This window comes from Henckelia pumila, chromosome 4 (genome assembly GCF_033568475.1).
Source record: "Henckelia pumila isolate YLH828 chromosome 4, ASM3356847v2, whole genome shotgun sequence".
Taxonomy (NCBI): Eukaryota; Viridiplantae; Streptophyta; class Magnoliopsida; order Lamiales; family Gesneriaceae; genus Henckelia; species Henckelia pumila.
In genome coordinates, this window is record NC_133123.1 from 2,893,122 (window position 1) to 3,019,677 (window position 126,556).

The window sequence follows — 126,556 nt, forward strand, 5'->3', positions numbered from 1 at the left end:
TTAAAACAAGCACCGCGTGCTTGGTATGATACTTTGCTAAAATTTTTACTGGAACATGATTTCCAAATTGGAACGGTCGATAAGACCCTGTTTAAATTTGTAAAAGGTGATCATGTGTTACTAGTACAAATTTATGTTGATGACATTATATTTGGGTCAACTAACCCCAAGTTGTGCTCAAAGTTCTCTAAACTGATGAAGGAGAAGTTTGAAATGAGCATGATGGGCGAGCTAAACTTCTTTCTTGGACTTCAAGTAAAGCAACTTGAAACTGGAATATTCATCAATCAGTCCAAGTATGCCAAGGAATTGGTAAAGAAGTTTGGAATGGAACAATGCTCAACTGTATCTACCCCCATGAGTACATCAATTAAGCTTGATAAAGATGAAGGGGGAATTCCGGTCGAGGTAACCATGTATCGAGGCCTTATTGGTTCACTGCTCTATTTGACTGCCAGTCGACCGGATATCATGTATTCAGTTTGTTTATGTGCTAGATTTCAAGCCGCACCTAAGCAATCTCATTTCAATGCTACCAAACGAATACTTAAATATATTAAAGGAACTACTAATGTGGGTCTTTGGTATCCCAAAGATTCAAATCTTAATCTTATTGGCTATTCAGATGCAGATTATGCAGGTTGTAGAATTGATCGCAAAAGTACAAGTGGCACATGTCAATTCCTTGGAGATAGACTAATTTCGTGGTCAAGTAAGAAGCAGACATCAATTGCTACCTCGACCGCCGAAGCAGAATACCTTGCTGCTGGCAGCTGTTGTGCTCAAATACTCTGGATTCAACAGCAGCTTAATGATTATGGGATTCGGTCGAGTGAAGCTCCAATCTACTGTGACAATACAAGTGCCATAGCCATCACTCACAATCCAGTGATGCACTCTCGGACAAAGCACATTGATGTCAGGCATCACTTTATCCGAGATCATGTCTTAAAGAAGGAAATCAGGCTGGAATACATCTCTACCGATCAGCAAGCAGCAGACATATTCACCAAGCCTCTACCGGACGCTAAGTTTTCATATTTTCGAAATATTCTTGGCTTAGTAGATTTAAGTTAGTATGCATGTGTTTAGGGGGAATGATTGTCAATATGACATTAATAGATTAGCTGTTACGTTGCCATTAATATTGGCATATCATCCGCCTTTAACTAGTCTCTGATAGGCTTCGTACTAGCAGCTTGGTGCTTTGAACCAAATGACATTAATTGGGCGCCGTGATTATGCTCTTCAAAACTTTTTGAATTTCAAAAATACTTTTCATGACATCACCCTATGGCCCATAGGTTCCTATATATACTTCTTTACACTCGTATATCAATCTTTCACCTTTGCTAAAAACTTTCATATTGTATTAAACGCTCCATCGAATTACTCTCAAGCTCTTGCTTACTCTTTGCTCGAGTTCTTATCTACAGATATCATGTCGATCCAGAAGACTTGCCTCGCCATAAACTTTGATTCCGTTGTTAAGGCAAACAACGCAGGAATAACTGAGGTCTTCACCATGCTTGAAGCCTCTGGACTGAAGAAATTTCTGGAATGCAGCGCCATCTGCGATTTGCCTGTTCTGAAGGAGTTCTTCGCAACCGCTCAAATCGAGCATGGGACTATCAAATGCTTGATCAAGACAGAGGTCTACTCCTTCAATCAGAAGTTCTTCGCCAGCACATTTGATCTGCCCTCCAGGGGTTTGACAAAATGCACGGATCTTCCAGATGGTAACTGCTCTTATTGGTTGAAGGAGTTCTCAACTACTGATGCTCCGATCAAACTGCCGGCCCAGAAGACATCTCTCAAAGCTCCATTCAGGCTACTGACTAATATCGTGGCCAAGAATCTTCTGGCCAAGGCTGGATCTTACGACAAGGTGACGCTGGAGAAATTTCAATACATGGCTTGTATTGCCTCCAAGATCAACATAAACTGGTCAGACATTCTGTTCAATATTCTATGTGAAATGATCAGGGGCAAAGGGCAATCCGAGGGATTTGCTTTGCAAATCTGCCACATCTTGGGCGTCCTTGGAGTGGACTTTTCCAAGACTGAGCCTCTGCATCCCACCAAATGGCTCAACAAGTCTACGATTCTCAAATTCCTGAACAAGAAAGAGACTGCGGTCGACACCTTGCCCTCAACCGCAAAGGTTATTGCTATCCCTCAACCGCTTTCAACGGTTTCGGTCGTGGCCAAACCAGTCCATACCAAAAAGTCTGCCAAGCGTCAACTGATCATCGAATCTGACTCTGAAGATGAATCACGTGAGAATGTTCCACTGATTCAAGCCTTCAGCAAATCATCCCCTTCGGTCTCCAAAGCAGCTGTGTCATCCACGCCTGCAGGCGAGAAGAAGAGGCAGCACAAGAAGCTAAAGTCTCTTTCTGGACTTGCTCCTACCCTGCCAACGGTCGAGACTACCACCGTTGTTGCTTCTACTGCTCCTCGTCCTACAAAAGGTGTGATAATCCGGGAAGGTGCCTCATCAGCTCCTGAGGTCACTCTAGCTGATCCCAAAGACAAAGGGAAAGGTGTGATGATATACACACCCAAGGCTCAACCAGCAGCTACGATAGAACTCAATATGATCATCTCTCACGTGCTCCGTACTGTCAAGCGTCATCTACAACGTTTTGACAGATGGCATCACTCCCGCACTCACTTGACACTCGCTCAAATATTTCCTAAATGGAAATCTCTAAACGTCATTGAGCAGAAGATGCTTCTATTTGCTGATACTGAAGACATCGTGGAGGCTCTGGGAAGAAGACATCTCATAGACTTGAAGCTTCGAGGAAGCCTGCTATCACTGCTAATTAATGAGCGTGTCAAGAATTTCAAATCCAAGAGTCCTACCGCCGCCGATGACTTTGTGATTTTGACTGGACTACAGGATAGTCTACGTCAAATCACTCAACTACTTCAGCACTTCCAAGCTCTCAACAATGTCAAAACACCAGCTTCAGCAGCCTGTTTACAAGCTTATGTGCTGGAAGCACAAGTGATGATGAAAACCTTTCTCACTCAAGATCAGGGTGAAGAAGACGTCTATGCTCTCCCTTCTTCAGATGGGATTTTGACCGATCTCATCACTGCTGACCTCTTTCAATCATATGCTCTAAGATCGAATGTGGCAGCATCTTCATCGGTCGACCCCTCCTCAACCGCAGTCCAAGCAGTTACTCAACCGGAAGCAGTTGTGATTGCTCACTCCTCTCCCGTGACGACCGCTCACACTTCTCCCGGTCATTCACAAGATGTTTTAGAAGTGGTTGCACAAGAGATACCTGTCACCTCTGTGACAGAGGCTCCTTGCAGTAGTGAAGCAACAGTGCCCCCAACGGAGATATCAAGCACTATTGTATCACCTGCATCTCCAGAACAGCAAGTGACTGATGCTGATCCAGCACTTCAACCGTCTCCATCTACTGAAAAGTTTATGGAAGATCTCATTATGGATGAACCAAGTGCTGATCCTGGTACTCCACCAACCATATTGGCTGCAGTTGAAACTATTACATCTCCAACTGTACCATTATTGGAAGGTCCATCGGGCAGCTCTCCAGCAAATTCACCCGCACCACATCATCGTGAGTCTAGCCCGGTTTCACCAAGAAATGACCCAGAAGGGCAAATGCTTCAGACTGATGATTCTTTAATTGAAGCCATGGCCGCAGCTCTAGATCGTACCTTGATAAATCGGCTTCATGAGCTCATGCAAACGGTTAGGTCCTTCTCTCAAGACATAACAAACTCATCCTTATCGGTCGATAATTCACGCCAGACGATGATTCGGCATTTCGAGACCGTGTCTCGAGACCTTGCTCGTCTGTCCACAGAGATCACTAATCATCATCGCACTCAAATCAACACGCTCTCTACCGTCTCCGAACAAGTTATCCGATCCGAAAATCGCCTTCATAAGCAGCTGAATGATCGGATGGACACTATGCAAGCCACTCTACTTGCTCAAATCGATGCAAAAATAGACACTATGCAAGCCTGCATTGGCACTCAACTCACTGAGGTCATCCTTCGGCTCAACCAAGGTGATGCCAAAAAGGGGGAAGAAGAGCAACGTAGAGCAGCAGAGGCAAGAAGACGTGAAGAAGAGTCCAGAAGAAAATAAGAAGCCGACAGAAGAAGAAGAGAAGGCGATAGGTCAGGAGGAGCCAGTTGGTTCAAAAGATGAACAACTTATCTCTTCTTTACTTATCGCAGCCGCATTTTTTTTTTTCTGTAGGTGTAATAAAAATGCTTATTGTACTTAATGAAATTCATTCTCTCAATGAAGTTCATTTTAATGTTCTCAACTATTCTTGGAGCACTTAAGTTTTGTCATCACCAAAAAGGGGGAAATTGTTGAATCCGATATTTTGGTGATAACAAACAACAACTCATTGTATAGGAATGTGCTGCCAACCATTGTATTTCAGGAATCTACTACAACTTCTACCGGAAGCTTGTCAACCGCCTTTGCTCTCGACCGGCTGAAGTCACAAGCCTATCGACTGGCTATCAAAACCAGCAGAGGATAAATCTATCTACCGGAAGCTTGTCAACCGCCTTTATCTCTCGACCGGTTGAAGTCACAAGCCTATCGACTGGTTATTTAAACCAGCAGAGGACAAATATCTCTACCGGTAGAATGCCAACTGCCTATCTAGATATCTCGAGACGAGTACCTGTGACAAGATGTTCTTTGCAGGATCTTTTATTAAAAGCAGAACCGGCGTTTCAGAAGATTTGTTGACTCCTGCAAATCAAGACAACAGGTTGTACCAAAATGGCAAAAACACAGAATGACTGCAGATAAAGCATTCGACCGTTTATTCCAGTTTTGGACCCTGGAAGTTGTCTGCAGTGTACGATCCTCATGCAGAATCATCAATGCATTTATGAGCATTAAATGTGCATTCAATGCAGCATCAGAACGTTCAAAATAAAGACGTTGATGATTGACCTATATAAAGGGAAGATTGCTCAGAAAAATATACACAACAAGAACAACAACAAGTGATACGAGACAACGAAGAGAGACAAGCAACTCAGAAAAATTTCAATCACTTGAATAATATCAGAAGTCCTCATCTGATATACTTGAGCACACTTACAAGATCATTCATCTGCTGCTCAAATAAACCCTCGCCTACAGTTCACACATCTGATCGTCAAGGATCATCCTAGGGTTTTCAAGCCTCTCGACCGCTCTGCAGTCTGAGAAGCTCAACTCAACTATACTCAGTGTTGAAGAGACTTGAAGCTGCTCTGAAAGCTTCCACCAGTCTGATAAGAACTGAGAATCTTATCTGTGTAAATCTAGGAGTTTCGGATTAGGCATTGGATAAGTCCTAAGTCTGAAGTGGGTGTATTACAAGACGTTGTAATAACCAAAGTCTTCTAGTGAATTCCTTCCTAAGTGGAAGAAGGGGAGACGTAGAAGGATTAAGCCTTCGAACTTCCATAAAATCGTGCTTTAGCATTTACTGCCATTTATCTTACATCCTGCTCATACATTGCATTATAAACTTTGCATCACTAAAACCTCTGAACTATTTCCGCACTATTTAAGTTGTTCAAAACGTTTTAGAAGTTGAGAAAACTGATTAAGTGAACTAAACCTCACTTGATCATTTTAAAGAAGAAAAAGAAAAGTTTCAGAGTGTATTCACCCCCCCTCTACCCTCTGAACCGATCCCAACAATAACCCATGACTTTCCTGACCCAACCCGGACCCAAAAACCCGACCCGGATCACCCCAAACCCTAAACCCGAACCCCCTTCCTCTATGCCTCTCTGCCGCGAGCAGCATCCCTTCTAGGGCTGCTGCCGCTCTGCTCCGGCTGTCCCTGGCCGGAGCTTCGCTGCCTAGACGTGGCCCACGTCTGGGTGGTCCTAACCTACACCAGCCCCCAGCCCCATGCAGCCTGAACCCCCATAACCGAAGCCCCTTCCACTAGCCCTAAACCTGCGCCGATCTGCACCAAAGTTGGTGCAGTCAAGTCCAACCCTTTCCTAGCCCTCTCCAGCCTTAACCACCAAGCCATACCTAGCCTAGGGACCCTGAAGAACCCTGACCAGCAGTCATACAAGCCATGGCTAGGAGAAAACGTGAATATGATCAACAAAATACAAGAACCATGCGCATACATCCAGAAACCGATTTGATCTTCTGAAAATTTCAATGAAAAGTCTGATGCCTACACACACACACGCATAATAACTGATATGACACGAAAAAAATAGAGAAAGAATCATACCTTGCACCGTAGAATTAATAGAGAAAAGTACGTAGAACGTTTCCGGGACGACGGGACGACGAACAACCTTTCTTGAAGCTTCAAAATATCAAGGCTATGGAGGTTATGTTTTTTTTTTTTTTTTTTCAGATGGAGGCGTGAAGAGGGTTTGGAAGAAGATGGGAGTCGGCTGATTGGGGTTGAGAGATAGGGTAGGTTTGTTTTAAATTTGATAAATAGAATTAAAATAGGATATTAACTAATTTAGAAATAAAATCATACCTAATTAAATATTTAAAACTCAAAAATAACTTAATAAATCTGATAACACAACCAAAATCCCGAAATAATATTTTAGAAAAATTTTATAAATTAATAAAATTCAATAAAGAGACTAATTTTGGCTAAAAAGCAACCCTTAAATAAATATATAATTAAATACTAAAATTTTCATGACAAAATACCTTAAAATATTATTTTAAGGCTCATAAAACTCATAAAATATTTTTGGCTAAATATTTTGGTATCTCGTCCGTCCACGGTCCCGTCTACGCGATCAAAACAATTAATTCCTTAAAAATCTAAAAATCCTAATATTGCGGGTTAAATGCTAAAATAAATTTAAATCATGCAAATAATTCACATAATAACACATAAATGTCATTTAACCAAAATATAAATTTTAAATAATTTCTTAATTATGCATGCGAATTTACGTATTAAAATTTTTCGGGTGTTACAATATATACATAATATATATATATATATATATATATATATATATATATATATATATATATATATATATATATAAACAGTAAAAATGAATATTCTTACTTGTTGAATATTTTTGATTTTTTCTTGTATTTTGGAGTGTCGAAAATTATAGAGAATTTCGAGCGATAATAACGTGTTGTGAAAAAGTAAAAATTTATGGTAAAAAATAAAAATTCCAAAACTCAAAATATATCAAACTCTACACTTCACAATATTTTTCTATCTCAATTCAATTATATTTTTCATCACAGATAAAGACATATTTATAGATCCACATTTGAGATTAGTTCAAATATTAATACATCATCATCAATATCATCACACATTAATTTTAAACATTTTACAACTCAATATTCAACATTCAACTCTAATATATATATATATATATATATATATATATATATATATATATAATATATATATATATATATATATATATAATATATCTTCAACATTAATAAATTTATATCGACAGAACCCCATTGGTGATGCAATCTATGATTAGCAGATGACCAGTCAGAAAAAACAACCAACTGTTGTGCTTTAATACATGTATATCTATCTCCATCTCTGTATATGTTACTAATGTTTCGGTACATGTATTACATGGTTGTACAATTTTTTTTAATGAATAGAATTATATTAAATTATAGGTAATATCATAATTGTAAACATTAACTAGCGATCATAGTGAAATTTGAGAGCATGACCCAATAAAAGGAAAAAAAACAAATTATAAAAGAAAAAGAAAAAGTGACTGCAAAGCAAAAAAGGAAAAAAAAAAAAAAAAAAAAAAAAAAGGGCCATTACATGAGACCAATTGTCGGTCTCATTGTCTCCTCTTAATATACTATTAGTGTATCAAGGTACGCGTTGGGTGTTTCTATAACATTTTTTTAATTAATTTGATTTATATTCAAATAAAAGTAATATCGAAGTTGTAAATATTACTGAGAGACTAAACTAGTAAATTGCAATTTGAAATGTCGATATTTTAAAACAAAAGAATAAACAAGTATAATAACTATATGATATAAAGGCAATTTCGAAAAAAAAAAAATAAGGTCATCTTTTGTCTAATAGACAGATTTTGTATTATATGGTATAGATAATACTATATATAGTAGATATTAAGGAATATTCGGATTTTGTCAATGTAGTTTATCTGGCACTAAGGTTTCAAGTGTGGGAAGAAGTCTTGAGTTGTTACTCATTTGTAACAACAATCCCCTCCTCAACTGAATAAATATTATATATATATATATATATAGTTTTTTTATGGTGCCCAACACTATATGCCCACTTCATGCCCACCATGTACAATAGATGAGTTGACCGATACAATAGATGAGTTGACTTATACATGGTGGGCATGAAGTGGATATATAGTGTTGAGCATCATAAAATATATATATATATATAACATAAATACAAGATGATAAAATATATAAATCTCAACTGCGAATAGTTTTTACGTATTAAATCGAAAATCATTCGGCATTTTCAAACACGTGGTTGAGTTTTGTAAAAATTGTTTTAAAAAATGGAATTCGGGAATTGCAAAATCATGAATATTTGATTCTACTACCTTTGTCAACGGCCCATTATGTGTCTTAATGTAGATACAATCGGATTTTAGTGGCCCATGAGAACTTATCGGTTCGGAGATACAATCGCATACCGGCCCATTATTTGGCGTAATGAAGAAGGCCCGGTCCAATCGATAAAACCGATTTCATCTCATGTTTTCACCTCCTCCTCTTTTTCTTTCTTTTTTTTTTTCTTGCCCAAACAACAGAAAACATTCATTTTAAAAAATTATAGAGACCCAAAACGGATTTCTTTACAATGCCAAAATTGTTTGATGTTTAATATCCTAAAGACACTCCCCTTCCCTTCTCGTAAAAAAATAAAAATAAAAATTAGCGACGGTTGAGTTCAAACTTATCCTTGTATTGTGCGTTGATAGATGAATTTTAAATTTTTTGACTTGTTTGAATGGATAAAATTCAAGGTAGAATTAAACTCCGTACCATGTAAAATTATTGGATTTCAATTAATGGTAATTGACTAATTGGGACAAGTTGTTTGATTCAGTTCATTCATCGAATGAAATACATCAATACAAGCTCAACAATCAAACATTAAGTTTTTTTTCCTAAATTTAATCAACACTATAAAGTTTATTTAATATTTCTATGTTTTCTCGTGTGTGAGACTGAATAAGGACCATTGGATGTAAGCTTTACTCGAGCATCTAAAAAAATAACAAAAACATTGGTAATAATAGATGTATAAATTTGGTCAAAGGTCAAGCATCTTCACATGAATGTTGCTGTGTTTGAGTATATAAAGGAGGAGAAATAAAGTGGTACAGTCCACAGGACAATAAACGTGGGGGCCCACAAACCCCGTGAATTCCTTAACCCAACGGTCAATTCTTTTAGGCAGGGAAGTAAAGTGAAGGAAACCTAACGTACGAAGTCGTTTTAACACAAGTATGGCATGTTTCCCAATATCAATTAAATTTCCGAAAAAATAAAATAAAAAATCTGACAAAGTCACCAACGAAACATCACAGCTTTCAAGATGAATATTTACTTATTTTATATATCATTAAAGGAAAAGATACAGAGGTAAGTACTCAACTCTGATTTCTCTTTTGCCTTTTTTACAAGCTCAAGTAAAAGTTTTAAAGGAAAAGGTATCTTCTGTAAATATAAATGTGACAGTGTTTGGCCTCCTTTTTATTTGCTCCATTTTGGCCCCAATCTATCACACCATAAATTTTGATCCCTAATAAAATAATAATAAGTAAAAGAGTTATAGAATTAAATGTAGAAATTAGATTACATATTAGAGATAATTAAAAAATAAAAAAATATTTTCATATAATTGAGACGGAGTTATCATTTCAAAAGTCTCGTAGCTTGTGAGAATTAGTAATAACTATTATTAGTGATTACAATTTTTATGGGATACCTTCTCCATGTTTTGGGAAAACTCAAATGCCTAGAATTTATATATATATATATATATATAAATAAACAGAAAAGAAAAGAAAAAAAAAACAAAGGAAGCTTTGAATCTGTCAGAGTCTTCACTCTTTACTGTTAACCTATTTTGGGGTGAGGGGAATCTCTAAAAAATGTAGTGAAAAAGCTTGCGGTTCACATGTGGAATAATTAACCAAATTTATTTAATTTCCAGTACTACTTTAAGTTGAATGCAATGTAAAGTGGGAAAAAAAGATAGAAAAAGGAAAAATCCAACAAGTCAAGCTCCTCAATGCATTTGCCATCAAAAGGGGGGAACCACCATATCATCATATCTATCCTTTGCTTTCTTTAATGTCAATTGTTGAATCTTTTTTCTTTATTCTTATTATTTTCATCATGATACATAGTAACTAATGACTTATATTCCAACACTAAACGTTAATATTTTTTTCGTATCACACGGCACGATAACGTATTAACTAGCATGAACTAGACGAAAATAATGTAAATTTAAATATATGAATTCGTTTCTCTCCGTATAATTTATCCAAGTTTAGTAATTTTCTTTTTTATGGTTATATCAAAGTAGGGACCTTGGTTGGGTTGATGGAAGCAATAATGGAGTTTAGGAAAAAAAAAAAAAAAAAAAAGGTGCGTGTGAATTCTTAATGGAGAATCCCACCCATGCTTTGCTTTTTTGGCCTATTGATGTTCTAGCTTAGGAATCTCCCTCATTGGAATTAGATTGTAATTTTACTTTTATTCATCCTCTTATTTTATAGGTAATGGGACTTTGAGTCTCTTCAAAGACAAAATAATTGGCATATGTATGGGTATTTTAAAAATATTCACCCCTTGCCACAAATTAAGAAGTTGATTAAAAAAATGTGTTGGGTTTAAGAAGCTGAAATTTGGCCATAAAAAAATACATTACAATGTTTTGAAAACCTGTAGTTGTTCAATTTTATGGTTTTAATGAGGGCATGGATTGGATTAGAAAACATAAATGGAATAGTTATAATGTGTGCAGATGGGGGTTGGGTGCCAACTCTGACCATAATGCACGATGCTCTCTTTTTAATTATTGCATTTAAACTATTTGGGTGTCAGAATTTATGTGCGCTAATTATGATTTCAAGATTTGATTAATAATGTGAACCTCAAACAATCCGATGGGGATATATTTGTTTTTCGATTTTAATGCCGGACATGTTCTGTGTGTCTCCTTAATTGCAGCTAATCTGTCCGAATGGCAGCATCGAAAATATGGAACTCACATGAGAAATTTTGTTTAAAAAATATATATTTGTATTGTCAAGATTTACAGTACAATATTTTGGGGAAATTACCAAGAAAGACTCGGTACATGCACCAATAAATAAATGCGGGATCGATACGTACGAAAACAGGCATTTTGCTTTTGCCATTTAGCTTAATCAGCCCCAAGTATGGGTCAAATTTGGCGTCAATATGTCACTATCAAGGTTAGTGGAGAGAGAGATACATCTAAATCGTCACAAATAAGTTTTGTTAGATCAGATTAAAAAAATTTATTTCTTTTATTATTATTATTATATTTTTTCTAATAAAAAAAAGGAGAGATGTGCTAGTCAAATTGTACATATTCATTTATTAGAATTAGAAATTAATTTGATTTATGACTACTATGTTAATACAGTATAGTCTAACATATTATAAATGAAGAGATTATAAATATTATACCTATTTTTATTAAATGATATTTATTGGCCTTAAATAAGAACCAAATGCATGTTAAGGTGGGATCCAAGCCCTTGATTTAGTTATTATGATTCAACCAAATGTATTAATATTTGTGGGTGTGTGTAGAAAGTGACATAGACCAAACCAAATAATAGTGTCTGTCCATATGCATGCTTTGATCTGACATATATTGGTGGTATCATCTGTTGATGAAGCACGCAGAACCACGCAAGAAAATGAAACTTGGGGCATGGGCAACCAACGCATTCATTTCTTTCAAACAAATTAACCCACCAATATTATTATTATTATTCTTTTTTTCACAAATTATAACAATAGATTAATAATAACAAAATTGTAGTAGTATGAACAATAATTAATTTCGGTAATATATAAAAACACTAATTTGATTAATAATTAATTAATTTTGAAGATATCCTATAGCATGGAGATCCAAAACCTTTATAATCTCCAGTCCTAGCTAACAAAATGATCCATATTTACACGCTGTTATAAATTCGTAGGTAGAAGAAACAAGACTAGTGGGGCAAACCTACCTTGCACCATTATCACCCAACCAATTTATGGTGCAGGAGACTCATGTGTATGCACTCCATTTGCATGATATGATAGTATCGGATATGGATATGGATACGGATATATGGAGATATGGATCGATTTGAAATTCATTTTATTGCTTTTCAAAATCCGAAATGTGATGGATTTGGAACACGTCGTAAATATCGACACAAATTATATAGTTTTTTTTTTAAAAAAAAAAGAAATATTTTAGAGAAATAAGATATAGTAAGACTTAGATATATTTGTTTTTAATTTTATAAGAAGCAAACAAAAGTAAATTGTATGGAGGCAAGACCGCAAGAGAGGGTGTGATAGGGTCTGTCATGGGAAACTTGAGTGGCCCACCCAACCAAAATCACACGACCCGTACCCATTTTCCCAACCTCCACTGCTCATCCACCCCGCCACGCTGCTCAGCCTTTGCACGTGCAGAGTCACTCCTCACACGTGTCAGAATTTCACTTTGTTTGTTTCCATAAACGACACACTTCTTTCCAAAAAAATTTATGTATAGTTCCAGAATAGCCCCTGGGATTTGGCCGAATTTTCGGTATGACCGAATCTGTTTTATCTTATGCTTTATTTTAATTTAATCCTTCTCTCACTGGTCAAACACAATACGAGGAGGCTTTTTTGGTTACCGAATCAATCTCCGCAAATTAGAAAAAAAAAAAAAAAAAAACAAATCTTTGCCATTACTTGGATGCGACTTTCAATTTTCTTCTAACAAATAAATCATCATTTATTTTTGCATCGAATTAATTATATATATGTATATATATTAATTTTTTAAAATTATGAGATTGTTGAAAATCAATTATCATTATTCTCCTCTTTCCAAATTTTGAATATACATATAGCTGAAAATACGAAAAAAAAAAAACACATGCTCAAAATTTAAAAACTTAGATATATAATATTCAAAATTTGAAAATACATGAATTAATAGATACGTCGAAATTTTACAAAGATGATACGCGATTACTCGTACAATTAAGTTATAAAATATCATATTTATTTATTTATTTTGAAGTAAAAATATCATATTTATTTTGAAACAGGACTGAGCATCTATTTCAGTTCAAAATGGTTTTTTTTTAAAAAAAAAAAAATTAATCTAATAATTAATAATAAATATAATATTGATATTGATATTATCCCAAATATATGATTCACATGTCTTTAAAAGCCAAACCCAATCCCTTAAATAAACCAACACCCCTTGTTTTGCATGACCATTTCTTCTCTCCTTCATATTTTCCCTCTCCACCTCTCAGTCCCATTTGTCACCAACCAACTCAAGCAACACTAGAGAAGACATTTTCATTCAAACTTGTATAAATTCGACGCTGCCATTTATATTCCTTCTCTGAATTAGCCAAGAAATATATATATACATCAGCTGTTCGATGGCTGTTGAAGCTCGGCATCTCCATCTTTTTCCTCCACAGGTCCTTAGCAATGGGTAGGTTCACTTATTTCCGAGATGGGTTTTCGATTTTCGTATTCTGTTTCCTGGATGTTTGTCATGATGTGGTATGGGTTTGAATTCTCTGATTGAATAATGTAGGAATTTGATGATGAACGGTGTTGAAGTAAATGGAAACGTCTATGGAACTCCGATGGCATACGGTGTGATGACGCCTTTATTAGGGATGAGCACGGCGACGGATGCCGCCGTTCCTTTGTACGGCTCGGCGTTCGCTAATGCCGTTGCGCCAAAAGCTGCGGCCATGAAATCCGATAGTGGCATCACCTGTGCCATGCCTGTTTCGAGGAAGCGTTCGAGGGATCCGGTCAGTCCTCTGCTTTCGACATTACCGAGTCAGGGTGGTAATCATCGTTGCGGTTCTTTCTCCTTTCTCGGAGAGGATATCTCTTCCCACATCCGACAGCAGCAATTGGAAATCGACCTTATCATCTCCCAACATGTACGTACTTATCGATATTAATTCTCACCCCAGTTACGTTTTCAATCACGAATATTCAATGCATTTGCAGTTGTTAGTAGTAATGATTTGTTTGGCAAAATATTTCGACAGACGGAAAAGGTGAGGATGGAAATGGAAGAAAAGCGTCGGAGATATTCGAGGCGGTTCGCGGCGGCCGTTCAAGACAACATCATAAAGAAGCTGAGAGCTAAAGAAGAAGAAATCGGAAAAATGGAGAAGTTAAATATCGCGCTGGAGGAGAAAGTGAAGTCACTGTGTGTGGAAAACCAGATATGGAGGGAATTGGCACACACGAAAGAAGCCACCGCGAATGCTCTGAGATGTGATCTTGAACAAGTCCTGAGTCACGTACAAGACGAACAGCAACATCATCGGCGGCGGACCGACGCGGCGGCGCTTGTGGACGACGCACAGTCGTGCTGCGGCAGCAACAGCAACTGTTCGGAGGAAACAGACACTGCCGACAAGGGGGAGAAGAAACACGCCCACGAGGGGAAGAGGAATTGCAAGAGCTGTGGGAAAGAGGAATCTTGCGTGCTGCTTTTGCCTTGCAGGCATCTCTGCCTCTGTGCTGTTTGCGGCTCGTTTCTTCACACTTGCCCCGTTTGCAGCTCCATCAAATCCGCCAGCCTCCACGTTAATCTCTCCTCCTCCTGATTATTAAACCCAAACCAAAGACCAATTTGTGTTCCATCTTTTACAATTAAATTGAAATTCATGATATGGTATTTCTTTTTTCTTTTTGGCCAAGGGGGAATGAACCGAACCGCCCATGTCATCAACTCACACCACCCATTATTAGCGTAAACGATGACTCGCGTAAATGTCGCTCTAATGCTGAAAACGACAGGGTTTTGGATTCGCAAACCAAAGCTAGCTCGTCTGCCAATTTCTATAATCCAGTTGTTGGAAATGGACTTATGGAGTCTCAGTCCCGCCAACTGACAAGTAAATAAATTAAATTTATATATTCATATTATATACTATTTATTTACGAGCAAGGACAAAAGTACGGAAGCTAATCAATCTGGAACTAAACTAATGTTATTTAACAAATAATTTATTTGTATAATTATATTATATATAATAAATCTGCACCGACGGCCGAAGATGGGATCAGATAGGCATCGGGAGATGGAATAGCATAGGTGGTGGGGCTAAGCTAAATCTAATCAACGCGCGTACTGTGCACGTTCCTGGTTTTTTGTGGGCCCAAAAAACACTCATATCATGTGTCCCTTTCGCTGGGTACAAGGATTAGATTACATATCCACCCTATATAATAATTAATTAATTGAACATTATATTTTACGTATTTTATTGCAGAATTTAAAAATTGAGATGCTTTCAAGTGGTTACAAAAAGCACGTCAAATACATGGGGATGCATTAATATTTGATAGACACGTATAAATGTCTTATTTTTTTCAGTTAATCAGACGATTATGATAGATATAGGGTTTGTTTTGGATTTCTTGTGATCACGAACAACACGTAAAATCAAAAAATAAAAATAAAATTTTGGATATATAATACCCATAAACATTGTTAATTGTTAAAGCCTTAAAGGTGTGTACTAACTACTAACCATGCCGAATACATTAACATAGGAACCTCTGAGCAATTATTTCGTGGTCAATGAATTGTATTTAATTCAAGAGTTAAATCTTATTGAAATAAAAAAAAAATTTGAATAACGAAGCTACTGAAATAAATATCTAATTTACTGATACTTGATACTTGCACAAATGGGTTTATTGGGCTACTATTCCTCTAATATCAATTAAATTCGATTAATTATGCGTTGGGGTCTCTAATTGTTCGAGGGTAATAGTTACTTAAGTTGAAAATTTATCAAATTGTGATATCTGATTTACTGTACAATTTAAAATACAAGTTTACGTCGCAATTATATATATGCGTTTTTCTAACCCACGTTTGTAAAAAATGATTTAAAAATAAAATTTCAGGATATGTATTTCAATTTATAGTTTTTGAAAGAAAAAAAAGGGTTTAAAATTTTTATAGTAGTATGAGACAATCTCTGCCCTCGTAATTTCAGGTCTGAATTGGTGAAGGTTTGGTATCACGTATTTATCGCAAGTAAAAAAATATTATTCGGCAGAAAATTGTTAAAAGAAACAAAGACAAGGACGAGGGCGATATAATAAATAATAAATAAATGGTGAGAAAAAGCTGATGAAATAGGGGAGTTTTATATTTTATTATAATATATGATATTATTATTATTATTATTGACTTTTTTGTTTGCAAGCCTGATTTCAGAAATGAGTGCATGTACGTTAAAAGATTCTTTACAGATAACAATAAAAATATAAAACTAATTGGAATAATAACAACATCAGAAGTTTGTCTGATGGATGTGTGGGACTTATCTAATCGTGTTGCTATTTCAAGTTTTCAACCTCTGATTTTGATTTTTAGTTTTATTTATAAAAAAAAAACATTTCAACCTCTGATTTTGATAGCTTATAATTTGATTCCTTTTTTTGGTTGATTATTTGTCTTTGTCTAGAAATAATCTCCATTATTCTAATTTTATTGTACCTATACACCTCCAGGGTGCATGTTTTTTACCCACAAAATGTTGTATTCTAAGATCAGGCGGAGTTAGCAAGGTCTAAATCTAATGAGACATACGTCACCAAAAAATTGAAATTACGTTTAGATTGGTTGATTTAAGATGACGTGTTTCATTTTTTTTCCAACTTGTTTTGATTAAAAACTTGAAATAAATTCCAAATTCACTAAATAAGCATATAATTTTAGATTTTGATAAATTGCAAATACATTCAACATGAACGTTATTTGAAATTATCTATTTTCCTCATATCAAAATCAAACAATTTATTTATTTATAAAAAATTCTTACGTTACCATTTTACGGATTAATCGATGTTACTCGAACATTGCATGAATAGAAATTCAACATCTTTTTATAAAAACATCTCGCGTAAGAAAAAAACTGTCATCTAACACATAAACAATGTACATATGCTAACATCGAATTAACTCCGACCTAACTTAACTCATTTAAAAATATTGTTTATTATATTTCGATCCATTCACTTAACAAATATAGATAATTATTCCATAATAATATATATATATATATATATATATATATATATATTGAGTGGATATTAGGTCCCACAAATACGGAAGGAACAAACGTAGAGATCTTGGATGGCCCAGCGTGTTAAAGAGTGGCATCTGTCGCTTTACGACCGGCATGCCCTCCCCCTCTACACGTGATTCCCATTTTCAAACTTTCTTTCCAATTTTCATCATATCCATTATTTAATCTCATCCCATAGTTGTAAGGGTTAGAGAAAAAAAAAATTCTATGTACTAAACTGAAATTTGAGAAATTGAGGAGTTCAATTAAAATATGTTGATTTATAATGAGATTATTCTCAATTTGATTCTTTATTTTAGGTCTTTTCCCTGATTTGGTCTTTATATTTTCATTTATCCAATTTAGTCCCCCAATTTTCACCGTGTTTTTACAATTGGTTCATCCGTCTAATTAAGCGATAAAACTAACGGAGTTGACCTGCTTAGCCCATTCATGCTTCACTTCTCACCTCTTCAACCTGCAAACCCATCTTTATCAATTTTTCTTTCTCCTAAACGTTGTAAACCTAATCTATTCCCAAGTTTTTTTTTTGTTTCGTGGTGGCCCATCGATGTCCAAATGCGATGGTGCCCCTATTCCGACAGCTTAGGATTTGTGATTCAAATTATTTGAATCTCTCTCTTAATTTTCCTGTGGATTGACTGTGCTATGATTTAGAGCTACTCTCTTTCATCTTGAATATACACTTATTTTCTCTTATTTTGGGCTCTGGATTTTTGCGGCTTGGTGATATGGAGTTTTAAAAAAATGAAAATATCGACGGGCTACACATGTGAGCAATTGTACACTATTCTTATCGGATCTGCGGCCGGTCTTCGGTGGGCTTTGGGATCTCTCCGCTCGAACAGATGGTGCAATGCAAGTCAAATAGATGGTAAACAAAAATGATTTTAAATTCGAGCGGCCAAATTCGATGGAACGATTTTAACTCTGACTTAGGGTTTATAGCATTTAAGAGAAAGAGAAATTGATGAAGATGAATTTACAGGTTGAAGAGGTGAGAAGTGAAGCTTAAATGGGATAATCGTGTCAACCCCGTTAGTTTTAACGCTTAATTGGACGGATTGACCAATTGCGAAAACAAAGTGAAAATCGGAGAACTAAATTGAGTCGATGAAAAAATGGAAGAACAAATAAAAAAAAATGACCTAAAATGAGGGACCAAATTAAGAATTATCTAATTTTATAATATAGATCATGACCAGTTTCAATACGATAATAAGTAAATTTCTAGTGCAATATAAAACAGAGTATGAATACGGGATCGGAGATAGAAGTCATTATCTCCTATCTCTTTGGTTTCGATAGATGTAGATGAATATAGTCGGATTAAAAACATCTTGTGTGCTATATTCTTAAGTAAAATAATAGGAAATTTATTTGGTTTTACTAATATTAAATAGTCCTTACAAATTTCACTGTTAAAGCAGTTTATAAATGAATGTTTTTTATTATTACAATGCACTTTTTGTAAAGTTAAAATATTTCATTTAACATTATATTATACGATCGAGCATATCCGACATTATATTCTCCATTGGGATTGTGTTCATCCGCTAACATCGAGTAATACGTACGGAGGCGCATGCTTATGAGTGCATTGAGTGGGAATTTGGAACTGGAGAAAAAGAATTTTTTCAATAATTTATTTATCGAACAAAATGTAAAGTTAAGTGAGCGTATACTCTACTATCATAATAATCCTTTTCACTAATAATAATTATTTTTGTTGATTAACAATAATTACATTCGATGAATTATGAGCAATTATAATTTTTGCTAACGCTAGTCATTTTCTCCGACCGTGGTACTAGAATCAAGATCCCATGTTCGTTTCAATCAGTTGAGGTGATGCGTGTTGAGAGAATGATTAGTGAGAAATTAAACAATAATTATATCCGTATGAGTGAAATACTCAAAATAGTGTTTTTTTTATAACACTACTTGAATTAGTATTTGATTTAAATATTTTGAATATATATATATATATATATATATTAATTTTGTTCCCCTGCACAAATTTTGTGTGCACCCTGTGATGTTCGCGTGAACATCTGAGATGTTCTCGCGAACATCTGATTTTTTTTTTAGATATTCGCGCGAACATCCCGCGGTGCACACAAAATTCCTGCACACTGGTGTGCAGTGGATCATGACTAATATATATATACACACACTTGCAATATTTCAAATTTTCTACAGGAAGTTGGATAAAAATCATAAAGAAATAAATATTTAAAGTTAAATTAAAATCTTATTGCAGCTATAAGTTATCAAATTTAATATCTTGGTCAAGTCTAAATCAACATAATGGTACTACTCATGCGTGACATGTTGCCCATTTTAATTTGTTAGGTCCATATTAATTCCTTCATATAGTTGGTTGACTGGACTAAAAATTATTTATATCGATTATCAAAAGTTTTAATTTGTTCCCTTTATTTCAGTGCACATATAATTTTTGAGTTGGTCTTTCGTAGGATGGTCTCGCGAATATAGAATTGTATTGTAATGGGCTGATTCGATATACTATAAAAACAATACTTTGGATTTAAAAGTGGTATTTTTTTTATCAATAGGACAAATCTCACAAAATGAACTCGTTAAACAATTTAATACTTGATAACATTTTTTATAAAAAAAAAAAAAAAAAAAACCTATCTCGGTTCACATAGTTGATGAGGACCATTGGAAATCAATTAAATGGTCCACTTTGTCTGAATTGGAATTGGCTGCGTGCAAGCTAAACAATAATTAATATGCATCAATATTATCAACTGAAATATTCTATATATCAATATTTGAGCTTCTTTGTTTTTTTAGACTTGTTATCTATATTTGGGTTTCGATCCTTCATCTAAGACTCACAAGTTACAGTACCATTAACACACCGACAGCCCTTCAAATGCAATCTCTAACATATAAATTTTATTTATTTTTTTCATTTTAAAAAATAAAATAAAGGTTATTTTTTTTATAATTATGAATCACTAATTGTCAATATTATTGTATTACTCGTGTACATTTATTTCACTTAATTTCTGCTCCATATAGCTGCCTAGAAAAAAGTAGCGGTGAAAACCATATCACTATGATAGATCATAGATGGTGGGAACACCTGATCAAGCTCAAATTATAGTATAGGGACGTCAAAATAAATAATAAATTTTCAAATAATTTGATGCATAAATTAGTTTGAAAGTAGAATTATTTAAAGCTTCCAGGTTTCACATTTGTCACGCAATTTTTCCCAAAAAAAAAAAAAAAAGGTTTTTATATATCATCGAATGACGTTTGCTAGTACACAAACTTCAACTCTAGAATACAAAAGAAAATGACCCAAAATTGGCTCCAACTTCTTGATCCATTTTCTTTTATTATAATATATTATATTTATATAGAAAAAAATACGAATATCCCAAAATGTTTATGGGCATACATGGTCACGTCTCTTGTGACAAATGGGCACGAATCGGACGGTCGATTAGATATATTCCAACTGATTATGTAAACTTTCTTCTTTTAAGAATAAAATAAAATAAAGAATAATAATTGCCATCATATATATCATCATCAGACTTCTGAAAAATGGGGGATATATCTTATCTCGGAGATTGAAGTGGGAATTGTCAAAGGAGAATTGAGTGCAAGCAAACAATTGTCGTAATCGGAACATATCACGGAGTTGGTGCTTAGATTAGTTGAATGGTGCAAAGACTATTTGGAATCTCCCCATTCCCATTTTTTCCAAAGCGAATCATCACCCCGACCCATTTATAGAAATCGATCGCATCACATACACGCACATCTTTACTTGTGTAACGACGTAATTTACTGCATAAAAAAAATATATATTATAATCGCGCACTAAAGTGAATTTAGCATGATACGAATTCTCATATCGATTCATAGAATAATTAATTATGAAGAAAATGAATCCCGTGACAAGGCAATTGGTATGCTATGCATTTGGGGACACAACATCTTAAAGAAAACATGCCTTTACCCCATAAAAAAAAAGCGAACAAACCATGGATAGAACAAAACTAAAGAAAGCCCCAAGGGAAGGGGATATATGCCCATACCGTGCTGGTGCTTTCTCTCTTCTTTTTATAATCAACTTTATTGTACAATGCATGTAAGGACATGGAAATGTGTTTGTCACACCATTTGTCCATTATCGAGACATGTACCAAAGATAAAAGTTGGGGGGGTGTGGGGGCTTCAAATCAAATACTTGGTTGGAAGCATATAAATTTGGGATCCAATCAAAGCTAGCATCATGGGTACCCCCAACTTTGTACACTAGTGGAAGAGAAGGGGGGGCATATGTATTACATCCATCTCAACTTCGAATTGCTTTTGTTTCTTCCTCTGCTTTCCCACGTTACATCTTTTATTATAAACGGTTAAAAAGACTACGTAACCCCACCCCAAATATCATTCCCACCTCTATTCCTATGGAGAAAAGTGACAAAAAGATGCGGCAATTCAAAATTCTTTATTGCACTAATGTATCTAATCCATTCTTCCATGTCACAACCCCAAAACAAACTAAAAAAGAACTATATCTGAGTTTGTGGTTACAATCTTTGAAATTAAAGATTAAACGAGAGCATAAGAATCCATCCACTAATTAAGTTGTAGGACAATAAAGACTAGTTCACTTCACCAATATATTCCATTAGTAAGAGCTAGGAAATGGAGATTTTGGTGGGAAACCCAACTCACCATTAATCTTGGCTTTATATTATCATTACAAAAAATTATGCTCGCTGGCTAGCTACTCTCCTTCTCTGCCCCCACTTGCTCTTAACATGAATCATGTTAGTGGGAAACCTTTTTTTCCCTGTGGAGCCAAATGTAGACAAGAACTAACACATGATACCCAAGACACATGCCATTTAGATTTGTTCAACTGGTTGATGAGATTATATCTTAATATTATATCAAAATTACTTTAATTTCAATTACTTCTTTTCAGATACATATTAAAATAATAATCAGTAGGTATTTTTTTTGTGGATTTTGGACTGAGATTGGACATGCCAGTTCCTTTTTCAATTGGATTCAAAGTACTAATAATTCCATAGCAAAGAAGACAAAGTGGGGGAGGGATATATAGAATGGATGGATGTCCTATGTTTTGAAATCTTGCCCAACTTTTTCCCCATGAAATTCTCACATTCCAACAGTGAAGTAGACAAAAGACTAGAGAGAAGTTGAAAGTGACACAACCAATTAAGAATCAGCCAACACACTTTTAAACCAAGTAAAATTTCCACACCACCACTATATATTTATGGGAATTAATGCATAATGCTGTGTTGGCAACTACTACGTGCAGAAATGAAAGAATCCCTTTGGCCCACCATTGCTGGACTCTACAAAATCAACACCCCACCCCCTACCCCCTACCCCCTACCCTACCCACCAAGTTGCGTGCATGGCCATCGATCGAGTGGTCCCCTCTTACACTTTCAGAACAATGTGGGTAAAATTTTTCAAGTTCATCTAACTTTTACGACAATAACTAACATGCCAATATATAGACGTTGGCACTTGGCCGACCCTGCTACATAGCGTGAAGGAGAGGTCGCATCCACATATAAAACAACCAACAACGAAAAATTTAACGTTTACCGATAATATTTCGGGGTAATCCTATATGTACACGGAACGTTACACGTTAGGTTACACAATACACTTGAAATTACATGATTATTCCTGCATTTTATTTGGAAAAAATATTTCAAAAATGCATGTTGGATAATCATGTAATTTCAAGTACATTGTGTAACCCAACGTGTAACCTTTCGCGTACAAGTGGCATTACCCAATATTTCGACATATATATATATATAGATCTGATTTCGCCGTCGGCCTATTTCTTGAGATATTTTCGGGTCCACCTCTATATACCACATAATTATGAGGAAGGATTATAAGTTCGCCTTATTTTCGCTATGCCAAGTCATGAAGAACTATTCCATTAAAAGAGTCTCTATTGCGCATAGATTGCACCAAGCTGCAAATTTTCCATTTACTAGTCAAATAAATTAACCGCGAGTCCAGTAGCTACTTCATTATAACATGAAACTGGATGGGACAGCTATTGTAAGACATGGACTTTCGAAAATGTAATAAGAAAAGGTAGTGCTGCAGCTACCCATCCTAGTTGGGGAAATTGCCAACCTCTTACGGCATCACGAAAAATCGTATAAATTTCCAGGATTTACCATAATTAATGCATGCATTAGATAGTATCACACAATTCATGCAAATGATCAAGAAAATGGTAACTACATAACTTTAAGTTTTACAATCATGGGTTTACTAGCTAGCTAGACAGTTGATGCATTTTACGAATAAGATGAATAGGTTGAAAAAATATAAGTAATCAATCTTTTGACTCCATTAACTTAACTGCAGGGAGAAAATTTTACCCAGTGAAATATGCATGAATGGTAAGAAACAAGAATAATGAAGATGTAACCACATTGGTTAGGAGGGCCCCGGAAGGCCATTATTGGGCAGAGATGGTCCTCTGATAATTCCATAAGAGCCCAAAATTTCAAAGTTAGTAATCAGAAACCCAATCTTGTCAGTACAAAAAGGGTCAGCCAACAGCAGATTGCAATTCATTGAATGCCTCTGGGCCACCTGAAAAGGCCTAAAATACATATACAATGAAACTGCAAGCCTGTTTCTGTGAGCATTGGAAATTATTAAAATTGATCTCACCAAATCTGATATTTTGGGTATTATGATGGATGGGGACTGCAGGGTACAAGGGCAGAGGCCCACTGTGAATCGGATGTAGACTTTATAGTTTGAGGAGACATGGATATTCCAGACATTAAATGCTCATTCATTTCACCAACGTGAAATGTAGGTCGATCTTTCCTTGTATTTGGCCTTGCAAGAAAAGGACAATACACCACAATTCTCACTATATCTCATCATTTCTTTTCTTTCTTTCTTTTTCTTTTTCTTTTTCCCCTGTGAAAACTGCTGTTTTTAACCTCACTTGCAATAGTAAATTTCCACCTCCAATTAAATTTACTTCAACCAAAAAAAAACAAAAAAAACTAAAATCTATTTTTTTACGTGGTTCAAAAAGCATCATATGCATTGTCATAATTGAGCCATTTACTGAGCCAATTCTTTTGACATCTTTGAGGCACAAGACATCTAACTTTCCACAAGGGATGCTATTTTGGTGATTCAAGAACATAAATATTGGCCCCATTACAAAAATAAAGATTTTTTATGAAGCAAAAGGACTTGCATGTTGCGGAGGAAATTACGCTTTCCTTTACCAAAGTAATAATAGTACATTTATTTTGCAAATTTGCAACACACATTTATCGCGGGGAAAAAAACATCAATTAATTTCAAGAAAGACTAAAAGAAGAGGTATCGGGCCACTACCACTTTTGTCAAGTGACATAAATCACTTCTCTTTGAAGAAGAGACGTTGGTTGGAATCCACTAAAAATTTCAAGTTTCATAGAGTATCACAATCTCATGCTTGCAAATTCAATATTTGACTGGATTGCTCCAAATAAAAATAAAAAAGTTCAATATTCATAAGTGGAATATCTTTTATTTGTCCTATATATATGTTCATAAATTTAATTTTTTTAAAAAAATTCCATTTCTCCAATTACGTGCAAAAAGAAGACTAACTAGTGAAATTTTTTTGAGTCGGAAGACGTTCTGTTATATATGGGCCTCTTGCTAATTTTTTCAGTTGGACTTGTGAGAGAGGCCTGGTTTCATTTATAATGGGCTTCTCATTAGATGCGGAAATTGGGCTTTTCTGTGTTATGTATGGGCCTTTTGTTAGTTCTGAGGTTGACCATTATGGAATAAACTTTTTTTTTTTTGAAACCTGAAATAAACTTTTTTTAAAAAAATAAAACTCGGAATTTATTTCTTAATTGAATCTGTACGCAGAATTATCTATAAATTTTGAAATCATTAGGACTAAAATGTGTTCAAGTATAACCATGAAATCCAATATCGCATAATGGCACTGAAATCATATCAACATTTCAAGATATAACCACAGTAATATGGTTGATATATCATATATTGTTCAAAAGAATGTAACGGAGAAAAGAAAATAAAGTTGGCGCTAAACTAAAATACACATTTATATATAACTGCACGTAATGAATTCTACACTTTGTAGAATTTCTTGTACCGTAAGTTTTACAAAATCATCGAAGAAATAATACACATGATGAAAAGTTACAAATTTTGACCAGATTTAGTATGCATAAAGCTCGGCCAGTTCGTCCAACGAATCCAAAGTGAGTGTAGGATCAGCATTATCGAGCATCCACAAGAGATGATCAAACAACACAACCTCACATTTCACCAAGAGATCGGGATCGCGACCCGGACCCGATTTTTCATTGGATTTCTCGATGAGAGCGTTCAACAAAGGATGGTTCAAGTGCTTGTAGCTGACCACGTATCTTTTCCTCGAACTCCCGACGAATATGGTCTCACAAGGCTCCTCGAAATCTATATGATCATGACCCATATCCCACAACTCTTGAAAGCCGCGATCCCGAATATTGGATTTGGATCTCAAACTATAATTGTAGGATAGGGTCCGGCTCATTTGCTTTGAAAATGTCTTGCATTTCCTAAGTATGTTGTTTAATTTCTTCATATGAAATTATTTTTTGTGTGAGGAGAGGGACGTACATATTTTTATGTGTGGCTTGATATATACTACTACTCCAAAGGGTACTGAGGGTGGATTTGGTTTAGGGTGGGTGGAGGGTCGGTGTTTTTGAACCCACTCCCAACCGAAATTTTTGATTTGACACAAACATGTCATCTTCTTTGCACAAATAACAAAAGGCTATCTATGTTCATGAATCTACTACATTCGTGTGATTTTGTGTGTATTTGTACCTTGGCTTCTTTTGGTTATCTCATCTTGAACAATTCTTATTATTTTTACGTGTTTTCTGAAACGGGACATATGTACTATAAAAGCATCATGGGTATGGGTAAAATAAATAATTTATGTAAAAAAAATAAAAATTGTATAAGCTTCGAATTATCTCCAATTATTTTCTATATTATATGCTCATGATCGATTTAATTTCGTCGAAGAGGGGGGAAGAAACTCGTCGGGCATCAATTTAATGCACGAATCCCACAAGCAACAGATTAAATTCATGTGGACTTGAACGAACATCGAAGAAAAAGACATAGAGAGGTATGGACACTTGATTCGCTTCAAATCGGTGTGCACATGTAACATTTGTCGCCAAGCTTAAACCCCAGCCACATTTCATATTTTTATATTGAATTTTTTAACAGAGCTCATGTTAAAACAATGGTTTCTTATTTCTTGGGGTTTGGGCAACCCATGATACATGTATATGGGTATAATTCGAGACATTGTATTAGAAACAAATGAATCGAGCGAATTAGAAATTCGAACCAAACTGAATTCAAATAGGAAAAAATTATTTTTTCAGAATTCGAGCGAACTAATAAATTTGATCTACAGACTACAGCTCATACACACAACACATAAGAATGTATAAAATAACATTAGATAGGAAACAGTTAATATTCAATATTCGAGTGAACTAACAAATTTGATCCATCCCTCAAAAAAACAAAAAAAAAAAAAAAAATTGATCCACAGCTCATATATACACGGGCGCGCACACAAACAAGAATCTTCAGAAGAACATTAGCCACCAAGAAAGCATCATTGCAAATTGATTTAGTGAATAATAACCAAGGGAATCATTATTTAAAAAGAGCTTAGCTTCCAAGTAATCTGCTTCGCTTAAAAACCAAAACACATGTTACGGACTACAAATAAAAATTCGTATAGCAGGAGATCTACTTTGGAAAGTACTACCGTCAATACTAACAAAGACGCTAAAATCACACAACAGTAGATCAAATTCTATTATGCTTGCTTCAGTTCCGTCTACCATGGTCACGGTCGCGGTTGCGGTCACGATCGCGAACATCGTCTCTAGAACTTCTACTATCTGAATATCTATCTCCACCTCTTCTTTTATAACCATCATTAATATCATGTCTATCCCTGTCACTCCCTCGAATTTCCTCACCAGCACTTCTCTTCTTCGCTTCGTATCCATTTATCCCGTCCCCATGGCCAATATCATCACCATGCCTCTTTTTGTACGTTCTCTCATCCCGCTTGTATCCATAGACATCATTCCCACGCTTTTTTACAAACTCTGTGTCATCCATTTTATATTTATGTCTATCGTCGCCGTCGTCATGATGTCTTCTTTTATGTTTTTCATGGTCTGTCTGGTTCCTGTGGTAAGAACCTTCGGTTTTTCTTCCATCATTTCGGTCATTTGGTTCTGGTCCATCTCTCTGTCTTCTCATGTGTGGACTTCTTTGGCGTCTCATGTATCCCGATCTTTCTCGGTGTTCCTCACTTCTATCATCCCGCCTCTGCAAGCTATGTGGGCCTCTCCTCCTGTCATCCTGATCTTTGGGGTGATTAAGATCATGTCGTTTACTATCTTGTTTCCCACCATGTTTTTCTGGTTCATGGGCTCTTTTTTTCTTGCCATGTACAGGACTTCCATCGGAATCTTCCTCAAACACCATTTCATATCTTAAACAGATAAAAGACGTGTATTTATGACAAGGGCCAAGATATTTACTTCAGAAAAAAGAAACCCAGTGGTACATGGTCATAGTACCTTTTGTTGCCCTCTCCACCATGTTGGGAGTCAGTATCTTTCATTCGATACTTGGAATGTTCTTGTTTGGGTATGGAATCCCCTGTACAGTCCTTAGCAATGTGATCGAGAGAACCACACTTGTAGCAACCTCCTGTGATAAGTATGAGATAAAAATAATATCTCAATCTTTAGGAGTTGAAAGAAGAAAAAAAAGAAAAAAAGCCTCAGATTGCTAAACCTTCTTGAACATCACACCATTTGCTACTGTTAAACATCACATAAACTGCCGTGGATATACCAGGATGATTTATGCCCAGACAATTTGACATTACAGGCTCGGAAAAGGTAACTAGCAAAAAAACTTTTTCCAGAAAATGTTTACCTCCACCCATCAGACCTTTGTGCCTAGACTGTGCCCATAGCTTTGCAACACTTTGACTAAAATCAACATGAATCCTTCGGTCGTCAATCAAAGCATTGTCCATCTGCAATTTAAAAGAAGACACTTGCTAAAGCCTAGATTGTGAAGTATTTAGGGGAATTTTAAGTAACAGTTGGGTAATAATTCCTATGTCAGCAAGTGATATTAATACTCCTTAAATTATCAAAAATCATATTGTATCATGTCCAATACTTTTGATACACAAACACTTGACGAATATATGCTACGCTGCACGGTTATGGATATAACGTAAATTCAACACAATACGGATACAAGACATAAAAAAATTTCGATTATGATAAGACGGTAGGATTCAACGGTTTTATTTGGGTGTACAGTGTACACACACACACAAATATATACTTTGTAAAATAGCCATGTCCTCCTCATGTAATATCATAATGTTAAAAAGTTGTTGTATTTAGTATTAGTTTCATGTTTTATCCTTGTCCTCAAATCCGTACTCATGCTACATGATTCAATACAATAGAATCAACTGCACAGAAACCAAGCAATGAATTAAGTATAGCACCACATTTGTGCCTTTCTAGTTATGACACTTTAAATTTACTAATTTAGTACCTGACCCAGTATATGTGTTATATTTGCTAATCAGCCTATCTTATTGAAAACAAAAATTAACCATTACAGCAAATATAACCAGGCAGATAAACATACCTTAAAATACGCTTGCTCACAAGCATCCTTATCCTCAAATTCTGCCACCAAAGAAGATAAGAAATAGGTACTGATTTATATGATAAATAATCACAGGTACAAACACGAAGATAGCCATCCGATAATTAATGAAAAGCCATGATTCATTCATAAAGTAGTTGAAGTAAGAGATATAAAAGGAGTTGTCGCCTCACAGACTATCAAGGACTTGAAAAGAAATTAAGAAGAGAAATTTGAAAATACAGTCTGTCTGAAATATTTTGGATTCAATAGTTGTTTCTTCTCATATACTTCTAAAATCAACTCCAATCTCCTTGACATCACAACAATTCTAATCTCTACAATTCTTCCATTAATTTTCAATCATATTCAACATTTTAAAAGTAATATTTTTTAATGCTCAAGATTAGAAGTTACAGTTTTAAAGAGATAATTTACATGACATGTCCAAATAATTTTGAAATTGCACCTGAAATTGGAGTTCAGAAGTTGATATGGCAATCAATGAAGTGATATTTCGAGCAGTACCCAAAAAAAAATGATTGGTCCAAAAAGAGGCAAAAATCATGCATTTAAATTATATAATAATAATAATTATTGGTCAATACCAAATTTTTTCCAGCAAATATTCATTTCAAAAAATATAGCAATATTTTAAAAGTTTTTGATTGAAAATATTATAAAATCCACCAAAAGCACATCGGAGATCATCAACCAAAATAATTAGAGCAAACATGAGGGGTGAGCAGACTTTACCTACAAAAGCATAGCACAAACTATCCCCAGTTTTATGATCCCGGATAATTTCAGCCCTACCAACATGAAAGCGATGAAAACATTTAGAAAAAAACTAAAAATTGAAAAGTTAAAAAAGGCTTTAAAAATAAGAATTGAACTGAGTAACTCACGATGTTACAACTCCGAAACGCGAAAAAATAGTGTTCAAATCCTCATCCTAGATGTAAAAGAATCGTGAAAATTACAAAGTGTAAGCGGCAAACATATGAACAGGAAATTTGGTCACAGCACCCATAACAATCTTTGTCAACATAACAAAAAACAGATTTAGCAGTCACTTACTTCAGTTACAGGATTTAGCTTGCATACAAACAGCACATTATCAGGTGGCTTCATCTCAGCTTCGGGAATGTCCCCAATCTATGACATGTATTAGCCACATTATGCTTGAATAAAATTTAGTTGTGCAGACCAATTACTGTATCCAAATATGTTCGATTTCAGTGAAATGTTAAATATATCGAACAATGGATTAAAAAAAAACTCACTGTTTCGAGCACGACAGCACTGGAATGAGCAGTCTTTGCACGTATCATCTCCTCGAGCTGCTCGGCATCAAGTTGCTCGTCCATAGGTATCCAGTCATCTTCCAGTCGTACATCATCATCAACCTAATGTAAAGTGCAATTGGAAAACTGTTCAACGTGTTATCGAATTCATACTAAAAACTCAAAAATTGATCCATTGCATTCATAAAATGATTGACAGCAGAAAATATAGGGGAAAAAAACAATAACGATGAATAACTTGTGAGATTTTCTCACTCACAAACCAGCGGTCATTAGTCAGAACTGTACTTGAATATAATTTATTTTTCCAGTTATATGAGGGAAAAATAGTATCCTAGGATTTGTAACAGGATTTTAAAAAAAGAATTAGTGTGTCAAACTTGATCGTTTGCACACGCATGAAAGAGAACATGTCAAATCAACAGTAAAGTAAAATGAAAATGATCCCATGATTGAAAAATAAATGAATAAATAAGTGCATACTGGCATGCATCTGAAATCTGAAAGAAGAAAATCAAGACACGATATTGAGTAGCAACTAAATTGTTTCCTAGATGTTGAAGAATGATTTCAAAGTACCTATCAAGTCGTATATCAACAAAATGAAATTCATTATTGTCTGTATAATTTTTCAATGACACACAGAACATTCCATGATCAAAATCCACCATAGGTGTTGAAAACATTCAAGATTATCAATAAACAGCACTCGAGAAGTTTGCATGCATAACATTATATAATATAACATTCGATTACTTCGTCTTTTGGCTTTCCTTCTGGTGAAGCATCTGGAATCAAATCAGCTAGTTGGGAAGGATCATCAAAAGGATCGTCCAATATGTAAGTGTGTTTGATTCTGCAGAAATGTCACCACAGTGGTAAAGAGATATTTGAGTGACAGAAAAACATATTGCATAAGAAAAGAGAATTCAATAGCAATCAACACGAAAAAATTTTAACCTGATATTTTTATAGGGTTTGTTCTTCTCATCTACATAGGCTTCATTTATTCTAGTAAGTGTGTCAAGCCCTTCAGCAACCTCCCCAAACACCTTTCATTGACAACAAATTAAACCAGGGATCTCAGTTGATGCTGTTGTTCTTTATGAAGAGTAATCATGAAAGCATTCTGCATATCTGTCTAGTGCTTAAGAGAAAATAAATGGTTAATGCTTGACGTTTCATCAGAATCAATATCGATAAAACCTTTCCATCATTATTTTTCCTTTTTTTCCGAGAGAGTGCACACACTTTTGAGGAATACATAGCATTGTTTCACCTAAAATGGTTATAATATCTTAGCAAGAAACAAAAGAGAGAGGTCTTCTAGTTCCTAGCCGATTTTGTTATACCATCAAGAAATTATTGACTTCAAAATAATTCCAGTTTTCGTTTTCTTAGCATGATAAAATAAAATCATGAAGAAACTGCATGAAAATGAATACAGATTCATAACTTACAAACTTTATTCACTATTTCATTGGGTTTCAAATTTGTTCTGCTGTCTACACATTATTTTACAAAGACAAGCATGCTTGATTGTTCTTTGTCCTTTTTCCCGTTATGTTATTATTTATTTTTTAAGGGAGAGGGGGGAAGCATCAGTTGGCATTGATGGAAGTAGAATACATCTGAAATATAGCATGGATTAATTAAATTTTGTAAAGCATTATTGTGACAAAAAAATTAAATAAAAAACTCACGGTGTGCTTGCCGTCCAAGTAATCAAGATCATCACGGAGCGTGATGTAGAACTGAAAATTACAAAATGGAAAGAATGATTCAGTACAAGCATATTGGAATAGCGAGGAGCCGGTGGTGCAGCAAGCCTGAAATTGTTGACCAGAAAATATGGCAAAGAATCATACCTGAGAAGCATTCAGATTCTCCCCAGCACTGGCCATGGCTACAGTACCAACCTTTGAGTGTTTGACATCCAAGTGAATTTCATCACCAAAAAAGCGAGCTTGATCACCGTATAAGAATCTGAAATACGTGACAGGGAGGTCAAGAATAACAAGTTAAATTGAACTCTCAACAACTGTAAAAATAAAAAGCTAAATGCTAACAAGCTTAAGACCATTCTACAAAACGAAACAGAATAACCATGAAATTATGACAATAGAAACATAAACTTGGTCATCTGTTTGAAGAGAAAGAGTAAACACTGATGTAATGCAAAATCTGAGGCTTTTTATGAATTTTATCTTACTTGTACACAGAATCCCCACCAGACCCTGTTCCTGTAGGATCGCCTGTCTGTGCAGTAAAATCCTTCTGTACCGTGTGAAACAGGCAGCCATTATAATACTTGATTCTGCATTAGATAGGAAGAAACATTGTCAACTTGAAACCATTTGGAATTAATAATTGCTTTACATTGTAAGGAATCAAAACGATTTTCCACAGAAAGAACATCTTCAAAGACTTTCCACAGGGGTATTTACTAGGAGACAACTTTTTTGTACATTTTCATCAAACAGATACATATATTCAGGGATATTAAAAAAACCCTATGTAACACAAAATCGTTAACAATTCAATAGAATTTGAATGTCGTGATGTTTTTAAGCTAGAAATGCCCAAACTTCGTTATTGAGACATATAACCAGAATTGAGACTGAAAAGGGAATTCAATAGAAAGCACTTACTTGCACAGCTTGAGAAAGTTTTTACAAGTTAAGGGACATCGATCCACGAACAAGTCTACAACGATCTCTCCCACGCTAGTGACAAGCATGACCGACATTGTTTCTCAACCTTGCTTGATTGGAACTCTGGTAAAAAAACAGGGCAATGCAATCGATCAGAACCGAACCGACCAATTATGTTTTTGAACCTACCGAACGGACCGAATTTTTCAATGTCACCACCATTTTAAACCTCACAAAAACGGAACCTAATTAAAATAACCATTGATGTCAATGTGCTACTGAAATGCAATGATACATGTCTTCCAAGATTGGACCAGAGATTTACATGAAAAGCTCTTTGGCATGAGCCTGATCGAGAAGAAAATCGTGTAAATCAGTAGAAAAAAACGAGAATCAAAGATTTACCTTAGCTCGAAAGTTAGGGCAACAGTTAAGAAGAAAAATAACAAATATCGACACGCCGTCGCCGGCACTCGCAACTCTGCAGACGATGTCGAAATGAAGATGAGTTCGGTGATGAATCTGCTTTCACCTGGGTTAGACACGTAATAACATGGGCCTTGTGTTCAAATTCCAAAGCCCAACAAATAAAATTATAGAGTTCAAATAACCGAAGTTAAAGTCAGGCCCAATCTAATTTTTTTATAAAATACATAATTGCAATATCGGTTTTAATCGATTTTTTAAAAAAAAATTCGTTTCTTTAATTTTTTTTAAAAAAACGAAACTGAACCGACTAAAAATAATAATTTAGGTTTTTTAAATAAAAAAATAACCGAAAAAGCAATTAAACCGAACCGAATTTTCGATTTAAATCAATTCAGTCTTTTTTTTTTTTCCGGTTTGAATGATGTTTTGCTCATCTCCACCACGGGAATGCAATCAGTCAAAACGAATCAATGAAAAATTGGTTATTTCAGCTTTTATTTAAAACAAATTACCATTTTTAATGCTATTAAAAAAATTAAAAAAAAAATTGGACCTGAGGGAGGGAACAACATGGTTCAACCCCCATAGCATACCCCCAAATATTTCAATGAGGAATATGCTTCACACGAGGATCGAACCCGCAACGCTGAGGAATTTCTTCCCACGTCACCTCAGGCCTTACCAACTCGTCTATGCCCCTGTGAGCACCATTTTTAATGCTATTGGAAGTCTTGAAGGTGGACAACTGAAATACAGTAATACATTATTCAAATACAAATTAAACTTTAGTTCTATACACCGATCAATTTAACTTTTAGTAAATTTTGAACATGATGATACATAAAGCAATTACAAGTCCCAATTTTATTTTTTTTAATCTTCCAACTTGTTTTAATTATCATCCAACTGTATTTGACCTTATTACGTCACTTGGCATAAACCTAAATTAGGGGTGTTAAAATTTCGGATAAAACCAAAAAAATCGAATATTCAAATCGAAAATATCAAAAATAGTATCGAAAACCAAAATTTAAAATTTGGATATAAATATTAGAACCGAAATTTATTTGGTTCTGTTTCGGATTATAAATGTCAAAATCGAACCGATCGAAAAAACCAATATTTCATTAAATTAATAATTTTATTTATATATGTTGTTGCGTTGAACTTCATTAAAATTGTGTATATCATGTTTAAAGCACGACAAAAAATACGTAAATTGGAGTTCAAACTTAAAAGTTAAATTATGAGCCGATATAATTTTTTAATATAAATGAAATCGGTTTAACTGATATTTTTTTAAAAAAATCGAATCAAATTAAGTGATATTCTTTTTTAAAAAACTGATCATCCGAACAACCCGAATTTCTGATTTGAGAAGTGCTTACTAAAAACTCTTTCAAACAATACTTTTAACGGCTAATGATGTGGACTTCAAGGAAGTCGTGATATAGTCGCAATCTTTAATGGGCTAAATCCAATTTTTATCAACGGTTTGGCCTAACAACCAATATAGAATAATCTCCACATCAGTTAATTGGTGTGGGCTTTGGGATGCCCAGCCCGTCGAAACCACCACCTGTATCACTATTAATAAGGTCGAAAATGATATTGATCAGCTTTGATTTATAAATCAAGTTTATGTAGTGTTTAAGATAGTTTTTTAGAAGTATTTTTCAATTTTTTCGTTAATAAAAATTAGAAATTTTGTGAAATTTTGTTAACGGAAAGTTGAGAAGTGGTTGCTAAAAGCTCTCCCAAACACTACCTTAATTTAGATACAGTATAGGTCCAGCAGGCAAAAAGTTATTATTTTCATCTTGAAAAGTGATGCAATTACATATTATTATCATTTAATTTTTACTACCCTCAATAAATATAATTCATATTATTACATGATATCATGATGATACAAAGTATTTTAAATTTTTATTTTTATTTTTATTTTTTTGTATTCCACATGCTATCATGTATTTACATCACATTATCAACCATCAGACAGGATCTTTGAACTGAAAAATATATTTTATCTCATTCCATAAATAAATAAACATGTATTATAATTGCAATTTATAATGTCAAAAAGGTATCAAAATATTTACCTAGCAATACTCATAATCCAACCAGATATTCAAAGAATGCCAAATATATAAAACCAACACATGCCCTCCTATGCTGTCTGTGAGTGAGTTACCAAGAACCAATCATTAATATCCAATTTGAATGAAATGTAGACCAAATTCTTTATCGAGTAATGGGGCCAACTCACAAACCATTTCTCAAATATTACATGTATTATTGATCAAAAAACCATGTTATGTTTTAAGCCAAAAAAAATCATGTTATGAAATAAAATATGCTCGATTCCACTACTGCGTATATCATTTTTAGATTTGCAAAATCACGTCAACTCGTCAACATTAATTAAAGAACATGATCTTTCAATATAAATAAACAAAAAAGAAAATAAAATAAAAGAAAAGACAAGTAATAATTGTTATTATTTGCCAAAAAAAATAATTGTTATTATATAACATAAATACATGATATATTGTATTGGAGAATTTTTTTTTTTTTTTTTGAAAGGTGTATTGGAGAATTTGAGAGTAATCGCTATCTCTAAAAAACAAAGGCCCAGAATCCACCATATTTATATGTACATACATATAAATATATATTATAGTTATTTATTTATTTATTTATTTATTATCTGATCTGATTGTGAGTAATGAAATGTTGGTACAAAAAAAAGAAAAAAGAAACCCTTAGGTCAAGAAATTTTCACGCGTTGCCCGCCCCTGGGATCCTGGGTTTGACAGTTTAATCTGGGTTTCATTCCATACTCACTATTTCCTTGTTATCGAGATTAAAGAAATCTCGGCTTTTTGGGAGGAACTATATCATTGCTTCTTGCTACTTTTGAAGTAAATATTTAGTATTTTTTTTCTTTTTTAGCGCAGAAATTTTTGAAATGGATGAGTACGGAGATGGGGGCAGTATTCAACAGTCCTCCAATCTTCAGGATCTTCAACCATTCGCGGCGAATCCCACAGGTTTCCCACCTCTTGTTTGTGTTGATTTTTGTTATTTTGGGCCTCGAATCTTAGTACTCCCTATGCTAATGTTTCCTTGTCGGTTCTCAACTTATTGACTTCGGTTTTTCTTCTTGTCTTTGGACTTCTCTACAACCTCTGGAGTTCTAGAAGGTGTTTCGATTGTTTTAGGTTGATTTTACGGGGTTTGTCAAAGTGAAATCGATTGCTCGAGGTTCTTATATACTATCGTTATTTCATAGTTCGTGTATCATCTGAGTTTTGTCGGTTAATCATGGGCTATGCTCCTTTTTCTGGCAGAGTTTTTACTGCATTTTGGCATGGTTTGGAGAGGTCTTTCTGTTGTAATGAATATTAGGGGGATATATGTTATCCGGGTTTTACTTTTGTACAAATTTTGTGATTGATTTAGGAACTAGATCAATCCGGTGTTTGCGACCGTTTGAGAAACACATGATCTTGTTTTCTGGCGTGCACCTGGCTTGCTTATTTTTCTTCTTTAGGTCTAGTTACAAACAGCTTTTGTTTGTGGGACCACATAACTTGAATTAGTTGTCAAACCCGAGGTTCGGAATCATTCTATCCACAATCATTTTTACTTGATCATATTTTGATGGAACAGGACATGCAGTATTTGATGCTTCACAGTATGCGTTCTTTGGTAACAACACGGTGGAAGAAGTTGAGCTCGGGGGATTGGAAGAGGATGAGGATGATCTTGGTGCTGTTGGATTTAATGAAGAGGGGCTTCAGCTTGAGAGAGAAGAGGTTGCTAAATCAATAATTTATGTGGTGCTAAATCATTGTTCCATTTAAAATTTTGATTAGAAGCGAGTTTTTTTTTTTGGATAGTTTGATGTTCTACGGCAGGAGGTTCTAATCACTTTCTTTGGGATTATGTTGTGTTATGTTCGTTAGTTATGTGGTTATTTTAGGTCTCATTTTATTTATTTATTTGATCCTGGATATTATTAATTCCGTTCATAAGCCATTCAACCTTTACTTGTCATTTGTGAGTTTCTGTTTTTTTATTTATGTTTTTACTGTTTATAACTTATCTACATAAGTATAACATAAACAGGAAATGGTTTTCACTCTGATAATTGAGATGCAAATTACCATTTAGGTAACAGATATTTAATGTTTCAGTGCAGTATGCTATCCAAAGCTTTATTATAATGTATGGTGGTTAATGATGTGATTGAACAATAATTGCAAACGCATGTTATATGAGTCATATACGCATCACTCCTGGATCTTACTTGTTGCATAAAAACATTCATTATTGATTGCTTCAATTTTTGTTTACAATTGTATGCCTAAGGGAGAGTGGCTATTCTTTTTCTGCAGTTGGGTTTTGCGAACACATTTCATTGATGTATATATGTGCATTATGTATTTGGTGATTGTTTAGGCAGTTTCTAATTGTCGATTCTTTGTTTTTGCAGGGTGATACTTTTGAATCACTGTCTGGCATTGATGATCTTTCAATCACTTTTTCAAAGGTGGGGTGCGGCATATACTTTTGAATGTCTTCTCTCCCTTCTTAGAGAGTTTAACTGCCCATTAGTAGTTTATTATTATTATTTATGAACAACTATTCTTGAATGGTAAATGAAGTTCCTTTGCGTTAATTGATTACCTGTATTATTTTATTTGTTCTTTACAGAGCTGATCAAATTATTTTTTTGCCAACTTGCTTCCTTACCCAAATGATAGTACTTTTTTCTTGTTATAGGTTTATGTTCATTTTGCTTTGTTATGTGCAGTTGAACAAAACTATCAGTGGGCCAGCTGGAGTTGATGGAGACTGGGGATCTAGAGAAAGTATGTCTGATCAAAGTTATGATCAATTTTTTTTCTTTTACTCTGTTAAACGGTATCACGTACTTTGACAGTTGTCAGATTCTGGATCATAGTGATTGTCCTAATTGCTAAAAATGGTGTAGTTGTAGTTATGCTCGTCACTATTGGATATAAACATTTCATGATGGAAACTTATGTCAGATTCTTATCGTTTGAGGTCTAAAGCAGCCCTTACCTTTTTTTCTTGTCGCAGAATTTTACATGACTTAGTCATGTCATTTATCCGGATCAGCCCATACAAGAGGTCTGCACAATAATCTATAAAGCTAAGATCCGGATAAATTAACCAATACTAAGCTCCAATCCCTATACAAATATGAGATCACATAAGATTGGAAGTCGTCGTATTTTTATGTTAATATAATATAATTTCGTTTCTGAAAAAAAAAAAGAAAGAGTTTTACATGACTTAGACAACACCTCTAAATTTGCGCATCTTCCGCTTTATTTTGTTCTTTTTTTTATGTGTTCCAGTTATTCTAATTTGTAAGAGTTGATTTTGTTTAGGGCTGAACTTTGGTTCTCTAGCGTAGAACCATTTCACTCAGAATCGATCTAGAGATGTGGGTGTGTTTGTTTGCGTTCAATTCCAGTTTTATCTATCATGATTTGCAGTTTCGCCCTTTCCATTTATGTGTGACATATATAATAAAAGATAGTAACTGGAAAATAATTTAACTACAGATATCTGATAAACAACAGGTTTCGTTATTGAAAGATTTTCGTTGTTTGTTAATATGTGGCCATATTTTCTGTTGTTCTAATCCAACTTTGCCGCAGGCTCATCTGCTGCTGAGTGGGCACAGGAGGGAGACTTCTCTTGGTTTGATCGACAAGCTCTTGATTCTGAAACTGGCCATGGTACTAAAAATTGGTCCTCACAACCATATTCGTCTGCACACTTCATGGAATCCAATTATCTGCTCAGGACATCTTCGCATCCTGAACAACAGCAGCAGCAGCAGCAGCATCCACATCATCGACAAAACCAACACAATCACTTTTCTAGTGAGCCAATTCTAATTCCAAAATCAACATTCACTTCGTATCCACCACCTGGCAGATTACAGCAAGATTCACCAAATGGCCATTCTATCCACCCAAATATAATGTATCAACCTAGTGGTCTGCAAATTCCAATTTCTTCTTCCAATATTTTGCCGTTTCCTAATCCGCAGCTTCAATTAAATCCCTCGACACATGGACCACAATTTACTGGAAATTTGCCTCAGATGCCTCACGGTCGACTCCAAAATCAATGGGTGAATCAGAATAGTCCATTTCTTGGTGATCGGTCTGGTCTCCCAAATAATGTTTTACCCCAACCAGTATCTAATCAAAATGGTTTAGTGCCTCCGCAGATAATGTCTCACCAGCGTTCTTTGCAAACTAGAATGCACCATCCATTCCAGCCTGCCTTTACCCAGTTATCTGGGTTGCAACCTCAACTATTTAATCCTCATTTATCTGGGTCACCACCCATGTCGAACAACTTTGAAATGATTGGGTCCCCCGATTTGAGAGATCAAAGGGCTATGCCAATGATGAGAAGTAGGCAGGGACTGCGCTATCCTCCTCAGAGTTACGACACAAGTGGGCATAAGGTTGAGAGTGGGTGGCCGAGGTTCAAGGGCAAGTATATGTCTACAGATGAAATCGAAAATGTTCTTAGGTTGCAGCTTGCTGCTACTCATAGCAATGATCCATATGTTGATGATTATTACCATCAAGCTTGCCTAGCAAGAAAATCTGCTGATGCCAAATTGAGACATCATTTCTGTCCAACCAATTTGAGTGATGGACCTGCCAGAGCTCGTTCTAGCGCTGAGCCACATCCTTTTCTCCAGGTTGATGCTCTTGGTCGGGTTTCTTTCTCTTCGATACGCAGACCTCGACCGCTTCTTGAAGTCGACTCCTCAAATTCATCTAGTTTTGTTGGGGCTGAATCAAAATTCACTGAGAAGCCCCTGGAACAGGAACCTATGCTTGCTGCCAGGGTGACCATTGAGGATGGAATCTGCCTTTTACTTGATGTTGACGATATTGACAGATTTTTACAGTTTAATCAACTCCATGATGGTGGGGTCCTGTTGAGGCAGAGGAGACAAGTTTTACTTGAAGGTTTAGCATCATCCCTTCAGCTTGTTGACCCTCTGGGAAAAAATGGCCACACTGTAGATTTAGCCCCCAAAGATGACATCGTGTTCATAAGGTTAGTCTCTCTTCCTAAGGGTAGGAAGCTCTTGTTGAGGTATCTTCAAGTTCTTTTACCAGGTGAACTCACTCGAGTAGTCTGCATGGCTATCTTCCGCCATTTAAGGTTCTTGTTTGGTAATGTTCCTACTGATCCCGAGACATTTGCATCAACTGCAAACCTTGCAATAGCTGTATCATCATGTGTCCGTGGTATGGAACTTAAATCTCTTGCTGCCTGTCTTGCATCAGTGGTATGTTCGGTGGAGCATCCCCCTCTTCGTCCCACTGGGAGTCCTGCTGGAGATGGAGCAACGGTGGTTCTGAAATCTGTCCTCGATAGGGCAACTGAGCTTCTGACTGACCCTCAAGCTGCTGGCAACTGCAGCATGCCGAACCGATCTTTTTGGCAGGCCTCATTTGATGCCTTCTTTAGCCTTCTGACTAACTACTGCTTTAATAAATATGACTCTGTTGTTCAATCTGTCATCCAGAGCTCACCAGACACAACTGATGTTGGGTCTGATGTAGCTAAAGCAATTAGCAGAGAAATGCCTGTTGAACTGTTGCGAGCAAGTCTTCCTCACACTAATGAGCAGCAGAGAAAACTTCTGTTAGAATTTGCCCAGCGTTCTATGCCAGCTTTGGGTTCTAGCAGTCAGGTTTGAGGAAGGGAACTTGTAAATGCATGAATGATGAGTGGCACTGTTTCATGGTTTTCAGATTATTGAATATGGTAAGCTTTACCTCAGGCAGGGAATGGACCACAGGTTACCGTATATTTCGTTTGCATTTCAGAAATAAGAGTTTCATCTTCTTGGCCTCAGCATATGGTGGAAGAGGTTGTAAGTTGGTCGTTTGTATCGTTTACATGAGTTGACTTTCTTTGGACATGGGAGCTTATTTTGATGCTCTGTTGTGCAAGGCCTGAATAGCAGTGGGGGAAAATAGACTTTAGATATGTACAGTTGGACAAGGAAACAGTCCAAGATTTCTATCTTAAATATGTTTGAAAGGTGTGGGAAGGCACTTGTTTTTACATCAACTGATGAATTTCAATCAGTTTTGTTCAGCTCAATTCTGTCATCTTTTGTTTGTGATTCGGATTGCAACTTTCTTTGTAGGAGAGTTCTCAAGTAATGATTTCTTTTGTGGAGCTTCTTTCTTTTCTTACTGATGCAAAGCGAATTTAACTTGCCTTGACCCTGGCCAGTTGTAATAACTTGATTGGAATATGAAACTCAGATAATTAGTTCCCACGAGTATACAAGTTTATTGATTGTTACATGTATTTCAATTCGAAACCCTGTCTGGTAACCGAAGGCATTATCATACGTATTTCATTTTTGTAGGCAGGGTTAAGTCAAAGAATGTAATTTCAATGGTTGTTATTTGTAGTTTTAGTCTATTAGATTATTTGATGGCAGTATTAACTATTTACTAATGATAATTGTAGTAGTTTTTATTGATTGATTATAATGAGACTGTTGTTGCATTTGAGGAAAAAAATTAAATATCGTAAAATCTGATGATTAAATAAAATATAATAAAGCAACTCGTAGCACGGAAGCGAGAATCGAATCATCCACTTTATTTTGTGTTACATTCATGCTAAGCATATGTTTTATGATAAATTTAATTATAATGAAAAATTAGGACAACTTATATCAAATATAATTGATATTTGTTGTAATATGTCGGGATATTTTGGTCATTTAAGTTTGGTGTGGACCCAGATGGGCTTGAGCTGGGTTTCATATATTAAAAAGAGTACAGTCCATATCAATCAAGCCCATAACAAACTATCGAACTTGGTCCAATGGCATTGGATTTAGTTTTCATTTTGGATATATACAGGTGAATTTATGATTTTGGAGTTAAATAAATTTGTTGGACCATGCTACTGACATAAATAATGGATAGTTCTGAACTACACAACTCTGGCCCATCATGGAGCCCCTTCCGCTCCTTGTTATTGCACTTTACCCACAAAACTTACCCTTATTTCCCTTTTCCACCCCATCATTAAATCACATGCTTCCAAGAGCCACTCTGACACCACCTCGCTCCTTCCTATTTCAAGCCACGTCAAGGAAAGTTTGACCACTCGAAGACGTGTCAATTTCCCATTGGATGGGAACAAAAGACCCACCGTACGAATTCCACTGTTTATAAGTACCCTACGATATGCTTGCCGGGGAACAGGCTATTTACCCTACACCACATACTACACAATCCTCCACAGCAAACAAAGCTATTACCTTTTGGTTCACAAGGTATCTCCCAACGCTTAGCAAACAACAAAACCATTTCTTCTTCGCTTTCTCTTTCACAATCTTGTTGATGTTTGACATTTCCCGTTAAAATGGTTTCGTTTAGTTGATGCCATTACATTGTTTCTTTCTCTCTTTGGATTTTTTGCTTTTGGGATTTGGAAAAAAAAAAAAAATCAAATCCAGCTTCGGGAGATATTTTGTAGTTGTGAGAGTTTTGCATGATCGCTGGAAATTAATGGCGTCAGCTTGCGTGAACATTGTTGGGATGTCGCCGGATAATTTTCTTGACTGCCCTCCGGCGAAGTGTCCGTCGTACGCGTGGCTGAGCCCGAGAATCCCGTTGATATCCGACGAGGAGGTCGGAAAAACTTGTGAGAAGCATCGACAAGTGGCGGAAAATGCCGACGACTCGGAGAAGCAAGAAGATTCAGATCCCGACGTCTCCGGCGTTGACTTTGTTGATTTCGAGTTCCGGCTAGAAGATCCGGTGGCAATGCTTCCTGCTGACGAGCTTTTCGCCGACGGGAAACTGGTTCCTTTACAGCTTTCCGCGACCAGGCAACCCATGATCACGATAGCTCCGCGGGCGGCGTCGGATATCATATTACCAGACACGCCGGTGTTTCGTCGGAGAAATGAAATCTCTCCGGCGGATCCGTTCTTGTTCTCTCCCAAGGCCCCAAGATGCTCGAGCCGATGGAAGGAGCTTCTGGGCTTGAGGAAACTGTACCAGAACAGCATGGCGGCGAAGCAAGAGGATGGTTCATTAACGGCCTCTAATATTCCCACTAACCGAAATGCGGCGAAAAGCCTGAAGCATTTTCTTCACCGTAGCACGAAACCATCAGCGAATGCAGCGGCGGATTCCTCTTTGAACATCCCATTGCTGAAGGAAATGGATAACGAGTCGGTCTCCATTTCCTCTCGAATATCGCTCTCTTCTTCTTCCTCATCAGGCCATGAGCACGACGACCTCCCACGACTTTCCCTCGATTCCGACAAACCCAGAGCAGCAGCCGCTATTACACGAAATACCCGTCAACCTACCCGAAACATTTCTCGAGTCCGAGTGGTTAAGACAAAGGGCAGCTTGTCAGAGAATCCCACGACGACTCGCGTCAGCCGCAACGTAGCACGCAGAGCGCCGGAAAGTACGGTTACGGTGGGCGGCGTGGCCGTGGACAGCCCGAGAATGAACTCTTCTGGGAAAATCGTATTCCATAGCTTGGAGAGAAGTTCGAGCAGTCCAAGCTCTTTCAACGGTGGGTCCCGCTACAAGCACCGCGGGATGGAGAGATCATATTCAGCTAACGTACGCGTCACTCCGGTTCTCAACGTTCCTGTGTGCAGCTCACTTCGAGGTTCGTCGAAATCTGGTCATGTTTTTGGCTTCCCCATGTTCTCTTCCCAACCCAAGAAATTAGAAACCTGCACCAGCTGCAATGGCGGTGCCAAGAAGATTCACCGCACGGAGCGAACCTGAGTATCGTCACCAGAATTAATTAATAATGAGTCGACCTGCATTTCCATTGAAGATTAGTTTACCACTGCCACTACTGTATGTACATAACCGATGGATTAATTATGATTTCTGTTCATGTCAACTGTAATCCTTTTTTATGATTCTAACTTCAATTCCAAAACTTCTATATTTAATTTCCTTTTAATTTATATTATTGAAGTTTGTTTTTGCAATATCTTTCCAAATTGCCCGAAAGTTGAACGGAATCTCTGTTTCAAAAAAAGGTACTACTTTTTTCATGCATGTTGGATTGGATGGGTTGTGGATCTTCCAGTGAGCAGTAGTAATCACGTGACCCTCACGCGCCGCCCTCTCTCTTACCTTTACTCTCTCGCTCATTCGCTGTAGCTAGGCATCAGTACTCTCATTTATTTTGTTTCTTCTATTCATATATCAATTATTGAATTTTTTTCTTTATATATATCCTGGGGAATGCTGACCCGCAATTTTTTTTAAATATTTTTGGACTGGATAAGTAATATTCAAGACTCCGCCAGCTCTACTTGTCAGCTCTCTTTTTAATAACAACTCCATATATATTCTACTTATAAAATCCAGCCAATCAAAAAATGAGTTCTTTGATTCATGAATTCTCATAAAGATAATAAGCTTTCAATTTTGACAAAAAAAATTATATATATTTTACTAGCCTAGCCTTAAAAACAAGGCTGGCTGGCTAGCTAGCATCGGAGTTAATTATTCTTTACATTGCTTCTACACATGCATACTGACAGCAGGGGGACATAAATTTCGGCCATCAATAAAAATATGCGGTGCTTGCCAGGCCAATATTGATTGAATTTTGTGTGCTTAAAAATGCACGCATTTAATTAATTGAATGATTGTCTCGCTCTTCGGATGCATGCTACGCTATTTATTGATTTTTTTTTTTTATATATATTCGATTTGATTTATTACTGCTCCGGTGCTGAATGTACGTAACGTGTTACGATTCTCTGTGTTATTTATTTTCAAGATTAATGAATTGTTTTCTATAACTAATGTTATTAATTATTACACTATAAATGATCAAGTGAAGTACTTAGGATGTATGGATCTGACATTTGTGTAAGGTTAGTTAGGACATGCACGGACAATTTACGAAAAACCGACCGACTACATATGAATTAACTTGGGTGGACATACGTAGATTAAGTACTACGTGGTACAACGTTTTTGGCTGTTGGGTTTCTTTTAGACAAATCAAACTCTGATTCAATAATATTGAACATCCATCAGGGCTGATCCACGTAATGGGAATTAGGTTGACTTGACTGCAATTTTTTCGTGTATTTGTGTAATTAAATCTAATTTCCCATAAGATTTTGACAAGCTTGATATATAATCTGAAATTACAGATTTTAAGAAATTAATACGTGAAATTCAATATTTCTTTGTTTACTGGCTAGAGAGAATAGCAACGTAACCATCTTTTGGATTTTTTTTTATTTTGTTATTTTGGAATTCAATTCGTATTACGACTTGTCAAATTTTGTACTATTAGATATCCAACTAACGAGTGGGAAGCAAAACTGCAAAATACAGATTTCATGGTTTTCGGATTTATCATCAGTAGTTTGACCAATAGTCATATCTAGCTTCCCTCCTCGATCGGGGCTAATCCAACCTTTCTTTTTTCATGCATATTTTTTTAAATATATATATATATATATATATTTTAAATAATAATAATAATAATAATAATAATAATAATAATAATAATAATAATAATAAAGAATATATACTTTGGGGCCATTCGTTTCGCTTTTGGGGTCACGCTCAGCCTAACCTAGCCTATCCACAAAGCTGCATTAGCCTTTCTCATTCGGGTATAATAAAGGTCGCTTTATTAAGATCCGTGCACAATATGATAAAATGCAATTTGGAATGATAAAAAGCAAAATAATTTTGAAAATTGTACTCATTAAACTTGATAATAGTATAATAGGTATCTGAAATATATTGTTTGAAAAAAAAATTTATTAATTTAATTTCGTGGTAATTTCTATTCTTTAAAAATAGGACAACTGTCTTCACTTGACCGAGCACGACAATGTTTTAATTAAAACAGCAAAAATCAAGACTAAGTAGCTACAATTTTAAAATATTATGGGCTAATCTTTTTGTATCCCATTTGCACATGGTTGCCTATAATTAATAAAACAACCAAGCAGCCTTAATTTTAGCATTGATATGCAATTTCTTTATTTGTCACGTACAGTGAATCTTCCCTTAAACATTATCTTATATAATTAATTAATATATTATTAACATAGAAATATTTTTAGAATATATATATATGTGTGTGTGTGTGTGTGGTGGTGGGATTCGGCTATCAGGGCATCAGTAAAGAACGTGGCTTCTGCAAATGAGTGTCCCAATTACTCACTGGATTCTTTTGTCTACCATCTTTTACTCACACACAGGCACACAGGTGAGGTGTGTGAGTTTTTTTTAATATAAATATAGTAATAGTGTTATCTAAATTCTAACGTCTATATATATGCATGAACATTTTTTTAATGTAATTTTATATCTATACTTTATATAATTTAAGAACACATTAGTTGGTTTCTAATTACACACCAATTTATTTCCGAAAGCAATCTATTATTATTTTTAAATTAAAAAAAATAAAATTCAATAAAATAAAATAAAACCTAAAATATTAACTTTGAAAATTATTTTAACATCAGTATATTTTATACGAAAAAATAATTATATTCACTATTGTGTGCAAAAATTTTATAGTTTGGGAGGTAATTAAATATGAAACCCATATATATGTTTTAGTGAGTGTAACACTGAAACCCATATAATTTTAAATAAAATATACTCGTCGAAATATCTTGAAACCCAGATATGTTGTTGTAAAATCCATCATGAGGATTGGTACAAATGTTTAGGATGTGATATTTACTTTGACTGGTCCAAACAAAAATCTGGGTTTATTGCAGGAAACAAAGCATTGGATATTGTGTAGGAATTTCATGTTTTCTCTTTTTTTAAAAAAGGAAAAAAAATATTACTGTCAAAATTGAATTGGGAAAAACTTAAAGTTGCGGTAAATTTTTGGTCCTTTAATTACGAGAGAACTCTCACTGTTCTCAATACTCATTTACTCAATAGATTTGCTTAAGGACTGATTCGATTTACAAGCAATATGAAATATAAAAACTATTTTTTAGCCGAAAAATATAAAGACTATTTAAAAGTAGTAAAGTAAAATATTATAAATTAAATCATAATAACTTAAATTATTATGATAAGACCACATGTGTAATTTATTGTTCAAGTAGATTCATGTACTATCAAATTGCATAAGAATATTTGTTAATTAGTAAATATTGTTAAATTATGTTTGGATTTTTTTAAATGTGGAATTTTGGATGATTATAAAATAATTAACAAGTCGTTTTTGAAACGATGAAATTTGAATTAATGTAATGGTTAAGTTGGAAATGTAAAATGGAAAAGAATCATGTTTAGAATGTACGTAAAAACAAGTTTTAACATTTGACATTAACAAAAATTTAATAATTAAATATAATTAATAAAAACCCAATGTTACGTTATAATTTTGATGTATTTAAAGTTTTAAACTAATTGAATTTATTTAACAAATATTTTTTTTTTAACAAATATTGGTCGACTATTAAAATATCTGGAGTCAAATAAATAATATGCTGACACAACATGAATAATGATTGATAAGATGTTTATTTATGATAAATTTATGAGTTTTGTGCCCTTCCTCTCCCACTGATAAAGTCACGTGATAGTTCTCCTTGCAAAGTTCCGTAATTCATATGCATATATATGTATATATATTTCTTGTTTTGATCGATTTATATATTTCAAATAATATAAATATAATATTTACATCTTTTCCTTTGTATTAGTTCTAATCTCATGTGAAAAATATTAAGTTAACAATGACGCTGGAAAGTAAATAAATTCCTGACTGATTATGTATTTACAAATAACCAAGAATCGATCGGAAAAATAAATAAAATTCGATTCTCTCTTTTTGCTCACATCTGAGGCAAATTTTCCAACTCTCAAACTGCTCAACTTCCCAAATCCAAATTATATATTTTTATTATTTATATTTTTTTTTTTTGGAGAACATCCACATTGGTTTAATTTTGAATGTGCAAGTCTGGGCTTTAGTTAGCTCCTAATCGGTTAGTTTGTATTAATGGAGCCGGATTGCTTATCATTGTTGAACAAAGTTCGGATGGTGTGATTATTGAATAATCAGTACATAAATAATAAAAAAAATGATTGATGTAGAAATGTAATATTGGATGGTAAAAAAATATTATGTTTAATTGGCATATATGATTTTTGCTTGTGGGGTAAATTAAGACGTTTATTAACTTTGGATCAAATTATCCTTCATTCAAAATAAAATTACAACCCAAATCAAGCGAGATAATATATTATAATTGGGTATTTTTGGGTGTAGCCACGTAGGACAATTGTAGCAATCCGACCCGGATCCACTACCTAATCAGAGTTAAGAGTATAATTAAGCATGCATTAAATCAAATTGCTGCGGAAGACTAAATACAAGTAGACCGACAGAATACAACCGGCTAATCAAACTCGATTTATACAACCCAATCGAATTACTTTAAATAAAACCTACAGCTAATCCTGCTGTCTTCAAGGTCACTGGCTACTCCAGGCTCCTGGTGCTCAATCCTGCACCTATACCTGCCCCATCGAATAGGGTATCCAGATACACAGAAAATACTGGACGTAAGCTCTAAGCTCAATACGAAAGCACGGATAAACATACAAATATGATGCATGCAAATGACCGGGTATCCATATCTGGGATAATTGTATACAAACTGCTCAAACTGACGCCTGGGATATAAGCTCGTCACATCGGGGTAGCTAACCACTGTGTGCGACCACTCATTCCCGAATCCCGGACGCGGACCACGGAGTCCTCGAGGTATCAGTACCTAAGGGTACTCGATATCAAACGTCCTAACAGGGCCGAGCAACCCTAACTGGCTCATCTCGAAAGATATACAGATGTACAGGCACAAGATGATATGCATATGCCGCATAACAATAATAACATACAAACACATAAATGCAACATATAAGCATGCATATCCGCTGGCAATCTCAGTCAGTACTTACGTACCTTTCTAAGGTAGTCCTAGTAGTCTCACTCTAGGTTCAAAGCCTATCATCAAGTCTACAATGCAAATACCCATGCATCATTCAATAAGCGCTAAAAGCCTTAACTAAGCTATTGCATACTCCTAAATAATTTAAGGAGATCATAGCTATACCTGCGTCCGTCGTCAGCCCACTGATGGCGACTATCCCGCAACTAGGGCACTCTCTTGCTGCGAATCCACAGCCTCGAACACGGCTCTACAACACGAGCACTACTCCGCTACTATGTCAGACACTGTCTGACTATACTAAAACAAATATCCTACTCCAACTCTAGAATAAGAGTACCCAAAATCTTAAAATAGGACCACGAGGGCGAAGGAGAGAATTTGGAATTGGCAAGAAATGAATGCCTCGGACCTTATATTTATAGGCATCGATCGGAACCTCCGATCCTCGATCGGAACGTCCGATCCTGCCATCGGAGCTTCCGAACATCCTTATCTGCCACATGTCAAAATCTCACTGGTTGACTTCGGATAGGGCGATCGGAGCTTTCGATCCTGCCACACGTCATGCATGACGTAATATCGATCGGAGCTTCCGATCCTTCAGATACCAAATTGGTTTAATTAACATAATTAATCTCTTAATTACCAATTTCGGTTACGGGGTATCTTAAGTGGGGCAGAATGTAGTACCCCGTAACCGAAATTGGTAATTAAGAGATTAATTTCTCCCTCTCTTGCAAATATTACTTGAAATTATTAACTCTGAATATTTCAATCTTATGCATTTATTTGCCAAAAATTTATTCAGATGCTGATTTTGCCATATATATGGTACTTCAAGATCAAATATATTTTCTTCTTCTTCTTCAAGTTGGCAAAAATAATATTTTGAGCATCGAATCTTTCGAGGATGTTTCTATATGTATCACCATCAAATCAGTGCATCCACGATAAGTGCAAATATTTTCTCATAATCCGCTTGAAATACTTTGAGAAACTTTGCTAATATTTGCTCATATTGCCACATATCATTGTTATTGAAGTTCAACAAGTTGTAGTTCAAAAAAATCATCATTTTGCGTAATAGCAAAACACACGAATGATTGTATCATTTCAATCCCAAATAATTTGTGAAATCCCATATTTTGATATACTTGTTATTCTTCATGAATAACCAAATCTAAATTGGATTCATTGAAATAATTGGTTGTTCACGCTTCTAGCGTCCTTTTCATTTACTTGCAAGTAATATAAGATATGGTCCTGCAAGACGTCGATTTATTTCATAACGACCGGCCTCCATTGTTCTTGTCACATTGATATGTTCACTCATTTTCTTTAAAGGGGTTATTCGTCACTAAAAACGATTTAAATTATTCAACTTGAACATAAATAAAGCTAAACGATCTTATACACAAGATCAAATAATGTATTTGAGATTTAAACTTTGAACATCATATTCACTTCATATTTCATTGGGATCGATCTCAAATATTCTTATAGCTTCCATTTCCTCCCCCTCAAAGTTGGAAACATTGTTTCACAATAATAACGAATGAGAATTTCGCGTCATAAAATCTCATTGTTCAAAATAATTTATCATAAGATCTAATTTATTTCCAACATATTTATAATCTCTTAAAGAGATTTATGTAGTGCATTTACCGTACAAACATTAACTTTCAATACATAATCATTTGGCATAATATTTACAACATATATTTCAGATATCCCCAAATATGACGCATTTATTCTCATGGTTTAATAGTTGATTGGAGGCAAAATAAATCAACTAAACCAACATATTTATAGTCAATAAAATTGATATGCATATCCTATTTTTTATCAAGTTTGTTTGGATTATATATTCTGGAAGTTTTTCTCAATACGTATTTTCGCAAACATCATGTTGCGCTTCCTGGACCCACGTTATTTATTCATTTCAGATAATATGGGGATTATCTAACAATTTGAGCTAATGATAGTGATATCAAATTTGATAAGCCAATAAAAATTTATAAAATCTTCTGGATCTTTGATTCAAAAGCATCCATATTTATCGGTCCAGGAACTTTTGGCTTGTTCATTAACCACTTTGTACACTATCAATAGTTTTTCAATTATTTATATAATTTGAATGTTCAATTCAATCCATTATGCCAAACTCTAAAAGTATTTGTATCAATGATATTTTTAGAGCTCTTTAGCTCTTCTAAAAATATTGATTTGTAATATACTATTTAAACCAAATCAATATCTAATAGATTAAAAAAATACATATACGTCATTATTGTGTATCGCTATTTTATAATATCAAGCACATCATATTTTTTCATCGTCAATCAAGCGATCTTATAGATCTTTCAAACATTCAATCAACATACGATGGAACATATGATTTGGATAGACATCAATGCTCTCCAAAAACTTTTATATCTTGCTTGATAGATATCAATAAATATTTTTACGTACTTCAGGTACGATAGTGATACGAGATACCGATGTACATTTATTACAATACTTTATTGTGACGTATATCTGAATATTTTGTGCCGAATACATAATGCATATCCCGCTTCATACGAGATAACATATTATTCCTTGAAAAATTAAACTACAGTGTATCAACTGTGTTCATTGACACTGTCACATTCACTTAAAAGAATGGACCACATTAATCAGACAACTTTCATAATTGTCTTTCCTTGAACAAAATACTATAAATAAGATATTATAATAAAAGAATTGAAATTGAAAAACCGGACATACCTTTTCAAATACCTATATGAATCAAGTAGATCTTTTACCTTGAACAGTAACATTCGATGTATCACGTATATCATTTCACATTGAATTTGTACTCCTACATTTGCAAAACATGTAGGATAGTAACATGTGATAACAAAATTTTATGATTTATTTAAAAAATGATAGATTAATCAAACGATTGAAAAAATTCAAAATTTATATCCAAAATCAAAATTGATGAATTTAAAATCCATAATCAAATTTTATTAAATAAATTAAAGATTTAACAATCCAATATATCCTTAAAATATAAAAATTCTCAAATCAGAAAATTTATCAACAAATTGCATAATCAATATCTCATGCAATATATTGACTAATAGAATAGATTCACAAAATTTGTAGTTCTTATTTTATATCATCAAAATAATTTATGTGAATCAAAACACAACACATGCTAGAGTTGTTTACAATTTAGTTTAAAAAAATACAAAATAAATTTACCAAAAATAAATTAGTTCAATAAATAAATAAAATGACTTGAAGTTAGTCATAAATCAACCCATTGACATAATCATGCATAGGCTACCATCAATCCATCATCGTCGTTGCCCAATATAGATGATGGTCCAAAACATTGGGTTTAAAATTTATTTTTGTTTTTCGATTGATAGTGTTGCGATCTTACTACCGCACATTCATAATTGTCAATCAATAGCCTATGCAGTTCATCATTGAACATCAAGTCGATATTCATAAAAATAGTGACAAATAATATATCATTCTTCTTCTAGAGCATTAAGAACAAATATATAATTTGAATCGATATCAAGTCAATATCTTTTGATATATATCTTACATATATCTTTAATAATATTTTTTATGGATATTAAAAATTTTAGATCATATATAGATATTCATTGAGAAATTGTAGTAAATTTTCCAATTCATAAGATCCTCAAGTACAACCAAAAGGACATTAAATTATATTCTTCGAGAATATTTCCAAATCTTGGATCTTATATTAATATTCTTCACGAATATTATCAAATCTTGCATCTTTTTATCAATATTTTAATATTGATATATGTTGACATGAGATCTATTTTTTCAATGATATTTGTAGATATTTGATATCATATCAGATATCAATCATGATTTCTTCACTTTCTCAATATACAAAATCATATATCACATATCTATCATGAATCTATTAAGATTCTCAATATATTATATTATAACTAGGAATCTCTTTAGATTCTCAATATATTTGATCTTATACAAGAACTTAATCTTGAATATCTCAATATTCAATATATTATATCATGAATTAATGAATATCTTTCGATATATCAAAATTGTAATCACGAATCTCTCAAAATTCTCAATATATTATATCATGATCATAAATTTCTTCAAATTCTCAATATAAAATCATGTTGTGCTACTTTATAGTCATCAACATATTCATGATATTTTATGGGCACCAATATATCAATTGTTTTCATTGTGCTACTTCTAGAGCACCAATGAATATCTCTTTGTGCTACTTCTAGAGCACCGATGAATATCTCTCATAAATTTGAGTATTGACAACGCGTTGTGCTATTCCAATAGCATCAATAAAACGAGAATTATTTTCATTCTCAATTGGTTATAACATCGTGCTGATAACGTGTTATAAATTATGAGAGAAATAAGAGATATGAGTAGAGAGAATTCATGAGATGAGAGAGAATTCATATGAGTCAATACTCAGGTGCAATTTTCATTGAGCTCAATCACCCCTATTTATAAGAAAAGATTACAAGATACAAATCTTCACAAATATTATCTTGATATATTAATCTTGATCACATATCTTTAATATATAATCATCTATAATAATAATATATTTATAACAAAAAGGTGAGATAACGTATTATTTTTTAAGACTTAATAGAGGTTTATCCTTTTTAAGACTTAATAGAGGTTTGTCCCTCCCATGCAGGATTAAGTAAATTTATTTAAAATCATACCAAATATTGGTTTAACCAGTATAACAAACAATAATCAAGTCTAGTAACATGCTAAGTGCGTTTGGTACTAAGGATTGTAGTTGATTTTCCCAGTAAACCATTGTTTGGTGGCATTTTTAATAAACCTAGTCAATCTACCGTGGAAAGGACTATGTGGCATTAAGTGGGAGAAATTAAACTCACATTCACCCGTGACTAGCAATCTCTTTTTTAATCAGATACCGTAATTCCATTATTACCCAAAAGAAAAGCCCAAAATCTTGTCTGCTCCATGTAAACGATGAAGGGAAAAAGCTGTGTAAAGGTGCGAGAACATCATGAATTGGAGTAGTTCTCATACAATTAAAACTCAATGAAAAATCTCCATGAAAAATCTTGATTTACGACTTTTTTTAAATATGGTGTTGCGAAAATGAAATTTGATGTATGGGTTTGATGAAAAACATGATTTCGTTCTTTACTTATTTGTTCATTTAAATTGCTTGGATTCGATGTGATTTTGTGTCAATTTTTTTTTTTTTCTGATTTATTTGTTAGTCCTTACTTTGATTTTTGTTAGAAATATGATTTTGTTCGTATCTTGTTTTCTGATTTCATTTTTTCATCTTGACGAGGTGAGAAATATGAGCTTCAAGACGTCAAAACAAGAATCACACCATCTTGATCTCCAACGTAATTGAATGAATTTTTGAGGATCCCATGGATTTTATTTGACAGAAGAGTGGAGAAGAGTGTCAGATTAAATAAATAAAAAAAATTGGGGTGATAATTTTAATTAGAACAAAGGTTAATTTCGTTCAAATATACAAAATTCTTCATTTGTCCCACCTACTAAAATCACACCAAACATAATATTATCTTACAACATACATTATATTTCTCTGTCTATCATCTCTTTTATCATTTTTTTCTTAATCATTCAATAATCCCATCGTTCAAACCAAAGATTGAATGTTTAATAGGTTCATGCATTTGGACTTATCGTAAAAAAAATTAGTAAGCTTATTATATTGAGTTCAAGATGTATTTTTTTTAGCACAAACAGATATACTGCGGGAAAAAGGTTATATTTTTTTGTCTTCTAATTTATAATTTTTTTTTCACGTTTGGACATGTCAATAATCATGAACTTGTATTTTTAGTCATGTATGCTACATATATTTTTTTCATGTGTCGTTTTTTGATTTTGTTGCAGTACTGAATTCTTTATTTGTAGTTTTGAAATTTGTAATTTTTTTAATTTTTTATTTTGACTGAAATCGTGTTTGTCGCTTTGTAGATATAAAAAGAAAAAAATGTGCAAAATACCAAAAATTATATATATATAAATATATGCAAATTACATAACTAAAAATAATAAAAAATAGGAAATGTAAGTTACGATGCTAAAATTGCAAATCCGTGGACAAAAAATAGAAAAAATGTGAATACAAAACCAAAAATGTGATTTTCTCCCTTGGTTGGTATATTCATAATATATGATTGATATATTTTTAAATAGTTGATGAGGTCTTTTTCCCCCCAAACAACGCGGCCATTGTTACATTGCAATCACGCCATGTATCCAGTCTCTGTATGGTAGCTATCTGAGTTTCCTGTCTTCTTATCATTTTCTTGTTTACTTGGTATTTATTTTTTTAATTTAATTTCCACACATTTTTAATGAAAATCTGGCACAATGGGACAAATTTCTTGTCAATTTTCATGGGTTTTTTGTCTCCTAATGGCATTCAAAATCAATGCAGGCTTGATTCAGATTTCTGCTGATAACGATAATGTATTTTATTTTTTGGTGGAATGCATGTGACAATGTTCATTTACTATATGTATTTTGCTTGAATCATTTCATTTATAATGACACCTGCTATCTCCTTACTGTTTTTGCATGCCGGTGGAGTTGTGAATTAAACTAAATATGCTCAGTGGTATTTTTTCTTTTCTTTTCTTTTTTCTTTTCCTTTGAGATCAGACTTTTTGACAATGAGTCCAAGATATATATCGCCAATGAGCAAACTATCACATTTATTTAATATATAAATTAAATTTATCTTCCATTGTTTTTGTTGCTTAATTTCAAATGTGCGCGAAAAATCTACGTGGATAAGGGAATTGTACGTTTTAAAATCAAACTTCCATTTTATGTTTTTTGCAAAATACGAAGCAAAACCAAATAAGCCTGTAATACGAGTAATCGGCAGGCTCCATTGATGGCATCCCCGCCAAGTGGAGACCTTGCTTAATTTTTTGAAGCTAGGAGAAAGCTGAAAGTTACCAGAAAAAAAAATTATTGGATAATGCCACTACAATTATTGTGTGCAGAATGTCCATTGCTTCAATTGTATTTTAATTTATGCAACCATAACGAGGAAAAAAAAACACACACACACACATATGGCCTATGGGTTTTTTTTTTCTTTCAAAAATCTAAATTTTGATCAACCATTTTTTTTAAAAAAAAAATATGAAATCCTCAAATGTATTTCAAATATATTTGAGGAGGTCTTTTTTGTTTTTCCTTTTTTTTTTTTTTTAACGAAAATGGTTGACCAGTTCCTTCTTCCAAATTTTCTCTAACAATATAACTATGTGTAATTGATCGTTGTTGGACTCGCTAGCTTGCTACCAAATATAACTAGATTATGTTTTGGGCAAGCTTTATTGTTGGGCCTAGTCCGAGCAGGATTTAGTACTATTGGGCCTCATGTCAATGTTGAATCGAGTAGACCCAATGGGAACAGAACCAAGTTTCCACGTGGAGCGCCGAAAGACTCGGATTTTCCTACAAAACTGAAGAGTGAAGAGACTCATTTTTGTACGGTGGCTTTTATATTTTGATTTTGATTGATATTTTCTTTCGCTCTACTCTTTCAAGAATCCACGGTGTGAATCAAGCAAGTCTACTCTTACATCAATTTTATTTTTATTTTTATTTTTATTTTAAGTTAGCACAGATGATTAATTGTGATAATTGAGTCTTGAAATCGAAAACAAATTATCACAAATTTGAGAGATTAATGTCAAATGGACCGTTCACAATCATGAACAACACAATTTTTAAAATTTTATTGGCACGATGCTTAGCACATATTTACAATATTATAATCATAAAACTTATATTTCTTATATTTAGTGAGATTTTGAGACATATTTTAGAAAACCATTCCTAGATTTTAGCTTTGTGAAAATGATTAGAGGTGTTTGTGAGTATCGGTTAATTGTGTTCTCGATTATTTTTATAATAATTTTTAATCAGATTTACGCTATTTTTTTATAAATATTTTTTTAAAGATTTTTAAAGATTTTAAGTTTTATTTACACATGAATTTTTAGGAGTTTTAAATGGAATTCGTTAAATTTTAATAATATTTTATTACAAAAATTTATTTTTTTTTACAAAAAAAAACTTTTTTATTATTTTCATTTTCATACATTTTTTTTTACATATTTTATACATTTATAAAAATTTCATCATTTGTTTTTTTAAAAAAATTTTATTAATCTTTTATAAATTTTAAAGCACTCATATTACAACATGGTAAATTAATTTTGATATAAAATATAATAATAATAATAATAATTATTATTATTATATAAATACATAGTTGACAATATGAAAACGAAAATTTAGATTAATTTTATATTGCATTAGTTTGGACTTTTATTTCAAATAGATAGAAAAAATAGCACCAAACTTTCTCAATACAACACATTTTCACTAACGAATAACAATTATGTGAAATGATCTCATCCGTGAGACGGGTCAATCCTACCCATATTTATAATAATAAGTAATATTTTTAGCATAAAATATAATATTTTTTAATGAATAATCCATATAAGAGATCCGTCTAAAAAAATGACCATTAAGACCGTCTCATTGGAGTTTTTGTCCTCACTGAATTATTATTTTTAAAAACTAAAACAAATCACAATCAAATAAGATTTCAAAACTCTTATTTAAATGAAAGAGTAAATTTGTTTTAGATCCTCGTACTCAAAATTAAGCTTGCATTTAGTTTTTATCATGAAAAATATATGTTTGCTCTAAATGATTCAAAAATGAATATTTTCTTTTACTCCTTAATCCACCTGTATTTTTAAAAAATAAATATAAAATATTAAAAATATGGTACTAAGATACGATATTAATATTATATATTTATATGTAAATTTAATTTAATGTGAGCATTGTATATAATATATATGTCCCCAAAAAAAAAAGGGACCGAAAGTACACCCGGGTTAACGAAATGGACCGATGGAAAATCGACCGTCTTGGTCGTACAACGCGGTTGACTTTTATGACCCAGACTTTTTCTCAAAGTCCAGGCGTTAAAATTCATCGACTTTTCGCATTTCTTGATGAACAATTAATCAAGATTCAAGATGCGGCTCCCCTACTTGTAATTATCGTGATTTGCCTGAATTTTTTCGCAGTTAGAAGCGGTTTTCCTGGATATCCTGCTCCCTTTCTGATTTTTTCCAGATTGGTTTTCTTTGCTGGGTTTTTCAGGTGATTTTTCTCATATAGTTGTAGTTTTTTCTGGATTTTCGGTTTCTGAAGTTAATTTTCTTTCGGCTGGGTGACTCTGTTCTTGGGATTCTGTTTACGATTTAAGTCTTTGAGGGTATTCGATCATACATTTGATACTGCTGCTAACGATTGTAGCTTAAGTTGACAATCAATTGGCCAATCCTTTCAGCTTTTCTAAATTCCTTAATTAGATATCTGTTCATAAAATTTTGCTGCCTAGAGTGTAATGTCATCTGCTTGGTCCCGTTTAACTACATGTTTTTTTATGAATGTTATGATCAATTTACAAACATACTTAAAATTTCAAAGCTTTGGTGAAATTTTTTGTAAAAAGATTAAATAAATTTACGGTCAATTTCTTTTACAAATTTATGGATTTTTTTTTATCCTGAACTGTTTCTGTGTATGCTATGCAAAGATTTCAGTATCAATTGTGATTATAGTTTGTATTTTAAATGGCAGGGTGGGAATTTGATTCCTTTTAGAGTTCACTACTCATTACTAAAGTTATGACCCGTCTTTCCGTTTTATGCTGCGGAAGAAGGGGTTTGATAACTAGAGATCACGAGCTTGGCGATGGTAAACTTAAAGTTTCAATCTTTAGATTATTGATGGCTTGTTCTTCCTTTAGTGATTTTTGCGATTGTAACAATTTGAATTTTGAACAGAGCTCTCACGAGTCCACAATGTTATTCTTTACTCGTATAAGGAACTGAGGACCGCTACAAATGATTTTAGTCCGTCTAATAAAATCGGGGAAGGCGGATTCGGATGTGTTTATAAGGTAAATGAAGTTTTTTATTAGTTTTCATGATAATAGATTTTAGTAGTAACACACTTTTGGTGCTGATTTGAGAAATTCTTTATCGACTAGGGAAAGCTTAGAAATGGGCAGATGGCAGCTATAAAGGTTCTCTCGTCTGGGTCAAGACAAGGAGTATCTGAGTTCTTGACTGAAATTAAAGTAATTTCAGATATAGAGCATGAAAATTTAGTAAAGCTATATGGTTGTTGTGTGGATGGCAACGAAAGAATTCTTGTTTACAACTACCTCGAGAATAACAGCCTCGCACATACGCTTCTTGGTATATTTCCTTCTTTTGTTCTTGATTGCAAAATGCTATATAAAAATTCCTTTTTCTGAAACCTCTCATGATTGAATGGTCTAATGTCATTTTCTCCTGCTCTAGGCCGAGGTCACAGCAGCATTCGTTTCAGCTGGCGCACCCGAGTTAAAATATGCGTCGGAGTCGCCAGAGGACTTGCTTATCTTCACGAGGAGGTGAAACCACAAATTGTCCACCGAGATATCAAAGCAAGCAACATTCTTCTTGACAAGGATCTGACGCCTAAAATTTCGGATTTTGGCCTGGCGAAGCTCATCCCGGTGGACACGTCTCATGTCAGCACACGAGTGGCAGGAACTTTGTAAGTTTTAAAATTTTCTGTAATGATCCAACCATCTGTTTTTGCCTTTTATCTTGGATAATTTTTCAAAATAATATTCTTATGAGACAATGTGATCACTACTATTGTAGGTTGCTCATATAATCCATCCTGGCTCTTGTTTCTTAGCGAATTAACTTGATTCTGAGCCTGTTGTTGCAGAGGTTATCTTGCACCAGAGTATGCCATCAGAGGCCAACTGAGAAGCAAGTCAGATGTTTATAGTTTTGGTGTTCTGCTTATTGAAATAGTCAGCGGTAGATGCAACACAAATACACGACTACCCCCAGAGGAACAGTACATCCTTGAAAGGGTATGAATTTCATTAAAAGCCACTTCATAGTTTAATTTGCTGCTAGTGTGCTCTTCGAAATCTTTTCACGTTGATTATAGCTTTATATTTACAACAAAAAGTTACGTTTAAATCATTATACTACTCCTGGGTCCTAGCAAGAATTCCATTAGTTGAAAATTTGAGCAATTTTTGGGAGGGAAATTTTTGGGAAGTAATAATCATCATTTCCCCATGTATGGCTGATTATGTGAATATGTGATACAGCAATCGAAATGTAACGCTCGAATTATTGTATATTTTAGTAGATTTGGATTGCGTTAATATTAAACAACTATAATTCCCGGTATAGTGGTACGTGCTGCGAAAAAACAAAATTATGTTGCAGCCTAATGTTTGACGAGTAAATGAGAAATTCTTAAGTCTTTTTGATAAAAACATCTTATAATTTTCATGCACAGGCTTTGCTTAACTATAAAAATTTTGTTTCAGGCATGGCAACTTTATGAGAGAAACGAGCTCGTGGCATTGGTAGACACATCACTTAATGGAGATTTTGATGCCGAACAGGCTTGCAGATTCTTAAAGATTGGTCTGCTCTGCACTCAAGACACAACCAAGCTTCGTCCTTTAATGTCAACCGTTGTTCGTATGCTCATTGGTGAGAAAAAAGTTCATGATAAGATAACAAAACCGGGCTTAATCTCCGATTTCATGGATTTGAAGGTTAGAAGCAACCCCAAGCCTAAGCCTCACGCCGATCATGTGCCTTCTTCTTACAACTCCTCCAGCTCAGACTCGACTTTTACTTCTGCGCCTTCTTCACAGGCTACTATGTCATTCACTGCGGTATGTGATAGGAGTAATTGAGTACAAAAGTTTTGCAATGGAAAAGCATTTCTTTTTTTGTTTGAAAATATATATGTTTCCTCTCTTGGTGGTTTTGGTTTTGTGTAGTTTGTACAATCCCTGTTTATAATCATTTATCATTTGATATATATACATATGCATACATAGATCAAAATGATGTTACCAAGTTATTGAAGAACTGTCGAGATTATCATTCTTAACAATTATTTAATTTCAAAATATCATCCTGTTGGTTTTTCAAGATTTAGATCTGATGTGAGATGCATTTGGTGCATATATATGCAAGAAAGCGCCTGCTTTCATACGGGAAACATATTGTTCTAAAGTAGATGTGTCAAAATAAACTAAGCTCACCGAATGAGTTTTCATCCTGGAAATTCACTATTCGTCAACAGCGAATGAAATGTAGATCCGTCAAAACAGATCAAGTGAGTTGAGGCGAGTTGCGGGCTGGCCTTCGTGTCCCCCATAATCTGATAGTTATATATGTGGAAACCGGCTAGGTCCATCTTATCTGGTCGGATAAAATAAGTGGACTGGTTACCAATTTCTCGATCCGTCCTGTCCCACCTCAGCCCACTAACGCATTCTGACAGTACTAATAATATGTCGGTCGGTAAAATTGCACGAGACCCACTTCAAATTGGCTGAATTTTCAATTTTCAGAGATAATTTTGGGAACAAAATGAGAAGTAAAAATGGAAAGCCAACTCTTGATGGCATGATGCAATATGCGATGTTCTGTGATAATAATCATACGACAGATTGAAATCTAAGAATTGATTCACACATTGTCCCAACAAATATATACGTACGATTTCTGGTATATAGCAACATCATGGTGATCAAGAAAAGCATGTACATGCAAAATAAGGACAATTATAATCTATTGTTGCGAAGTGGGATGCCTTTTTTTTTTTGCCCTCAAAAAAATATTTAAAATAAAATTATTGAATGAAAAAGGGATAATAATTTCATGTCAATAATAGCTATGCCCCATATTTTTCATAGAAAGATTCTTACATTTAAGTGCAATGTACAAAATTGAAATAATTCCAAATATATGGTGGCGTGGCCTTTTGATATCGATCAAAGAATGAAGAGAGATGCAAAGAATATGGCTCCCATGCATCATCATCTGGAGATGGGGACTCATATTTTTATTTGATTTTAGTTTCATCAAGCTTTGTAGCAAAAAGATACGTAACAATTTATTAATTTTTTCCCCATTTTCAATTGACCCATGCAGACCTTCTCCAACCATGCAATATTGTTTTGAACATGATTTCACTATCCTTAAAGAAATTTGTCAATGACAATTTCCTCCAAGAATCTTAAAAAAAACAAAATTTATAAATTTTCGCAAAAAACATGTTAGATTTTATAATTTAACTGCTCCAGTAATTTGGAATTAAGAAAGAATGAAGAACTATTATTTCATTTCTAAAATGATGCATATATATAATTCTTGAAACAACCTAAATGAACCGATTTAATTCTCGCAAAATAATAATAATAATAATAATAATAATAATAATAATAATAATAAAGACGCTAATTAAGTTTTAATATTAATTAAATATCAAGCTATCCAAATTTAATTTGGGAATTCACTTCATCTTTTCCATCAACCACATTTTAATTGACATACACTCTCTTACAAAGTTCTAATTAGATCCATTTTTTATCACTAACTATTTCAACACGATACATATATATAATATCTATCTTGGTCTTTGGTATATTTAATTTCTGTTTTAGAATGTAGCATCAATCTAATTAATTGTAAAATCAATAAATACACACACACACACACATATATTTGTAATAATAATAATAATAATAATAATAATAATAATAATAATAATAATAATAATAATAATAATAATAATAATTTGTTAATTATTTGGGGGCGGCTGGGATTATAGCTACAATTATGATTATAATAATATATTTTGGCATCAGCCTGGTGTCTGTTTTCTGTTTTACAGTTTTTGTTCAAACTCTTCATGTTGTCATTTGCTGCAAAACTATATATCTAATTCTTTCTTTCTTTCTTTTTTTCCACTTAACTTTTTTAGCGATAAGACCCCATTGGTGAATATAAAGGTAGGCGTTCATAAACATCAACGGGTAAATTTTTTTAATGCTAAATTTAATTTTATTTGTAAAATATTTATAAGATTCTAAGAACATTAATTAACTATAAATTCGACGAGGCCATGTTTGTGCTTGAATGTTATATATATACATTATGCGAAAGTGAGCTTATAAGTTATATATACTTATTTCAATTTATTGTAAATTACCCCATTAAGAATGAAGATGTGCAAATAGGATCTTGCTCTTTGTTTTTACATAAAGATATTTTTGCCAAAAAAAGGTGGTGTTATTGTATCTCATAAAGAAAAGGTGATGTTGTTGAGTTATAGGGGGGGTCACACATCATTTCCAAGGTTTAAGGTTTTTGCATGTAAAAAGTTAACGGCTGAACCAAACGGCCGTTAAAGAGAGATTCCCGAGTTTTCATCGCACGTGTGTGGACACGAGGGAGGGAGTCTTCAACGGTTTATTATTATTAATTATTATCACGGGCTCTTCAACTAAATATCGTTTCTTCACTGTCAACGATTGAATTTCAATTGGAGTCTCGAAGTTGAAATTTGAAAACAAAACAGTATCCTAAGCTAAAATTATTACACCAAGAAAATTAAACTAAATAAATATAGTGTAAGAAGTCATAATATCCGAACCTACTCATACCACACACCTGAGTCACGCCTCTCTCTCTTGTTACGCCCATTCTCTCTCCTCCGGATTTCCCTATTTTCGCCGGTTTTTTCCTTGTTTCTTGGTTGTGATTCCGGTCTGGTGTGTTGAATGCTTTCTGGGTTTTTCTAGTTTGAGGCAAGAATCTGAGAAAGTTGGGATTTTTTTTGGTGGCGGGTGAATGGGTATTTGTTACTCTTCGAGCAGTGGGAGGAGAAAGAAGGGGTGGAAGACCGGAAATGATGGCGGTGGGAGGTTGGATTCGAAGCCTAAGAAGAATAGCGGCGCATCTGCGGCTGCCGGCTTAGTTTCGGCGGAGAGGCTGTTTCAAATTCCGGGGCGGCTGTTTTCTAACGGGGCGACCCGAATCGCCAGCTTGTACACTCAGCAAGGCAAGAAAGGAACGAATCAAGATGCCATGATAGTTTGGGAGGTTAGTTTTCTTCGTCTCCGATTTAGGAAAGTGTGAATGTAATGATTTATTTTTGTGTGGTCTAAAATTTTAGGCTTTGGTAGTAGTTGAAGATACAGTTAATAAATGATGCATCTTTCTGAAAGGAATCGTGTTTTATTTTGAAGAATGATGGATGTTGTTCTTGTTCATTTGGGTCAGTTTATGACTTGCTTGGATTGTTTATACGGTAGAATTTCTGTACGGGAAGCAATGCAGATGCAACTTTTTGTGGCGTGTTTGATGGCCATGGTCCTTATGGTCACATGGTTGCTAGGAAAGTAAGGGATGCTCTTCCCATTTTGCTGAGTACACAGTGGGATACGAAGTCCGAAAGCAACCCAAATCTAGCGCACGAGAATGGAAATCCGGAAGGAATGGTGCGATTCGATGATTTCATGGATGATGATGGCTGCGAGTCATTGGAGGCCGAGGAGAACGAAAAAATTCCGGAGATGCATATTCCACTGAAGAAGTCTATATTGAAGGCTTTCAAGTTAATGGATAAGGAGTTGAAATTGCATCCTACCATTGATTGCTTCTGTAGTGGTACAACTGCAGTGGCGTTGATAATTCAGGTAGCGAACTGATCCATTAGTGTATTTTGTTGGTATTTCTGTTTGTTAAGTGTCTAGTGTTTAATTGGTAAATTGGCTGTTTAGTACATTTACTCCATTTTGTTACTAATGTCTTGTGAAGTAATGCAATGATCGGTCTACTGTTGGAAAATTTCACCTACCACGAGGCATCATAGAAATTTGCTGGTTATTATAGAATCGTAGTTCTGTAAGCTTGTATGATCTAACGTGTCATACAGCCTAGATGATTGAGGGCTTCTTTAATTGGAGCTCAGGAAATTTGAAACATATAAAAATGAGCCATTTGGCGGTTGATTGAATCTATGGCACAGAGGATAATACCGGTCTATAAATAATTGGGTCCATGCTAAACTTATGACTCTCCATCTGGGAACCATGACTGCCTTGTCGAGAAAAGGTTTTTTTTTTGTTAATTTAGTTTATGAAGTTGGGATAACAGATTGCATAAACATGAAACTTGCTGCGTATTTTCTTCCAGTTTTTACACTACATTTATCTCTTGGTCTAAAATTATGATGTGCCGGTTTTGCAATTCTGGTCTATGGGCATTATTATATTATGGGAATGATACCTTTATGACTGATCTTTGTATGGTCTGCTTATTATTTGGCTGTAGATGGTGATCCCTACTCATTTTACATAATTGTCTAGGGCCAGGATCTTGTTATTGGTAATGTTGGTGACTCAAGGGCAATATTAGCAACCCGAGACAAGGACAATGGTTTGGTCGCTTTACAGTTGACTGTGGACTTGAAACCGAATCTTCCAAGTATTCTAACCTTTTCTTATCTTTCTTGCACAAACGATTTTTGATTATGTACATGCACTGAGACTAAAGCTTTGGGCTCTTATTTTTCAGGAGAATTTGCAAGGATCCAAAGATGTAAAGGAAGGGTTTTTGCACTGCAAGATGAACCAGAAGTTGCACGAGTATGGTTGCCAAATAGCGACTCCCCTGGCCTGGCAATGGCTAGAGCATTTGGAGACTTCTGCTTGAAGGATTTTGGTTTAATTTCCATGCCAGACGTTTATCATCACCACATAACACAGAGAGATGAATTCGTCATTCTTGCCACTGATGGAGTACGTTTCTGTTATTGCTCATTTGTTTATAACTGAAACCTAGATGGTGTACAAACTTGGCCTTTACCCATTTAAACACAGGTGTGGGATGTCCTCTCAAATAAAGAAGCTGTGGACATAGTTGCCTCAGCTCCAAGTCGTGGAACAGCCGCCAGAGCTCTCGTTGACTGTGCGACTAGGGCATGGAAACTCAAGTACCCGACGTCAAAGAATGATGACTGTGCTGTCGTATGTCTCTTCCTAGAACACGTGCCTGCAGCCAGCACACCAAAAGAACAAAACGATTTCCCAGGAACTCCAGAGGAGGAAACTGATACTGTTCCCACATCAGCGGAAACCGAGATCTCAGATACAGATGCCACAACTTCTCATGGTGTTTTTGCTGAACCTCTGGATACAACTAAAGAATCCAGCGAGATTGTGCCTGTTACAGAGGAAGAAGAGATAAAGAAGCCGGAAAAAACACTCGGTCAATCGAAGAGGAGCTTAGCCGAGTGTCTTTCAACCGCAGAGGAAGAAGAATGGTCAGCCCTGGAAGGTTTTTCCCGAGCCAACAGTTTACTCAGTCTCCCCAGATTCTTACCTTTCGACAAACGATCCACGAGTTGGAGAAAATGGTTATGAAACACCCCGAAAAAGAGCTACATTATTCGCAAGGAAACAGGTATGTTTTGCTTTTAGATGGAGCCGGTTAAGTTCCCCAAATACAATTTCTGAACACCTACACGGTGTGGAGTCTATTTTTCTTGTCGGAATTTCTTGAGGCCTGAAAATTGTTTGTGGGATTTACAGCATGGTGGCTCTAGGCTTCTTAGTCTTGGTATTTTGGTAGGTATGCTTTTGTATGTACTTCTGATATACTATATATGTTCACAATTATATCTATATTATAATATATATGTTGTATACTGTTTGCAGGAAAATAGATTGTATACATTCTGTACGTCTGTTGCCAATGAAACAGTCAACAATGTGTGAGCAATGAAAATCAACTTTGTTTTTTATCGGGCATTTGGTTAATGAGATGTATTTTCCTTTGAGCAAGATGATTTTATTAGAAATCTTTTACACAAGCATAGATTTGCATAGGGACGTGTGTTGTAAAGCAATACATGTTCTTTTTTGAAAAATTGATGATGTTAATTATACTCTATTTTATATCGTGAACATTTCATTTTATTAAGGAAATGATATTCATTTTGAATATAAAATGGATAAATAAGATTGGGACATTTTTCAATTATATATATATTCATCAATAGTACGAACCAATAATAGACAAGCCCTTTCCCCCTAGCAAGGGGTGGGACATAAAATCAATGAACAAAAATTAAAAAGTGACATGCTCCAAGAGAAAATTCATACATTTTGGAATAGAATATATGTACGTGATGTTCATGAATTTATATCTATGAGACGGGTTGATTCATTTTATATTTACGGTGAAATGTGATGTTTTTAACTTTAAGAAAATAATTTTTTTTATTAGTTTATTTATTTGGACGTTTCATAAAATTAACTCATGACCGGAGTCATTGTTTAGAATACTAAGGTATGCGTTTGAAGTGAATACGGAAGTGGCCATAAATTTTGCATATGCGTTTGAAGTGAATACGGAAGTGGCCATAAATTTTGCATGGACCATATATAGCCCCAAATTTTAAGTGGTACGCAAGTTCAGAGCTAATATTAAATGCTGATGGGAATTGGACAAGGAAATATTTATCGTCGATAACTTTAAAAGCATGCAATCCACCCAATTTTTTTTTATTTATTTCTTCCTTCCACCTGTTTCAGACATTATCCTTTTTTTTTTCCTTTTTTTTTTCCAGAATACAATCCCCCAGTTTTATTTGCTTATTATTATATTTGTCAAAAATATTATTCTTTCTATTTTGTCTCCCTCCGACGCTAATATCCGTGAAAATTTAAACTTCAGCATCCTTTCTAAATCACAAATAAACTCGAAACTTAGCCATAGTAGTTTTCATCCGTAATACTAATTTATACTTAATTTCGTTTAAGACATGTCTACTCGTATAAAATATGAAACAATACACCATTTGAGCATCTCAATATTTAAATTTAAATTATGATACAAAAGACAGGTGGTATTATTTCAAAAATTTATTTTTGCTGACCCTTTTTAAGTATCCTAAAACCTAAGGTAAAGGACTATCAAACTGGTAAAAAAGGTGGGTAGACTTTTCAACCTCCGAGAACATGTGAAGCGAAGCAGCTTTACAATTATGGTACAATTAATTAATTAACAAAGTGAAACGATGATACAGATATACATGTTCATGTCTATAATAAAAATAATATTTTTCATAAGTTGCATAAAATAATAAATTCGTCTAATAAAAAGGTACAGCGAAGGAAAGTTAAGGGGACTCCAGTAGACCAGTGTTGTTTTGTGGCCCTACAATTTTACTTTACATTACAAACAATCAAGCGTTTGAATCACCACAAATTTTTTTTTTTTTATACAGATTTCCAGGATTGTCTTCTCGATCTGTAGCTGAAAATGGGAGGATTCATTCTAGAAATTGACGTGGGATTTGTAAAATTGGAAAAGCAAAACGGAAAACATTCGTATATATAATTGAACATGGTCCATAATATTGGCCCCACATTCATACATTTCTATTACTTCGGATTCAGATAGTACTCGTTTATTCCGTCTCCTAGTCACAAATTTTGGGATGCTAGAAATTCATAAGACTACTGTCAAATTTTTACATGGCAACCATCTCCTCCAATGGATCATCTTCCACCTTTATGAAAGGTTAAAGAACGACAAGTTGAGGTAAATCAAGCTGGCATCTTGGCAGGGCATAGGAAATAATGAATTACCCTTTTTGCCGATAGGTTAGCGAGTACATCAATCATAGGGGAAACTCCTTCTGGAGAATATCAAGGTTTCTAGAATCGCAAGCTTCAAGCATATCATTCCTTGACGCGCAGCTGCAAAATGAAGGGTGTGAATGTGACACGATTTGAAAAAGTGGGGGAGTCAACAGACTGATAGCATCGATTGTGCAAAGTACCTTAGTGAGATTCTCAAATATTGCCAAGCGTTGTCCGCCTTTGGATTCATAGACAGTGCCCGGACATAGTAAGAAATTGAATCCTCGTACCTACCCTGAAAGCAAAAGAAATTGTAAGCCAAGTGGCATGGCAAAGCAAATTTTATGCAAAGGTAATAATCAATACTGATGTTAGTGCATGGAATCCTCGTACCTACCCTGAAAGCAAAAGAAATTGTAAGCCAAGTGGCATGGCAAAGCAAATTTTATGCAAAGGTAATAATCAATACTGATGTTAGTGCATGGAACTCGAAAGTGAAGGGATGAAAGAAATTCAGGATCTCACTTTTTCATGAGTAAACATTATAATCAAGTTAAGAATAAAAGAAGAAAGAAGAAGAGAAGAGAGGGAGGGAGAGAGGGGAGGGGGTGGGGGGGTGGGTGTTGTAATGTTACACATTCAGATAATTGATCAAGAGTCTCATGAATGAAACTTCCATGTTCAAATTTAATCTTACTTTTTGTGCATTCAAAAGACATGTAACATTAAAAAGTTTTCATGCATTTCATGGTCTATGTGCTATGCATATGTAAATTTCAAGGACTCAAGGATGGATCGTACCTGATTGGCATAACTGATACCCATGTTTGCCCACGCACGCACATAATTAGGCTTCAAATCTAGAGCCTGACAAATGGTAAACTTGAGAATAAATAATACAGAAGCATTCACAAGAACAGGTAAGTGGGGAGCTGGAAGGATGAGCACAAGAATTTAACCATACATGTGATCTAACCAAAAATAACCAACCCCTAAAATCCAAAATTCAAAAAATCCACCTTTGTTGTCCCCACGTCTGACTAGTTCTTTACAAATTTCCACTTAATGTTTAATCTCAGGTAAAGGAACAAACATATAAAAGCTATAAAATGCTAAATATCACAAGGGTCTTCAATGCCAGAATAAACGTAGCTCAATTAACATTCATTTGAGTCAGGCGGATGCGAAGGCTTTAGCTAGAGCCTCCAGTTCTGTCTATAATAAGGTTGTACAGATCACTGATGATTATAAATGGCCACATTCTACCTGAATGGTCCGTAACTTGCATTTTCTCTTATAAATGGACACAAAGAAGTTTATGTAAGTCACCTGTTGATAAGCAAAAATAGCATCAGCACTCTGAACACTATTGGCCTGTGTTGCACCCAGCTTATTCCAGAGCGAATAGTCTCGTGGTTTGAGTTTCAAAGCAGTCTGAAAAGCTTCAATGGCTTTGTCATATTCTCTGGACAAGTTGTACATCACACCCAGTACAATATGTACATCAGCATCATCAGGTGACATTTTAGAAGCCTCGTTAAATAACCTTGCCACCTGTACCAAGTTAAATTGAAACCGCTGGAAATGAATACTTTTATCAAGACTTTTTACAGTATAAAACAAGGAGACCATCAGATGAGGTACTATGTCAAATGCAAGTATGAAAATAGGGAACACAGCATGGAGAAGGGTACGACGTCCCGACTACCCTTACATCTGCATAATAAAGGTTGTCAGGTTGATCTGGAGGGGCAATGACCCCATACTTAGGATGGTGGAGTAGCCAACTGTACAAGTACTTTAATGCAGCCGCTTGTTCCAACTCTGGAAAAGTAATGACCCCAAAGTATGTTAAAAAAAAGTTTGTTCGCTAAAAATTGGGATCTTATAAATCATTATTTGGTCATAGACAAATACAAATACAGCCAATACTGATGTAACCAAAAAAAAGGGGGGAACACTCTTGTTAATTTGATCTCTTTGCTGAGGCAACTACTAACCGTTTGTATGACTCACACCAAGAGCAAGTAGTACTTCCAAGTTTGTTGGATCAACCTCCTGTGCACGCATCATCGCTGCAATAGCCTGTAATAGGAGATTATTGTGAGATGTGAGGAGTATATATGGGCACCTCAAATCCAAAGTTCAACTTAGAAACCGTGATACAAAATCTTAGATGTGCTTTACTCTTAACTTCATTTTGCAAGAATCTCAATTCTCATGCGGTCATGAACTCTTAGATATCCTCATCTTTAAAAATATGCAGGCAATGAAATACCACAAGAGAGAGGAAAAACTGTAACAAGATTTAGTACTCCACAAAACACCACACAACAAGATTTAAAATTAATGTGAGTGGAAAGGACCAATAAAATGTAAATTAAATACAGTTGAGACCTGCTGATCATCATCATTCTCTGCATGTGTAATACCAAGCAATCTCCAACCCTCAGCATTGTTAGGATTCTTTAGAACCTCAGCTTCTAAAGCAAGAACTGCCTCACTTAAAAGCCCCTTGCGAAACAGTTCCTGCCCTTCCTTTAAGGGATTAGGATGGCCAACATATGGATTTAGATCAGAGAAAACATATACCCCCCTCGATGTTTCTGATTTCAGCTTTAGTGATGATTGTTCATTTAGGTACCTGTACATCCAAACCAAAACAATATTAATGCAAACTACTCAAGGTATTCAAACTCAAATTTATACCGTGGTACTTGAATATTTTTAACTTAGGAGGCCGTTTGGGCCACTCTTGCTCTTTCCTTGTGCCAGTTTGCTTCAAGGTTGATTCTTCATACTTAGTTCAATGCGGATACGTCGTCTCTATAAAAGTTACCATACCCAACAAATAAAGAGAACAAGGGCCTAAAGCATTCAGTATTTACGAGGTCTCTTGCAAGCAAAAAAAGGCGGATGCAGGAATTTTGCTATACATCAGATAATGTGTTTCAATGCTGCCATTGATTGTTTCTAAAGGAGAATTACAGCCAACAATTCCACACAATGATTCACAACCGTGGAATGGTTGCTCTGTTTATGAAACAGAAAGAATGTACTGGCAAATTCACAACTACACATTAAAAAAAATGTTGTTGATACCTTTTATAGACCCGGGGAAAAAAGAACAATATGTTAGAAATTTTAATATGAAACCACTCTTAAGGCATTCGGCAATAAAACTCTCGTTTACACCATACAACCAATTGATTATTTCAACACCACATGTGCTGACAATCGGCGGTCCATTGACCACTTGATTGTGCCTAACCACCAAATCCCTTGAAACATATGACTGATATAGTTAAAACGCTTTAAGATAAAAATGCAGGAATGGGGCCTTTCTCCCCATTTTCCTAAACCATACTGAACTTACTCGTCATATGCATTCACCCAATCACCTGGAGAAGTATCATCCAATGTTCCATCAGCAATCTGGCGCTCAAATTCTTCGGACCAGTCATTGACATTCAACTTGGAAAATTCATTGACCCACTCATTCTCTTCCAATCCACGTTGCTCACGTTCAGAAGCAAACTCATTTGCCCAGCTATTGGGTCCATGTGTAAGCTAAATAAGACAACACAGACACTTATATATTAATATGTACCATAGCTCCACAATCACAATACAGAAAATTAAAGCTGTATATCACTCTAATGCAATTGTGTGTGTGCGTGTGCGTGTGCGTGTGCGTGTGTGTGAGTCGGTTTGGGTTGGGTTGGGTTGGTTTTTTTTTTGGGGAGGAAGGGGGGGTGGGGGTGGGGGAGGGGGTTTGTGTGTTACCCACGTCGTTTAACAACCCAAAAAAAAAAATCACACACACACATAATTATCAAAAATAATGAGGGGTCATATTGCAATTAAAATTAGATGGGTCAAATGATATAAGACAAAATCCATACCAACATACCATTTTGTCTTTATTCAACCCATCCTTAATCAACCCATCCTTAATATAATAGTATAGATATACATACATCAAAGCAACATTAAAATTTATTCCCAAATACTATCTCAAATTATTTTCAAACATTTTTAAAATTTTTTTTAGAGTTCCAGAGTTGAGTTGAAAGATTGAACGGCCTTGTCAACACAGAATGAGGCAAGCATCACCCACACTGAATCATACAAGGAACAAACTCGACAAAGATAAGCCAAAAGCTTTATACTGATGTCATTATCAAGCTTGTACTCGCCTGCTGATTCACAAACTGGTCAGCCCATGACTGGCCTCCCCTATATTGTTGCTCATATTCAGTTGCCCAGTCTCCAGGAGAAGAAAATGCAGCAGGTTTGATTTGATTGTCCTCAATAATCATTTCACCACGGCTCATCTTTGATAGGAACTGGAGGAACTTTGAATTCTGTGCGTCCCAAATGGCAAAACATGCATGTATCAAATTTCTCTGAAAAAGGACTCATGTAATGAGGCCAGCCTGCTATCTTGTTTGCTTTAGTTTCTGATATATATCTCATTCATTTTGCTGGCATTACTTTCGATTTAACAATGAGGTTAGAAATGGAATTATCGGTCTAAATATTGATAACAGATCTCACTGACAATCGTGCATGGTGTTTAAATTCCATATCCTGTAGAGTATTACCTGAAATTTAGGGTCACCATTTTGGGCTAACGTGTTTGCTAGCATGCGGGACTTCTCCGCTGCAGCTGAAAGAGAAATATTTGAAACTCTCGTCGGACCAACTGATGCTAACTGGAACTGCTCCTGAAAATTTACAAGGAATAGCAACAACAGAATGAAAAAATGAGCATTTTCCAGTGTGTAAGGTTGTGCATTCTCATTCAGCATGCAATGGCTGAGAAATACCATCACTTGGGTTTCGAATACAAAATTTTAAATAATGCAGTGATTTGACGAGTCCGAGTGTTGGGTATCATCAGTCAGAGAATGAAAGGACGATTCACCTTTTTAGAGGTGATGAAATTTGTTCATAGAAAAATGCTTAAGCTTAATACACACTCGATCTTTATAGTTGGCGATGGCCAATATTGATAAATGCGTTGAATGTAACACTTCACCATGTTTTACCATTGGCACTACCAAACGATAATAATCTAGCATGAAAGAGAATACAATCTGATCACTTGCTTACATGCTCAAATTCAGATGCCCAACCGCTGGCGCCATGTTGTCGTTCAAATGACTGAACCCACAACTTTGGATCATCACGTGCTTGGTTTTGAGTGAATTCAGCAACCCACCCATCTGTGGGATGAGGCCGAGGTTTCATACCTTGCGATTCATTCCAAAACTCCTCCAGCTCTGAAAATCGCCCAGGCACATGGCTTCTAACCTTGGTATCATCAATTTCTAACGAAGATAAAAGAGCATTAACCTGCAAAGAAAAAAATTAAACATATAGATCTGGGATATCATTGCTGGTTTATACCAGACAGCTCACAAATGAAATTACTTCTTCAAAATGAATGGAACGGATTCATTTCATCTCAAAGGAAAAGATGATTTTTTTCTCTGATTTGGTGACGTACGATCACATCGTTATAGTTATGTAGGTACTCCTTCGCTACCAATTGAGGATATGTATATACGTTTGACTTGACCGATTTGATTTCATGAATTCCAAAAGAAAAGTCATGCTACACTGATAAAAGATGTATATAATTGCCCACGAAGATATAGTGCACATCACACGACAATGAGGATAATTAGAACTGGTAACTTATTATTGGACTGGTCAAAGAGGAATCGGTACGAAAAGGATGCAAATCAAGATCAACCGCAATGGACAATGATTTTTTGAATTACCAAGAACAAAACCATGGTTACTTTATTGTATGACGCCGTACAACTTCCATCAATACTAATAATTATGAATATAACCTGTGCATGAATAAAGTCTTCACTCTTATCAGCAAAAAGATGGCGAGCCATGATACTGCTACGATCACGTATGCACTGCTTGTCGCCTTCAGACAATCCTAACACTGGAAGAGAAGCCGGGCGAAAAGGTATGCCACCATGATTACTGTGAATAAATGAGTGCAAAAAATTTGACAACACTCTTTGAGGTGGCCCTGCAAGATAATAGCTAGTCACGAATGCGAAAATTATCAACGATACTTCTGGTTTGAATGGTAGTCAACTTAAAAATACTAGGTATCATTATCCTACCATGTTCAAACATCGTTATCAGAATTAGAACACAGTGAGGAACTTCAAAAATAATATCAGAAATCCGAAATGACAAAACTATTGTTCTGCGAAAACTTGAGAAGGTTGGAAATAGGAAGAAATGTGAGATAAGACACTTTCCCTGAAAAATTAAATATCTTTGTTTTAAAAAACCATGAAGAAAAAATGACAATTAGTGTGATGATCCCGAAACAGTAGCAAAGAACTGCCGTATTCACCATTAAAATCAGGTTGAAGCTGAGATCGTTCCAAAGGAAAGTTGGTTGCACCATCCCTGCCTTGAAAAAGGGGAATTTGAGGAGGCCTCTGTATCTCATCCCAAGCATCAGAAAATCTATTCTGATCCACAGAACGGAATCCTTGAAAAAACTCTGCACCCTACAAGAAGACAATTGGGGTGATCATCCGGTATATCAGCAAAGCACATACCTGTTTTAAAAAAAATGTCAACCTGTGCATTAGGATGCAGGGCATGTCCAAGCTCTGATCCAGGAATATCTGCAATGGGCTCTCCCAATCCCGCATACAAACTGCCATCAGGTATTGTAGTGGCAGCTGTGGGAATCTCTCGCAACCTTTCCTGTTTGGCGACATAAATCAAATATTTCAAAATTAAGGAACGTACCAAAAGAAAGTAAGTATATCAGTTCCAGAGAACATAAAAGAAACAGAACCAAGCCACCACAATGGATGGGTGAAAACCATAAGCAGATAATATCTGGTTGCAGCATTTATTACACATAACGATGGATAGAACGAAGAATTAGCACCAGGCTATTGATAAACGATCCTCGTGTAGTTATTACGTTTATCAGTCGGAATATAAATAATTTCAGCCATCTAAATTTCAATACCCAATCCAGGATAGAAAGTTTTGAGAGGTTTCTGTCAAATCATGAATACGAATAAATCAGGTAAGACCACCCTGTCCCCAAAGCAATACTTGTGAGTCCTATCCACCGATTATTTCAGATAACTTGGAAGTGAACAACCAAAATCAATCATGCCCCAAAATCTTCGCTGTGTTTACAAATCAATAGAAAACCTGGGTCTTGGAGGATGAACCAGTGAGAACGTTGGCGAGAGCACCGAAAGGATTCGAGGAAGAAGAAGAGCCCGGCACAGCACAGGCGGCGCCACCAGTGACTAGCTCCCGCATCGCCATCCTTCTACTTCGAACGTTGGCCTGCTTCTGCTAAATAAAGGCACCGCCGTTTTCTCCAGAGAGATTAATTAATTAAATTATTAATAATAAAGAAATGAAATTGGAAAAGGCTTTCATTTCATCGGGAAAATAAAAGGAATGGGTATGGGTTTCTGTCTATTATCTGCGGGGAGGCGGTTCCGAGGGTCTTCATCTGTACCATGCTCTTTCTTTCTTCCTAACTAAAATTATATTATAAAATTATAATATAATTATATATATTATACTGCTTAACAATAATAATAATTATTCCACCAGATAATCTTATTTTCTATTTATAAATATCATATAATTATAACTATAAATAAATAAATAAACAAACATCCATAACATAAAATTAAACACAGTTATATTAAATGATTGTTTTTTATGATGTTTATTATATTTTCAAACAATATCATTTCATTTCATCCGTATGATCCACAATGTATTTTTAAAATAAAAAGTTTGTCCTATCTAAATATTTTTCTTATTTAATTTTCAAGGATTTAATTTTAAAATTTAAAAAAAACATTTTAAGTTTTAAATTTTGACATATTAAGTAAATTCACAAAAACATTGTACACATAAAAATAATTGAAAAATGCTACATATACACATTAAGTTATTTATGGATGGTTAAAATGTGATTTTCTACCATGACTATTCATATAAAAAAGTTTGATTGTGTATTCAAGCCCCTAAACATGCAAACATACAAAATATAATTAAAAAACAACGACAAGCAAAACTACAAGGTAAGATAGTCTTTGTAAAAAATCACATATCGATGATACATAATTATCAATATTCCGATATCATGTCAACATTTTTTAATACAAAGTTATCCAATATGCATAATAAGATTGTGTTAGTGAGAACTTCTAAAAAGCACTTATCAGCTTTTCCTTAACAAAATTTTGAAAATGTATGAAATTTTGTTAAGGAAAAGTGCTTCCTATAAGCAATCTCAAATAGGGGTGGGCGTGGGTCGGGTTTTGTCGGGTCGAGTACCCGACATGTCGGGTAGTCATTTTGACCACCCGACCCCGATCCGAAAAAATCGGGTACCCGATCGATTTTTTCGGGTAAGCAGTCGGGTACCCGTTTTTTTTTTTTTTTTTCAAATTCAATGAATGTAAAAATTAAAAGCAATCCATATATTTTTGGTTGTGAGCTATTTCTACCCTCAGATATTTACTTATTTTTCACAAGTTTTGAAAAAAAAATCTAAACTATATCAAACAATTAAATAATAGAAATCTATGAAAAAATAATCATCATTTTTCAAGTGATGTATGTATACCCAATTCAAGAAAAATGAACGGCCATTTTAGTTGAGAGCAAAAGAATGAAAATAGAGAGGATATGTGCTTAGATAATACATACTAATATATATTGAATTTTTTTAAAAAATATTGTCGGGTTTTGTTGGGTACCCGAACCCGATCGGGTAGTAATTATACTACCCGACACCAACCCGAAAATTCTAAACCCGATCGGGTCGGGGCGGGTATCCGATACCCGACCCCAAACGCCCACCCCTACTCTCAAACACTACCTTAAGTAAATGATATATTTGACGATTGATAAACGACTCGTTCCTACTACTATTGAATATTTTTTTAAAAAATACTTTCTATTATATAAATTTATATATTAATTTAAAATAAAAAAAATACATATATGTCCATACATATATGAACATAAGGTTAAAATAATTTATAATAAAATATTCTACACATAATACTACATTTTTGCATGCAAATAAAAATAATCACTAATTAAATTCTTAAATATATTATACATTATATTATACATTATACATATATTAAAAACGTGTATTACTAAAATAATACATAAATATATTTAAAAATCATGCATCTATAAATATAAATATAAATAATAAATAAATAAATAAATAACTAAATACTTTAATATTCACGTTAATATTTTCCAATACTAATTAATGGGATATGAAAACCAAGTAAATGCCGCGGGTGCCACGTAATCGAAAAAATAAATAGGAAGTTGGAGACGATTAGCCAAAAAAACTAAGGGAAAGGGAAAAAGGTTCGTGTAAAACTAAAACCCTCGTTTTCAGAGAGATCGAGGGAGAAGATGGCGTCGTCTTCCAGCAGCGGCCTCACATTCAAGCTCCATCCGCTCGTCATTGTCAACATCTCCGATCACTTTACTCGGATCAAGTCACAGTCTGCTCCGCCTCATTCCGCTCCCAACGGAGTCGACGCCGCGTCGCCGCAGCCTACCCCCCCGCCGCGCGTTTTCGGTTGTGTAATCGGTGTCCAGCGCGGCCGTACGGTGGAGATCTTCAACAGCTTCGAGCTTCTCTATGACTCCTCCACACACTCCCTCGACCGCGCTTTTCTCGAGAAAAAACAAGAGCTTTGTACGATTTTGTTACTTTTTTTTTCCGTGTTTTTAATCAATACGTGTAGAAGGAACTGAAATAGTTATGTTTGACGTCTAATGAGCAGATAAGAAGGTCTTTCCCCATTTTTATGTTCTGGGATGGTACTCGACTGGGAGCGATGCTCAAGAATCCGATATGATTATTCATAAAGCCGTGAGTCTGTCTTATTGTTTGTCAGCTCTGCAAAGATTTATACATCTTTCTGGTTGAGTATCTTCATATTAGGCTATAATATTTTGGAGTGACTTAATGTGATACAAAGAGAATAATAGCCTGTGGAAAATCTTGATGTACTTTAAAGGGTCTACCTCCAGCTTTAAATGCTGTAGTGGACTTGCACAGACAAGAATTGATGAGAAAATAACGTAGTTAAGTTTTCCTGATTATTCAATTATCCATATCAAAACCAGATGGCTCCCCAGTATGGTGTTTTAACTGTTGCTTCTATTTTTTAGGCAGTGGACACATTTCATTGTTTCTACTTTCTAGTACTATAATAACAAAAGTTGTTCCACTTCTGTGACTCTAATGTTATGTTTTTTGTTTTAACAGTTGATGGATATCAACGAGAACCCTGTTTATGTTCTTATCAATCCTTCAATTAATCCTGCACAGAAAGATCTGCCTGTTACAATCTTTGAAAGTGGTATGTGTTTCCCGGGACAATTTTTTAAATTGGTATTATTGTTTATTTATTATCTATAAATACTCCAAAAGCCTGCCATTTATTTGGTCTCCTAGACTAAGTATTTTCTCCATTTTTTGCAGTTCATGTTATCCCTCTATCATGATTGTGCTTGTCAATCTATATGCTATGATAAGATCCATGATATATGCTTTTTATGTGCTTCAAACCATGTATTAAGTTATTAACTGTATGCTTCTTATCTAACTTTTGTTGGTTCTGTTTCATCGTTCTTCCTCCATAGAAAGACCTATCTTTTATCATTTAAATTTTTTACATTGTGGGATATTACTCTATGCAGAAATCTTTGTATTTGGTTTTGAGTTGGCAATGAGATAATCTAGATTTATTAAGATGTAAATGATGCGGACTAGTATGCAGCTGGGCATGTGAATATTCTCATGTGTGTAATCCTGTTTTTTGAGCCATTTGCATTTCAGTCATGAAGCCTGGGAGGAAACAATATTATTTTTTCCTTCATAATTGTTTTAGGAAACCGCTGCCTTGTTGTTGGCAACTGAAGCAGTACTTTGTGTGGTTATATTGTAATAGAGATTTGCATCCAAAAGATGAACCACATGGTTGTCATGTCTGTTTGATTGTTTTTTTTAACATACTTCAGTCACAATGTTAATCTGACACAAGCTTCCATCTCTTCTCTCTCCTGTTCAAGAATTGCATGTCATTGATAGCATCCCTCAGCTTATATTTGTTCGGTCCAGTTACACCATAGAGGTATGTTTTGTTTTTTTTCCTTCTTTTGATCATGTTTCGAGCAAGCAATAGGCTAATATGAGACCATCTGTCTTCTTGTTGTTGCTAGACAGTAGAAGCAGAGAGAATATCTGTTGATCATGTTGCCCATCTAAAACCATCAGATGGAGGTTCAGCTGCAACTCAGTGTGAGGATTTTCTTTTCTGATAATTTCCAGCATGCATCGTAATATTACACCCCCCCCTGCCTTGAAATGATATTTGTCACTCCTCCATGGCTCACTAGCATATAGGGTTGACGATTACCTTATTTTGTAGTGGCTGCTCACCTTACTGGCATACACAGTGCCATCAAGATGCTGAATAGTAGAATCAGAGTCCTCCATCACTATCTTCTAGCCATGCAAAAAGGTATCGTGGTTATTTTCTTCTTTTTTGTGATGTATTGTATGTGACTTGATTGACATAGAACTTAAAAGGAATCCCATTTATTTCATCACAAATTGGATGCCAACTTTTATTAACCTAAGTGAACAATGAGTATTTATCATCGGAAATGCCACTATCAGCTCTTGAAAGTTTGTGCAGGACAATTCCTAATTTGTTTTGACAATAAATCTCACTTCTTATAAAAAAAATTATAATGTGTTGGTGTTCTTTTCCATGTATTTTTATTATTCTGAAGCATGAGAAGAGTATAATAGAGGAATTGTAAGTCCTTGCATGTTATATATCGATATGTTCCCGACTGAAGAAATCATAGACCAGCTTATTCTCGTCTCAGCATTGGTTTGATGATAGCTTCAGTTTTTATCGTACTCAATTGATGTGTATAGCCGTTATGGTATGAAATAGATAGAAAGCCATTGAGACTGAGTGCATGAGAATTGAGATGGATTCCAATTACTATCTTCTTTGAATCACCATGTTTATTAGTTGTTCACAAGCATTGCTGATGTTTTCAGGGGAAATCCCATCGGAGAATTCATTGCTGAGGCAAGTATCCAGTCTACTGAGACGATTACCGGCCATTGAATCTGAAAAATTTCAAGATGATTTCTTGATGGTCAGTGTTCTGGGGGATTTTGGTTTCCTGATATTAAAATTTGCAGCATTTGTACTCTCCATTCTCTTGGAATCTAGGGAGAAGTTATCTGCTTGAAATCATGTGAAATGTTGCAGTAAATCTTGTCTGGTGGCTTGCATGACATCTATGCATGCATAAAATAGTTTCTTATGTTTATTTTCTAATCCCAAATTCGATCCAATTTCAGGAATATAATGATACTCTATTGATAACTTACCTTGCCATGTTCACCAATTGTTCGAGGTATGTCTGTCTTCCTGGTATTGTTTCTTATTGAGTATCTGTTGGTAATTGGTATGTTGATGTTGAAATGGAAAGTAGAGTTATATAGTCCGGATACTCTGATGGGCAGATAACGTTTCCTGACATTTGATCCATCAAATCTTGTTTTTCATCGATTTAGAACCTATTAGCCTCAGTGGCTCTTACTTTATTGTTTTTGGTTGTTATGGCAGCACCATGAACGAGCTGGTTGACAAATTCAACACTGCTTATGATAGACATAGCCGGAGGGGTGGTCGGGCTGCTTTTATTTAAACATGTGTTTCTGTCTCGTTATCCTTATATATAAAGCCCGGAAGTTTATGCAAATTATATATGTGAAAACACACAACTGCTACAGTTTTCATGAAGACACGAGTTTTTCGTCCCTTCAAATCCTCATCAAGAGTTCTACGGACACAGCCTGAAGTGTCTTCATTCGTTGAAGGGGAATGCGAAGGAACATGATTTCTCTTCTTCTATCCTAGGTTAACTCAAACAGAAATTATAATTATATTTGCTTTTTTGTTTTCATGTGCATGGAAAATATTCATCAGAAATGTGTTATCAGATTACTAAGAATCATGATTTATTTGATTTTAATTTTTATTATGTATTTTTCGATGATAATATTATAATATTGTACTCTTTAGTGGCATGTGATGTTTAAAACTTGAAAATATTACAAAATTTGAAACAATTAATGTTCATTATCAGATACAATAGAAATTTTAGATTTATGATTTATCCATGTCCCCACTTTGATTATGCGGGGGGTCTGGATCAGCCAAAGCCCTGAGCATGCACTTTCCAATACAATTTCTTTGTACGTCCAAACAATGACCTTAATGTTATGGCTGTGAGAAAAACATACCCGGCAAATGGTATTAAGAGAATGCAACAAAAATAAGTGTTTATGTTAGGAAGTACACGTTATTTCCTACAATTACGAGCATAAAACCCTACAAAGGCTACTTACATGGCGTCTCCAAGAAAAGTTTGTGTGACCCTAAAACTCTTAAAAGTTCCTAGCGATCAGTAAAATTCGCAATTCTTTATTTTTCCAACATAATAGTGACTTGACTAAAACCTTTCAGTAAACAGCACTTACAAGAACTGTGAATCTGTTATGCTAAATTACATTTAAGAAGTGTAGAGAGAAGGATATCCCCTTGCTATACAATCTTGTGATACAAAATCCCAGTAGGAAAGTAACTTCTTCAAAAGAAACTCACCGGGGCTTGCAAAGAAAATGTCGATTTCTGGGTATTATTGGCATTACCGTCATTGATGACCGTTTATGATGATCATCCTAGAGCCATCTTCTTGTTGCTGGTTGTTTGACTTCCTGTAATTGATCACATCTCTACAAACGACCCAGAAGAAGCAATTAATGAGTGTGATGAATGTTAGGGTGAGCATACAAATTTTTCAATAGTATATGAGAAGTTATCGATGAAATAAAACAGGATTGTTATTATGAACTTGATGAAAGATTATGGACCAAATAGTACACTACCGATCATACCCAAACCAAGTGGGGTCCTGAGTTGAGCCAAAACCAAATAGGCATAAAATAAAAAAAAAGAACACCAAATTTGCATCTTTTTGTTCAACTGACTCATGTTTCATACATAAAGAGAAGTTGCACGTTCTTGAAATAAATTTGAAAATAGTTTAGTATGGCGTTCATCTTCAAACAATAGATATGAAATGGAACACGATTGTGAAAACGTTAAATAATAATAGTGGGTTTGAAAACAAGCAAAAATTTTTAAAAAAATTAAGTATGAAAGAAAAGGTCTGCATGCCCAAAGAAACAGGACAATGAAATGATGGGAAACGTAGAATGAACTAGCAAGCACCTGAGACAAATCCAGATCGAATCATAATAAAGAACAGCAACAACCCTGCGCTTTTTTTCTCTTTGACCATCTTCAGGCCGTTTCACCACCGGTAATTGTTTTATTCCTTTTGCCTCCATTAGCTGCTTAGCCATTGCCAGATCAGTGCCTGGGTAGCACGTCAGAAGTCCACGTTCTCGTCCGCGATAACTTATCCCACGTGTAAACACAGAAGAGACATTGCATGTGTCTACCTACAAGAATTCACAGTAACTAGACCGCGGTGTGAAATATCATTCCACATAGCACAGAGCAAATAAATGAGGACCAACAAATTTTCTATATTTTCCACACGGGAACAACTATATAATAAATTGTAATTTACATGCCCCTAAGATATTTGAGAAGATATTAAGAAAACATACATCCTTTGTGCTCCAGGAGGAAGGGTCACCGGATCTCTTGAACAACCATCGTTTAATGTCACCATAAGTTAAAATCCCTTCCAAATAATCATCAGCATCAACAACAAGGGCGCAATTCTGTTGACCATCACTCATACAGTTTAGTGCCTCTCTGAGACTTTGGGAAGGAGAAACCTTCAAATAGTTGTCCGACACAGCCTGAGAGACCTGATAAAAGAAGGAAAATACTAAATATTTTTTATAGAAATAATAAAACCTCCCAACTTCACAAATAAAATTTAAAAAATATATGATAGGAAAAGTGGCTTCTTTTCTGGTGCAGTTCGACCAGGGAGGACAGGAGACAGACCTTTATATTCTCTAGTAAAATCTCAAACTCTGTTGGTTGATATTTACTAGCATTGCCAATAATAGAGAGTTCTATATCATCTCTTTCACCAGTGATTCTCCTTGTATCCTCACTTTTATCTTCGGATGGTGAAATAATGGAATAAGCAAGTGGAGGGTGCTTTGTATCCGACACCTCTGTTTCCTTTTGCTGAGTTGTCACAGAGGGCACCCATATTGCTAGTCCAACTGCCCCCTGTTGCCACATATGAATTAAGTTACCACATTATGAATGAAAGGATTACAAATAAAATAAAAAAAAAAAAGCCCGTTACGGGTATATCAATAAGCAGGCATCTATACTTGCACTTTACAATAATACTGAGTAAAAAATTTGGGTTCTACCTCATAAATGTAATAGGGACCAGTTAATAAAGGCGTTCAGCCACCAAACATTGAAAGAAATTACATTATGTACTAAAACAGACCATTAACACATGCTTGCAGAGGCTTCTGTAAGGATTATTTAAGATCATCACACACTCAAAAATAACTTGGTGATAAAAGAGAGAAGAAAAGATGGCATTACTGCGTGTATAAGAATACATCTAAGCCCATTCTATGGCACAGAGTATACATTATTATGCCTGTGTCACAATTCAACACAAGAATGCCAAAACAAACTACAGTAAGTAAATGAGACAAACCCAGATATATCTTCTCCTCCATTAGTAAATAAAACAATTCTTAAAAAGAAAACCGAAAACGATGGTCACCTAAATTAGCAACACCAGTAACCACATCCTCACTCTATAATCAAGCACCTCTTTCCCTTGCCAAATTCCATAATAACAGGGTGATGCTCACCGATTAAGAAAATAATGCTATTGTAACACTTGTTAAAGAGATCAACTTGTCTAGCAAGAAAAAGAACCTATACAGCACTAATATAAGATCAAGCATTGCAACAACTAGAGAATCTAGAGATCATGCGACTATCACAGAATAAGACTGGTATTTCCAGAAAAGACAGACAAGTAGACGAGAGTCAATATTCTCTGATTCAGGCATACCATGAGAGGAAGCAATATTCTGTAATCTCTAGTCAGCTCAAAGAGGAGAAGAACTGAAGTTAAGGGGACTGAACAAACAGAAGCTAATGTTGCAGCCATTCCAACCTGCAACAGAGCTCGGTAGTGGCAGATGCAATGTTAATAATCAAAATTGTATAGAAAATAAAAAAAGCAATTGAAAGAACTATGGCTAAACTTAAGCATATAGGACATTACTAATGCATAAGCCTGTGGCTCGGCGATGGTAGCATTTCCCGGAATAGCTGAGTTGATAAGCTCTCCAGCACAGCCCCCAAATACAGCACCCACTGCAGCACCAATCATCAAACTTGGAGCATATAAACCACCAACGAGGCCAGACCCTTTACATAGAGTAGTGGCCACCACTTTTGCAGCAGACAATTGAGCCAGAAGCCAGATTCCAGGTGCCGAGGCAGTCTTTCCAGTGCGTAAAATTTCATCAACATTAGTGAAACCCCAGTACAATATTCCAGGATATTTGAGAGCTATTAACCCAGCTCCTAAACCCCCCAAAGCAGGGCACACTACATCTGGGATCCCAAATTTTTCTTTGATCAGCAGAAACACCTTTGAGAACCAAGCCAACAAGCGTGTGAAAGCAACACTAACTACTCCACAGAGCATTCCCAATATAAGGTACAAAGGTAGCTCTAAGGTAAAAAAAGGAATAGTTGATCAGACATGCACAACTATTCAGAAAAATTAAACAGGCAAAACATCTACTCAAAAATCCATGGCACAATCACCAATACTCTTCCAACCACACACTGGGCCACAGGCTAGTATGCTTTTTAAGCAGTTGACAAGCAAGTATATTTTTGCTATATAAAAAACGCATACGTGAATGGTCTGTAGCATAAATTATGTTAAGGAATTCCCAGAGAAATCCAGCAGTTTCATTCACATTGGAAGTTACTTGAGCATTTTTAATTTTTAACAAAAGCATGTCTGCTATGATAATGTGACATGTAGTATTTGTCTAGGTATGCCCAGTGCAACTTCTATAAACTCTCATTTTGACTTTTGGATTATTATTATTTTTTCGGATTTGGAGAAAATAACAGCAAATTGATAGTTAAGGTAGACCAACACATTTTCCAGCAAGTATTGTTTCTACTTTCTACCAACAAAATATATATAAGTGACTAGATGAATTGTGGCAACCTAACTACGATTAACGGAGGTAAAACATTGAACATTCACATTCAGCATGGCAGCCCATTGATTCAGGATAATGACAGTAGTCAGTCAGAACATCCAAAGAAACAAATAAGAATCAGATCAAATACCAGCAGCAGATTTCAAATCATATGCAGGCACTGTGAACGCCTGTTTCTCCCCAAGCACAGCATTTGAAACAGTAGAGGAGATAACAGAAGCCAATATTATTATTGCAGTAGTAAATGGAGGAGAGTTTTCTGCACGTAGAGGCCTCAAAACGGTTTCTATAGCAAAGAAACATCCAGCAACTGCAACATTGAAACCTGAAGTGCAACGGGAACCTTAATACAACCTATCTACCATGAAGATTGGAAATAATATACGTAAAAAGACGCTAAGTCATATACATAGTTGTGTGGCAGTAGTTGACAGAACAGTGGAATTTTCCAGGTAAAAAGATTCCTGATCCATTCTTCAACTGCCCCCACCCCAAACAAATTCAGGAATAAAAGAAAAATGAAAGAAATAAAAAGGCGAACCTGATAATCAAAAGCAGATAAAATCAGGCATAAACGATAAAACCAACAGTGAAGCTAACACAAAAAGAAGCATCACATAAATAGCAGGTGGAATACCTGCAGAAATTCCAGCAGCTGCCCCAGCAGCAATGAGAGCAATTCTCCTTTCCCTATTATTCTCCATCGTTACCGAGAAACCATTGGCACACGATTTTCCAATATCTACACTTGGACCCTCAGGCCCCAAAGAACAACCGGTGCCTAACGTTGTAGCAGCCTGTATTGCCTTCACTATGGGGACGATTGCAGCAAACACGTTAAAGCCTTGTTCCTGGGAAGAAGTGGACTGCATTATTTGGTCTAAAATTTCAAGAAGACCATGCAAAACACCCACAATAACTCCTCCTAAAACTGGTATCAAAAGAATCCGATGCCATGTATCCTCTACCCTTTGCAACCGAAGCCAAGCAGCGCCTTCAATCGGGGTACCAGCCCATGCCCATTCGTGTATCACATGTACCTGCATGAAGCACATATCAGACATCTTACAATCTTTCCTACAGATAAAAACCAGAAAGGTTCCCGTCAAAATCAACTCTACTACTTTCACTATGTCAAAATGCAACTTCACTAATTTCACCAAGACTAAAAGTTGAAAAAAATATGAAAGAAACATTATTATGCCGCAACTGATTTAAGAGACTTAGCAGAAGTGACATCTAGGCTGGTACCAGAGTCTCTGAGACTAAGCCAATAACATGCCAATGAGTTTGAATTCTCATATTTTCACCATATTCATTTTCTAATGTTAATATAGATTCGAATCTTTTTATGTATTATGCATCAACAAAAACATGTGTTTCCGTTTGTTTATGTTTCAAGACCCAACAGTAACAAAACCTCAGCTCAAAAAAAGCATGATGTGCCCTCTAATTTACGTTTTAACAATATTTTCGCCCACTGGGCAAAAATCCTGGCTCCAATAAACCCTAAATCCAGGGTTTTCCTTCCACAAAAACTTAACCAAAAAATCAAATCAGGATGCTAAACCATCCATCCAAGAACCCCAACCAAAGTGAAGGACAGCAGAAACTTTTCAGTGAAAAGCATATTCCATCCAATTTCTGCCATCAAACTACCTTGGTTTAGCACAATAGCAAATTTCTCAGTGAACACGACGGGGTTTATCTCATACACACATTTCAACATGCCATTCATTTCAAGCTATCACCTCTTTTCTGAGCTTGCGTGAGCAGAACTATAACTTCGTACCTCAGCATTGAACATAATAATCAGACAGCCAACTCAATCCAAAACTCCAACAAACAACAAAATTTCCAACTTTGTCCACCAACCAACAAAAAAAAAAATCAACAGAAAACCAAAAGACCTTGAACTTCTGAACTAACCCCACGGTTAAACGCGGCAACGCAAAGCCCTGTGGCGACACCAAGTAGACATCCAATGAGCAGCAATGCCCACTCAGGTGGCGCACTATTGCCAAGAGAATCATCGGCGGGATCGGCATCCGCACTGCCAAAATGATTCGAAGTAGAAGGTGAAGACGGAGAAGGGCGTCGGTGATGGTCCCTATCCGATCGAAGATTAACCGATAACCTGTGACCCGAACCCGATAACCTGCGATCCAACCACTTCAAAAGATCCGACGGGAGGCACCCTTTATTATTTGAGCTAATATTTTTCCGCGGCGGCGATTGGCTGCCTCCTCCTTCCAAATCGGCGTCGGATGCCGATGAATCAGAGCGCAGCAAGCTGCGATCTTCGAATTCGCCTGCCGTTGACATATCTGCACCGCTCCACTTTTCAGTGATCGATTGTACACGCTACAATTCGCTCCATTTTCACGTCATACATCATTCATAATCATTATTTTACGTACATTACAAATGTGATATTAAAAAATCAGGAATGGTGTTATTACATAAATAAATCAACCAAAAGTCCAATGCAAATTGACCAACGGGCTCCCGCATGAAAATGGAAATGCAAACTATTACATATATAAATTTAAAATTAAAATAAATGGGAATTCAGAAGCCCGGAATTATATAGGGCTCCTCCATTTCACTTGTTTCATGGCCCTTTTAAGGATTTTAGAGGATCCAAGTATTTTGTTGAGGGTTTGACTGCCTTTGGTTGCAAATGTAAAATTGAACTAAAACAACAACAAAAACAAAAAATTTCTTAAAAAAATATATTGTATCATTATAATAGTTATTCTAAAAATGAAATTTGAAAAAAGATTTTTTTAAGAAGCTATAATTTTGAGCTATTTGATTTCTACTTCTACATTTGTTTGAAATAAGAACATGCATTTTTTTTTTTCAATATTTATCCAAACATCAAAACCAAGTTTTGACTCTTCGTTAGTTCGGTGGAAAAAAATCGAGTTCAATCTACTGAGTACTATTACAAGTTCTTAAAATCCTCGAAAAATGTTGAAATCCATAATTATTGTGAATTGTTTTGACTAAAATAATTTGTATATATCCGTAGTGCAGTTAATTTTTGATATATTAGTGAAACCTTTTCTGAAAAATTCAAATAAATATTCCGACAAAATACATTACAAATTTAATCAAATATTTCTCCATCTATTATTAAATTTTTCTCTCAAAATTAAATAACCTCACCTCTTTACGATTTTTCTTCTTCTTTTTTTTTTTTTTTAATCCCACCTCATTTCAATTCTACTTCCAAAAAAAATTATTTATAAATAAGAAATGGAGGAATATACATGAAGCCCAAATGATAAAAATGGATAGTCTCGGTATATGCTGATAACATAAAACGAAGCGAATTGGATTTGAGCCAATGTCAAGATGGGCCTCCTGCTTCGAGAATTGAGTGAGACTGTCCACCCTGGAATTTATGACGAAGTGGACACCGGATTGGGACGTTTCAGCAAAATATCCCAAAACTGAAAAATTCAAACTTATTCTATTCCCGAAACTACCCTCCACGCCATCATATTCTGTTGGGCTCAAGAAATAAGTATTTTGGAATTTGAACTTATATTGTTTAATAGGAAATAATTTAATCTTGTCGATTCATAAAGGACTTGTTCTTGCTTCACATAATTAAAAAACTTGAAGGCCATGTAAAACTTGAAGAAGATGTTTAGGAGAGGTTCAAGAAAACATTTTCTTTACTCACTTCACAATTTTGTGAAGAAAAGCTAAGAAAGTTTTGATTATTTGAAGTGACTTTTGCTGTGTGTTCAAATGCAAAACTCGACACCAGAACTAATAATATGAACTGCACAGACTGAAACATAATTGCGCCAACTATGCATCACTAACTTGACACAAAAAGATTACATCTTACTTCTCATTCTCACTAATTTAGCCAGTGTTTCTTGAGCAGCCAATGTTTGAGCATGGTTGTGGCCAAGCATCACTGTTCTGATACTAATGCAAGTTCTGCACAGCTCTTCCGCACGTTCGAAATGGCCGCCTCTTAGCAGTAACTTTGCCCTGGTTTCCAGTAATATTGCTTTCAGCAATGTCACCTCTTGCCATACATATTCGTCGACCTTTTGATTCGATTGGGGGCCCTTCTTCCAGCAAATCGATTTGTGGCCTTGTATTTGCGACACGAAAGACTTCTCCACTTCTTCGAGCACACTTGTGCAGACTTTTAATAGCTCTAATGCTGAGTTGCACATTGAGAAGTTTGTGAAGGCTCTTATTGCTAAAGGGACAGCTGTTTTCTTTATGAAGAGGACCATGTCGATGGCCTTAAGTTGCACTAGTGAGGGTTCCGATTTGAAGCCAAAAACTAGGAACGCCGAGGCCCATAAGTGGTCTGAATTCGCTACTGGATTCCCGGTTTTCCAGATTCCTTGGACTGTTGCCTTTGAAGCAATCAAACCATTTATTCTTTTACCAAATAGTTGAGTTATAGGGTGAAGCTGAATCCAGCAGCCTGGCTGCCTGTTGGCTCGTCTAGCCAAACCGAGTTTGACTAAGAGAAGAGCTGAATCTTCTTCAGTCTTCCAAGTTTGGCGGGTTAAGTAACCGGAGCAGCAAGGGACATTGAGTTTCAGACATCTGATCCATTTTGCATGTTTGGTTTTGGTGGACTCTATGCTATTTGCTGCCGCAGCCAATGAGTTTACAAGCACTGGTGCCGGTGCAAACCATGCTCCTGCTTGAAGCATTCTTGAAGAAAGGAAATTTCTACTTCCACTTGCTTGCTGCAACACTGCAGCACAAAAGGACATGACTTTGATTAGGAAAGGATTGTTTCTGCAAAATTGTTGATCTGCTGTGCTCAAACTAGAACAGACGGCGTTCTCTTCGAATTGAATCTGATCCACTGCCTCAAATAGAGCAGATGGGGTAACCGCAAGTTCAGAAAGCAGTGAACCAATCACCCATAATCCAAAACTCGACCCCTGCAATTTTTCAACAAATTTTCGCAGAAATCCTAGTTCTGTAGCCGGATACTCCTTTCTTCTTCTTCCTGTCACCAATGCTATAGCATCAGATGGAGGCAGCGGCTGAAGCTGCATTGTATCAAAGTTCATAACTTTAGAGAGCCTTGTCGTGATTATAACATGGGTGCCTCCTGTGTTTCTTGGTATCAAATCATGTAGATCCTTTCCATCCCACCATTCACTCTCGGACTCGAGATTATCAATGATTAGTAAATAAGGTAAGTCTCTGAAGATCTCCCTCGTAAACCGTTTGAATGCTTCGGATTCTTGTTCATCGAAGCTCCGAATCCTGCCTCTATCCTTCTCTTCATCTGCAGTCACATCCAATCCCATTTTGAGAGATAAGTTCAGTATATTTTGCCTGAGATATCGTGCCTCACCTCCCACCCATAAAACCATCTTGTATCTTTGGGAGTACTGGTGGGCAAATTCCAATGCTAGCTCTGTCTTTCCAACCCCTGGTGATCCATTTATGCACACAATGCCGCCGCCGCTCTTGTTTTTCCTACTTTTAGATTTCTTGCATTTCGGAGAATTTTTGCCGATTAGGGGCTCAACCCATGCCTCTAAATTAGGTTCTTTACAACTTTCAACCTTCAAACTGATGTATTTGTCTCCTTGAACAGTGTAAGCATCACTTTCCCCGTCTGCTAGACCTTCAGATTGCCCCAGTTTGCCCCCACAATTTCCTTCCATTACACATTCTTGTTCCAAATAATCCCCGAACCCGAAAAACGCAGCCTCGATTTCCATTACCTCTCTCTCCTTCCCCACGAAGTATCTGTTTCTTGGAAATGGTATCTCTTCGAACATTTCAACTTCATTATCCCCTGCACTGTTCCTCCCCAGCTTCCCGGTCAATATCTGGGCAGCTTTGGACACACAGCTTCTCCAGTTACCGTCGTTAGCTTCCAGTTTGAAATCGTGGCATCTCATTAGTCCCTCCAATGCTTCTTTACATTCCTTGTTATCAGAACTGGGGTGGAAAAGACTTGCAATTTCATTCGCGTCGGTATCAAAGAATAAAGGGATCAAGTTCTTCTTTTGAGAAAAGAATCTAATCTCCTCCAAGCTCAGATGATTGCGAAGGCTGTAACTTGTGACAACCACAATACCGAAGGTGACCGAGCAAATAACCCTGTCAGCAGTATCGTGGCTCTGGTTATCTGTATACTTTGCTCTGTCTGCTACAAAACAAGCAATGCCTTGAACCTCTAGCTCAGATTTTAGCCACTTACAGAAACGTATCAAATTTGGGTTTTGACCATGAAATCCTATATAGACATCACAGCTTCTTAACTTCACATTGGAAGCAGGAGAAACGGAGCCTTTGGTTAGAGAAATTCGAGGGACGGGGAAAGAAAATGAAATCCGAGGTGCAGACTCCGAGCCGGGAACTGGCACACAGGCCACAATCTTGAGCTTTGTGCTGGTGGGATCATCGGAATAGTCGTACTTTTCCGGCGGTGGGGTGTAGGAGGTACTTGGAACGTCGTCTGACAGTGAACCGCTACACGACCCTGGTGGAGAAAGAGTAGAAAAGGTAGTGACGAGAGTTGAATTTTCCGGGTTCGGGTTTGGGTTTGTATTCGAATTTGTAGCTAGAGTGGCTCTTGGAGAAATGTAAGGTGATTGAAGTGCAGATGCAAATGCAGAGGATGGTGGGGAGACGAGTGGAGAAGTATATGGAGACGATGCTAGTGAATTTGGCAATGAATTCTTTGACATTGAATCTGGAGTTACAGTGGCAAGTGTTTCCCCGACGGATTGCTTCCTGCCTGAAGTTGCGATCTTGATTGTGAGGGACTTTGCATCGACGGTGCAGATTTCTTTAACTGGTTTAACCGACAACCCAGCTTCTGTATCCATGTTCTGATAATGAATGAGGAGGTAGGTCCCCACCTTAAAATCCTGGTTTAGTAGTTGTCAAATAATTTAAAGACAACTCCGTATTTTTGCTAAATGAACAGCAACTTTTGAAGAATGCAAAATTCCAGCTTCATTTCATTTCTTGAGTGCGATTCGGAACCAGATATGAACTGAACTTGGTGTTGGATTCATTCTTGCTTGTGATTTTATGTTGGCAGGTGCAATTTATTGTGAGACTGCCACTGAGTACTTGTACAGCAGAAGAAGAATGCAACAGCAAAGACTTTTTGAAGAACAGGTGTGGAGATCTAACATGTGATCATCTTCTTCCTAAAGTGGGCCTCCCTGAGTCAGAACCAGAACCCCGTCAGGAGTAATATCATGTCCATACCAATCAGTCACAGAAACAACAATCGTTACAAAATTAGTCAGTTTACCATGTAAAATAATTTCATATGAAATGGGAAATGAAGAGAAGAAGGAAAAAAAAAAAAGAAAAGAAACTTATTCATGTATCCAATCATATGAACAAGCTGTACATATGTGAATATGTATCAAGTATGGGCTGGATCTGCGAGGAGTTTTGGATATTAAAAGTCACAAGAATCTGCGGTGAGTAATAATATTTAAAAGATTCTTATTTTAGGAGTTTTGTCTTGGACTTTGGGTATTTTTTTAAATAAAATAAAATAAAATTTCCTTTTAGTGGCAGAAGCCAAAGATTGGTCAGAAAGTACTCGAAGAAAATAAGGCATTGGGAGAGCAAATATGAACCCAAACCTGGTTGTCTTTTGTTGATGGCACTAGCGTATCGAAACAAAAGATTTTTCATTTTGCATGGATTTCAAGACCGTTTCATCTCTTTATTTGTACTCCATCTGACATATTTCATAAGTTTGTGTGCATATTTTGCTCTGGAAATCGGACCAAGACCAGTCCAACTAAAGTTGTGAGACTAACTAATTTAGCAATATGAAAAATTGGTGCGTTAAATTTTGATATTCATGATCAAAGAACAAAGTTTATTGATTTAAAAATAGTAGGTTGATAATCTAATCTGCAGTACAAAAGCTTAGTATGTGACAAGAAATAAGATGTGAGTTGTTTTGAGAACTAAAAAGCCTCAAATTGTTTCTTACTTTAGAATTTGGAATCATCTTAGGTGTAATAAACTCTATTTTTTTAAGCATTCCCAGCTCATCGTTCATGGGAAAATAAAAATATATTTTACGTGGAACGGGTTTTAAATTCAGACGAGAGACATAGCGGAGTCACCGATACAAAATGAATAGGATTATGTATAGACTTACATGTCCTATATGATATATATAATTATAAAGTCACCGGCTTTTAAGTGTCATGATGGGAGATTTAGGCGTAATATAAGCTGGAAAGCCTTGATACTTGGATGAAGTTTAGAGGTTTTGTATTAGTTAATATTATTATTTGATTGAGTAAATTAGTATATACAATTTTTAATGCTTAATGGTGCGATTAAAATACTATCTTGCACGGTCCACTCCCTTGTAACTTGGCTGCATGTGGCTCCAAGACTTGCAACTCTGTTTCCTTTTTTCCAATCATGGTGATGATGATGTTATTCAATGAACGGGACCCTTTTTTTGGTTTTCTTTTTCTATACCTTGAACGGTAATAAACCATTTTTTGATTCGTGAAATGAGACGATGTTGATGTGTAAATCATGATAGGAACTATGACAAATTGATAAATATAAGAAGTTTTTTTTTATAGTGTAGTAGTCTTACAAATGGTGTTTGTTAATTGTTAGCTGAATAATTTTGATGATATCGAAATTTTACCTTGGGTTCGGTCTGTTAGAATGGATCCTCCAAATCTTCTATGAAACAGGTCGGGTCGGGTATCAATGAAATCTGCGCAAGCAACAGCTAGGTCAAGGGGCGCCGAAGGTGTTTTCGGCGTGACCCCTCCGATGCCTAAGTCAGTGTCTTGAAGGCAGAGGGTATGATTAATGCGAAAACTGAGAGATATGAGTGCGTGAATGTAAAAGTGAGAGTGAATGTGTGATGAATAATGAGTAGTGAATAATGAAAAATGAATCATCACAACCATAACAATACCTGTATTTATAGGAGAAAAATAGTAAGTTACCTAGTCGAATTATAACATGTCCTGGACTAGGACTCTTCATCCATTGGTCCCTTTGTAAGCTTATCTCTATCTCGTGAATATTTGAAAAGATTCAGGCTTATCTCATATATATCAGAGTCCTACTTGAACTCGAAAAGAATACTTGTGGCCCATTAGAAACAGCCTAGATCGGCCCATAATGACCAGCCCTGGTCAAAGTCCAACATAGTCCAAACTGGGCTGGACCTTGACATGTTGGGCCATATCGGATAGACCAATTATCAACGGGCTCGGGTTGAAATATTTTCTCGGGATAACAATAGTACCTCCCTAACTGGTCTAAAAGAATAATGAATTTAGACCAATAATGTAGATCTGACCCCGAACTACATGTGATTCCTTTTGACGAACGGTCTAGATGAAGGTCTGATTAAAACCGAGCTCGAATAAAGAGCTGCAGATGACAATTGATGTTGTCGAGCGGATCGGTCTTTTAAGATAACCACGAGTTGCATGGGATTACATGATGCCGAGCTTGGTCGGGCCTTGGAGAATACCACGGACGTGAATTTATGATGCCACTGATGTGGACTTTTTCATGCCACTAATGTGGGATTTTGATGCAGAACCTGCCCGGGCTTTGTATACCACTGATGTGGGCCACTGACGTGGGCTTTGAGTGCCAGACCTGCCTGGGCTTTGTATACCACTAATGTGGGCCACTGACGTGGGTTTTGAGTGCCAGACCTGCCTGAACTTTTGAGTTCCACTTATGTGGTTCTTGTCTGCCAGACCTGCCTGGGCTTTTGAGTTCCACTTATGTGGTCCTTGAGTACCAGACCTGCCTGGGCTTTTGAGTTCCACTGATGTGGTCCTTGAGTGCCAGACCTGCCTGGGCTTTTGAGTTCCACTGATGTAGTCCTTGAGTGCCAGACCTGCGTGAGCTTTTGAGTTCCACTGATGTGGTCCTTGAGTGCCAGGCCTGCCTGGGCTTTTGAGTTCCACTGATGTGGTCCTTGAGTGCCAGACCTGCCTGGGCTTTTGAGTTCCACTGATGTGGTCCTTGAGTGCCAGACCTGCCTGGGCTTTTGTATACCACTGATGTGGGTTTTTGATGCCACTGATGTGGGCTTTTGATGCCGGACATGCCCGGACTTTTAAAAGTGTTAAACCATAAATTGGGCCTTATTGCTAGATTGCATGCCCGATGTGATAGACTTGGGCCTTATTGCAAGATTGCATGTCCAATGACGTAAATAACCCAAACAAAAATACATGGGAAGAGAAGTCCAACAAATTTGATCACAAAAAAACAAACATGTAATTTTGATAGTAGAAGATGCCTCAGAATATTATTAATAATGATAATAAATAAAAATTTAATAATTTAATTCAAACATAAAGATGATTAAAATACTTCTCTCGTTCGTGCATTGTCGATGACATGACTTTGGATGTATAGCAAGATAACATCTTATATTCTTCGATCAAAGAACCGACTTTATGTAGGGATCAAAAATTAATCTCCACCGTCCATAATGTGTGCCAAGATGTTTTGAACTCATGATAAAAATTTCAAATAATTTCAACGGTGAGATTTTTCAGAATGACTTTTTCAAGAACACTGCTCAGAAACTATGCAAGCAGATTGTGTTGCAGTTCGGCGGTCTGAGCCACCTTTCCCCAAGTCCCAAAATTTTGATCATGATCTCACCGTTCAGATCCTAGAAAACATATTATAAATATGTCTGCAAAATTTGAACTTGATCCGACGGTTCAATTAATTATTATGATTTTCGCAAGGTTCTGATGCGCAAGTCATGCGAAAATATACAGAAATTGTGTGAGTGAGCAGCTTCTTTTAGGATGTCAAAATCCCATTGTAAAATACTCTATTCATGATCTCACCATTCACATCCTATAAAACATATTAATAAATATGTCTGCAAAATTTGAACCCGATCCTACGGTTCAATTAATTCTTATGATTTTTTCAAGTTTCTGATATGCAAGCCATGCGAAAAACACATAGAAGCTGTGCGAGCGAGCAGCGTCTGTTCGGCGGTCCAGATCTGATTCTACAAGATACCAATCACGATCTTCACCGTTCAGATCCTAGAAAACATATTAATGAATATGCATACAAAATTTGAACCTGATCCGACGGTTCAATTAATTTCAATGATTTTCGCAAATTTGTGATGTGCAAGCCATGCGAGAATCCGAAATTTGTTTCTCTCTTGTACTCATCATCTTAACCCTTTGTTTTCAAATTCCCACAGACGGCGCCAATTAATGATGCCGAAATTTTACCTTGGGTTTGGTCTGGTAGAATGGATCCTCCAAATCTTCTATGAAACAGGTCGGGTCGGGTATCAATGAAATCTGCGCAAGCAACAGCTAGGTCAAGGGGCGCCAAAGGTGTTTTCGGCATGACCCCTCCGATGCCTAAGTCAGTGTCTTGAAGGCAGAGGGTATGATTAATGCGAAAACTGAGAGATATGAGTGCGTGAATGTAAAAGTGAGAGTGAATGTGTGATGAATAATGAGTAGTGAATAATGAATAATGAATAATGAATCATCACAACCATAACAATACCTGTATTTATAGGAGAAAAATAGTAAGTTACCTAGTCGAATTATAACATGTCCTGACTAGAACTCTTCATCCATTTGTCCCTTTGTAAGCTTATCTCTATCGCGTAAATATTTGAAAAGATCCAGACTTATCTCATATATATCAGAGTCCTACTTGAACTCGAAAAAAATACTTGCGGCCCATTAGAAACAGCCTAGATTGGCCCATAATGACCAGCCCTGGTCAAAGTCCAACATAGTCCAAACTGGGCTGGACCTTGACATGTTGGGCCATATCGGGTAGACCAATTATCAACGGGCTTGGGTTGAAATATTTTCTCGGGATAACAAATTCATATTTATATTGGTTACATTGAATGGTAATATGCTCAAATTTCATCTCACTTTTTTTTTATCATGATATTTTGTATTCAAAGTATGATAAGATTTGATAAATAAATTTTTTTTATTGATTTTTTAGGGTGTAATAATTGCTGAATAAATTTTATTGTAACTAGAACATTATTCTTTCTGTTTTAGGGGAAAACATGTTTTTTTTTATGTTCTTATATAATCTTTTTATGCTTTTCTTTAAAAAAATTAAATAAAATCATTTATATATCAACAAATCTCATGTTCTTGTTATATAGGCGGAGATGAGAGTTAAGACTGTAACAAGTACCTGATATTTATAGAAGCAGAGGAGGTTGGTTACCTTGTTGGTGCATAGTTCTTGTTGGAGTATAATTCTACCCAAGGTAGGAGGCCTCGATTAATATGACTCAGTTGTTATGACTGCTAAGACTCTCACCAGACTTGATAGATTTGGCTATATCCTAGATTTATCGGGATTCCTTCCTTACCATTAAAGATAAACAATTGTTTTCCATGTCTAGGAGATATAACAAGTCTATGGCTATGCTCGGTAATTAAGCTCGGTTTGGCCATTTTCTTTGGTGTAATTGAGCTCGGTTGAATTCATGGTCAGCGGCTCGGTCTTAACTATCGGGGTTCGACCCATTCACTTGGGCCATATGGGCTCGACCATATAGTCCTGCCAAATGGGTCCAACTACATGGGTCTAGCTACAAATTCCGTCACATGGGCTCAGTCGCTCAGCTATATGTGCTCGGACAATTGCAGGACCAATGCAATGTTTGAGCCTTTAGGAGATAGGGCCTAAATGAGTTTGTTAGGGGAGAATGTACTCGTCCCTCCGAGTACAACCCTACCTTTGATATGATATCTTTAGCTCGGATCTATAGGGGACCGGACCCAATATTTTTAGGGGACATCGTTATTGATGCACGTTGATGCATAAAATGTCTTCTATGTATTGGCGTAACATTTACACTTTTTTTAGAAAAATAAAAATGGACATTTATATATTTCCTTCAGACAATTAAGCATATTCTTGGAATTTATATTGAATAATCAAATGATAAATGAATTGTTGTATTTGTTTTTTTTAAAAAACAATTGATTTGTTGTTTCAAAAATGTTTTACTTTTGTCACAATCTCACCTAAAAGTTAATCTAAATCGTAGCTTAATCGCACTGGCCATATATAATAGATTTTTACTCACTCTCATATCCAATTGTCCAAGGTACACTTAAGAAAATGAAGTTGAAATAGATTTTTATTAGATTTTTATTGTTTACGATGAAACATTATACTTCCTCCGTCTCGATTACATAGTTCTATTTTATTTTTATACAGATTAAGAAAAATTTATTGGGAAAACAAATTTTATATAAACTTTTTATTTTATCCCTATTTAATGTATTAAAAAATGTTTGCACAATTTTCAAGGTGTAGTTAATAGGGATATATTGGTAAAGAAATGTAAAAAAAAAAAATATTACTACATATGGTATATGACTATATATTTGGAACAAAAAAAACGTGGACAATATAATTGAGACGGATGGAGTATTAATTTTTAATTAATGTCTTACTTGTCTACACATTAGTATTAATACAGAGTAGAATAAATTTCAAATAATATTATTGTTGGATGAACTTGAAATTCATTATAATTAACATGAAATATTATATAAACAATTTAATAATAAATTAAAGTTTATGATCTTATTTCTCTAAGCGATAAATATACATTTGAAATCTATCAATCCAAAACGCAACATAATTATAAGGTTATGTTCGATTTGGTGAGAATGATTTGAAATTACTCAAATTGGATTTATTTCAAATCCACTACAATGACATCATAATATAACTATTGAGATTTGAAATACAATTTTAAAACCATCAATCCAAATATAACCTAAATAAGTGGATTTTATGTAAATAGTTTTTCAATAAGAATCTACGCAATAAATATTATTATCTTATATTTGAATTGATATTTCCGCGAATAGTGATTAGAAATGTAGTGTGTTGTAATTTTCATCTCTCAAATGCAAGTAGTTTTAATTTCAAAGTTCTACATATTAATTCTCAAAAGCAAAATATTTCAAATTGTAATTTTTTTTGAAATAAAATATTTTAAATAACATAAATATAAATTTGGTAATAATTTAAAGCTATTAAATCAGAAAAATATAATAAAAAATTCCCAATTTAACCTTTTTTTAAAAAAATTCCCAATTTAACCTCAATCTCCACTTCTATGTGAAAAACAAGTCTCTTGTTATTTATAATAAAAATAATACTTTTGCTATAAAAATAATAATTTTTATGATTTGGATTGGATCACAATTCAAATATCCAATTCACAAATTTTATCCAGAAGGTCTTACACGAGTTTCTATGTTAAGTTAAATCTTTAAACTATTTTGTTTATTAATTTTCCTAAATGTTTTTTAATTATAACTATAATATATAAAAGTCCCAAAAATCTCGTTATTTTACTATAATATATAGATACATATTATATCGATTAATCTCTACTATCTCTACTATTTTATAATAGTTAAGCATGCTAAAAAAATCGTTTTTTGAGGACACCATCTTTTCTTTCCCATTTCCCCCTCCCCTTTTTTTTTTCACATATGTAGGCTAACTATCTACTCCCCACTAAATATAACTTCTCTCATAAAATCATGTTTGTTATTGTGCACTCCCCCATTAAATATAACTTATCTTATCTAAAATATAAATTCTCTCATAAAATCATGTTGATATGTTTGTTTATTTATTTATTTGTCGTTCAAAAGAAAAGTTGGGGGAAAAATGATGAAATTGTGATGAAAAACAAGGGAGACATAATCATGAATCATGCGATCACTAAACAACGCAAACTTGTTGTCTAGGGGCCATTCTGTGGGTCCCATCACCATCTCCATTCTCCATTGTTAATTGGTCAAATGGTAAAACACCCGATTTACGCCTACAGGTTCCCAAATTCATCGACGGCTAGGGTTTCATTTATTGCCCAAATGTTCGTTTCTGGAGCCCAATGAGGTACGTTTAATTAACCAATTCCCCTCCAATGATTTCATTTGCGTCTCTTAGATATTTGTTTGATTGAATGCTATTGGATCCCGAGGGAAATAAATGGGATTGGATATTTGCTTTTTCTATTGGAGATTAGCCTCTGTTACCGATAATTTCACATGCCGAAGTAACTGTTGGTTTCTTTTCGATCTTGATCGCACAGTCTTGGGGGGAATCTGAAAGTTTATGATGTATGCAAGTCGGAATTAGCTCAGTTTTGTTCTGGATGGATTTGGAAAGTGAGAATTCGGTGCTCGAATTAGTTGAAAATAATGAAGGGGTTGTTGATAATGTTTCTGCCGTAGGAAGCTTGGGAAGTCTTGATGAAGCCAAGGTTCAGAATAATGGGTCTTGTGTAGAGGTAAATAGTGGTCCTGATGGATCACTATCTGAGACCAAGGGAAATAAAAGTGAAATTTTGGGATCGGCGAGCTTGCCTCCTTCAGTGATCGATCATGATGTATCTCCGTCCTCTACGATGACAAAAAAAGGGAGTGGATTAAAGAAATGGAGAAGGATCAGGAGGGATCCAAATAAGGTCGGGGACTGTAGTGTTCAAACTGGGAACATGACTACGGATGAGACAAATTCTGGTGGGAATACAAGTAAAAGAGCGCAAGTTAATACAGAGAGAAAGCAAAGGAGCGAGGGTTCCGTTTCATCTACTAATGCGATGCTGAGAAGCTCAGGTGATTTTGCTGTACTTGATGATTCTGGGTTGGAGATCCGACCCTCTTTTGCTGCTGGGACAGATTTGGGTAATCGTGAGGATCAGAAAAGCAAGTCGTCAACCACAGAAAGTAGTCCCAGAGTAAGGGGTGAGGCATCAGCTGCTGTTGGATTTCTGCATGATAAGAGGAGGATTAGGAGTTTGAGTGGAAAAGATTTTACTCACTCAGCACGGCGTGGTATGCATGGAAAAGCTAAAATTGACATTAGTAAGAGGTCCAAGGGGGAAAAAGTCAAAATCGAGAAGGAGAACTCACATTCCAGCACAGAATCTGACTCGCGCAGCTACAATTTTGTGTTTACGCATTCAATGCCTTACACAAGAAATGGGATTCGAACTGGGAAGTCGATTGATTACGATGAAGAGAGTGGTGATGAAGGTCAGGGCAGTGAGCATCAACTAAGCAATGGTCTTCAAGATGATTTACACAAAAATGGGGAGGGAGGATACAAAGATGCCTCAACTGAAGATGTGGGTGCTGACTCATCTTGGGAGGCTAAAGACGACAGGAGTCAGAATAATGGTTCCTCAATGGATATGGATCCTCTTGCTGAATCTATCTTGGCATTCCAATCTGTTGGGGAAATGCTAAAAAAAGGTATGTGCATCTTGAGTTTTCCTTTTGCTAGCATGCTAATTTCTTTTTCATTTTGTTTTCTTTTTACATAAATAAGCTCTGCAGGACTGGGAAATGAAAGTGAGATGTGGCTGCAGCAACACCAAAAGACAAATAACTGTGTTTTATTACTTAATGGATCAATAAAATTGGTTGAATTGTATGAAACTAATTACGGTCTCTTTTTTATGTCTGTTTTTATAAACCTTTCTTCATATTGATGCAGAGGTGCTAAAGTTTATTGAAATTGGAAAAGATCTTACTATAACTGATCCGGTTCAAGACTCGTCCTTCCTAGAGCCAGTTAATATAGATGTGGAAACAGAAACTGAGGACCTCTTTAAGCGAAAAATAGAAGTTGAAGTGGAGTGTCTCGCTATATCAATGACAGTCCAAAAGTTGAGGGATGTCGTAGATCAAGTCAATACTTTGGAAGAACAAAGAACTCTGTCTTCAGATACAGTGAAGAAAGTTGATGTGCTTGAGAAAGAAGCCCAAAGGTTAGAAACTTTTTGTGAAGACACCGCAAGTGCCAATGAAATACTGAAACTTCAGACGAGGGTAGGTAAGTATACGTCATGTTTCTTCGTGCAGCTTGTACTGTTGGTAGTCATCTTGCTCATCTTTATATTCCAGGAATCACCCAAATATACAGGGGTTATTCCCACTTAGTGCTATGAGATCCTCTCTTTTTTATTCACCGTGTGTAAGATACTTAGATTTGGGTTTTTGAACCCATGTTTCGGTTTGTAAAATAGATGATTCAGCGGCACTCGGGTATTGTTTTGAACTCTATTCTTGATTATATGAACATAAAATAAATTGGACATAAAGATGCTTATACTGAATTTTAAGCGGTATTTTGTGCTCCTTCATGTACGATATAAGATATATATTTATCTACTTGAAACATATGAGAGTTGAAAATAGATTTCTAATGTAATGACCGTTTCATGTCATTACATCTAAATCTTTGAATTATAATTTCAAGTCATGTTGTATGGAATTTCTCGAGATGCGGTTGCTTGAAATAATTGGACACTTTTTCATGACCTCAACATGCGATGAATTGCAAGTTGAAAGAGGGTATAAAAACTTAAAGCCATGGAAGTCGTGTGCCAGTGCATCTATATATAGGAATTGAGGAGAATTAATATATAGCACAAGGAAATGACAAGTCTGGTAGAAGGAGATGAGAGGTTACAAAAAGTCAAAAAAGTATTGATGGGCACTCATGAATTGCTTTGTAAAATCACGAGAATTTGCCTGGAAAGCAGTTGAGGTTTTCTCTACATTCATGGAGGCCTTTGATTTCAATGCTCCATTTCCATTATTGTGCTATGGCCTCATAAATTTTATGGCGGATGGGTATTTTTAAATCAAATTGATTTGAATAATTTAGTGTGACGATTATTTCATCGGTTCAGAACTAAGCACCGCAATCATGAACAATAATAAAAACCATTCCCAAAGTCCCTAATAAAAGTTAGAAGGTTCTAGATCACAATCTAAATTTCCAAAAACATTGTAATTGCCCTAAACTGGGGAAAAAATGCTAAAAAGTTTCGAAAAACAAATCAAAAAATAGAAAGGAAAAGAATTTACATGGTTTCAATTATCAACATCGATCCGCAAAGTCCCGACATCAAAGGGGCTTCAACTTGCGACGTCCTAACATTAAAGGGGCTTCAACTTCAAACTCTGATGGAGGCAGTTTATTGAGATCAATTTCATGGAAATTTCGGCTTCTCCCCACGCCATTTTCTTTGGTTTCTTCAATTTGTGAGGCGGCATTTTGTGGCTGTTGTAAATCAGAAAGCTTCAACTTTTTCCTTTTCTTCTTGTTCTTGATCAAGATCTTCTCTTCAAGAAGATCCCTGCCTCCGATGGATGATGATTCCCCAACTTCAAGTTTACTTTTCACATCCTCTAATTCATCACCCTTTTGTCTGTGCACAAAGCCACTCACAAAATCTAGCCCCTTCAACAACATTAGTAGTGTGGCGGCAGCTTCTAGTTCCTTCAATTGAAAGTCATCCCTCTCCAAGCTCAGACGCTTCCGCCCTCTCTTTGCCGTTGAAGTCCACCCCCTTGAATATGCCGTCAGATCAACCCCTCCATCTTTCCCACTGATGGATAAAAGTTCATCCTGATCACCATTTTTTTGTTTTTCCTCCGATAAACAAGAACCGGAGTTTGTCTTCCCTGTCGAAGGCGGGCTCATACCCCTCCATTTCCTATCCGAATGCTTCCTCATGTGGCCAAACACAGATTTCCACGACGGAAAAACTCTTTGACAAACTGTACAAGCTCGTCTCTCGTCAGCACTAGGAGTACTCTTCTTCTTCTTCACGGAATCAGTCTCCCTTCTGTCCTCTTCTGCACGAGGGTTTTGTTTCTTGAACTTCACAGATTGATGGGCTTTCAGCTTATTCTTGAAAATCAGATTATTTTTCTTCATTCCCTTTTGAGAGTGAATTCTCATGTGACCCCCTAGAGCTTTACCAGAGGCGAAAGTTTTGTTGCATAAATGACAAACACTCTGTTTATCACTGTTTTTGTTCATGATCTGATATTCCTTATGCACCAACCCCTCAATACTCCTATCCTCAGTATTTTCCTTCCCCTCTTCTCCAGTACCATCTTTAGCTATTTTCAGCTCAATCAACAGTTTTCCTTCTCCGAAAACGGACTCCGACTCAACAGATGTATTGTTACTTCTTTTCTTTATCGACTGTGATACAAGATCTTCCACACTATTCATCTTCATATATTGACAACAACACAGAACAACCCCAGCTAAATTGTATCTATGGTATATATGTATGCATAACAATGAAGTAAAAGAAAAGGACCAGAATTTTCCACATGATTTGGAGATAGAGTTGGTAAGGTAAATATGACAAAAATCTAAAGAGAGAAAGAGGGTAACCTCCCAGAACTTAGCTGCTCAGCAACCCTAGATGCCACATAAATAAAAGGTAAAAACACCGACCCAGTTGAAAGAAGAGATTTTTTTCGATCAAGACTTGGATTTTGGAGACGATTAGCATTCTTGATTATCTGAAACAAACCACCCCAAAAGAACGTAAAATCAGCTAATTAAAACAAAGGAACTCCATAACAAAACAAACCAAGCTCAAAACTTCAGCTTCTGTATAGAAAATGCTCACCTTTGGTCTGGATTTGCATGCAATCTTCAATGTTCTTCTGGGTTTTTTTGAAGATCGTATACTGAATGGAATATATCCATATAGGCAGAAACCAAGTCCATAGCTGAGGAGAATGAAGTGAAATGAGCTGGTTAATCACGAAAATAAAGAAGATAAATAAACCGAAAATGTGGGGAGATTGGATTTTATTAACTGCCTGAAGAAATATTGTCAGTTTTTTTTTTTGGACTTTTTATTGATTTTTTTTAATTTTGTTTTGTTTCCTCATCATCTCTAACTAAATGTCATCATTTTAATTTTAATCAAATTAAAAATTTACTAAAAGATAAGATAGCTTAATCTTTATTATATCTCACCTTTATCAACTTTTTGGATTTTAAAAAAAATTAAACGTGGATGAGTGCTAATGAACTATATCCCCTCCTAGTATTTTTGGGTGATGACGGTTGAAAAATTAGATTTGTTTAACTTTCCAGAACTTTTCCGATTATCGAAAATTAAAGGTATATTATAGTTATGTGTTTTCTCAATAATCTGCTCACAAATAAAATTTTACGTTTGTTTCAATCATTTTAAGATATCAACAAAACACCACTCAAAAAAATAATAATGAAATATGTACAGAAATCAAATATATATGGAATTAATCAAAATATCAGTTATATTATTTTATTAAACTTGAGACTTTTCAGTGTCACGGTTCATCATTTTGTTCATTGTCACATTTACTCTGATTTGGTTGAACATTAAGTATTCAATAAAAAAAAGCCTAATATGCATGTTCGCGTGCGAAAGATACTAGTTTTTATTAAATGTAAGATCATATATATTATGATAAAATTGTGTGTTCGATAAAAATTTGTTTTCGATCGTATCCTCATAATGAAATTTAAAGATAAACAATGCACGAGTTTTTAATTATTTGAAGTCTTTTAAAAAAAATCATGCATATCATAAGGAAAAATAATCTATCCAATTATATCTCTTTATGAATTAATTACCAAATTTTTAATCGTAAAAGTGTGGAAGGAAAGATTACCGCATTACTATGTTTCACGTTAAATATTTTACAAAAAAAAAAAAAAGAAAAAGGAAGGATAATTATTTTCAATGAAACATGTTTAAAATTTTGAGTAACACTCCTGTGCAACGGTCTCATTCGTGAGACGGGTCAACCCTATCCATATTTATAATAATAAGCAATACTTTTGACATAAAATGTAATACTTTTTAATGGATAACCCATATAAGAGACCCGTCACACGAATATGACCCGTGCAACGGTTGCATACAAGTGTTTGCCTTATAATAATAATCAAAGTAAATGTTGCCAAATTAATTGCAAGAAAAGGGTTATAAACTTATATGCCACCATTTGAGTAAACCATTAATGAGATTTGAACTATGATTTTGTCGTCTTAATTAATTATAGTACGAAAATTTCAGATCGTTTCATTATCAAAATGTGAATAAAGTTAATGTTGTTGTGAAAAAGTAAAAATTACGGTAAAAAGTAAAAACTCAAAAACTCAAAATTCTACACTTTATAAAATTTTTCTCTCTTCACAATTGTGTTTTTCTACACAAATGGAGAGACCTATTTATAGATCTCAATTGGAGATTAGTCAAAAATTAATACATCATTAATTACATCATCACACACTAATTTTCAATATTTTACAACTCAATTTTCAACTTTCAACCTTCAACATTCAACAATAAATAATAATATATATTTATATATATATTCAACACTCCCCCTTGTGATGATGATCATGATAGAATGACTATCTCCATTACGTGTTGTATACTGCCTCGTTAAAAACCTTACTAGGAAAAACCCATTGGGACAAAAACCATAGTAAGGAAAAAAGAGTGCAGCCACGTAAACTCCCCCTGATGTCAACATGAATGATTCTTCACATATTTCGTAGATTGCGCATCCCAATATTATAAATGTGTTTTCTGAATATCGCCGTGGGAAGTGCCTTTGTGAAGAGATCGGATGAGTTCTCACTTGATTGAATGTAACAGATATCAATATCTTTATTCTTCTCCAGCTCTTGAGTGTATGCAAAGAATTTAGGAGGAATATGTTTAGTTCTGTCACTTTTGATGTATCCTTCTTTCATTTGGGCAACACATGCGGCATTATCTTCATACAGTGTGATTGGATTCTTGTCCACTGATAATCCGCAAGAAGTTTGGATATGCCGAGTCATTGATTTAAGCCAGACACATTCACGGTTTGCTTCATGTAGTGCAATAATCTCGGCATGATTTGATGAAGTTGTAACAAGTGTTTGTTTCTGTGATCGCCAAGAGATTGCAGTGCCTCCACGAGTAAATACATATCCGATTTGGGAACGTGCCTTATGTGGATCAGATAAGTATCCAGCATCAGCATAACCAATTATTCTCTGATTTGTATCTTTTGGATACAAAAGTCCCAAATCCGTCGTTCCTCGTAAATAACGGAATATATGTTTAATTCCGTTCCAGTGCCTCTTCGTTGGACATGAACTGAATCTTGCCAATAAATTTACTGCAAAAGATATGTCTGGTCTAGTGCAATTTGCAAGATACATAAGGGCACCAATGGCACTTAGATATGGTACTTCAGGACCAAGAACAACTTCATCATCTTCACATGGACGAAATGGATCCTTTTCTATATTCAATGATCTGACAACCATTGGAGTACTTAAAGGATTTGATTGATCCATATTGAAACGTTTAAGGACCTTCTCTGTATAATTAGACTGGTGAACAAAAATTCCACATTCTTTTTGTTCAATTTGTAAACCAAGACAATACTTGGTTTTTCCAAGGTCTTTCATTTCAAATTCTTCCTTCAAGTATAACATCACTTCTTGAATTTCTTTATTCGTTCCAATGATGTTTAAATCATCAACATATACAGCAATAATCACGCATCCCGATGTTGTTTTCTTGATGAAAACACAAGGGCATATTGGATCATTTACATATCCCTTTTTCATCAAGTGTTCACTTAGCCGATTATACCACATTCGGCCGGATTGCTTTAACCCATACAATGATCTTTGTAATTTCACAGAATAAAATTCTCTGGGTTCTGAACTTTGTGCTTCTAGCATCTTAAATCCTTCAGGGATTTTCATGTATATATCACTATCAAGTGATCCGTATAAATAAGCTGTAACAACATCCATTAGACGCATGTCCAAGTTTTCAGACACTGCTAAACTGATCAAATACCGAAACGTAATTGCATCCATAACAGGAGAATATGTTTCTTCATAATCAATTCCAGGTCTTTGAGAAAAACCTTGTGCAACAAGTCGAGCTTTATATCTCACTATTTCATTTTTCTCATTTCTCTTTCGAATAAAAACTCATTTGTACCCAACAGGTTTAACACCTTTAGGTGTAAGGACTATAGGTCCAAAAATACTACGTTTATTTAGCGAATTTAATTCAACCTGGATGGCATCTTTCCATTTTGACCAATCCTTTCGAGTTTTGCATTCACCAAAAGATTTTGGTTCATTATCTTCATTTACGATGTCACATGCCACATTGTACGAAAATATCTCATCAATATCTTGTACATTCTTTCGGTTCCATATTTTTCCAGTATTAATATAATTGATAGAGATTTCATGATTCTCGTCAGTTTGTGGTTCTGACAAAATATTTTCATCATCGTGTGTTTCTTCTGGAACACCATTTTCTATTTTCTGATCATCATTTTTCTCTATGTATTTTCTTTTCCGAGGATTTTTATCCTTTGAACCGATTGGCCTTCCACGCTTCAGGCGTTTTATGACATCATGAATGTCTTCATTTTGTTTCTTTGGAATTTCAACTCGAGCAGGGGCATTTACAGCAGGTATATATGATTTTGTTACCCCTTTTGTGTCTGCAAATGCATCTGGCATTTGATTTGCTATTCTTTGCAAATGCACAATTTGCTGTACATCTTTATCACATTGTTTAGTTCTAGGATCCAAATGTAATAATGATGGTACATACCATGTGATTTCTTTTTCGATGTGTTTCTTTTCTCCCCCTAACATTGGGAAGTTATTTTCATCAAAATGACAATCAGCAAACCGTGCTGTAAACACATCGCCTGTCTGAGCCTCAAGATATCTAATGATTGATGGACTATCATAGCCGATATAAATACCATTCTTTCTTTGAGGTCCCATTTTTGTTCTTTGAGGTGGTGCAATAGGCACATACACCATACATCCAAAAATTCTCAAATGAGAAATATCTGGTTCTTTGCCAAATACAAGCTGCAATGGGGAGTGTTTATGATATGCACTTGGCCTGATGCGAATCAATGCAGCAGCATGTAAAATTGCATGTCCCCATATAGAAATAGGGAGTTTCGTTCTCATAATCATTGGTCTAGCAATCAACTGCAGACGTTTAATCAATGATTCAGCTAATCCATTTTGTGTATGAACATGAGCTACAGGATGTTCAACAGTAATTCCCATCGACATACAATAGTCGTTAAAAGTCTGGGAAGTAAATTCTCCAGCATTATCAAGTCTTATTTTCTTGATCGTATATTCGGGAAATTGATTCCGCAATTTTATTATTTGAGCCATCAATTTTGCAAATGCCACATTCCGAGTGGACAATAAACATACATGTGACCATCTGCTAGAGGCATCGATCAATACCATAAAGTATCGAAATGGTCCACATGGTGGATGAATTGGCCCACAAATATCACCTTGAATACGTTCAAGAAATATGGGTGATTCCTTTTGGATTTTAGCTGGTGATGGTCTTATAATAAGTTTCCCCAGAGAACATGCTTTACACTGAAACTTATTATTCTGAAAGATCTTCTGGTCTTTCAGTGGATGACCACTTGTATTTTCTATAATCCTTCGCATCATTATTGAACCAGGATGTCCCAATCGATCATGCCAATTTGTTAGTATTAAAGAATTTCCAATAACCATATTTAATTCGATTGGACTTATATGTGTATAATGCAATCCAGTAGGGAGCATTGATAATTTCTCAACTACATATTTCTTTCCTGATTTATATGTAGTAAGACACATATATTTCTCATTTCCTTCGGTTATTGTTTTCGTATCATAACCATGAGAATATATATCATTAAAACTCAACAAATTTCTTTGTGATCGTGGTGAATATAAAGCACTATTTATCAAAAATTTTGTACCATTAGGTAACAAAAATTGTGCTTTGCCACATCCTTCAATCAAGTCTACAGGACCTGATATTGTATTCACCATTGTTTTTGTTGGTTTTAATTCCAAGAAATATTTTTCATTTCTGAGGATAGTGTGCGTTGTACCACTATCTGGTATGCAAACTTCCAGTGCATTATTTCCATCTTTGATCATAGCATTTTCCATAATGATCTTCAAAAACAATATGCAATAAAATGAATTAAGAAAGATACATGCAAATTATAATATGTTACAATTTAATTGCAGAATAAAACAATACATGCAAAATATAATATGTTTTACAATATAAAAATTACATTGTTACATTCTTTTCCCACCAGTACATTTAATCAATATCTTCGAAATCATTCAAAAAGTAGGCAGCATCTAAATTCATTGAACCACTTGCATGGTCAATGTTTTCAGTAAAATTGGTTTTTTTTCTTTCCCTTTATTGAATCTTTATAGAGCTTACACAGATGCTCAGGGGCTCGACAAGTTCTTGACCAATGTCCTGGAGTGCCACATCTATAACAAACACTCTCAGTTCTTTTTGGATGATTTTCATTTTCACCCGTATTATCATGCTGCCTCTTTTGTGGGTGGTTCGTGACGTTCCTTTGAGATGAGTTATTGAAATAACTATCTCTTTTATTTTCAAATCCACGGCCTCGACCACGACCGCGATCATTTCTACGCCCACGTCCACGCCCACGTCCTCGTCCACGACCTCGACCAAAATCTTGTCTATATCTTTGATTTTGGTTTTCATTTTTACTTACGACATTTGCTTCAGGAAATGCCGTTGAACCAGTAGGTCTGGACTGATGATTTCTCATGAGCAATTCATTATTCTTTTCCGCCACGAGTAAACATGCGATGAGTTCTGAGTATCTTGAAAATCCACGCACTCTATATTGCTGTTGTAGAGTTCTATTTGATGCGTGGAATGTGGAAAATGTCTTTTCAAGCATTTCCATCTCAGTAATATTATGCCCACAAAATTTCAGCTGTGAGACAATTCGATACATCGCAGAATTATAATCACTCACCTTTTTAAAATCTTGGAATCTTAAAGTATTCCATTCATCTCGTGCGGTCGGAAGTATAACTTCCCGTATATGCTCAAAACGTTCTTTTAACCCTTTCCACAAAATCATTGGGTCTTTTTCGGTCAAATATTCACATTTCAACCCCTCATCAAGATGTCTGCGTAAAAATATCATCGCTTTTGCTTTATCTTGTGAGGATGATATGTTATTTTCTTTGATAGTTTCGTTAAGACCCAATGACTCGAGATGCATTTCTACATCGAGGGTCCATGGCATATAATTCTTTCCGGTTATATCAAGTGCAATGAATTCGAGTTTCGCCAAGTTCGACATGGTGGTACTAGAAAATAACAATGCATTTTATTAGTTAATTTCCATAAATATGACAATACAAAATAATGGAAGAACGTAAATTACAAGTGCGTATACAAATAGAGAAAAAATATGTGTTGGAAAATCGCTGGTGAGTAAAAGACTCGTGAGCATGATGATCATAGTCGTTATGAAAAATATCCTTATAAATGTCATCATCTCCATCTTCAAAAAAACCGAGGATAAAATATTTTGAGAGAAAGAATGAATTTGGTGTGATTGAAAATGAGTTTGAGTGAACATATTTATAGGGCAAAAACTAGCCGTTTTGTTACCGTTTGTGACCGTTGGGGGTAAAGAAAAAATTGAGTATGTGTTGAATAAAAATTCGTGATAATCATGTAATGCATATAATGATAATCATAATTAAATAATTATGTATATCATATCACATTATTATAAGGTCAGTGTCGTAGACAGCTTTTTATATAATGTTGTGAAATTATACCAATATAGTTAGTATAAAGTCAGGTATAGTATATCATATCACATTATTATAAGATCGGTGTCGTAGACAGCCTTTTATATAATGTTGTGAAATTATACCAATATAGTTAGTATAAAGTCAGGTATTATATCATATCACATTATTATAAGATCGGTGTCGTAGACAACCTTTTATATAATAACATGAGATTATATATTAATATAGTTAATATATATACATAATAAATATATATCACGTTATTGTTTAAAAACCTTAGAGGCTTTTATACTTGTCGTATCCCTTACCGGGAGTGTGGGATGTCGTCTTAACATCCTCCCAGGATTTATAACAAGTTTTGAAAAAAACTTATTTTTTCATAACATGATATTATAAATTAATATATACACAATAAAAATATATAAACAGTAAAATAAAAATTCTTACTTGTTGAATATTTTTGACTTCTTCTTGTATTTTGGAGCGTCGGAAAATATAGAGAACCTTCGAGCGATCGTGCTGATAACGTGTTGTGAAAAAGTAAAAATTTACGGTAAAAAGTAAAAACTCAAAAACTCAAAATTCTACACTTTATAAAATTTTTCTCTCTTCACAATTGTGTTTTTCTACACAAATGGAGAGACCTATTTATAGATCTCAATTGGAGATTAGTCAAAAATTAATACATCATTAATTACATCATCACACACTAATTTTCAATATTTTACAACTCAATTTTCAACTTTCAACCTTCAACATTCAACAATAAATAATAATATATATTTATATATATTTTCAACAAATGTGATTAGATTTTCTTTTTCTTTTTTTCTTTTTCGTTCTTTGGGTGAAATGGTTGCAATGAGTTATTGTTTATATATATGCTTGAACCACGATCTTTTCCTTCAAAAAAAAAAAAAAGAACCACGATCTTTTATATTAATCACGTATTCACATTACAGGGTTATTTAAATGTTTTATAACATTTACTAACAAAAATTTATTATCATATATTGATTATGAAAAATTAAAAGAAATTACAATTTATTGGTTAGAAATATTATAGAAAATGATTGATGCCGATAATGTTTTAGAAGATTTTCTTTCCATTGTTCGGATGATTTCGATCCATATGAAGAGCAAACTGAATATTTGTATTCTTGATTCAAGAGGCCAACCAGCAAATTCAAAGCGTACGTATAACTACTATGGAAGAAAATCTTTTTAAAAATAGTGGTAATGATCACGTATCTCAAGTAGTTGTGACTCATCCTTGTGAGTTTTGGCAAAAAAATATTTTTATTTAAAAGTAAGATTATTGGACACGATTAGTCGAGAACTTTGAGGTACGGAAATGTACGGGGATTTTAACTTTGGTCAGAGATTTATCTTGGTTATAATATATTAATATTCCAACTACACAACATCACCGAGGATCCGTGGCGCAATGGTAGCGCGTCTGACTCCAGATCAGAAGGTTGCGTGTTCGATTCACGTCGGGTTCAAATCCCATGTTTGTACGGTTCCATCATTTTTTTTACACTTGACGTCCTTGCCTTTCTTGTGTCTGCCCCCTTCAAAAATGGGTAATCAGTAATTACACCCCCGAAAATTTTCATTTTAAAAATTGGTGGGGAGAAATAACACACAACTATTTGCTCTATTGACTAGAAATCAATTTAATTAAATTTAATATATCTTTTCTCATCAAAACTCCAATCATTTTTCACCACATTCCCTCCTTACGTCGATTTATCTGCTTATTTCCCAACATTCTCTTCACACTGGCACTGCTCATTATCGCCAGGCATGTGGAACTGTGGAAGGGACTATTTCTCCTAACTCAAGGATTTGGGGATCAATTTTAACTTAAAAAGCGCCATCGTTGGTGCCTAAACATAACTCAAATTCTAGTGGTAGGTTACTAGAACAGTACCAAGTTTTTCAATTGAAGGAACGGATTCAATCATGCTTAGAGCTTACTCAAAAGGATACAGAGGTTACTTGCAAATTTGTTGATTCATTTGGATGGATTAACGCATTTAACAACTAATATTGCTATACCAAACAGATTGATGGTTAGCTCCTGAAACATACATCTTTCAATAAAAGACGACCGCCAACATTTCAATTTTACTGCAACTGTAGAGGGTATGCGAGTCTTTCTAACATAGTTCTCATAAAAGAGAGCATCCGAATGACTAGAATCACAAATGAAAACGAGTTCGTATAAATTTTTTAACGTCAAACGTAAAACCTACACGAAATTATGTCAGTCAAATGCCTAAATGACTCACAAGTTCACACCTCAACTTCACAAGCACAAATGAGTCTGACAAGATTTTCAACCCTTGTACTGTACACCTGTAACACCACTTCCTTCCTAACACCTTATTAATACCCGGACGAGAAATGAAACCAAAAGACCAATTACAAGGCATGCACATGCACTCACACTACAGCCTCTACGAGAACTACAGAATACAGTCAAGATACGAATACTCGTGGCATCTGCTAAACTCAAGGAGGCTACCATAAGTACGATCCCATACACCAATAAAGAGGGACTCCGTATCGGGACTGAATGAAATGCCAGATATCTCACCAAAGAAATCAATTTCCTGCTCCTTCTCATACCCACTATCAACATCAAAAACATGGACAAAATCCGCAGGTTCTGCCATGGCCATGAATCTTCCATCAGACGTGTAGCGGATGGAGCGAATGGCTCCAAGATTACCCTTCAAGACAGTGACTGAATTAGCAAGATTTCTGACATCCCAAATTCGACAGGTTTTGTCCTGGTTTCCAGTGGAGAAGGTTAAGCAGTCAGGGTGCCATGCTGACGCAAAAGAATGGTCCAAGTGACCATGCAGCGACGCAATTGCCTAACAAGATAAATATCAAAACTTAGCAGCGCTTGGGCTAGATAAGAAGTTCTTCAATACATTATGCATGAAAAATATGATATACCTTGCCACTCCTAGGATCCACCAACATACCAACTGGATCATCTCCAACAATTATTAGAAGCTTACCATCAGGACTAAGAGAAGTATGCTGCCAGAATTTACAGAAAAAATTCAGTGAACATGGTTACAAAGCCAAGTAGATGCACAAGCACTCGATCCCGATACAATCCCTGACCCCAAATACAATACGCGCCCGAGAAAAAAACTATTATTCATTTATTTGTTTAACAAAATTGCAGAATTTGAAAGTTGAACTTTCTTGGCATCCTGAATTTTTTACCTGATTCGGATAAAAAGCAGCGCATGCTAATTGAATGTGTAATATAACTAGGAACATCTTAGAGGAACCATAACGTGAGATTTTTGCTGTTTTCAGAAAAACATGCAACTTAGGCCACTTCTGCAACAGTTTCTTTCTACTTTCTCCTGTTAATACTTCAACCAGTTCATTGAAATCATTCTCCCTAAGACATTATCTTCCATCATACAGGCACTCCAGCATTTCAGTATATCAAGTTCACGAACAAACAGTCACAATGGTCAAACTATTGTTACTCATGGTAATGGCGCTCCAAACCAAAAGGGCAACCAAACACATACTCTCCAGAATACTTACATTTGTACCTGTACATATGGGTGTATTTATGTAAATTATGAATCCAGATACTAGCAAAAAGTCATGGATTGGTTTCATCTCTAAAATAGAACGAACTCATGCATTTCTGCATACACAGAAAGGGAGGAGGGAGACTTACATTAACTGGCCAAGGAAAACGAAAATGTTTAGACAGTTGGAATGTTTCCATATCAAAATCTCTGACTCCACAATCATTATTAGAAGCTATAAAATGCACAGAACCACTGAAAAAAAAGAGTGTCGGTTTCAGCCTTCAGGAAACAAAAGAAATGATAACAATAAATTTATTATCCACGATATCTATAAATAACAGGTAAAAATACCTGCTAGATGTGCATATCTCAACCGCATTAGTGATGGCATTATCATCATAGGTAGTCCGCGTACAGTAAGAAATTCCAGGCCTATCAACATACTGCCATGAAAAGAGGAACAAAATTGCACAACGAAAGCCAACTCAGTAAACTACAGTATCTCAACAACCCCCAGTATAGAATTATTTTTGTACATGGACTCCTCGTTGGGCTATCAATAATCGATTTGAGTTCTTCAATTTTCTGGCTAAACCAAGGTTTCCGGAGGAATAACATGGAAGCAAATTCAATCCATACAACTAAAAAGATATTCACATTGGCCTGACCAACTGGATTGATAAAAAACATTTAAACTTATTTGTTACAACCAGTTCACAAATTAAAGCATGAACATAGATTGGAAAGCAAGGTCTGTTGAACTGAATAGACAACTTACTCCAAATGAATCCTAAAAACACGTGGGTAAGCAGAAGTATTAAGACCACTCAAGACATCACTATAAATAATGACAAAGTCAAAGAACATAAAGTTTGTTGCTGTTCCATTACTGGACTTTTGGAGAAAAATTAACAATGAGACCTTGCAGATAAGTTCTCCCTGAAATCCTCCTGCAACAAGCAGCTTATCTTTCACCGCTAGTGTGCTGACCTGGGTCTGACTAAATCCTTCTACCAAGTTTCCAGGATGTTTCTGCAGTGGGTAAAAGGAGATCATAATAACCGGAAAAATATGAAATTTACATAACAAAATATCCCACCAAAACCACCAACCTCACATGGCTTTATGTGTCCTGAAACATTAAGAACTTCAGACTTGGAGCAAGTTAACGACGACCAATGCATCACCGAAAAATGTGACATAAGATATACATCATGCTTTGTTGTAGCCCAGACCAGATTTCTCAACTGCATTAAAATAAATATGTCAGCCGTCAAATTCTGAAGAAGAGAGTCTAAAAATTTGTGACCAAAAGTAGAAAAATAACAGCAGGAAAAAATAATCAAGAGAAACTAAATATTGAACTACCAGCTTTTCCTGCCAGCTAGTTGTTCATCTCTCTCATTGTTAACTCTAAAAATAGAAGCAACTAACCAGCAAGTCATGCTAAGAAAGTTCTATTACAATCAAATCAGGAACAGAGTTCTAGCTCTTGTGACATCACTAATCACAAGAACAATAAATGAAAAAAAAAAAAAAAAAAAAAGATCTATCACGTGCATATAAACCATGATAGCCATAACTCATCCCTTAGAAAATATTATTCTGCACATAAAAGACATCGTAAATTTGGGTGTACTTGCCTCGGATTAAATGTTTTGTGGGTGTGAGGCACAGAAGTGTGCATGTGTTTTGTTTGTTTGTTTGTGTGTGTGTGTGTGTGTGTGTGTGTGTGAGAGAGAGAGAGAGAGAGAGAGAGAGAGAGAGAGAGAGAGAGAGGTCAAGGACATCAGAATGTAAACCCATCTTTACCAGTCCAACCCAACAAAAATAATGAAGTAATTATGCTCATAAAAGCTAGTCCAATGACCTGAAAATGTAAAATTGTGGATTTCACGGATCTTGAATTTCGTCTGAAGTCATAATATGACTCTCCTTTCTCAGTGGTTTTGCATTCCTAATTACACAACAAAAAGAGCCACCGTGTTAATATCAAATGGAAAAAAGCAACAAAATCAATAATTCTTATACCGTTCTAATCTAGTCTGCCTTTAAATCATGCTGAGCCTTTCCCAGGGCAAAACATACTGAGGGTAAAAAACTGATAGATCATAAAACATCCACCTTTTCTGATCCCTCCCCGGATTGAGGAATGTTTTCATAATTCTTATATTGTTCTAATCTAGTCTGCCTATACTTCTCTCTTGTTATGCTGAGCCTTTCCCATGGAATTCCTTGTATATCTCTGCCTTTCCTAGCTTCAACTGCAGTGGTATCTTGCATTTCATCATCCTGAATGAAATGTATGCACATGTGAGGGAGAAAGAGCGCGACAAGTGTTCATAAATTTTGAAAACCAGGGAGTAGTTAGCTGACATGCTTAATAGCAGTCTCACAAGAATCAAATCTAGAAAAGTTAACTCAGTTAACTCAGACATTGAAATGACCAAGAACTAAATTCGCATGCTTCATATTTAAATAAACCATAGAATCATATTCATCAACATCAGAATCAGAGACACCATCTCTTCCACGGATCTCGTCATCCACCTCATCATCTATATCCTCCATTTGATACTCTTCTTCCATGGCTTCGGAGTTGTCTTGGTGATCTGACATTAACTACAGATGAATATATCTGCAAACTAAAATCAGGTTCAGTAATAACAACTGTATGCTCTTTCTTACAACAACAAAATAACTACCAGGAGGTTTTTGCTAGCATACTTGAGAACGCGATAAACTTAGCAATTGTCTAACTATCCATGTTAAATTAACACCAATCTACGAACACAAGCAATGAGGAGGCACGCACACACAGAGAAAATCCATCCTGAAAGCATAAACAAGAGACTGCAAAGGTAGCACATAGCAGCCTTTTCAGTTTAATTTCAAGAGGACAGCCGTCAATTAGGACAATCTGAGTTGAAGTTTTCACACTGGAACAGAATTATAAAATTATGCTTTTTTTCGAAACATTGAGAATCAAGCATCTCCACAAATCTGAAAGCAAGTTACTGCCTTCCTATTTCCAAATATAGTCCAAAGATGACGACTTTGGAGCACCAAGTTGGGTAGAAACATTGGCTTCAACCTAAATGGGTAATACTGTTTTCATTACCACCATGGTCCATGTAACCAAACATATCTCCCTCCTCGAAGATATTAATTAAAACCAAAAAGTCTCAAACTGGAGAATGTTAACTAGAGGAGCAAAAAATATCCTTTGAGCCACGAGCAAATAGCAATAGTGCTAGGCATGCAATATACAAAGACGAAAAGAATAATACAAAATCACAATCACGACCCTTGAAACTCCAACCAAATTGGAAGTGTTATTTAAATACAGACAAAAAACCGTCATTCCATACTTCATCAACGATCGCAGTAAAACAAGAGCATTTTCCACCATTCATAACAGTAAAATTTACCCCGAAACAAAATGAAATCACTCGCAGGTCAAGTAGAAAACCCCTAATTCGTCAAATTAACATAAAAGGCGAATAATTGGGAGCACACTTACGAAGCTCCGCCAAGCTTAGAGTGCGGGAACGTGATCGAGAGTATTATTGCGCATGAAACTGATTGAAATCAAATACACAGCCGAATTCTCTGATTAATGGCACGCGGAATGTTCCGAGAAGAGAGAGGAGTAATTCAAGTGTCTGTCAATCTTTATCCACAAGTTCTTCGACGCGACGCGAGTGAACACACAGCCGATTTTTCTGTACGAACGGAATTTTTTTACAAATGTTTTTGTAAAAAAATAAAATGAATTAATATTTTTTTGCCCACGTATTTTGTTAAAAAATTAACATGAAATTAAAGGTTTCGTTTGCCCGTATACTTATGAAATATATTTATAAAAATGTTTTCTAATTTTTTTTATAAAATATTTAAAAGTTGTTTTAAGAATAAATGTGTGTTTAGATAACTATGTTATACAAAACTTTTTAACATTTTAAATTAAAATCAATATTTTGACTTCCATTCTTCAGTTATAAAAATATCTAACGCATTTCAAGTGTTATTTAAAAACTACACTTAGAGAATAATTTTTAAAAAATATTTTTCATAAGCATTACAAAATTTTATTCAAACACAAATTTTAATTTTTTTGCATTTATAAAACAAAAAAATGTGTTTTCTTAAGTATATCCAAAAACCAAATTTGTTGATTTTAGATAAATTTTTTAGACTCTATTTGGACAAGTATTTATAAAATATTTTTATAAAAGTGTTTTTGAATAAAATTTATAAAATGTTTTTAAAAAAATTTTAAAAATAAATATTTATTTTGACAACTATTTTATAAAAAACATTTTAACATTTCAAAAGTTATATTTATTATTCTTGTCTCCATATTCCATTATAAAAATATTTAGAAAAACCTCTTATTTAATTTGTTCTTTACTAAATAAATATATTTGAATAACACTTTTTTTAAAAAAATACTTTTCAAACGTATTTAAAAATATCTTGTCCAAACTCATGCTGTAAGTTTTTTTTTCATCCATAAAACACTAAATAAAGTTAGCGAAATATAATGAGTGGTGTGTGCACTTGAGTGAAATTAAAATCCAAATAATGAAAGTGAACCTGGTATTTATAGGAGAGTGCTCCGGATTTGGCGCTTACCTTCCTTATCAAGAACCCAAAAATCTCGATATCACAATCCCAAATATCTAGGCTGAGATCTCGCGCCGAATCTTGTCTGACAAAGGAAACATTGATATGCTTAATCTGAGCTGAACTGTCATTATTAGAACACTATACTGTTGTCTTCTAAGGAGTATCATGGAGAGTGGTGAGTGAGTTGTTACTGAAATCCTGAGCCCACCATTCTACCGAGCCGAGCTCCCAAGAGGGGATGGTGAGTGAGCTGTTGTTGAACCCATGAGCTAACCATAAACAACTGATCCTAACATCTTTAGCTAACTTACTGAGGTTACTGAGCTAACCTGATAAGCTAGCTTCCTGCTAAAAAAAGAGTGAAGGAGCTTCGCTGAGCTACTCGGGCTTACACGTTACCGAACCTACTTCTCCACTGACCTCCCCGAGACCACTGATTGGGAAGCTTGGCTGAGCTCCCCGAGCTGACTTGGCAAATATGGTGAGGGAGCTTGGCCGAGCTCCCCGAGCCGACCTGGAAAATATGATGAGGGAGCTTGGCCGATGTAACACCCGGTATTTTTAATTACATAAATCCGCCTGCATAATTAGGATATTTAATTATTTAAATTTTAGATTTATGGGTTAAATAATTATGTGAATTATTTGTGCATGATTTAATTTATTTTTAAGCTTTTAACCCATAATTAGTAAATTTTTATGATTTTTAGTATTTTAATTATTTGATCGCGTAGACGGGACCGTGGACGGACGAGATGACAACTTTCTAGCCAAATTATTTGATGAGCCTTTTTAGAGCCCTAAAATATTATTTTGAGTTTTATTATCTCAAAATTTTAAGTATTTAATTTTATATAATTTTAGGAGTCCTTTTTATCCAAAATTAGCCAAGATAATGACTTTTAATCACTTTTAAAAATTCCCTTAATTTTAATTTCGGGATTTTTATTAATGTTTCAGATTTTTAAATATTTATTTTAGAATTTTGTGTTAAGTTATATTTTATCTATATATTTAATATCCTTAATAATATATTAATTACCCTATTTTCTTAAATATTAAAAACCCTAACCTAATCTACCCAAACCCATCGACCAAGCCATCAGCCGCCTCCCTCCATTCTCCATATTCATCTTCTTCACCTAGCAATCCTTGAAGAACTCCATAGCTCGTTTTTGAAGGTTCAAGTCGGTTGTCATCGCCCCCGTCGTCCCGGACTCGTCGCCTTCTCGTTTTCTCTACTACTTTGGTGGAAGGCATGATTTTTCCTTCTCTTTTCTTCTCCATATCAGTATATGCATGTGGGTATCGTGTATACATCAAACTTTTCCAATATTTTTCCAGAAAATTTCGGTTTTGGACGTTGCACCTTGTTCTTGCATTGTTTTGGTTTGCATACTCACGTTTTTCTTGCATGGATTGTGCATGGCTGCTGTCCACGGTTCAGAGGGGGTCCAAGGGTCCCTAGGATTGGGTTTGGTCAGATTTGTGGGGCTGTAATGGGCTGGAGTCGAAGCCATGTCTTCTGGAGCCAAGCAAATCGCGCGCAGGTTTTTGGCTTCTGGTAGAATGGTTCGTTCTCCCTCCTCAGGCCACTATTTTGGGTGAGGTTTGTTGGGTTGGAACCTACTAGATGTTGTCTGAGTTTTGCAATTGGTTTCGCGATTTTAGGTGGTCGGAATCTCAAGAACGAAGCAAAACGCCACAGCTGCTCCTGTCTGCGCGCGAGCTGCGGGTAGGCAGTTTTGCAGAGCTTCGTTCTCCCTCTATACTTGATGGTTTGGGCTGGTTCTTACATGGTTGGAAACGTCTTGAAGAGGGCTAGAGGTAGGTGGTGGTGCTCCGGCCAGGGGACGGCCGGAGCATGGCGGCAACTGCCCCGGAAGGCTGCTGCTCGCGGCTGTGGGAAAGCTAGGAGGGGTTTCGGGTTAGGGGTGGTCCGGGTCGGGTCTGAGGGGTCCGGGTCGGGTCAGTAGGTTAGTGGGTCGGGTTAAGTGGGTCCGGGTCCGGGTTTGGTGGGCCGGGCTCGAGTCTTTTTATTTTTAAAATATTTTATGAATTAATGGGTTTTTGAGTCAATTAATTTGAAATAAAATTATTTGGACTCCCAAATAATTTTATTTGGACTTTTAAAATTTTAATTAAGTTAGTCCATTAATTTTATGGGTTTTGAGCCCATAAAAGTTATTGGGCCAGTCTTTGGGTTTTTGGGCCCATTGGGCCAGTTTAAGTTGTTATTGGGCTTAGGGTATTTTAATGGGCTTTATTAATTTAATTGGGCTTAGAAATAATTATTTGGGCTTAAAGTTTAAGATATTGGGCTTAAGTATGTTAATGGGCCATATTTAAGTAAATGGGCTTGAGTGTTAGAGCCAACAGTCCAGTACAATCCATGAGAAAATTTGCATGTGTCCTGATTATATATTTAATTATTTTTATGCATTTAAGTTATTTTAATATTTATATGTTAGTAAGAAATTTAATTAAATATATATGAAGGACACACATTTTATTCAAGTACATGCATTCATGAAATAATATTTTATGCATAATTTAATGTTTAAGGTTGAGCAAGAAAATATTTTATGTTGGAAGTTGAAGTAGTGTGACAATTTAAGGGGGATTCGTCCCCATATGATTGAAGGGCAGTTTACTGCCAATTTAAGAGGTGATTCATCACCGGCCACGTACGTTGGTTTTCACGCTGATCAGTATTTAATGTATGATTTAAGGTTACACTACGGATACAACCATGCGATGTTAGAAAATTAATTGTTCAACAATGTTTATGTATTACGTATGATTATGATATTTAAGTTCATTTAAGTTAAGTTATGTTATGTAATTTTTAAGCATGCTCATTCATGTATATGTATGTATTAGTATTTAATTGTTTTAAATTATTTTAAACCCTTGTTATGTTAGCATGTTGGGCCTCTAGGCTCACTACACTGGTATGGTGCAGGTGAGTTCATAGAGGAGGATGTAGCTCCCACCGGAGGCGAGGACGTATGAGCGGACATGCAGTGACCCCGTGACCGTGATAGATGTTTGAGTCACATGCATGTTTTATTTATGTCGGCATGATATATTTTATTATTTGTCAGTGGTTGTGAGTTTAGAATATTTTATTAACTATTTTCAGTGCATGCAAATTTTATACATTTTATTTATGCAGTATTTTTTTAATTAAATGTTTGACTCAGATATTTATTTTATTTTTAAGAATGCATTTTTATTTAAGTATTTATTTGTTTATTTATTTAGTTATTTTAAATCTTTTTATTCTGTTCATATACGTATGGGCGTATATGTACAATACTTTATTTAGTAAGTATATATAATAATAAAAAATTTTTCCGCATATTTATTTATTAATTATAGAGTTAGGGTCGTTTCAGTTGGTATCAAAGCACGGTCCTCGGAGGGGTCCTCACTGCTATGCGAGCTCATAAATCCACGCTACCGGTCTGTAAGTTTTAAATGTTTGTAGCATGATTTAATTTCTAGAATTTAAGTTAGCATTAATTTTAAACCACTTAGTTATGCATGGCGATTTACGTAAAGAAATATGGGGTGATGCAATATGCCTCGGAGACGAGTAGTCCTTAGGGGTGAAATTGGGTAAATTAAGATTTTGGTGCAGCTACTTGGAAATATTTTCTGCGTGCAGGGAGAATTCTAGTAGGAGGAAATTCCACGTGTGCGTTGCTGGATTCAGGAGCCACGCATTCGTTTATCTCCCGGGATTTTATCAGACGGATAGGCATTTCACCGGAGGTTGTAGACAGTGGTTACGATGTTACCAAGCCATCCGGACAGATTATCACTACCACTAGTGTTATCAGGATCTGGAATTGGAGTTGCAGGGACACTCCATTCGAGCAGATCTAGTGGTTCTTCCATTGACTGGGTTTGACTTGATTTTGGGTATGGACTGGCTATCAGTTAATGGAGCTTCGATTGATTTCCGACGTAGGACAGTGTCAGTGAAGCCAACAGGAGGTGAGATGTTTACTTTCTTTGCATCTCAGTCTAGCAGTATTCCTCAGATGATATCACTGGTTCGTGCGAGGAAACTGTTGCGCCATGGATGTCAGGGTTTTCTTGCTAGTGTGGTCACTACCTCAGATATTTCTAGCAGATCTTTATCAGATATAGACGTGGTACGTGACTATCCAGATGTTTTTCCTGACGATGTTGCAGGAGTTCCACCCGTGAGAGAGGTGGAGTTCAGTATTGAGTTGTTGCCGGATACTGTGCCTATCTCTAAGGCACCGTATCGACTTGCTCCTACAGAGATGAGAGAGTTGAAGGAGCAGATTCAGGAGCTGTTGGAGAAGGGCTTTGTTCGCCCTAGCTTTTCTCCATGGGGAGCTCCAGTGTTGTTTGTGAAGAAGAAGGACGGCAGCATGAGATTGTGCATTGACTACCGAGAGCTTAACAGAGTCACAGTGAAGAACAAGTATCCACTGCCGAGGATAGAGGATCTATTTGACCAGTTGCAGGGAGCTTCAGTGTTCTCCAAGATCGATCTGCGATCTGGTTATCATCAGTTACGTGTTAGAGATGCAGATGTGTCCAAGACTGCTTTCCAGACACGATATGGGCATTACGAGTTCTTAGTGATGCCCTTTGGGATGACCAATGCTCCAGTGGTTTTCATGGATCTCATGAACCGAGTCTTTCAGCCGTATTTAGATCAGTTCATCATAGTCTTTATTGATGATATTTTGATCTATTCTAGGAGCATCGAGGAGCATAGACAGCATCTTCAGACAGCCTTGCAGACTTTGAGGGAGCATCGTTTGTATGCCAAGTTCAGCAAGTGCGAGTTTTGGCTTGAGCAGGTGGCATTTCTTGGCCACATTATTTCGAGAGATGGGATTGCAGTTGATCAGTCTAAGGTTGAGGCAGTGCAGAATTGGGGTATTCCGAAGAATGCTTCAGAGATTCGCAGTTTCTTGGGTTTGGCCGG

The 126,556-nt window shown here is 35.3% G+C and overlaps 14 protein-coding genes and 1 non-coding gene across 27 annotated transcripts; 8 read left to right on the plus strand and 7 right to left on the minus strand.

Moving 5' to 3' along the window:
* Positions 1 to 13,549: 13,549 nt before the first annotated feature.
* LOC140865530 (probable BOI-related E3 ubiquitin-protein ligase 3) lies at positions 13,550 to 15,036 on the plus strand. The gene is made up of 3 exons (XM_073270198.1): positions 13,550 to 13,799; positions 13,905 to 14,265; positions 14,377 to 15,036. Exons 1-3 carry the CDS (start codon positions 13,744 to 13,746, stop codon positions 14,941 to 14,943), a joined length of 984 nt encoding a protein of 327 aa, XP_073126299.1. The 5' UTR covers positions 13,550 to 13,743; the 3' UTR covers positions 14,944 to 15,036.
* Positions 15,037 to 25,513: 10,477 nt separating this feature from the next.
* On the minus strand, positions 25,514 to 26,145 carry LOC140867640 (auxin-responsive protein SAUR78). The gene has a single exon (XM_073272695.1). It carries the CDS (start codon positions 26,132 to 26,134, stop codon positions 25,724 to 25,726), a length of 411 nt encoding a protein of 136 aa, XP_073128796.1. The 5' UTR covers positions 26,135 to 26,145; the 3' UTR covers positions 25,514 to 25,723.
* Positions 26,146 to 27,200: 1,055 nt separating this feature from the next.
* On the minus strand, positions 27,201 to 33,763 carry LOC140863645 (peptidyl-prolyl cis-trans isomerase CYP59). Of its 2 annotated transcripts, none has more exons than XM_073267224.1 (15): positions 33,650 to 33,745; positions 33,242 to 33,489; positions 32,803 to 32,907; positions 32,459 to 32,576; positions 32,294 to 32,344; positions 31,551 to 31,642; positions 31,347 to 31,446; positions 30,570 to 30,692; positions 30,364 to 30,441; positions 30,192 to 30,238; positions 30,040 to 30,095; positions 29,284 to 29,324; positions 28,546 to 28,648; positions 28,182 to 28,314; positions 27,201 to 28,093 (listed from the first exon to the last, which is right to left on the minus strand). In XM_073267224.1, the coding sequence occupies exons 2-15, from the start codon at positions 33,337 to 33,339 to the stop codon at positions 27,415 to 27,417; spliced, it is 1,824 nt and encodes a 607-aa protein (XP_073123325.1). In that variant the 5' UTR covers positions 33,340 to 33,489; positions 33,650 to 33,745; the 3' UTR covers positions 27,201 to 27,414. The 2 variants fall into 2 exon arrangements, with proteins under 2 accessions (XP_073123325.1, XP_073123324.1); XM_073267223.1 differs by having other exon boundaries at positions 27,202 to 28,093; positions 33,242 to 33,367; positions 33,650 to 33,763.
* A 2,637-nt stretch (positions 33,764 to 36,400) lies between these two features.
* On the plus strand, positions 36,401 to 42,062 carry LOC140863925 (protein PAT1 homolog). 2 transcript variants are annotated; one of them, XM_073267722.1, is made up of 5 exons: positions 36,401 to 36,726; positions 37,349 to 37,494; positions 38,175 to 38,231; positions 38,496 to 38,568; positions 39,373 to 42,062. In XM_073267722.1, exons 1-5 carry the CDS (start codon positions 36,645 to 36,647, stop codon positions 41,451 to 41,453), a joined length of 2,439 nt encoding a protein of 812 aa, XP_073123823.1. In that variant the 5' UTR covers positions 36,401 to 36,644; the 3' UTR covers positions 41,454 to 42,062. The 2 variants fall into 2 exon arrangements, with proteins under 2 accessions (XP_073123823.1, XP_073123824.1); XM_073267723.1 differs by having other exon boundaries at positions 38,496 to 38,553.
* A 950-nt stretch (positions 42,063 to 43,012) lies between these two features.
* LOC140866769 (uncharacterized) lies at positions 43,013 to 44,697 on the plus strand. The gene has a single exon (XM_073271814.1). It carries the CDS (start codon positions 43,168 to 43,170, stop codon positions 44,542 to 44,544), a length of 1,377 nt encoding a protein of 458 aa, XP_073127915.1. The 5' UTR covers positions 43,013 to 43,167; the 3' UTR covers positions 44,545 to 44,697.
* Positions 44,698 to 58,858: 14,161 nt separating this feature from the next.
* LOC140864498 (cold-responsive protein kinase 1-like) lies at positions 58,859 to 61,824 on the plus strand. The gene is made up of 7 exons (XM_073268725.1): positions 58,859 to 59,018; positions 59,502 to 59,618; positions 59,708 to 59,823; positions 59,914 to 60,124; positions 60,230 to 60,467; positions 60,648 to 60,798; positions 61,270 to 61,824. Exons 2-7 carry the CDS (start codon positions 59,549 to 59,551, stop codon positions 61,645 to 61,647), a joined length of 1,164 nt encoding a protein of 387 aa, XP_073124826.1. The 5' UTR covers positions 58,859 to 59,018; positions 59,502 to 59,548; the 3' UTR covers positions 61,648 to 61,824.
* Positions 61,825 to 64,362: 2,538 nt separating this feature from the next.
* LOC140894578 (probable protein phosphatase 2C 6) lies at positions 64,363 to 67,455 on the plus strand. The gene is made up of 5 exons (XM_073303126.1): positions 64,363 to 64,849; positions 65,062 to 65,445; positions 66,118 to 66,235; positions 66,326 to 66,549; positions 66,631 to 67,455. Exons 1-5 carry the CDS (start codon positions 64,598 to 64,600, stop codon positions 67,171 to 67,173), a joined length of 1,521 nt encoding a protein of 506 aa, XP_073159227.1. The 5' UTR covers positions 64,363 to 64,597; the 3' UTR covers positions 67,174 to 67,455.
* Positions 67,456 to 69,147: 1,692 nt separating this feature from the next.
* Positions 69,148 to 76,947, minus strand: LOC140864352 (peroxisome biogenesis protein 5). 2 transcript variants are annotated; one of them, XM_073268490.1, is made up of 16 exons: positions 76,624 to 76,947; positions 76,030 to 76,158; positions 75,797 to 75,956; positions 75,267 to 75,460; positions 74,518 to 74,760; positions 74,007 to 74,129; positions 73,599 to 73,766; positions 72,776 to 72,969; positions 71,797 to 72,043; positions 71,400 to 71,484; positions 71,114 to 71,223; positions 70,729 to 70,953; positions 70,201 to 70,266; positions 69,600 to 69,694; positions 69,406 to 69,516; positions 69,148 to 69,326 (listed from the first exon to the last, which is right to left on the minus strand). In XM_073268490.1, the coding sequence occupies exons 1-15, from the start codon at positions 76,741 to 76,743 to the stop codon at positions 69,438 to 69,440; spliced, it is 2,238 nt and encodes a 745-aa protein (XP_073124591.1). In that variant the 5' UTR covers positions 76,744 to 76,947; the 3' UTR covers positions 69,148 to 69,326; positions 69,406 to 69,437. The 2 variants fall into 2 exon arrangements, with proteins under 2 accessions (XP_073124591.1, XP_073124590.1); XM_073268489.1 differs by having other exon boundaries at positions 69,148 to 69,516.
* Positions 76,948 to 78,804: 1,857 nt separating this feature from the next.
* Positions 78,805 to 82,600, plus strand: LOC140859811 (COP9 signalosome complex subunit 6a). Its single transcript, XM_073262375.1, has 9 exons — positions 78,805 to 79,171; positions 79,260 to 79,348; positions 79,748 to 79,841; positions 80,554 to 80,615; positions 80,704 to 80,782; positions 80,913 to 81,005; positions 81,560 to 81,660; positions 81,869 to 81,924; positions 82,137 to 82,600. Exons 1-9 carry the CDS (start codon positions 78,883 to 78,885, stop codon positions 82,216 to 82,218), a joined length of 945 nt encoding a protein of 314 aa, XP_073118476.1. The 5' UTR covers positions 78,805 to 78,882; the 3' UTR covers positions 82,219 to 82,600.
* A 202-nt stretch (positions 82,601 to 82,802) lies between these two features.
* On the minus strand, positions 82,803 to 89,378 carry LOC140859810 (chloride channel protein CLC-f-like). Of its 4 annotated transcripts, none has more exons than XM_073262372.1 (9): positions 88,721 to 89,374; positions 87,429 to 87,831; positions 86,922 to 87,116; positions 85,828 to 86,162; positions 85,612 to 85,716; positions 84,561 to 84,794; positions 84,212 to 84,418; positions 83,808 to 84,040; positions 82,803 to 83,308 (listed from the first exon to the last, which is right to left on the minus strand). In XM_073262372.1, the coding sequence occupies exons 1-9, from the start codon at positions 89,114 to 89,116 to the stop codon at positions 83,227 to 83,229; spliced, it is 2,190 nt and encodes a 729-aa protein (XP_073118473.1). In that variant the 5' UTR covers positions 89,117 to 89,374; the 3' UTR covers positions 82,803 to 83,226. The 4 variants fall into 4 exon arrangements, with proteins under 4 accessions (XP_073118473.1, XP_073118472.1, XP_073118474.1 ...); XM_073262371.1 differs by having other exon boundaries at positions 85,828 to 86,282; positions 88,721 to 89,371; XM_073262373.1 differs by having other exon boundaries at positions 85,828 to 86,282; positions 88,702 to 88,976.
* A 1,176-nt stretch (positions 89,379 to 90,554) lies between these two features.
* Positions 90,555 to 94,198, minus strand: LOC140865439 (uncharacterized). Its single transcript, XM_073270089.1, has 2 exons — positions 94,080 to 94,198; positions 90,555 to 93,987 (listed from the first exon to the last, which is right to left on the minus strand). The coding sequence occupies exon 2, from the start codon at positions 93,640 to 93,642 to the stop codon at positions 90,649 to 90,651; it is 2,994 nt and encodes a 997-aa protein (XP_073126190.1). The 5' UTR covers positions 93,643 to 93,987; positions 94,080 to 94,198; the 3' UTR covers positions 90,555 to 90,648.
* Positions 94,199 to 101,562: 7,364 nt separating this feature from the next.
* LOC140864646 (WPP domain-interacting protein 1-like) lies at positions 101,563 to 103,989 on the plus strand. 2 transcript variants are annotated; one of them, XM_073268931.1, is made up of 3 exons: positions 101,563 to 101,755; positions 101,952 to 103,116; positions 103,361 to 103,989. In XM_073268931.1, the coding sequence occupies exons 2-3, from the start codon at positions 101,982 to 101,984 to the stop codon at positions 103,804 to 103,806; spliced, it is 1,581 nt and encodes a 526-aa protein (XP_073125032.1). In that variant the 5' UTR covers positions 101,563 to 101,755; positions 101,952 to 101,981; the 3' UTR covers positions 103,807 to 103,989. The 2 variants fall into 2 exon arrangements, with proteins under 2 accessions (XP_073125032.1, XP_073125033.1); XM_073268932.1 differs by having other exon boundaries at positions 101,563 to 103,116.
* Positions 103,990 to 104,647: 658 nt separating this feature from the next.
* Positions 104,648 to 106,438, minus strand: LOC140867063 (uncharacterized). Of its 3 annotated transcripts, none has more exons than XM_073272137.1 (3): positions 106,308 to 106,438; positions 106,067 to 106,197; positions 104,648 to 105,868 (listed from the first exon to the last, which is right to left on the minus strand). In XM_073272137.1, the coding sequence occupies exon 3, from the start codon at positions 105,698 to 105,700 to the stop codon at positions 104,780 to 104,782; it is 921 nt and encodes a 306-aa protein (XP_073128238.1). In that variant the 5' UTR covers positions 105,701 to 105,868; positions 106,067 to 106,197; positions 106,308 to 106,438; the 3' UTR covers positions 104,648 to 104,779. The 3 variants fall into 3 exon arrangements, with proteins under 3 accessions (XP_073128238.1, XP_073128237.1, XP_073128236.1); XM_073272136.1 differs by having other exon boundaries at positions 104,648 to 105,898; XM_073272135.1 differs by having other exon boundaries at positions 104,648 to 106,197.
* An 8,360-nt stretch (positions 106,439 to 114,798) lies between these two features.
* On the plus strand, positions 114,799 to 114,870 carry TRNAW-CCA (transfer RNA tryptophan (anticodon CCA)). The gene has a single exon. It is a non-coding gene; the product is annotated as a tRNA-Trp (tRNA).
* Positions 114,871 to 115,567: 697 nt separating this feature from the next.
* Positions 115,568 to 120,657, minus strand: LOC140894497 (uncharacterized WD repeat-containing protein C2A9.03-like). Of its 4 annotated transcripts, none has more exons than XM_073302996.1 (10): positions 120,470 to 120,657; positions 119,431 to 119,591; positions 119,071 to 119,238; positions 118,817 to 118,903; positions 118,059 to 118,193; positions 117,868 to 117,978; positions 117,298 to 117,389; positions 117,093 to 117,198; positions 116,339 to 116,425; positions 115,568 to 116,253 (listed from the first exon to the last, which is right to left on the minus strand). In XM_073302996.1, exons 2-10 carry the CDS (start codon positions 119,563 to 119,565, stop codon positions 115,840 to 115,842), a joined length of 1,335 nt encoding a protein of 444 aa, XP_073159097.1. In that variant the 5' UTR covers positions 119,566 to 119,591; positions 120,470 to 120,657; the 3' UTR covers positions 115,568 to 115,839. The 4 variants fall into 4 exon arrangements, with proteins under 4 accessions (XP_073159097.1, XP_073159096.1, XP_073159098.1 ...); XM_073302995.1 differs by having other exon boundaries at positions 119,431 to 119,584; positions 120,470 to 120,656; XM_073302997.1 differs by having other exon boundaries at positions 119,497 to 119,584; positions 120,470 to 120,655.
* Between the last annotated feature and the right edge of the window lie 5,899 nt (positions 120,658 to 126,556).

Coding starts and splice junctions, on each gene's coding strand:
- LOC140865530 (XM_073270198.1), top strand. CDS start 13,744: ATGGCTGTTGAAGCTCGGCATCTCCATCTTTTTCCTCCACAGGTCCTT. Junction 13,800..13,904: donor CCACAGGTCCTTAGCAATGG/GTAGGTTCACTT, acceptor TGAATAATGTAG/GAATTTGATGATGAACGGTG. Junction 14,266..14,376: donor ACCTTATCATCTCCCAACAT/GTACGTACTTAT, acceptor ATATTTCGACAG/ACGGAAAAGGTGAGGATGGA.
- LOC140867640 (XM_073272695.1), bottom strand. CDS start 26,134: ATGAAGAAATTAAACAACATACTTAGGAAATGCAAGACATTTTCAAAG.
- LOC140863645 (XM_073267224.1), bottom strand. CDS start 33,339: ATGTCGGTCATGCTTGTCACTAGCGTGGGAGAGATCGTTGTAGACTTG. Junction 30,693..31,346: donor AAGGAAAGCCAAAAGACGAA/GTAATCGAATGT, acceptor ACTTTACATTAG/GTTGATGATGATGTACGACT. Junction 28,094..28,181: donor GGTGGAGAGGGCAACAAAAG/GTACTATGACCA, acceptor TATCTGTTTAAG/ATATGAAATGGTGTTTGAGG.
- LOC140863925 (XM_073267722.1), top strand. CDS start 36,645: ATGGATGAGTACGGAGATGGGGGCAGTATTCAACAGTCCTCCAATCTT. Junction 36,727..37,348: donor ATTCGCGGCGAATCCCACAG/GTTTCCCACCTC, acceptor TTGATGGAACAG/GACATGCAGTATTTGATGCT. Junction 38,232..38,495: donor TTTCAATCACTTTTTCAAAG/GTGGGGTGCGGC, acceptor TGTTATGTGCAG/TTGAACAAAACTATCAGTGG.
- LOC140866769 (XM_073271814.1), top strand. CDS start 43,168: ATGCCATTACATTGTTTCTTTCTCTCTTTGGATTTTTTGCTTTTGGGA.
- LOC140864498 (XM_073268725.1), top strand. CDS start 59,549: ATGACCCGTCTTTCCGTTTTATGCTGCGGAAGAAGGGGTTTGATAACT. Junction 60,468..60,647: donor ACACGAGTGGCAGGAACTTT/GTAAGTTTTAAA, acceptor CTGTTGTTGCAG/AGGTTATCTTGCACCAGAGT. Junction 60,799..61,269: donor AACAGTACATCCTTGAAAGG/GTATGAATTTCA, acceptor ATTTTGTTTCAG/GCATGGCAACTTTATGAGAG.
- LOC140894578 (XM_073303126.1), top strand. CDS start 64,598: ATGGGTATTTGTTACTCTTCGAGCAGTGGGAGGAGAAAGAAGGGGTGG. Junction 65,446..66,117: donor CAGTGGCGTTGATAATTCAG/GTAGCGAACTGA, acceptor ATAATTGTCTAG/GGCCAGGATCTTGTTATTGG. Junction 66,236..66,325: donor CTTGAAACCGAATCTTCCAA/GTATTCTAACCT, acceptor CTTATTTTTCAG/GAGAATTTGCAAGGATCCAA.
- LOC140864352 (XM_073268490.1), bottom strand. CDS start 76,743: ATGGCGATGCGGGAGCTAGTCACTGGTGGCGCCGCCTGTGCTGTGCCG. Junction 75,461..75,796: donor GCTTCAACCTGATTTTAATG/GTGAATACGGCA, acceptor ATTATCTTGCAG/GGCCACCTCAAAGAGTGTTG. Junction 74,761..75,266: donor AAGACTTTATTCATGCACAG/GTTATATTCATA, acceptor TTTTCTTTGCAG/GTTAATGCTCTTTTATCTTC.
- LOC140859811 (XM_073262375.1), top strand. CDS start 78,883: ATGGCGTCGTCTTCCAGCAGCGGCCTCACATTCAAGCTCCATCCGCTC. Junction 79,349..79,747: donor ATATGATTATTCATAAAGCC/GTGAGTCTGTCT, acceptor TTGTTTTAACAG/TTGATGGATATCAACGAGAA. Junction 81,925..82,136: donor ATGTTCACCAATTGTTCGAG/GTATGTCTGTCT, acceptor TTGTTATGGCAG/CACCATGAACGAGCTGGTTG.
- LOC140859810 (XM_073262371.1), bottom strand. CDS start 89,116: ATGTCAACGGCAGGCGAATTCGAAGATCGCAGCTTGCTGCGCTCTGAT. Junction 86,283..86,921: donor TGATTTGAAATCTGCTGCTG/GTATTTGATCTG, acceptor TTTTTACCTTAG/AGCTACCTTTGTACCTTATA. Junction 84,419..84,560: donor TTTTACTAGAGAATATAAAG/GTCTGTCTCCTG, acceptor TTCTTTTATCAG/GTCTCTCAGGCTGTGTCGGA.
- LOC140865439 (XM_073270089.1), bottom strand. CDS start 93,642: ATGGATACAGAAGCTGGGTTGTCGGTTAAACCAGTTAAAGAAATCTGC.
- LOC140864646 (XM_073268932.1), top strand. CDS start 101,982: ATGCAAGTCGGAATTAGCTCAGTTTTGTTCTGGATGGATTTGGAAAGT. Junction 103,117..103,360: donor TGGGGAAATGCTAAAAAAAG/GTATGTGCATCT, acceptor ATATTGATGCAG/AGGTGCTAAAGTTTATTGAA.
- LOC140867063 (XM_073272135.1), bottom strand. CDS start 105,904: ATGAAGATGAATAGTGTGGAAGATCTTGTATCACAGTCGATAAAGAAA.
- LOC140894497 (XM_073302996.1), bottom strand. CDS start 119,565: ATGTCAGATCACCAAGACAACTCCGAAGCCATGGAAGAAGAGTATCAA. Junction 118,194..118,816: donor CCACAATTTTACATTTTCAG/GTCATTGGACTA, acceptor ATTTTAATGCAG/TTGAGAAATCTGGTCTGGGC. Junction 116,426..117,092: donor GTTTTCCTTGGCCAGTTAAT/GTAAGTCTCCCT, acceptor AAATTCTGGCAG/CATACTTCTCTTAGTCCTGA.